At 43.4% G+C, this 136,376-nt stretch overlaps 4 protein-coding genes across 6 annotated transcripts; 3 read left to right on the top strand and 1 right to left on the bottom strand.

Moving 5' to 3' along the window:
• Window positions 1-17,184: 17,184 nt before the first annotated feature.
• Window positions 17,185-78,463, top strand: ctbp2l (C-terminal binding protein 2, like). 2 transcript variants are annotated; one of them, XM_063002747.1, is made up of 10 exons: window positions 17,185-17,731; window positions 50,125-50,330; window positions 65,412-65,566; window positions 67,732-67,876; window positions 68,256-68,462; window positions 71,231-71,445; window positions 71,842-71,972; window positions 73,202-73,329; window positions 73,543-73,660; window positions 76,152-78,463. In XM_063002747.1, the coding sequence occupies exons 2-10, from the start codon at window positions 50,273-50,275 to the stop codon at window positions 76,330-76,332; spliced, it is 1,338 nt and encodes a 445-aa protein (XP_062858817.1). In that variant the 5' UTR covers window positions 17,185-17,731; window positions 50,125-50,272; the 3' UTR covers window positions 76,333-78,463. The 2 variants fall into 2 exon arrangements, with proteins under 2 accessions (XP_062858817.1, XP_062858816.1); XM_063002746.1 differs by lacking the exons at window positions 17,185-17,731; window positions 50,125-50,330 and adding exons at window positions 55,175-56,660; window positions 74,952-75,024 and having other exon boundaries at window positions 76,152-76,221.
• A 1,442-nt stretch (window positions 78,464-79,905) lies between these two features.
• zranb1a (zinc finger, RAN-binding domain containing 1a) lies at window positions 79,906-91,446 on the bottom strand. 2 transcript variants are annotated; one of them, XM_063002744.1, is made up of 9 exons: window positions 91,427-91,446; window positions 85,835-86,542; window positions 85,036-85,223; window positions 84,699-84,852; window positions 83,981-84,052; window positions 83,508-83,827; window positions 82,603-82,732; window positions 81,197-81,426; window positions 79,906-80,543 (listed from the first exon to the last, which is right to left on the bottom strand). In XM_063002744.1, the coding sequence occupies exons 2-9, from the start codon at window positions 86,430-86,432 to the stop codon at window positions 80,325-80,327; spliced, it is 1,911 nt and encodes a 636-aa protein (XP_062858814.1). In that variant the 5' UTR covers window positions 86,433-86,542; window positions 91,427-91,446; the 3' UTR covers window positions 79,906-80,324. The 2 variants fall into 2 exon arrangements, with proteins under 2 accessions (XP_062858814.1, XP_062858813.1); XM_063002743.1 differs by lacking the exon at window positions 91,427-91,446 and adding an exon at window positions 87,478-87,694.
• Window positions 91,447-91,504: 58 nt separating this feature from the next.
• Window positions 91,505-95,483, top strand: hpdl (4-hydroxyphenylpyruvate dioxygenase-like). Its single transcript, XM_063002745.1, has 5 exons — window positions 91,505-92,172; window positions 93,377-93,543; window positions 93,697-93,848; window positions 93,948-94,069; window positions 94,859-95,483. Exons 1-5 carry the CDS (start codon window positions 91,505-91,507, stop codon window positions 95,061-95,063), a joined length of 1,314 nt encoding a protein of 437 aa, XP_062858815.1. The 3' UTR covers window positions 95,064-95,483.
• Window positions 95,484-99,792: 4,309 nt separating this feature from the next.
• Window positions 99,793-131,023, top strand: fam53b (family with sequence similarity 53 member B). Its single transcript, XM_063002742.1, has 5 exons — window positions 99,793-100,038; window positions 119,945-120,169; window positions 122,235-122,295; window positions 127,098-127,705; window positions 129,980-131,023. The coding sequence occupies exons 2-5, from the start codon at window positions 120,080-120,082 to the stop codon at window positions 130,274-130,276; spliced, it is 1,056 nt and encodes a 351-aa protein (XP_062858812.1). The 5' UTR covers window positions 99,793-100,038; window positions 119,945-120,079; the 3' UTR covers window positions 130,277-131,023.
• The last annotated feature ends 5,353 nt before the right edge of the window (window positions 131,024-136,376 follow it).

Here is a 136,376-nt window from a genome sequence, read left to right as displayed (position 1 = left end):
ATCTATCTATCTATCTATCTATCTATCTATCTTGTGCACAGAGGCACATTAATGCTGGAACATGAAAGGGCCTTCCCTAAACTCTTGCTGCAAAGTTGGAAGCACATAATTCCCTTTATATAATAGATTTATTACACCTGTTAGCAATTGTAGTGGCTGAAACACATTAATTCAAAATAGAACGGGCGTGAGTTATGAGTTTGAGTTTGTGATTCAGTATCGCAGGGCTGGTAAAGACAATTAAAAGTGCTTCATCTGTGATGCAGGTAATTCTTCACGCTAAGCCGTTATTTGCATGAAGATTTGAACGTTGTTAACACAGCTGCATGAATAAATGAGGCCAATTAATGTTTTATATCAACATGTTGACAAAAACTTCTCGACGTAGCTACAAATGATCCTGAATATTGTTCCAGCGTTCATAAACTCAGTCGAGCGAAGAGTTTCTCTCTGCCTCTTTCTGCTCGTCGTTAAATGAAATGATTTTCTCAGAAGCTCTTTAATTTGCTTCTCCTGTTTCTGTTTAATTTTCACTACAGCTACGAGTGATGGAGGTTCGGCTCTCGCCGAGCAGACGGAGGGGGGGGGGGGGGGGGGGGGAGATCACGTTCAAATCATTTTACTTCAATGTCTTGTTCCTGATGTGAGGCGAACTGTCTTCGTGTTAAACTACATCCTGATCGGTGCTCGAGTACGTTATTAAAAAAGCAACGTGAGCCAAATTACTCCTGATGTTTCTCAAAACTATTTCTTACGGGTTTAAAAATCAAGGTGTGGCCTATGCACCTGCCAGTCTCAGTGAAGGAGGTGTGGCCTATGTACCTGCCAGTCTCAGTGAAGGAGGTGTGGCCTATGTACCTGCCAGTCTCAGTGAAGGAGGTGTCACCCATGTACCTGCTAGTCCCTGATGAAGGAGGTGTCGCCTATGTACCTGCCAGTCTCAGTGAAGGAGGTGTCGCCTGTGTACCTGCTAGTCCCTGATGAAGGAGGTGTCGCCTATGTACCTGCCAGTCTCAGTGAAGGAGGTGTCGCCTGTGTACCTGCTAGTCCCTGATGAAGGAGGTGTCGCCTATGTACCTGCCAGTCTCAGTGAAGGAGGTGTTGCCTGTGTACCTGCCAGTCTCAGTGAAGGAGGTGTTGCCTGTGTACCTACCAGTCTCAGTGAAGGAGGTGTCGCCCATGTACCTGCTAGTCCCTGATGAAGAAGGTGTGTCCTGTGTACCTGCCAGTCTCAGTGAAGGAGGTGTGTCCTTTGTGCCGTCCTAGTCCCAATTAGGGAGGTGTGACCTATGTACCTCATAGTCCCAGTAAAAAGGAGGTGTACTATGTACCCGGCAGTTCTCGTGAAAGAGTTGTCGCCTATGTACCTGCCAGTCTCAGTGAAGGAGGTGTGTCCTGTGTACCTTCCAGTTGCAATTAGGGGCAATTAGGGAGGTGTGACTTATATACCTCATAGTCCCAGTAAAAAAGGAGGTGTACTATGTACCCGTCAGTTCTGGTGAAGGAGGTGTAGCCCATGTACCTGCCAGTCACAGTGAAGGAGGTGTCCCCTATGTACCTGCTAGTCCCTGATGAAGGAGGTGTGTCCTGTGTACCTGCCAGTCTCAGTGAAGGAGGTGTGTCCTTTGTGCCGTCCTAGTCCCAATTAGGGAGGTGTGACCTATGTACCTCATAGTCCCAGTAAAAAGGAGGTGTACTATGTACCCGGCAGTTCTCGTGAAAGAGTTGTCGCCTATGTACCTGCCAGTCTCAGTGAAGGAGGTGTGTCCTGTGTACCTTCCAGTTGCAATTAGGGGCAATTAGGGAGGTGTGACTTATATACCTCATAGTCCCAGTAAAAAAGGAGGTGTACTATGTACCCGTCAGTTCTGGTGAAGGAGGTGTAGCCCATGTACCTGCCAGTCACAGTGAAGGAGGTGTCCCCTATGTACCTGCTAGTCCCTGATGAAGGAGGTGTGTCCTGTGTACCTGCCAGTCTCAGTGAAGGAGGTGTGTCCTGTGTACCTGCCAGTCTCAGTGAAGGAGGTGTGTCCTGTGTACCTGCCAGTCTCAGTGAAGGAGGTGTGGCCTATGTACCTGCCAGTGTCAATGAAGACGGTGTGGCCTATGTACCCACCTTTCTCAGTGAAGCAGGTGTCGCCCGTGTACCACAAAATGACGACTGTAGTAGTTTTTGTGCTTTTTATTAATGTGTTATAATAATCCATACAGTCGTTTATTTCGATAATTCATCAAGGCAAGGCAAGGCAAGTTTATTTGTACCTTTCATACACAGTGGCAATTCAAAGTGCTTTACATAAAAATAAAAAAAGACATTAAATCACATTTATTAAATGATTCATTCTTTTTTTATTCATTTCTTTTAAACTTACAGATTTAATTTCTGACTCTCCTGACATTTTCTCTCCTCACTGCTTGGCTCGATACCAGGACTGAGTCAGAAAGAAAAAGGAAAGAACAGATTGGGTTTGAGTGGCTTTTGAGGGGAAAACCACAGGAAAGTAGGCCAAAGTGCTCAGGGTACGTCGTCCCCCTCAGGCTCAGGCCAAAAAAAAATTGGGGCATCTTTTTCCTTTTCACTTTTTCTATCCTATTTAATCCAGCCGGCATTGTAAAGAAATAAAACATTCGTGTTAATCTGAAGCGAACAGACTTTTAAAGTGTTCTGATCTCACTGTTACAGCATTATCACGTGATTAGATGTTTTCTATTAGAAAATAAAATAATTAGTGTACAGGATTAAAAAAATGAACTTTTATCCACACTAATCATTTAACATATATACAAAACAATATTACTGTTTAAATCATTGTTAATTAGCTCTATACTTGACTCTGTATTGCATTAGCTCTTTATTTATTCATTTTTCATTTCATTTTCATCTCCGCGGAGTCGCTGACCTGGCCGGGCGTCCACACAAACACCATCGGCCGTGTTTTAGGGAGCGAGGAACGGACAGGGTGTCGCCCCACTGCTGCTGTGATATGCACTTTATCTTATTCAGTAGACTTGCGACAGGTCCGGTTCCACCAGGAAACACTGGGCGCAAGGCGGGAACACCCCGGACCCTGGAGTCTTTGGTTCCCCCCTCCCACCTCAGACACAGCCAGTCATGTCTGTGTAGATGTCCAGCTGGCCGATAACACCCTGAATCCCTTCCCTAAAAACCTTGAACAATATAATATAGATTCACAAAGATGAGATCTTTTCATTTACTGTATATCAAGACGACTGGAGGGTGTGTGATTGTGACACTTCCTTTGTCTAAAAATGTGTGTGAGATAAAAAGAAAGAGCGAGTCACACAGAAACATCAGTTAAATGGAGATAAATATAACGTCTGTGGAAAGTCCGGGGGTTTAAGGAAGGTATCTGATATCCTGTAGTAACATTCAGTTTCAGTACATTTATATTAATAAGAACCCGCATGGGACACAAAGTTGGAAGTGTATAATTGTCCGTAATGTCTTGGTATGCTGAAGCATTAAGATTTTCCTTCACTGGGACTAAGGAGTCTATAGGACACACACTGAATAACATCCCCACAGCTTTATCCTTCCTCCACCAAACTTCGTAACACCACAGAACACTGCTCCGGAATCCAGTGGTGGCGTGCCTTTACACCATTCCATCCGACGCTTGCACTACCTGTCTCAGCATTCGGCACCACAGCTCTATAACTTGGTAACGAGGTCAGTCACACACGCCCACCTCCGACACGTGCGCAGTAGCCGACTGCATCTTTTCACCTGCCCGAGGTGAGTTCATATGCGGATCAGCTTTGTGAACGGAGAGCCACACCCTGATCAGCATTATTCCTCGCCATCAGAGGTCGTAACTGCATCAGTTATGAGCCTCCTATCCGGCTCCCCACCCTGTATGAACAACAAGCCAATCGTTGTTCGTGTAGCCGCCCAGCCCAGACGGATGGCAGAGCTGAGTTTCAAACCGATGAGTTCAAAATGTAAGCTCTGCTGTGCTAGTAATAGCTGATTTCCAGTGTCTTACACCAGAAATGTAGTTCCACCGCTAGTGGAAACGTTTAATGTTGCATTTAGTTATAAAAATAAAATCTCCATGAATAAAACATGAAACTAAGTTAAGTTTAAAATGAGGTATTTTTAAGATTTAAATCTCTACAGTAAACGATCCCTGTTACTGCTGTACGACGAGTGTTGGTAATGAACAGAATATCGTTGCTCTAATGCTGGCGTTTATCTGTGCACGTCGTAGTTTACCTAATAACGTTAGATTCCTATTTAAAGTACTCGCTGCACAACAGACGACTTTTACTGTCCGATACGTTTATTATTCTGCTCCTGAACTGACCGTTAAACTGCCCGAGCCGAGACGACTGTTTCCGTTACTTAGCAACCGTTAGTGATCAGAGTGATGCGTGTACGGTGAAAACAACAAGTGGTTTGTAGATCTGATTAAATCTGTGGTCAGAATTAGTTGTTTTATAAAGAAACGTGAGCGAGAAAGTGCGATTAAGTGCAAATTATTTTCTGTGGCTCGATTTAGAAATATTATCCTGATTACACTGATGTTTATGAATCGTGTTTAATTTTATCTCACAACAGTGTAGAATTAGACTGTAGGTTTAAGTTTGGTTCCCCAGCAGCGCCGGAGGAGAATACGCAGCATCACAGGTGAAGATAAGCAGAGCAGAGCAGTTTAACATCATAACGTCTCTTTTCTTCTCATGAGCAGAAAGGATTTTAATTTACTAGCTTAATTATTTAATTCCCGGCCTTTACACTCTCTCTCTCTCTCTCTCTCTCTCTCTCTCTCTCTCTCTTCATACCAGGCTAATATTAATGTTGCAATAACAGAAGGAAAGACTGAGCTCATGATGTTTTATTCTCTCAGTGATGAGTTCCTCAAGCAGCCGTTCAGCGGTATTTCATTTTTACCTTTATTACCTTCTTATTTCTCGAGCTGAAATGAATTCATGGCAGGAATAATGATGCCGTCCAAGGTTTAGTTTTTATGCTTTTTCAGTAGGTTATAACCGAGTACCACGTCTTCAAAGAAACACCTCCGACCTTGTGACTAGTGTGGATTGATCTGGCTGTGCAGGTTCTGGGTCAGGTTTTGAGTTCCTCTATATCCTGTATGTACACCGATCAGCCATAACATTAAAACCACCTCCTTGTTTCTACACTCAGTGTCCATTTTATCAGTTCCACTTATCATATAGAAGCACTTTGTAGTTCTACAATTACTGACTGTAGTCCATCTGTTTCTCTGCATGCTTTGTTACCCCCTTTCATGCTGTTCTTAAATGGTCAGGACCACCACAGGACCACTACAGAGCAGGTATTATTTAGGTGGTGGATGATTCTCAGCACTGCAGTGACACTGACATGGTGGTGGTGTGTTAGTGTGTGTTGTGCTGGTATGAGTGGATCAGACACAGCAGCGCTGCTGGAGTTTTTAAACACCTTAGTGTCACTGCTGGACTGAGAATAGTCCACCAACCAAAAATATCCAGCCAACAGCGCCCCATGGGCAGTGTCCTGTGAGCACTGATGAAGGTCTAGAAGATGACCGACTCAAACAGCAGCAACAGGTGAGCGATCGTCTCTGACTTTACATCTACAAGGTGGACCAACTAGGTAGGAGTGTCTAATAGAGTGGACAGAAAGTGGACACGGTATTTAAAAACTCTGATCCACTCATACCAGCACAACACACATTAACACACCACCACCAGTGGAGCTGATATAATAGACAGTGAGTGTACGTAGAAACAAGGAGGTGGTTTTAATGTTATGGCTGATCGGTGTATATACACTGTAATGGGATGGGAAATTTGGGTATGACCAAAAATCTAGAGCAAAGATGAAAGGAAAGAGGAAGGAATAGGGACACAAGCGCTGTATTACTCTATTTTACATTACTATTTATTGTAACAACACTCGATCATTTAAACAGCAGCAACTGATAATAAAATAATCACACACTGGTTCTAAGGTTTTATTTTTATGCACACATCGTGTCTGTGCTTAATTTCCCATTTCCACCCGAGGAACCGGTCGATTTAAGTCCGCTTTGTGCTAGAGGTGCTGACCGAAGGCAACCGGACCGGGCATCGCAATGGGCATTATCGCTTCATTACGGAGGTGATGTGTTAAGAGCATGTTTGAATCACACGAGCAGCTTGATACCTTTTTATGGACAATTAACGATGAAGAAACACTTGACTCGTGGACCGATGGGCCGGCGCCTGAACCGCTGTACATCGCACAGCCGAGTAGATTTTGGTTAATGTCATTTCAGAACTCTTCATGGCGGTTGATTTAATCTGCTCTCGCTCTCTTCATGTTACGGAGAGCATGATTTTGATTAAACCACGCACCGGCCTCAATTAATTCAAGGCCTTTTCGTGAAGAGGGGAGTCATTTGCATGCAGGTGACATTCCACACATTTAGAGACGTGTGGGAAAAAAGGGAAGATAAAGTGGAGAACCAAAAAATGGAAACACGAACATTTCTATCAGCTATGATGCTACAATTCTATCAGATATATTTTTGTCACACTTATAAAACTAACAGCCAAATGGGTAAAAATTAGGGCTGGCTCGATACCACTTTTTTATGTCAGATCCGATACCATCATTTCTCCTCTCAAACAACTAAGCAGTAATAATACACGTCTCAATGCACCATGGTTAAAGTAGCTATCTAAATAATGATGCTCAGACTGTGAAACAAATATTCTAAAGAAATGAATACAGAAGCTACATCACACTTCTACACAACTGCTGTTTTTATTATTATTATTATTATTATTATTATTACTTTTACACACAGAACATTTAGCAGCATTTTTGTCTTGTTTTTATTTTAAATGTTTGTACGGAAAATCAACTGACCAAAGTCTACACCTTGAAGAGGCAGCAAAAAATATATAAAATAAATAATAAAAAGTATTATTTGTAAACAATAAAAATGAAACAATTAAAAAATAAAAAATAAACAAATGTATCTATCTTGTCCCGGCTTGGAGATCTTTCACATCCTCAACCATTAATCCATTAGTGTTATGAAATAAAACAGACTGCACCGTTTCCCGTTTAGCCACAGACGTCCTCTTCAAAATCCAGCAGGTTTAATAATAAGTGCGCTTTGGTTTTTAATCATCTAAAAACGTGACAGAACTTTAATGGAAATCTCATCCAAACTCTGCATCAATTCTTATTGGTCCATCGCGTTTGATTGACATCCACATCTTCCAATTGTAGACACTTTGAACGACATGCCGTAAAACAGTGTCTTTAGATGTGGCAGTAGTAGATGGTTTTTTAAAATGCTAAAAGTTTAAGTAGATCAGTGTGTTTTAATTTCGTAATGTCCTTAATTATGGTAAGTGTTATTTACATTAAGCAACAATATCGGATTGGATTACATGTTTTTTTTCCTTCTGATATCCGATCCAGTGATTTGGGCCAATATCGTGCCAGCCCTAGTAAAAATGTAGGTCTTTTACTGACCATATTTCACCCTTAACATTATAGCCCTAGAGTTACAAAGCCCTGTTCCCCAGAGCTCTACATTTCTAGTTCTATTGACCCAGTGTCCTATTCATTAGGGCTCTATAAGCATCTAAGCCCCTTTGTAACCCAGGACCCTACTGTATATCCCCAAAATACTACACACCCAGGGTTCTAAAATTTACAAGCTACTTCCTTCCCAGGGATCTAAAAGTACAGTATATTTTTCTTGGTCTTGTTTTTCCTGTACTCTATATCCCCAAGATGCCACACATATTTCCAAACTACTATGTTCCCAAGGCTTTACGTTCACACCTGCATATGCTTCCCTGGTTCTGCATTTACTAGGAACTCTGTATCCAGGGTCTAATAAGTCCAAGACCCTATTTTACCATGTTTTCATGACCCTATAATGCCAAGGTTCTATTTTTCCAAAGCCCTATATTTAATTAGGGCCCTTAATCCAGGAGTTTGCAGATGCAGGGACCAGTATTTCCATGGTCCTATTATCCAAGGCGACTACAACCCCTCCAGTGCACTATATTTTATAGAACCAGTGTTTTTAGGGCCCTACATGCATGAGTTTGCAGAGCCCTGTATTTTCATGAGCCGGTTATTTAAGGACACGACATTTCCACAGTAATACTGTTTATGTTTTTCCCTTTATTTTATTGTCTTTTGTTTTTAGGGTCATACAGTCCCAAAACAGTTTAAAAATTGTTTTTGTATCAGCGTTCAATTCAGCAAGGACGCAGAGGAACCGAAGTGAGTCGACAAGTCTTTCAGTGTGTAATTATTCTTTTAGTTGCACCACACTTGCTTTAATTAGAAAGTGAAAATCAACTGACCAGTTCAGTGAATCAGCTTTACAGCCGACTGAGCTTCGTAGCTAAATGCTGTTCAGTGAAATGAGAAAGAAGAGTAGAAATAGAATGAGTAACGGCATTGCAAAAGGCAACAGATAATAAAAACAGTAATATCAGAAGTGTGCCTTGGCATTAAGGTAAAGCCCCACATATTAAGTGATATTCTAAACAAGGCCGTAGAGAAAGAAACACATTCACCCTGCAGGAACATAAGCATTAGCTGCCCCAAGTGCCCCGCCAAGATGGGGCATAATTTATACAGCCCCCAGCAAAGACATAACACCATGAAGAAAGTATAGATAAGAATATAGATAAAAAGGAAAGAATAAGAACTGAGTCGCCATCAATGCCAGCTGCTTAATCCACCAGTGAGTAACAACCCAACCAAATTCAAAAGGAAAAAGGCTACTGGCAGTGTTCCCAGGAAAAAAAGATTAAAACAATGAAGGTAAAAAAGCCAGCAGCAAAAAAAGAACCAGGCAAAGACAGGAAAAGCAGCAAACAAAAATATAAACAGGTCTCTTTCAGCTACATCGAATTAACACTCAATGAGGCGCAGAGGCTTCCAATTAAAGGAACCAGCACTGTCAGTCATCTGCACTTCCATGCCTCCTGCTGACCCATAATGGCATGGCAGGTGGGTATGACACTGTAATCCTCACCCCCTGACAATCTCTAATGCTACTGAGGCAGTGTAAAAAATATAAACAGGTCTCTTTCAGCTACATTAAATTAACACTCAATGAGGCACAGAGACTTTCAATTAAAGGAACCAGCACTGACAGTCATCTGTACTTCCATGCCTCCTGCTGGCCCATAATGGCATGGCAGGTGGGTATGAATTTGTAATCCGCACCCCCTGACAATCTCTAATGCTACTGAGGCAATGTAAAAAAAAATATGAACAGGTCTCTTTCATCTACATTAAATTAACACTCAATGAGGCGCAGAGACTTCCAATTAAAGGAACCGGCACCTCTGCAAGTTCAATGTATTTCATTAATTTTATTATTTATTAACACATGGCTTAAGAATGCAGGATCATGTGATCTAGTTAGCTAGCTAGCACTTTATTAGACCGATAACACTGTGTATAGAGATGAAATGAAATAGAATATTCTCCACAGAAATCTCTTCATTCCTTGCTGTCAAGGTCAAGTGCATTTCTGTTTGAACATCCATTCCTCACTACGCACTTCGTCCCTTGTGCCGCAGCTGCAAGTGGCCACTCGTGTGACGTTCAGGAGTGCTAAGTAGTTTCCTAAAGCAGCGCTGTAATGCAGGACTCTGTGCTGATGAAGAAAAAAAGAAATAACAAAGAAAAAAGTCTGAGGAATAAATGGTTATGAGCAGGGCTGAAAATGAGACAATGGGTTTCCATCAGTGTGGGCGAGCCGAGCGCGAAGGGAAATGGTAATAAAAGGCTAATGATGAAATTTATTCAGTTGATGTGGACATCGTTATTGTGCTAGTGTTTCTGTCCTTTTATTACCTTTAGAGTGTATCATGAGGGAACTCATTATCTGTCCACTGCAGACTGAATTCCTCTCAGGGCGGCCGTCCAGAAATACTGAAGGTTGTTCCTTAATCACTGCAGGCTCAGAATACGGAGGACGACTTTGTAAAATATGCTGTGATGGGTATAGAGGAGACGCGTTAGCACTGCCAGGAGAAGTTAGTTACATACGGAGTTAGTGTGTACGTTTTTTTCTTAGACACAGTTGTAAAAAAATACTTGTCCTAGATCGGCAGGGGGGCGTGGAGGCACAAGTGACAGACAGTGTCGGTTCTTTTCGGCACTTTAAGGGCAGTCTCTGCGCCTCATTTGTCAGCTAATTTCTGGCTTCTTTCTCTCGGAGGCCGTCATACCAGACTCCTTGGCTTTGTTGGCAATTTCATTAAATCTGCCCGCCAACTGTGAAATCTCATTAATGTTGGCCAAAAGTATTTGGACACCTGGCCATGCTCTTCTTGGACGTCAAATGCTATTACAATAGAGTGACCTCTGTGGGATCTTTTCAGCTATACCAACAGCCACTCTTCTGAGAAAGCTTCTCACAAGACTTTAAAGTATGTCTGTGGGAATTTGTGCCCATTCAGTCAAAAGAGTTTATGTATCGCTGAGCACTGATGTTGATGTTCCGGCTCATTCCAAAGCTGTTCAGTTTGATTGTGGCCAGGACTCGCGTCTTTATAGACCTTGCTTTGTGCATGGAACAGGAAAGGGCCTTCCCTAAACTGCTGCAGCAAAATTGGAAGCATATACAAATGTATATTACTGATTCATTACACCTGTTAGCAACTACTGTGGCTGAAACTGATTCAGTTTAATTCAATAATGAACAGGGGCGTCCCAATACTTTGTGTAAACTGTTTTCCTTATTGTAAACCACTAATCCACGCTGAGTCTGTCCCGTATGTATGAGCTGAAACTAAAGTTTTAATTTTAACCAGCGAGAAATTTAATAAATAACACATTTAATAGAATTATACATCCTTCATTGCTTTTGAAATGCCATCCCTCTCTCTCTCTCTCTCTCTCTCTCTCTCCCTCTCTCCGTCTCTCTCTCTCTCTCTCTGTCTCTCTCTCTCTCTCTCTTGGTGGCTCGGGCATAAAATGTAATTTGTTCCCTGTGAGATGTTTGAATATTTTATCTTTATTTTGACATTTTGAAATTCACACAGAAAGTAAATATCCTATTATCAAGATTCCTTCACCTGCCGCTGTAAATCAGCCGGCATGGAAATGAGACTCGGCCCACAAAGACAGTGATGGATGGAGGAATATAAATGCAAAACATTGGCACGGCGGTACAGATACACCCACCTACAGATACACACACACAGATCCACACAGAAGTCGCAGCCTGGACCTCACGGCGAAGTCCCGATTGTGGATACAAAACCATCAGAAGTGTTACACCCACTTAATTATGATAAAGGTGAACGTCCTAGATTGGCAGGGGGCATGGAGGCACAAGGGACAAACAGTTTCGGTTCGTTTCAGCACTTCAAGGGCAGTCTCTGCGCCTCATTAAGTGTCAATACACCAAAGGGGATTCTTTTTGTGCCAGCCTCACTTGTCAGCTCATTGAGGCCGTCAGACCAGACTTTATTGTCAAGCGTGATTGTTTTTGAATTGACATTTAATGTATGTTTATCTTTAGCAAAGAAGTGACTAGATAGATATAAAACCATGCACATGGCTGCATTTTAAATCAGCTTCATGGGTCTGATGGTGCACATGGGAAGACCTCCCAAAGGTAGTTGCAGTAGATGTTTAAGATGATGAGAAACTAAATTCTACTGATGTTGTAGAGGAGAAATAACTGAATTATGACACTGTGATGGGGAACATCTTCCTTTTCCCTTTATTTATTTATTTATTTATTAGGATTTTAACGTCATGTTTTACACTTTGGTTACATTCATGACAGGAACGGTAGTTACTCATAAGATTCATCAGTTCAGTCATGGACAATTTAGTATCTTCACTTCACCTCACTTGCAAGTCTTTGGACCGTGGGAGGAAACCAGAGCTCCTGGAGGAATCCCACACAGACAGGACCTGGGAATGGCTGTGAGACGACAGTGCTACCCATCGAGACACTGCACCCCCCTTCCTCCTCCACCTCAGCAGGGAAGGTGACAGCCCTGTGATTAGATTAGATCAGATCTAGAATCATCTCCTCCAGGTGAGTCCGTGGGTTCAGATATGAGGAAACGGAGCCGCCGAGCTCCTGAGCGTTCATCATCATTGTTGAGTGTGATTCTGATTCAGTGATGCTGTTCAGAGCAGGAAATGTAGCGTGGGGTGACATGAGATACATTGCAGAATTTTCCTGATCCTATTCTGAATATCTGCTGAGGCACAATGCTCAGCTAATTCACTTTCCATTTATGCCGGGTATTCAGGCATTGTATCAGTGACAGCACTGAGGGAATACGTGTTATCATTCAGTACATGTAGAACAATCGTTCATTAGGTAATCTCATTACTATTGTAGATAGATGTAAAGCTTTTACAGAGATGATCACGGTACAAAATTCACTTCCACACATTCTGATACTCAATTATAGTGTCCAGTCTGTACTAGAAATGTATTCAATTAAAATGAGGTGTTTGGTCACTACAAGCCACCTTGTAATATATGTACACACATTTACACACCTGCGATTAAAATCACTACTGGAATCTGGCTTGTGTTTACTCACTTCTCGGGGGTAGCACTGTCACCTCACAGCAAGAAGGTCCTGGGTTTGATCCCCAGGTGGGGCGGTCCGTGTCCTTTCTGTGTGGAGTTTGCATGTTCTCCCTGTGTCTGTGTGGGTTTCCTCCGGGAGCTCTGATTTCCTCCCACAGTACAAAGACGTGCAAGTGAGGTAAATTGGAGATACTAAATTGTCCATGACTGTGTTTGACATTAAACTTGTGAACTGATGAATCTTGCGTAACGAGTAATTACCGTTTCTGTCATAAATGTAACCAAAATGTGTAAAACATGACGTTAAAATCCTAATAAATAAATAAAACACGTTTCGAGACTCAAGGAAGACAAGCATCAAGGCTTTTTTTCTGTACCAGCACCCAGAAAGTTAACCTGGGACACACATATACACACACCTGTGGTTAAAATCAGTACTTTTTTATATTAGATTTATGTATTAAATAGTTTTTTTGTCCAAATTTAATTTTAATTAGAATTTCTAATATTTCTCAGATTTATTTTTTGCATTTTTTATAATTAAATTTTCATGCTTTTATTCTCTCCTACATAAAAACTCTCTACTTTTTTCTAATGTTTCAAAAAGTTAGAACAGTGGCGTTAATGTTTCAACTATTCAGCATTTTTTGCATTTTCTCCAATTTTCCTCCTAATCTACTGCATTTGTATCCAATAACTGATTCCCTAACGCTGACCTCCACTCCTGACTAGCACACGCCCCCCGCAGTAACCGACCACTTCTTTTCACCTGCACGAGGCGAGTTCATATGCAGATCAGTATTGTGTACAGAGAGTCACGCACTGATCCCCATTATCCCTAGTCTCTGAGCAGCGCCATTGATCATCTAGCAGAGGTCATAATTGCAACTGGACAGACAAGCCAATTACTGTTCAGGTAGGCGCCCATCCTGCCGGTAGCAGAGCTGAGTCAGCTCTGGCATGTTTAACCACTGCATTTATCACTTTCTTTTCAACATCCTTCTGCAATCATTTAAGAACTGAGGAGACCAGTTGTTGTACTTCTGATAGTGGAATTTACAAAACTGATTAAAAAAAAGGTAAAATAAAATGACAGGAATCCGTCTGATATGTTTAGACCTGCTTAAGTTATTTGGCTTCTATCCTAAACATTTTCAGCACATTCCCTAATCGACTGTATCTGTCAGTCATGAAGGTCATCAGTCTTCTCAGATCATCAGACCCCTCCTGGAGTATTTTCTGTAGGAACAGCTTGACTTTGGCAGACACAATCTTCCGGGCCGCTGTGCGTGTCATTAGTCCATGAAATTACAAACATCATTAGCAGAATTGATTCGAGTCGGCCTCCTGGGGGCCGAGCCTGACTCCGAGAGGCGTCTGCTGTACCCGCGCTGATGCTGCAGAGGACGCGAAGGGGATGTGTCCGGACCTGTGCTCAGGAGACCCAGTGACTACACTTTATGTCAGTTCTTCTACACATGGCTTTTGCTTCATGACTCAGGCGTCTGTAGTTTAGCGGTTTGAGAGGTTTGTTAGAGGTTTGCACAATACTCGCAGACGAATGTAAATATTGATTCATCTGACGCGCGTCTTCATTAAAGTTTCAGAATGGCAGAAGACGCTGCTGAATAATTTATTAAAGCTGTAGATGAGAAGATGTTATTTATCGGCGCGACGTCCAACTGCATCTTCTGCTCGCTTTTAAACGGACAAGTTACACATTATTACAACGTCAAGTGTCGTAACGAAGCCGCGGCGCTAACGGATGCTAATTCTGTCTAACCTGAGGTTCCAAAATCATGATACTGTTGTTGTTGTAAACATTTTACTATGAATTGGCACCCTGACCAGGCGGATTTCCACCCTGTCGCCAGTCCCACTGTGACCCAGACCAGGATAAAGGAGTAAAAATAGTAAAAATTAATACATAAACAAATAAATAACAGAATAATCAAAACATTTTATATATACGTCTGTAATATTTTTCTATAAAGAATTTGGAACATGACTGTGGGGATTTACTTCCATGAAGGAAGCACTGGTGCCACACAGCAAGGTGCATTTGTCACCCCACACTAATAATCAAAACATATATATACTGTATATTATATATACAGTGTATCACAAAAGTGAGTACACCCCTCACATTTCTGCAAATATTTTATTATATCTTTTCATGGGACAACACTATAGACATGAAACTTGGATATAACTTAGAGTAGTCAGTGTACAGCTTGTATAGCAGTGTAGATTTACTGTCTTCTGAAAATAACTCAACACACAGCCATTAATGTCTAAATGGCTGCAACATAAGTGAGTACACCCCACAGTGAACATGTCCAAATTGTTCCTAAAGTGTCAATATTTTGTGTGACCACCATTATTATTACTGCCTTAACCCTCCTGGGCATGGAATTCACCAGAGCTGCACAGGTTGCTACTGGAATCCTCTTCCACTCCTCCATGATGACATCACGGAGCTGGTGGATGTTAGACACCTTGAACTCCTCCACCTTCCACTTGAGGATGCGCCACAGGTGCTCAATTGGGTTTAGTCCATCACCTTTACCTTCAGCTTCCTCAGCAAGGCAGTTGTCATCTTGGAGGTTGTGTTTGGGATCGTTATCCTGTTGGAAAACTGCCATGAGGCCCAGTTTTCGAAGGGAGGGGATCATGCTCTGTTTCAGAATGTCACAGTACATGTTGGAATTCATGTTTCCCTCAATGAACTGCAGCTCCCCAGTGCCAGCAACACTCATGCAGCCCAAGACCATGATGCTACCACCACCATACTTGACTGTAGGCAAGATACAGTTGTCTTGGTACTTCTCACCAGGGCGCCGCCACACATGCTGGACACCATCTGAGCCAAACAAGTTTATCTTGGTCTCGTCAGACCACAGGGCATTCCAGTAATCCATGTTGTTGGACTGCTTGTCTTCAGCAAACTGTTTGCGGGCTTTCTTGTGCGTCAGCTTCCTTCTGGGATGACGACCATGCAGACCGAGTTGATGCAGTGTGCGGCGTATGGTCTGAGCACTGACAGGCTGACCTCCCACGTCTTCAACCTCTGCAGCAATGCTGGCAGCACTCATGTGTCTATTTTTTAAAGCCAACCTCTGGATATGACGCCGAACACGTGGACTCAACTTCTTTGGTCGACCCTGGCGAAGTCTGTTCCGAGTGGAACCTGTCCTGGAAAACCGCTGTATGACCTTGGCCACCATGCTGTAGCTCAGTTTCAGGGTGTTAGCAATCTTCTTATAGCCCAGGCCATCTTTGTGGAGAGCAACAATTCTATTTCTCACATCCTCAGAGAGTTCTTTGCCATGAGGTGCCATGTTGAATATCCAGTGGCCAGTATGAGAGAATTGTACCCAAAACACCAAATTTAACAGCCCCGCTCCCCATTTACACCTGGGACCTTGACACATGACACCAGGGAGGGACAACGACACATTTGGGCACAATTTGGACATGTTCACTGTGGGGTGTACTCACTTATGTTGCCAGCTATTTAGACATTAATGGCTGTGTGTTGAGTTATTTTCAGAAGACAGTAAATCTACACTGCTATACAAGCTGTACACTGACTACTCTAAGTTATATCCAAGTTTCATGTCTATAGTGTTGTTCCATGAAAAGATATAATGAAATATTTGCAGAAATGTGAGGGGTGTACTCACTTTCGTGATACACTGTATATATATATATATATATATATACAGTATATACATATATAATATTTTTCGATAACGATTTCACTAGATTTTGGAACATGACTGAGGGTCATGTTCTCACCGTGCATTCCCAACGTTCACTTTTCTCTTTCAAGCAGAACAGATTGTCGTGCAGGACCGTCGGCAGACCTGCTTACTGATGGGATCAACAAGGTTGCTGGTTCAGATCCCATCTTCACCCCTGGACCCCTGAGCAGAACAGCCTCACAAGTTGCTGGATGCTCCGCATTCCTGTTTGGGATGGATTTCTGCTGTCTGTTAGTGTGTATTTGTAAGTGTGTGTGTGCATTTCTGAGGAGTGTGTGTGCGTGTTAGTGTGTGTATTTGTAAGAAGTGTGTGTGTGCATTCATGAGGAGTGTGTGTGCGTCTGTTAGTGTGTGTGTATTTGTGAGGTAGTGTGTGTGTGCATTTATGAGGAGTGTGTGCGTCTGTTAGTGTGTGTGTATTTGTGAGGTAGTGTGTGTGTGCATTTATGAGGAGTGTGTGCGTCTGTTAGTGTGTGTGTATTTATGAGGAGTGTGTGTGTATTTGTGAGGAGTGTGTGAGCATCTGTTAGAGTGTGTATTTGTAAGAAGTGTGTGTGTGTTTGTAAGAAGTGTGTGTGTCTATTTGTGAGGAGTGTGTGTAGGGTCAGTGTACTTGTAAGAAGTGTGTGTGTGTGTGTGTGTGTATGCGCGTCTGTTAGTGTGTGATTTGTAAGAAGTGTGTGTGTGTGTGTGTGTGTGAAGTGGGCGTGGCTTGTTGTTCTTTGGGCTTTGTGTGTGTGTGTGTGTGTGTGTCATTGGTTTTGCGGAGCCAAAATCCCGCCTTGTTAAAATAAAGGACAGATTGAGAGAGAGAGAGAGAGCGTGTGTGTGTGAGAGAGAGAGAGAGAGAGAGAGAAAGAGAGTGTGTGTGTGTGTGTGTGAGAAAGAGTGTGTGTGTGAGAGAGAGAGAGAGAGTGTGTGTGTGTGTGTGTGTGTGAGAGAGAGAGAGAGAGAAAGAGAGTGTGTGTGTGTGAGAGAGAAAGAGAGTGTGTGAGTGTGAGAGAGAGAGTGTGTGTGTGTGTGTGTGAGAGAGAGAGAGAGAGAGAGAGGGTGTGTGTGAGAGAAAGAGGGAGTGTGTGTGTGAGAGAGAGAGAGTGTGTGTGTGTGTGTGAGAGAGAGGAACATCTCCCTCATGCTGGAGCTTCAGACCAGGCTTTACTTCTCTAAACCAGCCGCAGCTTCATCCAGTTCCTCACCCGTTCATTTTCACGCGTTTATTCACCTGTTCGGCGGATCTGTGTGGATTGTACTGGTTTTACTGGGATCACTGGGTTTATGTAGCGGTTTGCTGTGGAAACACTGGAGCTCGGCAGCAGAAGAGACGCTGCGGATCTTCTCGGGGTCTTACAGGGATCTTAAACAACTTCGGATCGCAGCACAGCGCGTCGTGTTCAGGTAAGACCGGATCTCACGCGTGTCCGTGTTTGCGGTTCTTTCGCCCCGCTTGCGCCACGGACGGAAAGGAAAGAGCGGAGGAGTGGACACGCCGAGCTGAGGATATTTTAAGGATTCCTGACCTGTCAACAACAAATAAGCTCTCTTCAGGATCCATCCTGGTTCTTCTGAGATGGACCTGAATTTATTCCGCATTTAGCGCCAAGTTTGTTTTACTCTGGTCAGAAGAAGTGCGGGTTCCTCTCAGCTCCAGAGTTTTTATGGTTATAGGTTGGAGGTCTGGCTTGTTCTTCTCATGTCTCTGGTTCTTCCTTACTTCAAAACATGCCAGTATGTACATTGGCAGCTCTAAATCGCGCCAACACTTATTGGACACCAGAGTGATACTCTGTAGAACATCTCACAAATACACACACACACACACACACACACACTCCTCACAAATACACTCACACACACACACTCCTCACAAATACACTCACACACCCACACACTCCTCACAAATACACACACACACTCCTCACAAATACACACACACACACACACACACTCCTCACAAATACACACACACACTCCTCACAAATACACACACACACACACACACACTCCTCACAAATACACACACACACTCCTCACAAATACACACACACACACACACTCCTCACAAATACACTCACACACACACACTCCTCACAAATACACACACACACTCCTCACAAATACACTCACACACACACACTCCTCACAAATACACTCACACACCCACACACTCCTCACAAATACACACACACACTCCTCACAAATACACTCACACACCCACACACTCCTCACAAATACACACACACACACACACACACACTCCTCACAAATACACTCACACACCCACACACTCCTCACAAATACACACACACACACACACACACACTCCTCACAAATACACTCACACACCCACACACTCCTCGTAAACACACACACACTTCTTACAAATACACACTCATCACAAACACACACACACACACACTTCTTACAAATACACACTCATCACACACACACACACTTCTTACAAATACACACACACTCCTCACAAACACACACACACTCCTCACAAATACACTCACACACACACGCACTCCTCACAAATACACTCACACACACACACACTCCTCGTAAACACACACACACTTCTTACAAATACACACTCATCACAAACACACACACACACACTTCTTACAAATACACACTCATCACAAACACACACACACACACTTCTTACAAATACACACTCATCACACACACACACACTTCTTACAAATACACACACACTCCTCACAAACACACACACACACACACTCCTCACAAATACACTCACACACACACGCACTCCTCACAAACACACACACACACACACACACACACACACTTCTCATAAACACACACACACACACTTCTTACAAATACACACTCATCACAAACACACACACACACTCCTCACAAACACACACTCCTCACAAATACACACACACACACACACACACTCCTCGTAAACACACACACACACACTTCTTACAAATACACACACACTCCTCACAAACACACACACACTTCTTACAAATACACACTCATCACAAACACACACACACACACTTCTTACAAATACACACACACACTCCTCATAAACACACACACACACACACACACACTTACAAATACACACTCATCACAAACACACACACACACACACTTCTTACAAATACACACACACACTCCCTCGTAAATACACACACACACACACACTTCTTACAAATACACACACACACACACACACACACACACACACTCCTTACAAATACACACACACACTTCTTACAGATACACACTAACAGACGCACACACACTTCTCACAAATACACTCACACACACACACACTTCTTACAAATACACATTTCCATCATTCAATTACAAATAAGCCTTCGTCAGGATCCATCCTGGTTCTTCTGAGATGGACCTGAATTTATTCCGCACGAAGCGCCAAGTTTGTTTTACTCTGGTCAGAAGAGTTTTTATGGTTATAGGTTGGAGGTCTGGCTTGTTCTTCTCATGTCTCTGATTCTTCCTTACTTCAAAACATGCCAGTATGTACATTGGCAGCTCTAAATCGCACCAACACTAATTGGACACCAGAGTGATACTCTGTAGAACTTCCTGCGCTCTCAGAACATCAGCCTCCATCCACAAGGTGTTGACAACGTTCCTTTAAGAGTCTGATTCAGACTTCTCAGCTGCAAATAGCATCCAAAAGATGCTCTTTCTATTGGAGTCAGATCTGGTAACTGGGAAGGCCATCGAGGAGCTCAACCCATTACTGGAACCAGTTTGAGATGGCTTTAGTGACCTGGTGCACCATCATCCTGTAGATTGTTGTTACACGCTGGTTCATTTCTGCTATAAACAGAAGCGCTCAGACAGTTCCCGATTGGTTTTAGGGGGTAAAATGTGCCCCGAGAACACACCCCCTGCACCACTGTACATAGGTGTCCATGACAGTAGGTGTCCATAAACTTTTGGTGGCTTGTCCTTCTCTTCTGGTCTCTGTGTTTCAACTGAGCTGGTCATTTCAGTAATAGCTAACTAACGGTAATAGCACCCCAACACCCCAAACCAGCAGAAATCAGGACAATCATCTACTGTCCGGTGTCGAACCTGTGCTCAGTGTAGCCTCAGCCCACTGTGGAACCCAGTGTGGTCTTCCATTTACCTCAGGACTCAAGTGTGTCTTGGGAGGAGAGGTGAGTTGCCTAATGTTCACTAGGGCTTACTAGCAAAAAGCATCTAACTTTTCATAGATGTGATGGTGGGTGTGTTACTGGAACCACTAAGTTTGAGGAGGTTGTAAATTTGTGTGCGTGCCAATATAAATGGACCAGTAAAGAAGTTAGCATGTTAGATGGACCTCCATGGACCTGCTCATGCTATTTATGAGTTTTTAATCGGGTCTGTTTGATTGGAATGAATTGCTGTATACAAATCTGAGCCAGGACAGGTTGTCGCCTGTCGGGACGACTGACCAGGTCGGACGGTTTCGTTTCTCCTCGTGTTGGAGGTACCAGGTTAAACGGTGTAGTCGATTAGCAAGGCCATGTGTTGATTAGTGCTAATGAAGAATTATTAGCCGGTTCGATGTTTTTGTCTGTTTTAATGATGGTCTCAGTGGAGCGAGCGCTTCAATCTGATTAGACTTCATTACGCTAACAATAGGGAACTAATTACACTTTCTGTACTTGACATATTAAACCTGGCTAATCAGAATAGATTTACGAAGCTAGCAGGGCGAAGGCCGGGTCCACCGGCGCTCAGGGGTTGTAGAGTGGGGCTACACAATGAACGATTGATTGGAGCTTGTGCTTCTTTCTTAATCTAATTTAAATTCTAAGGTTTTTATTTCTGAAAATTTGACACAAATCGCTGGGTCAATAATATACACACAGCACCTCATATTTGGTTCGGATCTTTGCTTAACATTTGTTGTTGTTTTGGTGCAGATTTGACAGAATTCACAAATTCTTCATGTCCACTTTCTGCTTTAAATCCCTACCCCAAATCCACCACAATCATGCTTGACCGTATCATTTTCTACGCTGATACCCAGGGCCCTAATAAATTCCCAGGAAAATGTGCTTAATTTCACAGATTTTTTAAGTAAAGAGCCACATTTCACGGCAGTCATTAAATTAGACTCATAAATTGAATGATAGAATAAATAGAAGCTACAATACACAGCACAGCTACCTCACTAGTTGTAATAGTTGAATGTAAACCTAGAACATGCAGCGACCGTCTCAGATACAAACATTCTTGTCCCTGTTTTGACCCCCCCACCCCGCGTCCAGAGATTTGGTTGCCAGTTTTCCAAACTCACTTACCTGAGTCGTGCTTTTAGCTACTTTAGACTTCGACATCTTGCTAACTGAATTGCCGTAGGATTGTAGGACGCCTCATAGCGCAGATTAAGCAGTAAACGTGAGGCACTTGAACGCTGCATGAATGAAAAACGTTAAATTGTTAAACACAAACCTTAAAGTTTGAATTTCCGCAAAGACTACAGATACCGACTTTATCCAAGCAACTTCTTAAATATTTACACACTGTGGTTCCAAAAGTCTTGGGCCGCTAGTGAAAATGTTTCTATTGTATTTGTTATAATATAATATTTATAATATTATTTTTTATAATATTATATAGTATTCTACTGTATTTGGCTACTGATTAATTCGGTTTTTTGGTACGAATCTCAAAAAAACCTCAAAGCTTTGCAACAACAAATTATGATGACCAAATCAGGTCAGATTGAGGAGTTCTGACAGTCATGGACGCTCACATGACCTAAACCCCAAACAGCTTTTATTATTTATTATTTTATTATTTATTATTTTGTTATTTATTATTTTTATTATTTTATTATTTATTATTTTATTATTTACTGTTTTATTATTTTATTACTTTTACTTATTTATTCTTTTTATTATTTATTCTTTTTATTAGCTTATTTTATTAGCTTTATAACTTGAAGTGTCCATGCAGCTCCTGTGCATGCTATTGGAAAACAATTCCACATGCAAATTATTTACATTTATTAATTAAAGACATGGTTTTGAATCACCAGTGAATCATGCCAGGATTAAAAGTATTTGGTTGATTTTGGTTCATTGACCAGATTCGGATTTCACACGGTCAGTTTTGTGGTCAGTTTTGTGTGTCCGAGTGCGAGAGGAAGGAGACGCAGGAGAGAAGCGGCAGAATTCTAAAGCGAGAGCAGAAGAGAAGGAGCCAGAGGGCGGGCGAGAGTGTCGGAAATAAAGAGAATGCAGGAGGTAGGGACGGAGGGATGGAGGAGGGGTGCGGGTGCTCCAGATGTGCTCTCTTTTAGACAGCCGTGCTTCCTTCTGTCATTGTGAAGGAAACATTTAAGATGGTGGACGCCTCAACGCAACAAAAGAGTCGAGCTCTCGTCGGGAGAGAGGCTTTAAAACAGGGCTGACCGTGAGAGCAGCAGACTGGACACTAATGCTTTATATTTACGTTACACGACTTACAATTGTGACTGTATACAGCTCAAGCTATTGAGAGATCTGGCAGTGCTGGGACTTGAACCGGAGACCTTCTGAATTACTAGTCCAGTGCTTTAAGCACTTAAAAACATTTATTTAAGATTCTGACCTATGTTAACGCCATCGCTTCAGACGTCTTATCTGCTTGAACATCCAGTAGATGCTCTTTCTATTAGATTCAGATCTGCTTACTGGGAAGGTCATTGAAAAACTCAATCCATTATTGTCAAGTTAATTATTGTCACAAGTTGGTTAATTTCAGCTACAAACAAGCGTTAATACAAGCAATTGAGAGTTCAGGGCGTCAGTTGGGTTGCAATCTGGCGGTGCTGGGTCTTGAACCGGAGACCTTCTGATTACTAGTCCCTTACCTTAACCACTTTTAACATTTATTTAAGATTCTGGTCCATGTTAACACCATCGCTTCAGACTTCTCAGCTGCTCATCTTCTGCACTAACATCCAAAAGATGCTCTTTCTATTAGATTCAGATCTGCTTACTGGGAAGGTCATTGAAGAACTCAATCCATTACTGTCAAGTTAATGGGACCAGTTTGAGATGTCTTTGCGACCTGGTGCTCCATCATCCTGTAGATTATTGTCACAAGTTGGTTAATTTCGGCTACAAACGTGCATTAATACAAGCAGTTGAGAGTTAAGGGCGCCAGTCGGGTGCTCAGGTGTCCAACAGGGGCAATTGGGCAGTGCTGGGACTTAAACCAGAGACCTTCTGATTACTAGTTTGGTACCATAACCACTGGGCTACACTTTTTTTGTAGCAACATGGAGGGATTCTCTATCATCTGTAGAGCACCCGGCCTTAACCAGGGGCAGGACAGATGTTGACAATACGTCTTTGTTTGTTTCCTGTGAGTGCAAGTGTGCAGAAGGTGGATTGGATGCTTTAGATTGGCCCTGGGTGTGAACGTGTGGGTGTGAAGTCTTTGATTCTGTGATGCATTAGAACCTTCTAACTAAAGTATGTTGTAATGAACACTTAGAGCTGCTTTATTACTTTTGTTTTGGTCCTGGTCAGGGTCGCTGGGGGTCCAGTTTCACCAGGAAACTCTGGCCGCAAGGCAGTAATACCTCGGACTGCGCACCTGATCATTCCAAAGCCTTGTACAGGCGTTTGGACTGTGCATGTGGGGATTTGTGCGCACTCCAGAGCTGTCAGTGATGTCACACGTTCTTTCGTAAAGATTATGGACACCTGAACATTCCAATAACCATCGACTTCTGGATGTAGTGAAGCCTTGTATGAGATCTTGGACAGTAGGAGTCGCTGCTGCAGGGGCGAGGAGGCTAAACACCCTGGGTCATTCCTTCCTTAAACACATCCAGTTGTGTATGTTGAGAGCCGAGCCAGACTGGTGGCATCACCCAGACTCAGTGGCGGTGGGTTAGTTAGTGTAGTTCACCGCTATGACCGTTTGGTCAGCTTGGCTATCAGAAAGAGAAAAAAGTGAGAGGGATGAATCCCGTTTCCCGAGAGCGCCGGAGCGTGAAGATGATGGGAGCTAATTAGCCAGAGGACGGAGCTTTAGTATCACATGACCTTTAGTGTGTAATCTGTGTGCAGAGCTGCTGTGGGATTTCCACTGCAGACCTCAGTGCATGCTGGGGATTTTCTGTCTTTCTTCACTAAATGCAGCTGCAGGCCCAGAGCGGCGCTGAACGACCCCCGCTGACCTTTGTACTATTTACCCTGCGTGATCACCCACGCTCACCCTCCTCCCATCAACAACCCACTTACGGTCGGAATCTGAACTGGGAAGTTTGATGTTTTCTTACGTGTTTGATCTGTCTGAGAGTCTAAAGCTTATAGATAGATTTATAATAGAGGTATACACTGATGAGCCAAAACATTACGACCACCTCATTAGGATCCAGCGTAGTAGTTTAGTTACTGTTATATAGACAAAAATATTAGGACACCCTTTCTAAACAATTGCTTATTAGTGTTTAAATAATTAATTATGGGTGTGGCTGAAACATCTGAGCTTGATAGTAGAAAGGCTGTCCATATACTTTTGTCCATACAGTGTGTGTGTGTGTGGGAATCCCTGCTTTGTTCTCACACGTGTGTAATCATTATTGAATTTTTCCAGTCAGAGGTCAGGGCCAGCCATTGTACAGCTATCCCCAGAGCAGCTTTGAGGATTTAGGGTTCAAGGACCCGAGAGTGTCGGTTCTCGGAGCGCTCGAGGGTCCGTTGTGGTCCGCTCAAAACCTCCGGGTTTGTCTTTGTAGACGCAGTAAAAGTCAGTCGGGGATGGGGGGCTGGGCGTGGGGAGGGGTGTACGTCAGTCCAGTGTGTGTTTCATCTCATGTTGGGACGCGGGATACAGGAGAGAGGCAGAAAAACGGGAAAAGAATCGATTCCCATGTGACTTCAGCCATGAGCGGGAAATCAATCACATCCTACCAGCTCTCATAATAATAATAATAATAATAAAAATAATAATAATAACAACAGTTGTAGTAATTATATTAATAGCAATAATAATAATAATATAAATAATAATATTTATAATAATATTATTTATAATAATAATAATATTTATAATAATAATAATAATAGTAAGAATAATAATAACAGTTGTAGTAATTATATTAATAGCAATAACAATAATAATAATAATAATAATATTTATAATAATAATAATAATATAAATAATAATAGTAAAAATAATTATATAAATAATAATAGTAAAAATAATTATATAAATAATAATAAAATAATAATAATAATAATATTTTTAATAATAATAATATTTTTAACAATAATAAAAATAATAATATAAATAATAATAGTAAAAATAATAATAACAGTAGTAGTAATTATATTAATAGCAATAATAATAATAATAAATAATAGTAGTCGCAGTAATAATAATAATAAATAATAATAATAATAAATAATACTATTAAACAATAAATAATAATAATAACATTAACAATAATAATTAAAGTAAAAATAATAATAATGATAACAGTAGTAGTAATATATTACTAGCAATAATAATAATAATAGTGATAATAATTATTATTATAAATAATAATAATAAATAATAATAATAATAATAAATAACAATGATAATAATAATAATTAATAATAATAATAATAACATTAGTAATACAAATAATAATAACAATAATAATTATAAAAGTTATAAAAATAATAATAATAAAAATGGACAAAATCGGTTCTTTAAATGTGCTACAGGAATTAAGAAATTACAAGATCAGGGACTTTTTTTTTTACAAAAGAACATGTATTTACTCTAATAAAGATTTATTACTGATATTTTTGTTGCAGCCTTTACGAGGAAAAAATACTCGTAACATTTATTTCATGTAATTTTCTTTTTTTTGTTTGTTTGTTCTTTTTTTTGTTCTTTTTTTTTGTTTGTTTTATCCTGGTCAGGGTTGTGATGGGTCCGGTTTCTCCAAATCATTGAGTGCTGTTTAGTAACACACCCCGGAGAGGACGCCAGTCCATTTTGGAAATGTATAAATGTGAGCACGATTAATACTTCCTGTTCAGTTCCACATGCATAGCTTACATAAAACCTCCCCAAATACACGAGAGCCAGTCTGGAAGAACTCATGCCGGAACTGTGCGGATCACACACACACACACACACACCACACACACACACACACTCGTGCAGACCCGTGCCCTGGTGAGGCAGGACAGATGGTGCTGTTTGTTCTCAGCATTGCAGATTTTGTCCCTCGTTGAGGAAGCGAGTGTGAATGTGCTGTAACACTGACAGCAATCTGTAATATAACTGCAGTATTAGTGTCAGCGTCTGGAGAGGGTTCATTTACTTCCTCTGAGGGGTTTGAACCACGGGACCAGAAATACCCTCTTATTTACTGAGGATGTTGCCACAAGGTTAATAGCCTGTAATTACTTTTATAGTAGCGGTGGGCGTGGCCGAAACACCAAACTCAGTCATTTAAGAGGAGTTTGGGATGGTTCCGCTAATGCACAGTGTGCTGGCATGAGAGGGCATAACCGCTGTGGCAGGAGGGCAGTTACAGAAATGAAAATATAAAACCAGACGCTGTTAGCAGAACGCAGAGGTGGAACCGCTGGCCTCGGGCCAGAGATAAATGATGATTATGTGTGTGCTGTTCCTGCTGGAGCGTAATGAGCTCTACCTGTGAGGACCGAGGAACCGGCCGGCTCTAAATGACGGGTCATTTTCATCCACTCGCCGCCTAATTGGGCTGGGCATTACCGGTAAATACGGGCTGAGCCGGCGGGTGGGAGGGTCAGTTTAGCATCGGTTAATCGTCAAGGTGACCGTATCAGGCTGGAACCATTAACATCATCATCACCATCAAGCTTTTCATCCTGCGATGAAGAATGTTCTCTAACAAGCTTTCCAACACGTGCGCCGTCTTCTTGGCGGCACTGAACGGGGTACAGATGTCCTCCACAGTTGGTGCGATTCAGGATCCAACCTCATCTCTCTCCCGCTGCTTTACAAAGCTAGCATTTGTTTCCGCACGAGCGTTCGGAACGAGTCCCAGATCTAATCTTAGTGAAGCTTCGTCTCAGAGACACTGAACGTGCCTGTGATCTTAGTTCGATCCGTCCTGCAGAATGAAACTACAGCCATGCTGCCTTAGTCAGGCCTCACTTTGCTTGGAATTGCTTGGAATGGATGCTGTAACTGTTTATGGAATGGTCAGCACCCTTACTGAGAACTATCAGTTGTACCTAGGGTAAAGAGCCTTGCTTAAGTTCTCAACAGTGGGGGCTTGGTGGAGGTGGTGGGGCTTGAACCAGCAACCTTCTCCTTACTAGTCACATTAACCGCTGAGCTCTCTCTGCCCTCAGTATAAGACTCCTTAACTAGGTAGTAATGGTTTGTGTATCGGAAATCTAAGCCAAGTATCACCACTCTCACTGTGAAATAAGGTGGTGGAAGCATCGTGTTATAGGGAGGCTTTTCATCAGCAAGCTCCGCTCTGCCAGAAAGCCTGAACAGGTAAAGGACCCAGAAACCCTATTCAAACAGACTGTGATCTATGACATGATGCTACCGCCACCATGTTTTACAGCAGGAATATTGTACATTTAGGTAAAAAGGGGTTGGAAAACTGTGTTCCTACTTAGTGAAGCTTTGTCTCAAAGACACAGAACGTGCCTGTGATCTTAGTTCAATCCATCCTGCAGAATGAATGAAACTACAGCCATACTGCCTTAGTCAGGCCTCACTTTGCTTGGAATTGCTTTGGAAAGGATGCTGTAACTGTTTATGGAACGGGACAGTCACCAAACTTCAAAGTGACTTTCAGTTGTACCTAGGATTGGTGGAGGTGGTGGGGCTTGAACCAGCAACCTTCTCCTTATTAGCCCACCACCGTAACCGCTGAGCTCTCTTTGCTCTCACTATAATACAAAGACTCCTTAACTAGGTAGTAATGGCTTGTGTATTGGAAATCTGAGACAAGTATCACCACTCTCGGTGTGAAATAAGGTGGTGGTAGCATCGTGTTATAGGGAGGCTTTTCATCGGATAAGGACAGAAAGCCTAAACAGGAAAAGGATGTTTGTCCTTCCAAGACAAGGACCCAGAAACCCTATTCAGACAGACTGTGATCTATGACATGATGCTACCGCCACCATATTTTACAGCAGGAATAGTAATACTAATACACTTAAACATTTAAGTAAAAAGTTGTTGGAAGATTGTGTTACTGATAGAATCCTTTCTACTGAGGCAGGCAGAAAGGCAGCTCACTAGGTTTTCAGACAGACCCAATGACTCGAATAATCTAATAGTACCACCCCTACCATCCAGCTGCTGAACCTTCACATGTGGCCCAAAACGGATGCCTGAAAACATGTAGTTAGCGGAGGGCAGACAGCACTAACGTTTTTTTGGAAGCGGCGGACATGGTGCCATCTGGAGCCGGCAGGGAGCCGCTCGTAAGCCCACCATCTGATTGTTACTGAAGAATCACTGCTGAAGAATCACACGGCTGTTTTCTGGAAGCCTGTGAGATCTCTGGCTGATACGGGATTATGGGAGGAGATCGAGAACACAAGCGCGAGCGGGAGAGAATAAACGCCGGACTTGGTTAGCCGGGATTGACACGTCGTGCAGCTGGGACGAGATTAGATAGCGGGGTAGACTCGTCTGGAGGAGGAAACGAGCCTGGCAGCGACGCCCGGCTTTATCGTTGCACCCCTCTCCGGCTGGTGGTGGGAGGTGGAGCGGAATTGGTAGGAACTAAATTAGAGGAAGGGAAGTCGGTTCAGTTTGGAAGAAACGGGCGCTGATGTGGAGCTGGGTTCCGGTTCTGGGAAACGACCAGTGTCTTTCGCCGTCGCCCAGGACTGTACTGGTGACCTCTCTGTGGTGGTGGGCAGCATAATGGATCCCCGCGCCACCCAGGTGCCCCAAGGAATTCAATCCTGTATGCTCTTGTAGGCAGTGATGACTGGGCAGTGATGCTCACCCGTTAAGGTACTGAACTAATAATTAGAAGGTCGCTGGTTCAAGCCTCAGCACCGCCAAGTTGGCACCAAGTATTGAGCATCTGAGCAAAGCCCTTGACCCCGATTTGCTTGACTTGTAAGTAATTTCGGATAAAAAACGTCCACTAAAGGCGCCCAGGTGGTGCAGTGGGATAATCCGCTAGCACACCAGCGCTGAGATTCTGAGCCCCCGGGTTTGAATCTCGGCTCTGCTACCGGTCGGCTGGGCGCCCTCTTGTAGACAAAACTGGCTAATGCCTGCAGCAGACAAAAATGGCATCAAGTCTGCTGGATGGGAAAGGCCGGACTAAGGGGCGGGGTTATCAATGCTGTGTAAGGACCTTGGTTGCCCAGGGCGCCAGTAGAGAAAGTGGAGGGGCGTGGTTCACCGTACGTGAAGACGACCTTATGCGCAAATACACTGAAGTGTGGGAGGATAAGTGTGTCGTCGAATATACACCCTCCTGGGCTGCCGTTGGGGTCCCTAGCAGTGGGTTGGCTACGCTAAATTGGAAGAAAAAGGGGTTGAAATATGTCAAACATCGACAAAACGTCCACTAAATGTTGTTAAGGTTTCTTCTTAGTAACAGTTAGTACGTTTTCCTTGACGATCGTCTCTCAAGGCTGCTCATTAGCGTTAGCATTTTTGGACCTGTAGTTCTGTCAGCTTGAGACGAATCCCCAGAGACGGGACGAACGTACACGCAGAGCTCCAGCCTGACTAAGTGACGGCGTCTCTTGTGGGTTGAACTCTAATATTTGTTCTATTTTCACATCGTTTGCACTTGACGTTCTCTCTGTTCTCACTTGGCATCGTTCGGGCGAGCTGGCGCGGCGGAAAGCAGATTCCCGTGGGCGACCCTGATTAAATATCATACTGTGAGCACCGAGAGGAGCGTGGATAATAAAATGTACACGTCTGATCTGATTTTCCTGTTCAGTTCTGAATCCCTCACAGATCAGGATCAGAAACACGTCGGTGGGATGTGCGCCTGTGTAGAGAGATCACTGGGTTTTTTTTATCGGAAATCTAAGACAAGTATCACCACTCTCGGTGTGAAATAAGGTGGTGGTAGCATCGTGTTATAGGGAGGCTTTTCATCAGCAAGGACAGTACAGATCTCAGATAAGGACAGAAAGCCTAAACAGGAAAAGGATGTTTGTCTTTCCAAGACAAGAAACCCTATTCAAACAGACTGTGATCTATAACATGATGCTACCGCCACCATATTTTACAGCAGTTAGTGATACTTCTACACTTATACATTAAGGTAAAAAGGGGTTGGGAAATTGTGTTTCTGATAATAATAGTACCACCCTTGAGAGATCATGGGGTTTTTGGACAGACCCATGAGCTCATGTGCCTGTAGGATGTTCTGAAATGAAGAAAGCCTGTGTGGTCGTAAACACACCGAGGCTACACAGAGCTGTGTGAGAGCTGGACTAGCTTCTATAGAAAAATTACCTCCTCACATTATCAATATTCATCCCAGCTGCTGGGGCAGATCACCTTCAGTAACGTTCTCCTTGTTATTCACTAGAGTAAAAATAATAAAACACGGCCGGATCCACGCCGCCCCTCCCTGCTGGAGGAGACTTTGTTTTGACCTCAGGATTTTTATTTTCTGCTGAGCTGAAAAGTCTGTCCTGATGCCAAGCAAGTCTGTGAGGAGGAAAAGATTTGGAACGGTAAACAAGAGTTGGCTGCAGTATCAGAAGAGCTGTTTCATTTTTCATTGCTGCTCTACCCAGTTGGTAGACACCTCCTCTACTTCATGGTTGTTCGGGGGTGAGTTCAATGCAGCATTATAACCCCTTTAGATCCAGAGCTGAACGTCTGCAGTCTGAAACGTTGAGAGGACAGAAGTTTAGTCAGCACAGACCAGCAGTGTTTACTCATACTGAGGGAAAAGAACCAGTGACTCAGGTAAACGTTACTCATGTAGATCTAAAATTATTCAGAATTAAATGTCAGATGTGGCGCTGAGTGGAGCAGCAGACTGGCACTCTAGCCCACCGCCTGGCAGAGATGGGGAGTCGTTTCAAATGACTCGACTCATGACTCACAAGAAAATGACTCATAAACAACGAGAGTCCCTAGTGTCAGCATGTGTTAACAATTATATATATACAGCATTTATATTATCTAATTATTATTATTATAAATATTATGCTCTTTAATAACGCTCCGGTCGTCTTAACCCGCAACGCACGCAATGTGTAAATGTTCCAGCCAGCTTCCGGCGTTGTGATGAAGCGTCGCGTTTGAAGCGTTTGAAGTTCGCTTCATTTAAACATTTTTGTTACCTTTGAATTGGAATCTCACTTAAATTGGTGGAACACCCTACGTAGTGCACTTCAGAGGAACAACTGGGGTGAATGGAACGCTCCTACAGAATTGGCGCTGATGTTTGAAAGAGCGCTTTCTGAACCAATCAGAGCTTCTGATTGTAATTGTTAGTAAGAAATGCTGTTATTTGCATTTATTCAGTTTGTGTCACACAGATGACGTGGTAGAAAAAAAAACGCTTGATCGGCTTTCTAACGACTTCCTGTTTTACTTCACAACTGGGAAAAGTTTGGAGGTTTTTAATTATAAGCACATTTACAAAATAACGGATTCAATTCCTAATGGGACATACGCTTATAAATGTTATAGCATCTGGAAGAACAGAAGCTAAGGTAAGCAGTAGGGATGTAACGATTTACCACAATACAGTTAATAACCGATTCAAAAATTCCACGGTTTAAATCGATTTGACATGTAAAATGAATCGATATTCACCTTAAACAGCAGAGGGCGCCTGGTTGACGTCACTGGTGCTATACGCCTGGTTGCCAAATTCGGGGATTTTCAGCTAAATTGGGCTTAATTCAAAATTGTTTTGCATAGTTTGTACCTACCTCAGAAATAAAAAGCATTCATTATTTAGATAAATAAAAGATAAGCACCAATACAGTATTTTATTTTGTTTTTTAAGAGAAATAATAAAAGGAAACGTCATAATTTGTCTTCAATTTCAGTTTGAAAAAAATCGTATCGTGAACCCAGTATCGTGAATCGCATCGTGGGTAGAGTGTATCGTTACATCCCTAGTAAGCAGTGCTTATGATTTTTTTTTTTGCTGTGTTTTGGATTTTGGCCGCTGTGCCGTGACTTATTAAAACACAGTCCCTCGTCCCCGTCCTCCCCTACTTAGCAAGTACTTGAGCGTTTCCACAAGCCGAGCGTTACGTGCCGAGCCAGGGGAGCATTTAAAAGCTGTTTAACTGGATTAAACACTCGTCTCAAGGGTTGGATCTCATAATCTCGCTTCTTTCTTTATGAAATGGGGGGGCATACACCCGTCGTGCTATCATCTGCCGCTTCATTCTGATGAGCGTGAGTGATGAATATGCATGTTTAGGCAGAGCGGTGTCTAAATGCAAACAGCAGATTTTATAAGGAGGCTTGAAATGTTCCCTCAAGGGTCCAGTTTATGGTTCAGGATGATTTAGATCGTTATAAAACAGACATAATAATTTCCCTTGATATCTGTGACTTGGATTTTATGCTGATTTTTCCACTTTGGTGGTCAGGCAGGTTCAGGTTGGTCAGTCTGGTTTTTAAAATGCTGGATAGGCTGGTTGTACCTGCTGGACCAGCCTAAGACCAGTCTTCCAGGATGGGAAACCAGCAGAACCAGTCCAGTCTATCTATTTATGGGGTCAGTGTGAAAACCTAGTGATCTCTCTACATAGACGTATTTTACGTCATCCTACACCTGAGAAGAGGGCGTGTCTAAATTCTTAGATAATTTAAAATGCTCCTACTGAGGCGCCTTAATTCTGAGTGATAATCTGACTGAATGACGACGGATCGTCCGATTCTTCCTCAGCAATGAAGGCAATCCCAGCATGCAGTGCGGCATGACTTTTCTCACAAAAAATGACAAACGAATGCGGAGCAACCAACAGAGTTCTTTTCAAATGTAATTGAAATGTAGTTGAATTTGTATAAAGGTGTAATTATACAAGTGTCGTTTATTTGTAAATTCGGGCTCATCAGGGACAGTTTAACCAGTTTTTGGTACACGGAGGGAGACATTAGCGTTAGCTGGCGTGCTAGCGGGTTGTGCCGCCTCAGCCCGTCAGTTTGAACAGCCTGAGGCTAACTGTGTTAGCATAGTAAGCTAAAACTGCAGTGAAGTAATCATAATCCGCCATGTAAGTTCGATGTCTTATTGCAATCCTCTCTACCGAGGCAGCTGATCAGGTAGGCAGTAGGCAGCAAGGCAGCTCACAAGGTTTTCGGACAGACCGGCGGTCATGGCATTTAGCGGAGGCTTTTGTTTATTTTGTTCAGCCTGTTTGGTTAGCTCGGTGCTACTTCCTGTGCTCCTGTTTACCTTCCTGTCAGTCATGAGCTGCGCTCTGTTTCCACGCTCGGCTGAACGGCAGCGGCAGGCACTCGCTGGTTTAGTCGGTGGAGTTTGATGGAGTGTAACGTGACCGATTGAACAGTCGGGTCTGAGTGCGCCGTCACTCAATGCCACGCTGAGCGAGAGCGCTAAATGCTAACGCTGTCGCCGGAATTCTGCCGCTCTTCACTCTGCTTGGCTGCTCTTTTTCAGGTTCACGTGCGTATAAACAAGACTTTTATTTTATTAACTTCTAACAAGTGATGGATTTGTCGTCGCAGCACTGATATACACGATATGGGCAGAAGTATGTGGACACTTGGTAATGAGCTTGTCGGACATGCTGTTCCACACTTTTTGCTGCTATACCAGTTTTTACTCTTCTGGGAGGGCTTTTCACTTTGGGAATACAGGCCACTGGAGTTCCTCCACACCAGTCTCATCAAACCATCCTTAATGGGCATTGCTTTGTGAACTGAGGTGCATCCATGCTGGAACAGGAAAATACCTTCCCCATGTTATATATATTTTCTACACCTAAACACAATAATTAGAAAGGTCGTCCACATACTTTTGCCTTTAAAGTAGATTTAAGCTTAGATTTAGATATGTTTATGTTTACAGCCACATGTTCACCTCACACTTACTCACGTTTTCCCGTTCCAGGCACTCAGGTGATAAAACACGCCAGCGCACCAGAATTGAAACTTGTGAGTCGAATCTCAGCTTTGCTACGAACAACGATCGGCTCGTCCGTCGGGTCGGAGGCTGGAGAGGATTCATCGTACCTGATGCAATTACGACCTCTGCTGGCTGGTTGATGGCGCAGCACAGAGACGGGGGATAATGGGGATCAGTGCGTACGCGAGACTGGTGGAGGTAAAAAGAAGCGGTCGGCTACTGCACACGTCTCGGAGGGGGCGTGTGTTAGTCAGCATCAGTAGAGAGGAAGCGAAATGCAATCGGATAATTGGATACGACCATAACAGACCATAATGCTTGGTAGAATGTTTAGATTTAGATTTCCCAGGTTGCCCCTGTTGGGCCCCTGAGCAAGGCCCCTAACTCTCACTTGCTTGCCTTGATTTTGGTTCAATTAATTCAGGTGACATGTAAAAGATTGACCTGACCACTATTTGTTGAGGTACAGCAAGGGGGGAGAACATACAAAAAGGACCCGGCGATCGAACCCAGGACCTTCTTGCTGTGAGGCGACAGTGCTACCCACTGAGCCACTGTGTATTCAAACTAGCCTTATTTATATGGGCACAGTAACCTAAGGATTTTTTTCCAGTCAAACAGAACAGATGCAGATACATTTACACATGTGTCAGGTTTTTAATTTAACCTGCACGTTGTGTTGCTAGATTGTATTTTTTTTACTCTTCATTTACTTCTGGTCGTTTTGCTCATGTACAGTATAATAAACGCTGTTTTCTGATCAGCCTCGTGGTTCCAGACGTCAGCCAGAACCAGCGGGCAGCGATCTGTCCCGAAGCTTTCTAATCGAGTCGCAGAATACATTTATTACACGGAGAAAATAAATGATTTTCCAGCCTTAAATCCATCCGTGTAGCTGTGTACATTTCAGAGAGGAATTCAATTAGTGAAATTCTAGTCCATTAGTCGGTGTGTGTAGCCGGCACGTTTTATTAATCCAGCCGGCTGGAAACGAGCTCGCTTAATCAGCTAACCAAAAAAAATCTATATTTGAAAAGCTTGTGAAAAAAATGAGATTTTTTTGTTGGATGTTCATGGTCAGACGCGCTGAGGGTCTGTTCATTTTCCTGACGAGCTAGACGCCGTGTTTGTTACGAGCGCTCCTCTGGGTCCCAAATGAAGAATCAATACAGTGGTTTGATTATTCAGTTAAAAGACCTGTTGCAGTTAGGATGAGATTTGATAGCATGATACAAAATATATACAGTGTATATATATATATATATATATATATATATATATATATCTTATCCACTCATACCTGCACAACACACACTAACACACCACCACCATGTCAGTGTCACTGCAGTGCTGAGAATGATCCACCACCTAAATAATACCTGCTCTGTGGTGGTCCTGTGAGAGTCCTGACCATTGAAGAACAGGGTGAAAGCAGGCTAATAAGCATACAGAGAAACAGATGGACTACAGTCAGTAATTGTAGAACTACAGTGCTCCTATATGGTAAGTGGAGCTGATAAAACGGACAGTGAGTGTAGAAACAAGGAAAAACTTAAATTCCGTCAGCCCAGGCCTCCAGGGTGTAAAGATGCTGAATGCATGAATGCGAATGTGTGTAAACATTAGAACAGCACTGAACCCAAGAAGAAGGAGCTGCAGTATTTTCTGTATGAATGGACTTTATAACATTGACCGCATTAGTGCAGCGAAACCGGACAAGAACTCGATTCAGCCGACGCGGCGAGACGAAGAATGAACAGAAAAGCTTTCGGCGGTATAATGCCCGCCATGTACAGATCACATGATCTTACATTCGATTCTGCCTCGTCCTTTTCATTTGGGGGAATTACACTGATCAGCCATAACATTAAAACCACCTCCTTGTTTCTACACTCATTGTTTATTTTATCAGCTCCACTTACCATATAGAAGCACTTTGTAGTTCTACAATTACCGACTGTAGTCCATCTGTTTCTCTGCATGCTTTGTTACCCCCCTTTCATGCTGTTCTTTAATGGTCAGGACCCCCACAGGACCACCACAGAGCAGGTATTATTTAGGTGGTGGATGATTCTCAGCACTGCACTGACACTGACATGGTGGTGGTGTGTTAGTGTGTGTCGTGCTGGTATGAGTGGATCAGACACAGCAGCACTGATGGAGTTCTTAAATACCGTGTCCACTCACTGTCCACTCTGTTAGAAACTCCTACCTAGTTGGTCCACCTTGTAGATGTAAAGTAAGAGACGATCGCTCATCTATTGCTGCTGTTTGAGTCGGTCATCTTCTAGACCTTCATCAGTGCTCACAGGACGCTGCCCACGGGGCGCTGTTGGCTGGATGTTTTTGGTTGGTGGATGATTCTCAGTCCAGCAGTGCTACTGTGTCTGATCCACTCATACCAGCACAACACACACTAACACACCACCACCATGTCAGTGTCACTGCAGTGCTGAGAATGATCCACCACCCAAATAATACCTGCTCTGTGGTGGTCCTGTGGGGGTCCTGACCATTATAGAACAGCATGAAAGAGGGTAACAAAGTATGTAGAGAAACAGATGGACTACAGTCAGTAATTGTAGAACTACAAAGTGCTTCTATATGGTAAGTGGAGCTGATGTATATATATACTATATAGTCGTTTGCTTGGCCGGTCCATTTTTAAAAGCCCGTTTGAGCTTTGATGTGACTCTTTGAAGTGATATAAATAAAGGCTGTTGAGAGATGTGACGAGGGGACGGTGCGCTGTAATGTCCAGGTATGCCATCGGAGTAGGGGCGGAGAGGAGAGTCGGTGTCATGGCAACAGCGATGGAGCTCGCCATAGCAACCTGTAGACACTTCCTGGATGGCTGAGTGGGTCGCCGAGCTCTGCACACGAGACGGATCGTCTGAAAACCTAGCGTAGCGCTCTCTCTACACAGACGCATTTTCCGTCATCCTACGCTCCTGGGAAGCGGGCATGTCTAAATTCTTAGATACAGTGTATCACGAAAGTGAGTACACCCCTCACATTTCTGCAAATATTTCATTATATCTTTTCATGGGACAACACTATAGACATGAAACTTGGATATAACTAAGAGTAGTCAGTGTACAGCTTGTATAGCAGTGTAGATTTACTGTCTTCTGAAAATAACTCAACACACAGCCATTAATGTCTAAATAGCTGGCAACATAAGTGAGTACACCCCACAGTGAACATGTCCAAATTGAGCCTAAAGTGTCAATATTTTGTGTGACCACCATTATTATCACTGCCTTAACCCTCCTGGGCATGGAATTCACCAGAGCTGCACAGGTTGCTACTGGAATCCTCTTCCACTCCTCCGTGATGACATCACGGAGCTGGTGGATGTTAGACACCTTAAACTCCTCCACCTTCCACTTGAGGATGCGCCACAGGTGCTCAATTGGGTTTAGTCCATCACCTTTACCTTCAGCTTCCTCAGCAAGGCAGTTGTCATCTTGGAGGTTGTGTTTGGGGTCGTTATCCTGTTGGAAAACTGCCATGAGGCCCAGTTTTCGAAGGGAGGGGATCATGCTCTGTTTCAGAATGTCACAGTACATGTTGGAATTCATGTTTCCCTCAATGAACTGCAGCTCCCCAGTGCCAGCAACACTCATGCAGCCCAAGACCATGATGCTACCACCACCATGCTTGACTGTAGGCAAGATACAGTTGTCTTGGTACTTCTCACCAGGGCGCCGCCACACATGCTGGACACCATCTGAGCCAAACAAGTTTATCTTGGTCTCGTCAGACCACAGGGCAGTCCAGTAATCCATGTTCTTGGACTGCTTGTCTTCAGCAAACTGTTTGCTGGCTTTCTTGTGCGTCAGCTTCCTTCTGGGATGACGACCATGCAGACCGAGTTGATGCAGTGTGCGGCGTATGGTCTGAGCACTGACAGGCTGACCTCCCACGTGTTCAACCTCTGCAGCAATGCTGGCAGCACTCATGTGTCTATTTTTTAAAGCCAACCTCTGGATATGACGCCGAACACGTGGACTCAACTTCTTTGGTCGACCCTGGCGAAGCCTGTTCCGAGTGGAACCTGTCCTGGAAAACCGCTGTATGACCTTGGCCACCATGCTGTAGCTCAGTTTCAGGGTGTTAGCAATCTTCTTATAGCCCAGGCCATCTTTGTGGAGAGCAACAATTCTATTTCTCACATCCTCAGAGAGTTCTTTGCCATGAGGTGCCATGTTGAATATCCAGTGGCCAGTATGAGAGAATTGTACCCAAAACACCAAATTTAACAGCCCTGCTCCCCATTTACACCTGGGACCTTGACACATGACACCAGGGAGGGACAACGACACATTTGGGCACAATTTGGACATGTTCACTGTGGGGTGTACTCACTTATGTTGCCAGCTATTTAGACATTAATGGCTGTGTGTTGAGTTATTTTCAGAAGACAGTAAATCTACACTGCTATACAAGCTGTACACTGACTATTCTAAGTTATATCCAAGTTTCATGTCTATAGTGTTGTCCCATGAAAAGATATAATGAAATATTTGCAGAAATGTGAGGGGTGTACTCACTTTTGTGATACACTGTATTTCGGGTTTCGGATTCAGCTCACACACATGCTGAAGAAACAGTCGCCGTCCGCTATTCTAATGAGTCTCTTTGGTGACGGGGCCGTCACTCCCCTCCTTTCTTTTCCTAATTTGACATGCTTCACCAGGACTGATGCCCCCGCTCGCTCGCCCCCCTTCCCCCCGATCTGACTCTCTAATGAACGAACGGAGGATGGAGGGAAGGAGAAAGTTAGGGAGGGGGGTGAATACAGAACACAAAACTTCACCCTGGGTTGCAATTAAAGTGCGAAGCGTCAGTCAATCATCATGTTTACTACAAACAGCGGCTCAGAAGGAAGGAGAAGAATTCAGGCAGCGAGCCAGTCGCATCAGACCTCCGTTTGGAGCTGCGAGTTCATTAGCATACGAATGTTCGGGGGTAGAGATCCCACTCGATGCCAGAATGGACGAGTGTATTTGTTTAAAATTCTCCTAATTTGGTTGGTGCAAGCAACAGGATAAACAGGGGTGCTGCTGGGAATCTTGGGGCCCCTTTAAAAAGTATGCATTGGGCCTTTTCAGAACTCAAGTTACATTATTCTGGCTTTTCATCTATGCTGGCTGAATGGTTAAATGGATGGATGAATGGATGGCTGAATGGTTGAATGGATGTATATATGGATGGATGGGTAGATGAATGCATGGATGGGTGAACGGCTGAATGGTTGAATGGATGGATATTTGGATGGATTACTGGATGGATGAATGGTTGGATCAATGCATTGATGACTGGATGGATGGTTGGTTTGATCAATGGATGGATGGCTGAATGAATGACTGGATGGTTGGTTGGATGGATCGATGGATGGATGGATGGCTGAATGAACGACTGGATGAATGGATGAGTGGCTAGCGTATTTTACCGCCCCTACACCTAATGCCTTGCAGTAACCATAGCAGTAACCATAGTAGCATATCCAGCACTAATAAACATGGTTGATGGATGACTGGATGGATGGATGGTTGGATTAATGAATGGATTGATAGTTGGATAAATGGTTGGTTGGTTGGGTCGATGAATGGATGACTGGATGGATGGTTGGTTGGATTAATGAATGGACTGATAGTTGGATAAATGGTTGGTTGGTTGGTTGGTTGGGTCGATGAATGGATGACTGGATGGATGAATGGATGACTGGATGGATGGTTGGGTGGCTAACTTATTTACCACCACTCCACCTGAGTGCCCTGCAGTATCCATAGCTATAGTACCATAGTAGCATAGCTGGCTATATTTGTGAAGTACCTCGTCCACCACTGATAAACATGGTTGATGGATGGATGGATGGATGGATGGATTAATGGAGGGCTGAATTGATGGTTTGTTGGTTGAATCGATGGCTGAATGGATGGAAGGTTGGATGGTTGTGTGGCTACCTTATTTACCACCACTCCACCTGAGTGCCCTGCAGTTACCATAGTTATAGTAGTCTATAGTAACCATAGTAGCATAGCTGGCTTTTTATGTGAAGTAGCTCATCCAGCACTGATAAACAATAATTATATTCTATATGTTGTGTTTCCTATAGACTTCCATTAAACATGATTATTTTTATCTTGAGAAATGAAACAAGCTACATTTAGTTAGCAAACACGTGTATGAGCTAGCTATGCTGTGGTGAACAAGGCAGAATAAACACGACCCGGACGCCGAGCCGCTGGATCTTTTGTTCCGAACTGAAATGAGCTCCGGGTACCAAGGACGCGAGGAAAGAAAAGCAGCGGCGCGCTCTTGTTTACGAGGGTTATAAATGTCCTCCACAGCTGCACCTGACAGCTGCTGTCCCGTTTGACCTAAGCGTCCGTTTATTGGTGTGTCGGTCCACCTGGATCCCGCACTAATGGACTTTTCTGCTTGCTAGCACTCCGCGTTCTTTTGATCGGTAATAAGGTCGATTTAAAGACTTTTGTTACGCTTGATCTGTTTAAACCCCTGGGTACCCGTGTACCCGCCGCCACCTCGGAGAGAATGAAAACATGGCGTAATTAAAAGAGAACTCGATTAGCCTGACTAGCTTTGACCTTTGTTTGTGGGTGAACTCGCTCAGTCGTAAGAGTGAAGTAATGGCGACGTGGACGCGCTTCATCTGTACCTCGCTGCTGGGCTCCACGGCTTCTGAATGAATGTGTCCACTGTGTGTTTGCAGTCCTCAGAATGCACTAAAAAAGGCTCCAAACCCACCATGTCCCTGACCAGGATAAACTGCTTGCTGAGGCATCCTGGGGCATCACAGTCACGTTGTGGGTAGCGCTGTACCCTCACAGCAAGAAGATCCTGCGGTCAGTTGATTCCCCAGTCTGTTGACCAGAGTCCTTTCTCTTTGAAGTTTGCATGTTCTCCCCGTGTCTGTGTGGGTTTCCTCCTGGTGTTCCGATTTCCTCCCACAGTCTGAAGACGTGCACTCACTAAGACCAACTGGAGAAACTTCAAACTGCCCCAAGTGTAATGGAGTGATGACCCATGAGGGGTGTTTCTTTGCCCCTCGCCCAATGAACCGGACCCACTGCGACCTTGACCGGGATAAAGCAGCTGCTTTTATCCAAAGCCATTGTGGGTTAAATGCCCTGCTCAGGAGTCCAGTTTGAGTGACCTGAGCACTTCATACATCACTGATTGTTTTATAAGCTACTCGTACCATACAGATGAAAATTTCCAACTGTAGCCCCCACCTTGCCCCCCCACCCCGTTTATCAATCAAAAGGGACCCCAGGTTCCCAACAACACTGCTGCACCTGTTACACTCCTAATGTATCATTACAACAGTAATAACCGCTTTCGACAGTTTAACCGCTTTCGGTACACGGAGGGAGACGTTTGCTGGCATGCTAGCGGTTGTGCCACCTGATGCTAACTGTGTTAGCTTAGTAATTGGCGTCTAAGTAGTGCGTCTAAATAATCTGCCTTATGAGTTGTCCCTTTTTATTTAGGCAGCTTTATTTAGGTTTTCGGACAGACCCAATATTTTGCGACAGTGGGAACCTAGTGGGTAAAGCTTTGGGCTGTCAATCAGAAGATTGTCGGTTTAAATCCTGCCTCTTCTATGCAGCCACGGTTGGACCCTTGAGCAAAGGCGTTCCTTCTCTTCTTCTTCACCCTCTCCTGAACGAGCCCGGATTTAAACATGAGTTATTAAGTCAGTGCTACCGAAGTTAGCCGGTGAAGAATAACATTAGCAGCACCGCGCACACAGGGACCGGCGCCGTCCACCCGTAACCCGCTCTCCGTGTTATTAGCCAGCAGCGTTTTAACCTCCGTCAGCGCTTTGCCGTGCCGTGCCGCAAGCTCATTACATTTACGCAGGAAGAGAAAGGGAGGGAGAAATGAATCGGAGGCGGCGACGGTCGGGACAGGAGCCGGACCCGCCGGGATAAATCAAAACCCCTTCCGACAGCTTTATGTCCCCGCAGAGGCGAAAGCGGCAAACCTTAAGTGGATAGGATGGAAACGTTCTTTTATTTTACTCTCTACTGTGTACAGGGACGAACCGGCTTGTTTGAATATCGACGAATCAGGAGTCGTGTTGTGGTATTTATTTAATTAGGTGTTTTAATGAATTGAAGTGGACGCAGGTATTTAACCACTTCAGCTTTTCTTATTTAATATACGTCCAGTACAAATGTCCACTTATTACACATATTCGTACACGTCATGAGCATCGTGCGTATAAATAACAAACGAACAAAAGAACAAATATTTTTAAGTCTTGGTTTTCGCAAACAGCAGCCAGTTACAGCAGCTCCGTCGTTTCTTGTTTCATTTTGTAGTTTTTTATATAAACCCTGTAAAACCCGTCTTATTTTCTCACATTTTTTTTGCTACCGGCAGGCTGGGCGCCTACACGAACACTGATTGGCTCGTTCGCAGGAAGGGTGCTGCACTTACGCCCCCTGCTGGCTGATCGATGGCACCGCACAGTGACGAGGGATAATGGGGATCAGTGCGTGACTCTCTGTACTCGCCTCGTGCAGGTGAAAAGAAGCGGTCGGCTACTGCACACGTGTCGGAGGGGCGCGTGTTAGTCACGGTTCTCCTCAATCACAGTGGAGATCAACATCAGTAGAGAGGAAGCGAAATGCAAACTGGTCATCGGATACGACTAGATTGGGAGGAAAATTGGGAAGGGGGGGTTATAACTAAACACGGTCAACCAAGGGGGGTCCTACAGTGGCAACTTCCAATTATTAGTCCAGTACTTCAACCGCAGAGCTGAAACTGCCCCACACCTTCCGATGGCAAGGCTGTTATGCTGCTACCCCCCCCCCCCCCCCCCAACCGATGGCGAGGCTGTTATGCTGCTACCCCCCCCCCCCCCCAACACCTCTCAGATGCCTCTAAATGAAAAAATGTCTTTAAATAAAAGCATCTCCAGATTTTTCCTTTAGCGCTGTTCAGTCCCGCTCCTCACCCGTACACCTCCGCCCTCCCCCCTGCATCTTTCTTTTATGTCGTATTTTAATGTCGCCAGTTAATTTAGCTAAAAGACAGACGTGCCCCTGGGAGGGGTGGTACGGGGTGATATTTCATGATACATCAAGTCTCGAGCACAATAACCCCCCCCCCCCCCCCCCCCACACACACACACACACACACACACAGATTTCTCCTGATTGTCCAAGCAGCAATTTTGTCTGCTGCGGGCGCTGCCAGTCGTGCCAGCTAGGGGGCGCCCTGCCGACTGGAGAGTTCAGAATCCCAGCGCATATTTTAGACATGCTCAGTTTCCCTCCATTTCATTGTCGACCTCGTTTTCATACCCGATATCCATGCTGGCCGAGGAGTAAAAGTGATAGCTCAGTGGTTAAGGTACTGAACTAGTAATCAGAAGGTTGACGGTTCAAGCCCCATCACCACCAAGTTGCCACTGTTGGGCCCCTGAGCAAGGCCCTTAACCCTCCATTGCTTAAAATCATGTTCAGTCATAACTGTAAGTCGCTTTGTATAAAAGCGTCTGCTAAATGCTGAAAATGTAAATGTAACACAGCTAGCACTTTATATTAAGAGCAGGTGTAGCCTAGTGGTTAAGGTACTAGACTAGCAATCAAAAGGTTGCTGGCTCAAGCCCCACCACTGCCAGGTTATGGCCCTTAACCCTCAGTTAATTAGACATGCTTTTTTATATTAATGCAAAATATTAGAAGTGTGTGTCTGATCAGCTCCACGTAGTTTTTTTATACAGTAACTCAAACCTGCTTCTACTGTCGTCAGTAATTGTCATCTTTTCTCCGATCAGTCTCCGTGTTGTTGGATTTTATCAGTATGAGTGTCTCTATAACTCAGCAGGCGAGCGTGTAACGTTGATCCCGTGCCCGCGAGATGAATAGCTGTTTTTTTTTTCCAGCTTTGCCGCTCGTCAGCACTTTTATTCAGCGCTCGATCCGCCGGCCCGTTCTCCCGCTCCACTTCATCACCGTTTATTTCCCTCCGCCGTGTTTTATACGCCGTTAGACAAAATGGATTCCTGTTCCTCCGGGTCTGATTCAGAGTCCGCACTCTCAGCCGGGACAGCCCGGACCAGTCGGGTCGTATTTCACCTCTCCCGGGGTGGCGTTGGCAGGGCCGCGTCGATGGGACGTACCGCCGGGATTAAAGGGAGTGTCGGGGTGCTGGAGATCTTCTAACCTGTTCAGGCCTCGGAGCAGCATGTTCCACCGTCTGCTGTCAAATTATTCTTGGAGTTTTAAATTCCTCCCACAGTCCAAAGACGTGCACTCACTAAGACCAACTGGAGATACTACAAACTGCCCCAAGTGTGATGGACTGGCGACCCATGCGGGGTGTTTTTTTTGCCTCTCACCTAATGAACCAGACCCACCGCGACCTTGACCGGGATAAAGCAGCCGCTTTTATCCAAAGCAACTTGCACTTCTGACCAGATACGATCCGATCCAAGCCATTGTGGGTTAAATGCCCTGCTCAGGGGTCCAGTTTGCAGTGGAAGGGCCTGTTTTTTTGCTTCTCGTCCAATGAACCAGACCCACCATGACCTTGACCGGGCCGCTTTTATCCAAAGCAACTTGCACTTCTGACCAAATGCGATCCGATCCAAGCCATTGTGGGTTAAATGCCCTGCTCAGGGGTCCAGTTTGAGTGACCTGAGCACTACATACATCACTGATTGTTTTATAAGCTACTCGTACCATACAGATGAACCTTGTGGGTATAAAATTGCCATCTGTAGCCCCCACTTTGCCCCCCCCCCCCACCTCGTTTATCAATCGAAAGGGACCTCAGGTTCCCAACAACACTGCTGCACCTGTTACACTCCTTATGTATCGTTACAATGTTAGTCAGTGACAGTTTAACCGCTTACAGTACACGGAGGGAGACGTTAGCTGGCGTGTTAGCAGGTTGTGTCGCCTAACTGTGCTAGCTTAGTAATCGGCGTCTGAGTAGTGCGTCTAAATAATCTGCCTTATGAGCTGGATGTCTTATTAGAATCTTGTTTATTTAGGCAGCTGCACTAGGTAGGCAGCATGCAGCAAGGCAGTTCACTAGGTTTTGGAACAGACCCAATATGTTGGGACAGTGGGAGCCTAGTGGGTAAAGCTTTGGGCTGTCAATCAGAACATTCTTGCATGTTCAACCATCTGCTATTTCTGTGCATGTCGAATTATTCTACATTTATTTTCATTTTGCTCCTTAATGAAGTCCTAAATTCAGCTGAACCCTCTTCAGATCCGTACAGTCGAGTTCCTGCCAGAAAACCAGCTCTGTGGGTGCGTTTGCTTTCCCCAAACTATTTGCTTAGCAGATGTTTTTGACAGGCTCTGCAGATGTTACCCAGGCCCTGCATGAGTTCCTGTGAAAGCTATATTGACAAAATATGGACCTTGGACGCGCAGGGGTCCACTTTTCATCGTAATTGAAAGAAAATATTTGTTTAACAGACCCCCGATGGAAAGACATCGTAGCGTAGCACGGCGCTAGTGAAACTGGACCCTGTTTGTGTGGGCGGTTACCGCTGGAACTCACGAACGTCAACGTCATAGATCAAAGTTCACTCGGAGTCTCGGGGGGGGTGTTTCAGAAGTATTGAGCGGTTTAGCCGGCCTGTTATCATCTCCTCTATTAAAGCGCTGACCTTTAGCAAATCCCATTCTATATATAATATACATTTATTATAATATTTAATAGAATTTAGTTATCAGTAATAACATTAAAACCACCTCCTTGTTTCTACACTCACTGTCCATTTTATCAGCTCCACTAACCATATAGAAGCACTTTGTAGTTCTACAATTACTGACTGTAGTCCATCTGTTTCTCTGCATGCTTTGTTTCCCCCTTTCATGCTGTTCTTCAATGGTCAGGACCCCCACAGGACCACCACAGAGCAGGTATTATTTGGGTGGTGGATCATTCTCAGCACTGTAGTGACACTGACATGGTGGTGGTGTGTTAGTGTGTGTTGTGCTGGTATGAGTGGATTTAATCACCTCACTGTCACTGCTGGACTGAGAATCGTCCACCAACCAAAAACATCCAGCCAACAGCGCCCCGTGGGCAGCGTCCTGTGACCACTGATGAAGGTCTAGAAGATGACCGACTCACACCAACAGCAGCAATAGATGAGCGATCGTCTCCGACTTTACATCTACAAGGTGGACCGACTAGGTAGGAGCATCTAATAGAGTGGACAGTGAGTGGACACGGTATTTAAAATCCACCCATACCAGCACAACACACACTAACACACCACCACAATGTCAGTGCTGAGAATGATCCACCATCTAAATAATACCTGCTCTGTGGTGGTCCTGTGGGGGTCCTGACCATTAACAAAGCATGCAGAGAAACAGATGGACTACAGTCAGTAATTGTAGAACTATAAAGGGCTTCTATATGGTAAGTGGAGCTGATAGGATGGACAGTGAGTGTAGAAATCATTAAAAAAATTAAGAAATCTGGTTTAATTACGTCATCACTGCAGGCCGAGGAAAAACAGTCTGGAAAATGTAGTTGTGGTTTTTATCTGATTGATACAGACGCTGTGATGTCATTAGTTCAGTTTTCTTTGGCTGTTTTCCACAAATGGGTTAGAAGAGGGAAAATAATATAGTTTTCCAAACCTCTGGCTGTACATGGCCTTTCTGACAGAAAGAAAAGCCACATGTGGGGCGTATTTACATTTCTGGCATTCAGCAGACACGTCCATTTAAAGTGACTTACAGTTAAGTGTTAAGAGCCTTGCTCAAGAGTCCAACGGTGGCAGCTTGCCAGTGGTGAAGCTTTAACCAAAGATCTTATATTTACTGCTCCATTATGGTCAAATTTCCACATACATGTACGTTTGGTTCTGTTCAACCCATCTTCTGTGAGGACCTTCACCAGTCCCACAGTCCGTCCCCTGTGGTCGTCCGTCAGTGCTGGACTTCATCATCACGTGGTTTTGCTTGGCCTGATCCCAGCGCATTCTGAAATCCAGAGGAGCATTTGCAGGCCCTTCCGCCAGGATGGAAATTTTAGGACAAGCGTGGGCACGACACAAAGCCGGGTCACCTTCTTGTTCTGGATCAGGAAGCTGTGGATGGTCCTCGGTTTTCCTGTGAAGGCCCAGAGGAACTGCGTTCCAGACCTGAACAGGCTGCTGGTTTCCTTTAACCAACATGTGGGTGGAAGCTGAGAACAAATCGATTCAGTTCTGTGTTGTTCTGTATCTCGGTTTGTGTTCTTGTTTGTGCTTCATCTCTGTTAGAAGCTCGCTGAGGCAGTGAGGAGTCAGGACTGGGACTGCTGGCATCGCTGGCACTGACTCCTATTCTCAGATAATCAGCAATTTCACATTTTAAGAAGCATTTGGTGCTTCTATTGTGTCTGAAATACAACCTGGACTGTGTGCCAACACCTACACACTTACCCGCTCACACCTACAGGCAGTTTTCCAGCAGCCAATCCACTTACTGGATGTTTTTTCCCTAGTATGTATGTAAAACAGTTATAATTATTGCCCCACCCAATTCAAAATGAGCCGTTTTTTGTGTTCAAGTGCCTCATGTTTACTGGTTAATCTGCACTATGAGGCGTCCTAGCAATCCTACGGCAATTCAGTTAGCAATCGTTAGTCAAAATGTCCAAGATGTCAAAGTCTAAAGCAGCTAACTCGGGTAACTGAGTTTGGGAAACTCATAACCAGTTCTGTGGATGCAGAGGGGGTCAAAACACGGATGAGAATTTTCATCTTTGAGACCGTTGCTGGATGTTCTAGGTTTACATTCAACTCTTAAGGTGGCTGTGCTGTGTATTGTAGCTTTTTTTCATTCTATCATTTAATTTATGAGTGTAATCTCATGAAAACGAGGTCGGTGTGACGACCTTCTGGTGTGAATGTCAGAGAACAATCGTTTAGTGAAGATCAGATCGTTTCTCTACACAACCCGAGCTGAGCCGTGTGTTTTTCTCTTGCTTTGTTAGTCTGATAAACTGGATGATTTTCTCGGCGTGGCGCTGAGGCGTTGGGTACCTGAGTGTATGAAGGAAAACAGCATGCAGGTGGCCTGACCTTTTAAATAATTCACACACACACACACACACACAGCTCTGAGACAGCCATCCAAACAAGCTTCAAATGAATGAATGAATGTTTTATGCTGGTGAGTATTTGAGCTAAAGGTCAAGGCCTGGTCCCAAATTACACCCCTGACGTCCTGTTGAGTTCATCCACCAGGAAGCGCTGATGGTTTCCATCCTAAGTGTGACTGTGTTCTGTGTTCATGCCCTATCGAAATGTATTTATTTTATCCAAATACTATCTAGGCCAACCGGGGGGGGGTTCAGTTGTAAGCCAGGTTTTCTCGTCCAACATCTATCTGACCTCACTCATTTTAAAATTTGATTAGGCATGAATTCCCACAGACACACTCCAAAATCTCCGGTGATGTGTCATGTTAATGTGTTGTGCTGTTATTATTTTTTGATGTGATGGTGTTGCTAATGTGGTGTTGTTGATGTGTTGTTGATATGTTTTTCATGTGTTGGTATTCTAGATGTGTTGATGTGGTGTAGCTGTAGTGATGTGTTGTGTTGTTGATATAGTGTTGCGTTGTTGTATTGATGTGGTGTTGATATGTTGGTAATGTGGTGTTGATGTAGGGTTAAATTGTGTTGAAGTGATGTGGTGATTTTGTTGTTGTGTTGTTGTGTTGGTGTTCTAGATGTTGTGTTGGTGTGTTGTTGATGTGCTGTTTTTGATATAGTGTTGTTGTTGTTGTGTTGGTGTGTTGTTGATGTGGTGTTTTCGATATAGTATTTTGTTGTGTTGATATGGTGCAGATTATGTGCTGATGTGGTGTTGATGTAATTATTTTGTGTTGTGTTAATGTGTTGTGTTGATAATGTGTTGATTTGTGAGTTGGTTAAAAGTCTCTCCACCCAACATCCATGTTAAGTATCAGCAGTTCCTTTTATGGCCACAGGGTGTCAGTACTAACGGATACACACACACACACGCACACACACACACACACACTCAGCCTGGAATCTAGTGCTCAGTCAGGACAGGGTACACAAGTGAGCTGGAGGACACTTTAGGATCAGTACATAAGGTCATGTTGTGGTAGATCCGTAGCACTTTTACCGCAGAACAAGTCTCAAAGCTGCACTACAGAGATCCAGGTTCAAAACTCATGGGTAACCTGTAACTACCAGTCCTGTCATGAATGGAACCAAAGTGTGAAACATCACCTTAACAACCTTATTGATAAATAAAATCAATAGAAGATGAAGGAGAAGCTGAGGAACTGAATGTATTTTTATAGAATAGAAAAATATGGATGAAAATAGTTGCAATCAACCACAGAAATTTAATCATCTGCCTCAAATGAATGAAATGGTTTAGCAGTGATTATTTATCACATCTTCATGTAATATTTTGTAATATTCTTTATGTAATATGAATTATTAGTCATCGTTTACTCTGCGTCTATAATAAGAAGCAAAGAGTTGGTTTAGGCTTAATTTGTGTGATGAGTTACATCTACAGTACAGTAAATTAACTGCAGAAGAGAGGCTGATTGTGCAGATTTGCTTTACTTCTGGTCACCTTCGTAGTCTAGCTGTCGGTGTGTTAATAGCTCTCGTTGTGTGTGTGTGTGTGTGTGTTTTGTTGCAGGTGTTTTGAGGGGTTTTGGCCCGTTTAGGGCAGAAGCCGCCGCTGTAACCGGAACCTGAGCCACAACATTCAACTCTGAACGAGACGAAGAGAGAAAAAGTGACGGAGTGGAAATAAAAACAGAAGAGCTGAGGGTCTCAACGCCACGATGGCTCTGACCGACAAACACAAAGTGAAGAGACAGAGACTGGACAGAATCTGTGAGGGTAAGAGCTGGTTTTTTCTTTTTATTATCATCTGAAGATTAATCTCACTGTCACACTAGTGGGCAACAAGCAACTTCCGGGTGATTGGTTGGTTATTTGTATCCATGAACAGACTGATTGATTGGTCTTTTTTATTGGTTGGGTAAACTTTTGTGCATGTGGTTTTGCACCCCTGTCATATAGAAGATGTATATAATGTAACATACGTGTCTGGTATTCTGAACTCCCCTGGTGCTGCCAGTCGGCTGGGCGCCCCCTGGAGGGCATAAATGGCGATACCTGAGGCAGACAAAATTGGCCATTGAGTCTGCCGGGTGGAAAAAGACAGAACTGAAAAGTGGGTGGGGTCTTCAACGCTGTGCAAGAACCCTGGTTAGAAACCCAAGGCGCCTGTACAGAACGTGGAGGAACGTGGAGATCAGGGCATGGCTCTTTATATGCAAATTCACTGAAAGATGAAGACGACTTGACTATTCTAAATTAGGAGAAAAAAGAGAAAAATGCGTAAACAGAATAGCAAAAAAATAATAATAATAATTTAATATGATGCATTATTAAAGACTAAATACAATAACCGTGTATATTAATGCTTATTTAACATGACATTTCAGTATCAAACAACTAAAAGGAATAAAAACTCTGGGCTGATGATCCGCTGACCCCTGGTTTGTCCGGACAATGTTGCCCTGAAACAGCCTGAGCGACCTGTATTGTGTCATTATGACCCCAAGTGACCCTCACTCTCACTACACCACATCTGACCTTTCGCACTCACGATTGACCTCCGAATGTTCCCGCTGCCCTACACATGACCTGCTGAACTTCTGATCTCGACTCCTAATCTGACCAGATCTTCAGTCTGCGCTGTGGGAGCTCAGCAGTTAGTTAAGGTGGACTAGTAATCTGAAGGTTGCTGGTTCAAGCCCTAGTCTTCCCAAAGTATTACAGGCTGTCGAAGCTTTTAAAAAGAAAGTGGCGCTATCATATTAACTCCCACGGTTTTGGAATGGGGTTTTAAACAAGCCATACAGTGGAGCTCATAAAAAAACCCTGCAGCTTGTTTAAACTTTAAAACACACTTTACACTCTCAGTAATTGACTCGGATTCAAAGTTTCCAGTCATGTTCCTAATTTACTAAATCCTATGAAAGTTTAATTGCCCGGCAGTTCTTTTTCAGGCGAGGGTGCATTAATCATTCCCCGTCCCCCCAGTCCCGCAGCACTTCTGCTTGCCAAGTACTGCCAGAAGCATCCTGTGCCCTAGAAAGGTGCCCCAATTCATCACTGGGAAACGGAACGGCCGTGATTGTTTTCCACTCTGTAACGTCCGGTCTGTTCCAGCGCACTTAAAACTGGAGGCTGTAGATGTGAGGGCTGCGTGAATCTGAATCTGCTGTTTATATTTCACCAAAGTAATCCACATTATCACAGTAGTAGTGTTAGCATGAAGCACGGTAAGGTGTAGTACGGCAGTAAGTAAATACTAAAACTAAATCTAATGTAGTTAAGGCGCTCAGGGTCTATTAGGCTGGCCCACAGATGCTGTAATCCGGGTTTAAATCTCAGCAGTGCTATTGACCAGGCGGGCACTATAACCGTGACCCAGGCGCCACAAACAACATCAAAACTAAACACAATATACCTAATTAATGAAATTGATGGCAATCTGGTCCCACTGTGGTTTACAACATAGACATGGCGATCGAACCCAGGACTTTCTTGCTGTGAGGTGACAGTGCTACCCACCAGGCCAGCGTGCCGCCCCTGTCTTAATTCTTTCTTTATTTTTTATGGTCGACTACAGCTGGTGACTTCTCTGTGGCCATAGAAGTTTGACTGCACCTGTTACAAAGTACATGGAACAGTGGTCTTTTGTTGCCAAGGCTAAATAAATGACACTTGTGCACCTTTATACAAATTATAACTCCGTTGGTTGCTCCGCATTCGTCTGGCATGTTTGTAGTTTTTTGTGAGAGAAGTCGTGCCGCAAGGAATGCTGGGATTCAGTGCTAGGGAAGCGCCGGACGCTCCCTCATTATTCAGTCAGATTATCACTCAGAATTAAGGCACCTCAGTAGGCAGCATTTTAAGAAATCTAAGAATTTAGACATGGCCTCTTCTCCGGCGTGTTGGATGATGTAAAATGCGTCTGTGTAGAGAGAGGTCCTTAGAGGTTTTCGGACAGACCCGTTGTCTATAACTCTGTCTATCATGTGGACTGAGAAGAGAAATTGACGTTGATGTGCTGGTGCTTTTTGTGTTCCTGTGATGGTGCCTGAGAACCTGAAACGTGTTATTAATATTTTGACAGGACGTCAGGCTGAACGACGGTCCGTGTCAGAGCTCATTAAAACACTTATTGTCTCTGGTTGCCGTGGAGAAACGCAGCACCGTAATTAATGGCGTTTTACAGCTGACACATCGTGACATGATGAAAACAGAAAGGCCAGACGGAGGCAAACGGGAGCAAGAGGAGAATTTTTTATCATGAAGTTTAAAGGGCTTAGTTTTCTCTTTTAAAAACACACATATATTCTCTAAAACGGAGTGGGTTTCGTTAAACTTCCATGGCTTCAGGCTGGTTGTGTCACGGCTGACCTCTTAAACCCACCGAGAACGAAACTCAGGAGAAGAAAGTCCTGCTCAAAAAAGAAAAGAGTCGGGAGTGAAGAGCGACCTGCGGGGCAGATGTTCATGCGGCGTCTTACTGAGGTTTTTATGGCTTTTTTTCGACACCCACTCAACCCACTCAGTGTGGTCGACTCTTCCATTAGTCGCTGACGCATCTCAGCCGCCGTTCAAAGCAAAATCTTGTTCTTTCAATGCTTTTACATTTTATAAACATCAAACACAACAAAAATTTATTGCATTTTTTTTTGGCTGACTGTGATGGACCATTTTCAGTTCTTACAATTCTTACTATTATTATTATTACTTTTCTATTATTATTAGCTTTACTTTACAATTATTGTTATTATTATTATTATTATTATTATTATTATTATTACTATTATTATTAGATTTACTTTACAATTTTTATTATTATTACATTTCTTCTTCTTTTTATTATTATTATTATTATTTTATTATTAGATATTATTATTATTATTAGATTTATTATTATTAGATTTATTATTATTATTGTTAGATTTATTATTATTATTATTGTTGTTGTTATTAGATTTATTAATATTATTATTTGATTTATTTGATTTATTATACTATTATTATTATTATTATTATTAGATTAACAGTGCTGTGAAAAGGTATTTTTAAAACTAATATTCAGATGATCAAACTACTTTTATTATTAGACAAAGACCCAAGTAAACACAAAACACTTTTTTTAAATGATGACTTTACTTCTTTAAATCATTGTGAAAAAGTAAATCCCCTTTTAGCCACTAAATCAACCAGTTAACCAAATTCCATTGACATCTTTACTAGTCACAACCAGGCTAAACGGTCTAAAAAAAAGCAGCACATGATGCCTAAGATTCGAATACAGATGCGATCAGTCTCTTAAGAGTTACAGAGCCATTGCTCACGTTGACGGCCTTTATTCTTGATTGATAAAGCAGATAGCATCAGACTATTCCATTTCATTCAAATAAACTTTCTAATGTAGAAAAAGGGCTGGTTCCCTGTATCCATAACAGGGATCCAATCATGTTGTGGAGAAACAGGAACTTTGGTGTTCTGCATAGAGCCCTGAAGCTTATTTATAACACCTGTGGGAAGAATTTGAACATTGTGAATCAGGCCTTCATGGTCATGGCTTGACCCGACCTGGCGAATATTCTTCTTTAGCTGTATGGACACAGATTCTGACTGAATCACTTGAAAGTCTCAATTATAGTCTTCAATTTTGGAATGAGATGCCCAACAAGCTCAGGGAGAGGCGTCCCAATACTTTTGTCCATATAGTGTATCGAGTGTCCTCTTGTGCAGAAAGCTGAGGCCTGAAAGCTTTGTATCAGCAGCAGCGGCCTCGGACTGACTTTTTCCTCCCACTCCTACAAAAATGCCATTTTGTAAATGTCATGACCCAACTGTTGGCCTGTGGTGCTCTGTAGCGCTTCCTCCCTCCTGTACTGGAGGTTCTTTAAACCGAGCGTTTCTTCACGTCTTTATAGAGCTTTGCGTGGAGCTCAGGAACAGGGCCTGCCGTAAACAGTTGCAGCAAAGATGGAATCATATCATTTCCTTTATATAATAGATTTATTACTCCTTATAAAAGGGATGTGCCAATACTTTTGCCTATATAGTGCATGTGCCATGGGTTGGGTGGGTGTTTCTTTTCTTGCTCGTGTGCGCCGGTTCGTCCCCTCCTATGTTTCCAAAGCTGAATAATTTAGGGGCTACCTGCCAGTATGTGGACACTCGACACCGTTACCTATAGGGAGGGGAAAAAAGGTCCCAGGTGAAACGATACCTCGTACCTCACGCTTTTTTCTTCGCCTGAAACGTGAGAGGTGAAATCGAGCCCCTTACCGCTTTTTTCCACACCTCACGGCTCCTTATGTTCATGAGATGTGCGCAGTGCGGTTGTAGTCTCCTTCCTAGCAGGACCGAGCGAGCATCTCTCGAGTGTTGGTGGGGCAGAAGTATTTCTTGGTGTAACCATTGCGGGGCGAAGGAATTCTGTCTACTTCGGAGGCGACGGTAAACTGTGGTTCGATCCCCGCCAACCACCTTGCTCGTTACTGTACCCTGAAGTGGAGCAGGAGCAAGTTGTCTACCGGGACGACCTTTACCCCGACTGCATCCGTGAAAGGTATGAGAATCTTTCCATGAGGATAAATCCTGTACCAGAATCGACCGGCAATCACCTCGTGGACGCCATGGCGGTAAGGGGCACCGTTCCTCCTCCCGATTACTACCCGTTCGACACCGCTTTATCCGCTCAGCCTCCTGAAGATCTGCATGGGTTTTACAGGGGAAGCCAACAGCTTCTTAGCAGAATGGGCCCGCATTATGGGCTGGGTGCGGGAGGGGTTAGATCTGCCTGGGATCAAGGGCAAACTAGGCCTCCTGCTCGCGCACCTACACCTGGCCCTGCTCCACCTCCCCCTCCACCACCACCTCCTCCTCCTCCGCCTCCGCCACCCTCTTCCGCGGCTCACGAGTTAAGCCGTCTGTACCGGGATACACTGGCGTTCCAAGACACTCAGCGCATTCGCAGTAGGGCTGCCTCTCCTGCCTTCTTCGGCATCGAGCCCCTCGGTACGAGGTTTTCGACCGAACAGGCTGGTTACCACGAAGCCAACGGAATTCATCTGGACCACCCTCCGTCCACCTGTATTGTCATGGATCCGACAACCAATTCTTTTGTCGATGGAAGCATACCTCGTGCAGTGTCTGCCTATGCGCCCGCTCAGCGGCTGCCCTACGATCCCGCCTATGACGCCAGTGCAGCCATGGTGGCCGCGACCCCAGCTCCGCTCATGGCCGGAATCCAAACCCAGCACCCATCGGCGGCTGTCACTATGGACCCGAAAAGGACCATAGATCCAGCTTTCCTGACCTACTTGCGTACCGAGGGTCTATCTGAGAGCACCATCAGTCTCCTGTTGCAGCAAGGCTTCGATTCGACCGCCATGCTGGCCGTGATGGAAGACCACGATATCCGCTCCGTGGTGCCAAACCTGGGTCAGGCTCGGGTGCTCTCCAGAGTGGTCCTCAACTGCAAAACCGGAGCCACTGGGCCGACCGCAATACGCGGACGCTCCAACAGCTTCAGCCATCGCAACGACCTGTATACTCAGCCCCAGGGTTTGGCCATGGAGTCCCACCTCTTGCAGCAGCCCCCGAGTGCTCTGCAAACCGTATCTCCAAGGATGGGCGAGTATCTTAACCGTCGACCGAGCAGTGCTCCTTCTCAGCACCTCCTAGAAGCGACTACCTATCCAGGAGTACGTCCTCTCGGAGGGCTTACCATCAATCCTGGAGCGTACAGCAATTCCCTCACGCAGACGCGACCGCTCACCATGTACAACCCCCATACCGGGTTACCTCTGTCGAGCCTGCCACAGCAACAGCAGCAAGCGGGGGTCCTGAGCAGCTCCGGTCTAGCACCCAAAGCCTTCTCCAGCACATACACACCTATGGAGTTGATGAAGAGAGCACCTAGTCTACCTCATATGCCTTCAGGTGTGAGCGCTTACCCCAGTCCCCAGCTTTTAAGGAAGGGAGTCGCTCCAGGTGAGACCGCAGTCATGCCTTCGGGTACCACCATCCCGTCTCAGAACCTTAACTCCAACAACGCCCAGATGACAAGACGCACCGGTCCTCCGGTCATCGTTTCCACCATGGTTTCACAAGATACAAGTAATAAACCTTTCTTACTTTATTTTTAACGTTTCCTGCTTTGTTTGTTACCATTTTTGGTGTTTTTCGGGTCTTTCTCCTGCAGTATTAAAACGTATAGGTGCACCTTTAGAGTATTTAGGGTTTTGTGATCTTCTTGAATTTTTAATGCACTCACATTACTAAATGATGAGGCTCCTCTTTAAGGAATAACTAAGTATATGCCGAGCACCACTGAGGCACAGTTGGTAAAATAGGTGCCGCAAAGTATCTGGGACCTTAAGGACCTGAGTTCAATCCTGGCCTTTTGTCAGGATCTGTCTGGTTTTGCATGTTTTCCCCATGTCCATCTGGGATTCCTCATGGTACACTGGTGCTGGTCCATGTCTTAAAGGCTTGCAGAGTGTGGATTGGCTACTTCTAGAATGGCTTCTTAATGTAAGTTATTGTGAGATGCTGTGTATTGGTATCTTGTCCTGTCTGTGCTGCTGTATATAGTGTGCAGGATCCACGAAGTCCCTCATCTGGATGAAGTGCTAGTCGATAATGAAATAGATGGATTTATGAATGAATTACTTAATGGACGGATTGTTGGATTGTTTGATAAATGGTTGGATTGATGAAGGAAATTATTGATAGATGGATTGTTGGATGGATGGATGTATAGTTGGACATATGTATGTCTGTATGGGGGTTTAGACTGTCCTACATGGATCACATTTGTTCTGTGGCTTCCTTGTGTTCCTGGGTGTTTTTTAGAAATAAATAACCGGTGCACCGACACTCTCTACTTCCCATCACTGCTGCGTAAATAGAGTCTTAAATCCCTGAAATCCCTTTAAAGCTAATAGGATGCAGAAAGCACGTGGCTCCGCTGGTTTTTTTCGAGGCACTGTATATATATATATATATATATATATATATATATATATATATATATATATATAATATAGGACAGATGTATATATATATATATATATATATATATAATAATATAGGACAGATATATATATATATAATAATAATATAGGACAGATATATATATATAATATATGACAGATATATATAATAATAAAAATAATAATATAGGACAGATATATATATAATAATAATGATATAGTTCAGATATATATATATATTTATAATATATAGGACAGATACAGTATATATATAATAATAATGATATAGTTCAGATATACAGTATATACTGTATATATATATATATACAGTGTATCACAAAAGTGAGTACACCTCTCACATTTTTGCAGATATTTAAGTATATCTTTTCATGGGACAACACTGACAAAATGACACTTTGACACAATGAAAAGTAGTCTGTGTGCAGCTTATATAACAGTGTAAATTTATTCTTCTCTCAAAATAACTCAATATACAGCCATTAATGTCTAAACCACCGGCAACAAAAGTGAGTACACCCCTTAGTGAAAGTTCCTGAAGTGTCAATATTTTGTGTGGCCACCATTATTTCCCAGAACTGCCTTAACTCTCCTGGGCATGGAGTTTACCAGAGCTTCACAGGTTGCCACTGGAATGCTTTTCCACTCCTCCATGACGACATCACGGAGCCGGCGGATATTCGAGACTTTGCGTTCCTCCACCTTCCGCTTGAGGATGCCCCAAAGATGTTCTATTGGGTTTAGGTCTGGAAACATGCTTGGCCAGTCCATCACCTTTACCCTCAGCCTCTTCAATAAAGCAGTGGTCGTCTTAGAGGTGTGTTTGGGGTCATTATCATGCTGGAACACTGCCCTGCGACCCAGTTTCCGGAGGGAGGGGATCATGCTCTTCTCAGTATTTCACAGTACATATTGGAGTTCATGTGTCCCTCAATGAAATGTAACTCCCCAACACCTGCTGCACTCATGCAGCCCCAGACCATGGCATTCCCACCACCATGCTTGACTGTAGGCATGACACACTTATCTTTGTACTCCTCACCTGATTGCCGCCACACATGCTTGAGACCATCTGAACCAAACAAATTAATCTTGGTCTCATCAGACCATAGGACATGGTTCCAGTAATCCATGTCCTTTGTTGACATGTCTTCAGCAAACTGTTTGCGAGCTTTCTTGTGTAGAGACTTCAGAAGAGGCTTCCTTCTGGGGTGACAGCCATGCAGACCAATTTGATGTAGTGTGCGGCGTATGGTCTGAGCACTGACAGGCTGACCCCCCACCTTTTCAATCTCTGCAGCAATGCTGACAGCACTCCTGCGCCTGTCTTTCAAAGACAGCAGCTGGATGTGACGCTGAGCACGTGCACTCAGCTTCTTTGGACGACCAACACGAGGTCTGTTCTGAGTGGACCCTGCTCTTTTAAAACGCTGGATGATCTTGGCCACTGTGCTGCAGCTCAGTTTCAGGGTGTTGGCAATCTTCTTGTAGCCTTGGCCATCTTCATGTAGCGCAACAATTCGTCTTTTAAGATCCTCAGAGAGTTCTTTGCCATGAGGTGCCATGTTGGAACTTTCAGTGACCAGTATGAGAGAGTGTGAGAGCTGTACTACTAAATTGAACACACCTGCTCCCTATGCACACCTGAGACCTAGTAACACTAACAAATCACATGACATTTTGGAGGGAAAATGACAAGCAGTGCTCAATTTGGACATTTAGGGGTGTAGTCTCTTAGGGGTGTACTCACTTTTGTTGCCGATGGTTTAGACATTAATGGCTGTATTTTGAGTTATTTTGAGGGAAGAATAAATTTACACTGTTATATAAGCTGCACACAGACTACTTTTCATTGTGTCAAAGTGTCATTTTGTCAGTGTTGTCCCATGAAAAGATATACTTAAATATCTGCAGAAATGTGAGGGGTGTACTCACTTTTGTGATACACTGTATATATATAATATAGGACAGATATACAGTATATCTAATAATATTATAGGACAGATATATAATGATAATATAGGGCAAATATATATTATAGGGCAAATATACATAATAGTAATAATTTAGTGCACATATAATAATAATAAATGAATTATTAAATATTAATAAATTATTAAATTATTCTTTATATTTTCTTATCTGTATTTGTGCCTAACATCCAGTATTTCTGGGAGGCACCTGACACGCTGCAACCCTGATTAGAATAAAGTGTTAAGTACAAATAAATGAGCTGTAGTAGAAGAAACTCTTCAGCGGGGGTCTGACATTTGCTGCTCAGTTATTTGCGTCCCGTAGTGCCGCACTCTTTTCACCTGTGTGTGTGTGTGTGTGTGTGTGTGTGTGTTATGTTTGTGTTGCTAAGTAACATGGGGGTGAAGGTGGGTTGGTGGTCTTTTTTGGACAATTAAATCTGTTGTGCTGTTGTAGATTAAAACTACTCAAACATTTACTGAGTCTCACACACACTGTAGGACTGTTCACACACACACACACACACACACACCACTCGCTGTGGCGTAATGTGAAAGGAGCAGATTTGAAATGTGGAAAGGAGAGATTACTTTTTTACATCACAGTGTGTGTGTGTGTGTGTGTGTGTGTGTGGAGAGTGGGAGGGCGTAGCTGCTGCTGCCGGGTGGATTATTCTGTTAGAAGAGCTTTAACTAAACCACTAAACGATCTGAACCTCAAACTCAGCAGCACAAAGCAGACTGATTACTGTAAATAACACACACACACACACACACACACACACACAAACACACACACACACACACAGGACATGGAGCTAACAGTCACTCGGATAGAAAACCCTGCAGGTCTGTATTACTTAACCCTGTGCAAGCTGGTGTGTGTGTGTGTGTGTGGAAGTGTGTGTATGTGTGTTTGAGTGGTTTGTGTAAGTTAAAATGGGTTAGGTTATGTATCATAGGGTGTGTTAGTGTGTGTGTTAGAGTGTATATGTGTGTGTATTAGGGTGTGTGTGTGTTAAAGTGTGTGTGCAAATGTGTGTTACAAAGTGTGTGTGTATGTGGTGTGTGTACAGTTGTGTGTGTGTGCATGTGTGTGTGTGTTAGGTTGTTTGTGTGCATTTGTGAGTGTGTGTGTGTGTGTGTGTGTTGACATGTGAAACCCTGATAATCTGCAGGTTTGTGTCCTCACACTAGGGAAGATTTACAAAGGATAAAGGCGAGTTTGCAAGGCATGATGGGTAGCCAAAGCATCACTGGGTGGAGCTCATTCTCTGACCTGAGATCAGTTTGTTGTTTATGTAACGTGTTCATCTGCTGTGTGTTTGGGTGTGTGTGTGTGTGGCGTGGTTATGTATTGTGTTATAGTCACTGTTACAGTTGTGAACCATGTCACAGGTTGTGTGGATTAAATATTTGTGTCAGCCGTTCGAAAATTGCTATGAACAACAGTGTATTAAACACACACACACACACACACACACACACACACACACTCAATCCACCTGCTGCTACAAGCCCAATCCCAGCTTGCATCAATAATTAAAACAGTCCTGCAGCAGCACAGCTCGCCTCAGCATTCCAGTGTTTTCATTTCTGTGTTTTTCAGAATTCTAACAGCCTCAGGATCAGTAGCCGCGTCCGTTACTGTGGAATTTTTCTGCTATTTTTAATTTCCAGCGAGTCAAACAGAGACTCAGAGACTGAAAAGCGTGTCAGACTGAAAGCTGAGCCATACACCTACTTAGATCAGATTTCTCTCTTATTCTCTCTCTGGTCTTTAACGTCCACTGCGCTTTCTCTGGTGCGGCAGACAGACAGAGACAATTCAAGTGAGAATCAGAGGTTAAAAAAGCGAGCGAGATTGAAAGATGTGGAGATTGTAGAAGAAGTGGTGAAAAGACGACCCTGACAGCTTCATGTGTAATAGAGAAGACGTGTTACTCTGTGGTTCTCATTACAGAATGTAGTGATACACACACACACACACACACACACACACATGCACTTTTATTCAATGTGAAATATAAGGGCCTTGCTCGAGAGTCCAACAGTGGTATTATACAGGTAGCTGTGGTGTAATAAACCAGTGACCTTACAATTACTAGTCCAGTACTTTAAACACTAAGCTACCTTGAACATAAAGGAGACTGAGACTAATAGACAGAGACTATAAGTGAGACTAAAAAAGGAGGACTAAAATGGGGGGACTAGGAGAAGGGGTTTAAAAGAGGGAGACCAAAACAGACTAAAGAAGACTAAAAGATAGACTAAAAGAGGGAGACTAAATATAGAGGCTAAAACAGAGAGACTAAAAGAGCGACTAAAGGAGGGAGTCTAAAAAGAAAGACTAAAAATGGTAGACTAAAAGTGTGAGACTAAAAGAGGGAGACTAAAAGAGGGAGACTAAAAACAGACTAAAAACGAGAGTTTAAAACAGAGAAACTAAAAGAGGGAGACTAAAGGAGTGAGACTAAAAGAGAGTCTTAAAGTGGAAGACAAAAAGAGAGACTAAAATAGACTAAAGGAGACTAAACGTGGGAGACTAAAATAGGGTGACTAAAAGAGAGAGACTAAAGGAAGGAGACTAAGAGAGAGACTAAAGGAAGGAGACTAAAAGAGAGAGTCTAAAGGAAGGAGACTACGAGGGAGATCAAAAGAGAGAGACTAAAAGAAGGAGACTAAAAAAGAGAATAAAATAGAGTGACTAAATAGTAAGACTAAAAGAGGGAGACCAAAAGAGAGAGACTAAAAGAAGGAGAATAAATAGAGAATAAAGACTAAAAGAGAAATTAAAAGAGACTGAGAGAGTGCAGGAAGAGTCTCTCTCTCTCTCTCCCTCTCTCTCTCTCTCTCTTGGTGATGAATGCGCTCAGCTCTCCGCTCTCTCCGACTGAAATATTATAAAGAAAAGCAGGACGTGGCTGAACGTCTGTCGTCGTCGGAGGAGGTGAAGATGGAGGTGAAATGGTGGAGATCTGTACCTAAGAGAGACAGGAGGAGGAGGATAGAGGGGTAGAGTAAAGGATTAGTGACGGATTGCTGCGACCCCTGAACAGGCGACTCGTTCTGTTTTACTCCGGTTGTTTTGGATGAAGGATGTGGAGGCAGCGATCACCAGGCAAGCGGCACTTTTTACTCAGGGTGGAGGTGTGTGTTCTGGGGGGTTGGGGGGTGGGTTTTTTTTTATTTAGGGTTCTGGACTGTGAGATTAAAAATGCCCTGGGTGGAATTGTGGGGTAAGTAGGTGAACTGCAAAAATATTGGAGCTTGTTAAGGAGCTTTTTTGACACCAGGTCCCGTAGCTAGTCAGATGTTTGCCCAAATTGTCCAAATTTGGAAATTTAGATATACCCAAACACCTGACTGCAGCCGATTGTGACAGATAACATTATGAAGAAATGTGCTTTGCTATCTGTACTCTTCCATCACTTGTGGCAGCACCTTGACCAGGCAGTAGGTGTCGTTGTTGAGGCAGCAAGGGCCTCAACAGTGTGGAAACCCGACCGGTCAATAGCACCACTGTGTATTCGAACCTCAGATCCCAGTAGGAGTCGCTGTTGAATGTTGACGCCCGACCAATCGATAGCACCGCTATGGATTAGATCCCCAGATCCCAGTAGGATGGTTGATAGCACAGCTGAGGATTTAAACCCCAGATCCCAGTAGGAGTCGCTGTGACAAAAAAAAGTGAAGCCTGTTTTGCCACCCTCTTTCTCAGACACGACCAACTGTGTCTGTTTAGTGAAGGTGGCGGCCAAGGGTCTTAGACTGCTGCACCACCCGAGCTTAGCACTAGGTACAGTGTTGTTGGGTGTAAATGCCACTTCTTTGCCTTCCAACATACCTCTGGTCATTGTGGCCGAGTAACTCGGTCTTGATTTCATCTGACCACCAAACTTTCTTCTAGAGATGAAACTTAAATGCCAGGTTTTAAAGCAGGGCAGCCTCTGGGTCAATGCCAACAAGAAGCTCACTTGACTGTGGACGGTGACTCCTGTTCTAGTAGTTTGTAAGAGATCCCAAGAATTCTCTATTGCTTCTGGCTGGTCTAATCCTCTAGTCTAATTATGTGGGCACAGAAAAGTCACCAGCTGTAGTACGGAGAGTCCCGCTGGGCCCCGTGTGAGGCCCCCCAATGCTTATTTATTTATTCATTTACGTTCAGTCGGTGCTTCATCCTAATCAGGGTCATGGAGGGTTCAGAGCCTCCCTTCAAACACTGGGACATCACTCACTCACTCACTTACATTTGTAGCTAATTGAAAGTAGCCAATCCACCCTCTGCAATCGTGTATGATGCTTAACATGCTACTTTGGCTTCCCAGTATTCGATCTGGTAGGTGTTGCCGTCATGTTGTCGCTTTACTCGTTTAGCGGAACCTGCGTACCTGTGAGAGTTGGCGACTGATGGTTGGCATAGCAACCGCAGCCCTGCCCAGCCTGTCGTCATGGAGGAAGTCACCTGGCAACCGCAGCCGGAGACTAGAAGAGAGGGAGGATGCCGTTTCCTGTGGTGACGTCAGGGAAAGAGTTGTAGTTCGGTCTTAACAGAATTAATTAACGTGTGACGTCAAGAGCCTAGTGGTCTAGTATTCGAAAGGTCGCTGGTTCAAGCCCACCCACTGCCAGGTTGCCACTGTTGGGCCCTTGAGCTCGACCCTTAATCCGCTTTGGATAAAAGCGTCCGCTAAATGCCGAAAATGTAAACGTAAGAGGGCGTGGTTGTTTTGTTTCGTTTATCTTTATGTCTGGACGTTTATTTCTTTATCTGAATGTGTTTGTTGAGAATTTTGAATATGTTCATGTCTATTTTCCCTTTTTTTCTTAGTGTAATAATACTTTAATAACAGTCTCATAAATCTGATGATGAAACTCTTAAGAAACTGCTTTTTTTTTTTAAGCCGGGAGTCAAAATGTAATTCTGTAAAATAGAAACATTACAGTTTCTATTCATGACTAACCTTCATTTTACATTTACACTTTCTTCATGTAGCGGACGCTTTTATCCAAAGTACTGTGACAGTACATTGTCTAAGCAATTGAGGGTTAAGGGCCTTACTCAAGGACCCAACTGTGGTTGGGCTTGAACCAGCGACCTTTCGATTACTAGTCCAGTACCTTAACCACCAGGCTACAACTGCCTTTTAATGTCATGTTTTACACACTGTGGTTACATTCATGACAGGACAGGTAGTTACTGGTTACACAAGGTCATAAGAACACAGTCATGGACAATTTTGTATCTCCAATTCATCACACTTGCACGTCTTTGGACTGTGGGAGGAGCTCCCGGAGGAAACCCACGCAGACACGGGGAGAACATGCAAACTCCACACAGACAGGATTTGGACAGTCCCACCTGGGGATCGAACCCAGGACCTTCTTGTTGTGAGGCGACAGTGCTACCCACCGAACCATCGTGCCCTGGGTCCCTGCTGAGTCTGGTTCCTCTCAAGGTTTCTTCCTGTAATTTTAAGGGAGTTTTTCTTTGCCACTGTTGCCCTTGGCTTGCTCAATAGGGGTTTTTGGTCTGTTGGTCCTGGATTCTGTAAAGTTGCTTTGAGACACTGTTCATTGTAAAAAACGCCATATAAATATATTTGACTTGACTTGACTTGAAAAAATTCACTGCACCACAATCGGGCGTGTCTGAGAGAGGAAAGGTCAGGTGCAACTCCTGCTGTCTGGTCAAGGCGCCTGCATGGTGGACTGTATATGTATAGTGAAATCTGTGTAGAAATCCTCCGCTGGCTGGGGAAAAGACATGTCACAGTGAACCTGTTCTAGTCTGCAGTCCTCCTTGCCCGAAGTTGACGATCCAGTTTGGGGAAATCAGACTTACCATGTCACTGAGCTTCTCTGTTCTTCTCTATCTACAGGTATCAGACCTCAGATCATGAACGGCCCGATGCATCCGCGCCCGCTGGTGGCTCTGTTGGACGGGCGAGACTGCACTGTAGAGATGCCCATCCTTAAAGACCTGGCAACCGTGGCGTTCTGCGATGCTCAGTCCACACAGGAGATCCACGAGAAGGTAAAAACAGACCTATACATACACATTACATACAGATTCACCAGACGTCCACAAGTATGTGGACACGCCTTCTAATGATTCAGCACTTGAGCTATAACATGTAACGTGATGGGTCGTGTTTCTATTGGCTTGGTGCTCAGAAACAATTGCCTGGACCGAATGGGCTCTTTATTAATGCTGCTGTTGTGACCTCTACTGGCCAGTTGAGGCAACTGCACAAGAGACTGGAGCACTGTGGTCTGCGTCTCTCCTCGGTCAGGGTGGGGGTCTGGCGCTACAGAGAAGTTATAATTTGGGAGTTGGATATGACTGCACTAGTGATAAAAAATCATGTAATGGACCCCTAGAGTCCCAGCACCATACTTTGAGAACCAGTGCTATGCTAGGCTTTATGTTACATCCAGTAAACCACAGTGGGACCAGATTGTACAGAGCAAAGCAGAGAGAATAAGAGGTTTATGTTTGTGTTGTCTGGGTCGATGTGGTAGCTTGTTTTTACTATAAATCAAACACAAAATGGGGGGGGGGGGGGGGGGGGTCAAACTTGTGCATGAATTTGTGATCCGCCTGTCTGTGTACCGCCGTCCGGTCTCTCCGGGATAAACGCGGCTGTAAACAGACCGCATTTTAAAGACCGTGTCTCTAACAGAGCTGGTCTCATCTCAAAACCCAGCAGCGCTACTTTATCGCTCATTATGCAAATACGCGGGGTCATCCGGAGTGCACCGAGGTCACGGAGGTGCTAAAGGCGAAGTGCGCCGATGCTATCGTCTCTGCCCTGGTCGTTAAGCGCCGTTAAAGCGTCCGGTACGATTGCTTATTAAAGCGCGTCTGAATAAAATCACAATCTGCTTTAGATGAGAACGAGCTGGAGGTTTGAGTGGGAGAACGAGATAACCGAAAAACTGTGATATCCACGACGTGGCCAAAAGTATGTGGACGCCTCACCATGAGCTTGTTGGAAATTCCATTCCAAAACCACGGCCAGTAATATGAACTAGTAATATAAATCCATCTTTGCAGCCATAACAGGTTTATGCTCAGGTGCCCAAAATCCTTTTGGCCATAAAGTGTGTGTTTCAGTTATTGAGTCACAGAAATGATAGAAATTCCTGGACTGCCTTGAAGGTTTGGCTTCCGTTGCTCAGTTCCAGTTCATGTGAGTGAGATTAGATCACATTTTCCATTCTGTGTGGTTTGTTCAAAACAATTCGGCTGTGTGTGTGTGTGTGTGTGTGTGTGTGTGTGTGTGTGTGTGGGACTGACATCATTCCGGTTTTATGAGGTGTTACTACTTTAATAGCTTTATTAGACTAATGGAACTAAATGAGTCATCTACACACACACACACACACACACACACAAATATATATATATGGATTGGAGCTATCCCAGCTTTTCAATGGGCGCAAGGCACACAGTAACACCCTGGACAGGGCGCCAGTCCATCGCAGGGCAGACACACACACACACTCACCTATAGGGCAATTCAGTGTCTCCAATTAACCTGACTGCATGTTTTTGGACTGTGGGAGGAAACTGGAGCTCCCGGAGGAAACCCACGCCGACACGGGGAGAACATGCAAACGCCACACAGAAAGGACCCAGACAGCCCCACCTGTGAAATGAACCCAGGACCTTCTTGCTGTGAGGCGACAGTGCTACCCACCGAGCCACCGTGCCACCCTATATATGTATATATTAGCTTATGTGTATGTATATGTGTGTATATATGCAGTATGTTTGGCACCCATAGGTGCCTAAGTTCAGGCCAAGTTCAGATCAGGTTCAAATCTCAAGAGGTGCTATCAGCTGGCCAGGCATCTACACAGACATGATTGGGTGTGTCTGGCTTCCAGTGTTTCTGGCTTAACCGGAGCCACTGTGACCCTGACCAGGAGGTGCTGAATATGTATAAATACATTTAAATACATTCAAAAGCTTTTTGATTAAGCACAAGACATATTCACAATCGTCACAATAAATGTCTTCCCGAAGGTTATCGGATTAATTCTCGGTTAACAGTACCAGCCAGCATTTCCCATCCTAGCGCATCTTTCGTTTGTGTGTTGCATTGTGGGCCGTATTGATTTTAAAGCAGTCAGTGAGCTCCACGATGTCGTCTGCCGTTCCGACTCTCAATCTTTTCTTATCTTGTACTACAGGTACTGAACGAGGCGGTGGGTGCTATGATGTATCACACCATCACTCTGACCCGGGAGGATCTGGAGAAGTTTAAAGCTCTGCGCATCATCATCCGCATCGGCAGCGGCTACGACAACATCGACATCAAAGCCGCGGGAGAACTGGGTACCAGTTTTTGTAATACACACCCGTCTGCTATAGATGAGAAACACACACATCCTGTTCTTAGAACCCAAAGCTGCATTTTATACGTTACACTATACTGACAAAGTTACAAAAATACTCACACTGTGGTGGCCTGAGTAGCTTAACATCTGATGCCATGTACATTTATGAAGACATTCTATTTCACATTTTAAATGAAAATGCCACTTCAGACAAATTAAGATCTTTTAAAGAGCCAACAGGATGCAGGGTAACTAGGAGGCAGCATGAACTTTGTTCATTCGTTCCAGTCTTTAGTTATCACACCAGCATGTGGGATCCAGTATGCTGGAAGACACGTACAGTGTCCTTCAACAAAGGGTGTGTGTGTGTGTTTCAGGCATCGCGGTGTGTAATATACCATCAGCGGCGGTCGAGGAGACGGCGGACTCCACCATGTGCCACATACTGAACCTGTACCGAAGAAACACATGGCTGTACCAGGCTCTCCGGGAGGGCACGCGGGTCCAGAGCGTCGAACAGATCAGAGAGGTGGCGTCTGGAGCGGCACGAATCCGCGGGGAGACGCTCGGCCTGATCGGCTTTGGTAAGTACATATTTCTTTATTTCTGCCTAGTTAGAGGATACGCCTCCTTTACTGGGACTGACGGGTACAGAGGATACACCTCCTTTACTGGGACTGACGGGTACAGAGGATACACCTCCTTTACTGGGACTGACGGGTACAGAGGATACACCTCCTTTACTGGGACTGAGGTACAGAGGATACACCTCCTTTACTGGGACTGAGGTACAGAGGATACACCTCCTTTACTGGGACTGAGGTACAGAGGATACACCTCCTTTACTGGGACTGAGGTACAGAGGATACACCTCCTTTACTGGGACTGAGGTACAGAGGATACACCTCTTTTATTGGGACTGAGGTACAGAGGATACACCTCCTTTATTGGGACTGAGGTACAGAGGATACACCTCCTTTACTGGGACTGAGGTACAGAGGATACACCTCCTTTACTGGGACTGAGGTACAGAGGATACACCTCCTTTACTGGGACTGAGGTATAGAGGATACACCTCCTTTACTGGGACTGAGGTACAGAGGATACACCTCTTTTATTGGGACTGAGGTACAGAGGATACACCTCCTTTACTGGGACTGAGGTACAGAGGATACACCTCCTTTACTGGGACTGAGGTACAGAGGATACACCTCCTTTACTGGGACTGAGGTACAGAGGATACACCTCCTTTACTGGGACTGAGGTATAGAGGATACACCTCCTTTACTGGGACTGAGGTACAGAGGATACACCTCCTTTACTGGGACTGAGGTATAGAGGATACACCTCCTTTACTGGGACTGAGGTACAGAGGATACACCTCCTTTACTGGGACTGAGGTACAGAGGATACGCCTCCTTTACTGGGACTGAGGTACAGAGGATACACCCCATTTACTGGGACTGAGGTACAGAGGATACGCCTCCTTTACTGGGACTGAGGTACAGAGAATACGCCTCCTTTACTGGGACTGAGGTACAGAGGATACACCTCCTTTACTGGGACTGAGGTACAGAGGATACGCCTCCTTTACTGGGACTGAGGTACAGAGGATACACCTCCTTTACTGGGACTGAGGTACAGAGGATACACCCCATTTACTGGGACTGAGGTACAGAGGATACACCTCCTTTACTGGGACTGAGGCACAGAGGATACACCTCCTTTACTGGGACTGAGGTACAGAGGATACGCCTCCTTTACTGGGACTGAGGTACAGAGGATACACCTCCTTTACTGGGACTGAGGTACAGAGGATACACCTCCTTTACTGGGACTGGCAGGTACAGAGGATACACCTCCTTTACTGGGACTGGCAGGTACAGAGGATACACCTCCTTTACTGGGACTGGCAGGTACAGAGGATACACCTCCTTTACTGGGACTGGGAATAATTAATGACGTCAGGTTGAGGTGTAACGGTGATAAATGCTCATCATTTTATTATTAACAAGCATCTGACACTGAATGTTAATGAGTTCCTCTCAGAAGCTAGCGTGATTAGCAGAGGCGCTCCTCAGGGTGGTGTCAGCTCTTTTTCACGTCGTACATGAATGAATGCACTGTTACACCTGCCTGTAATTCATTCATGAAACCCTCATAACAACACGTCACTCTCAGCTTATTGTTCACCAGAGTCGCTTCATTATTCACAATGCTTTGTACGGTCATGTGATACCAACCGCGTCAATTTTAATCACGTATGAGATTGAGGAGATGATATTTGCCCAGGTGCCAGTAATCATGTTAAATACGTAATTAAATATGGAAACTGTAAATATGCACATTGTAAATCCAGAATCCAGACACTGTAAATACAGACACCGTAAATACAGACAATAAACACAGACACTGTATTACAGACACTAAATATAAGAACTGTAAATACAGACAATAAACACAGACACTGTAAATACAATAAACACAGACACTGTATTACAGACACTAAATATAAGAACTGTAAATACAGACAATAAACACAGACACTGTAAATACAGACACTGTAAATACTGACACTGTAAATACAATGAACACAGACACTGTAAATACAAACACTGTAAATACAGACACTAAATACAAACACTGAAAATACAGACACTGTAAATACAGACAATTAATACAGACACTAAATACAGACACTGTAAATATACTAAATACAGACACTGTAAATACAGACACTAAACACAGACACTGTAAAAAAAAGACAAACAACAAACATTGTAAATACAGACAAACATTGTAAATACAGACAATGAACAGACACTGTAAATACAGAAAATAACACAGACACTGTAAATACAGACAATAAACACAGACACTGTAAATACAGACAAAAAATACAGACACTGTAAATACAGACAATAAATACAGACACTGTAAATACAGACAATAAATACAGACACTGTAAATACAGACAATAAACACAGACACTGTAAATACAGACACTACATACAGACACTGTAAATACAGACAATAAATACAGACACTGTAAATACAGACAATAAACACAGACACTGTAAATACAGACAATAAACACAGACACTGTAAATACAGACAATAAATACAGACAATAAACACAGACGCTGTATTACAGACACTAAATATAAGAACTGTAAATACAAAGAACGCAGACATTATAAATACAGACAAATACAGACAGTATTTACAGACACTAGACAAAGATGCTGTAAATATGGGCAGAAGGGTGTTTTGGGTTCATTTCTCAAACTAAATCATGGAATCATGTTTTGTGTGTGTGTGTGTGTGTGTGTGTGTGTGCGTGTACATACAGGCCGGTCGGGGCAGGCAGTAGCAGTCAGAGCGAAGGTGTTTGGTTTTAGCGTGATATTTTACGACCCGTACCTGCAGGACGGACTGGAGCGCTCGCTGGGTGTACAGAGAGTGTACACGCTGCAGGACCTGCTGTACCAGAGCGACTGTGTATCGCTGCACTGTAACCTTAACGAACACAACCATCATCTGATCAACGACTTCACCATCAAACAGGTACACACACACACACACACACACACATTACTTAGATGTACTGAAGTAGATCCAGTGGGGCAGCTGTTGTACTTAGTGAAAACAAATGAAGTGCTGAAGTAATGAGTCCAGCAGCAGGGGGGCTGTGCATCACCTCGCATATGGAGACTCATTGTGGAGTCTTATGGCAGTGGGTAGAAAACCTTCCTCAGCCAGTGTGTGGTGGTGCAGGCAGCAGATAAATTGCACTAAAGGAACTGGAAATGACTCAATTGCAAAACAAAAGTGTAAATGGCCTGGTGTTTGTCAGTGCATGTGATAATGTGATTGTGGAACGACTGCGCCAGGACTTGGTGTGTTGATACGTCTGTGGAGGGCTGTTTGGGGAGTTTTTTACTTTCTGATGTGCGTGTGCAGATGCGCCAGGGAGCGTTTTTGGTGAACACAGCTCGAGGCGGACTGGTGGATGAGAAAGCTTTAGCGCAGGCTCTGAAGGAGGGGAGGATACGAGGAGCGGCGCTCGACGTGCATGAGAACGAACCCTTCAGGTGAATACAGTGAATACAGACACTGTAATTACAGACAAACATTGTAAATACAGACAATGAACACAGACACTGTAAAAAAAGACAACAAACATTGTAAATACAGACAATAAATACAGACACTGTAAATACAGACAATAAACACAGACACTGTAAATACAAACAACAAACACTAAATACAGACACAATGTAAAAACTGTAAATACAATGAACATACAAACTGTAAATACAAACAACAGACACTGTAAATACTGACAATAAATGCAGACACTGTAAATACAGACACTAAATATAAAAACTGTAAATACAAACAACAGACACTGTAAATAGACACTAAATATAAAGACAATGAACACAGACACTGTAAATACAGACAGTAAATGTAAAAACTGTAAAAACAGACAAACAACAGATATTGTAAATACAGACACTAATTATAAAAACTGTAAATAAAATAACCACAGGCACTGTAAATACAAACAACAGACACTATAAATACAGACAGTGAACACAGACATTGTAAATGCAGACAATAAACACAGACACTGTAAATACAGACAGTGAGCACAGACGTAAATGCAGACAATAAACACAGACACTGTAAATACAGACAGTGAACACACACTGTAACTACAGACACTAAATATAAAAACTGTAAATACAATAAACACAGACTCACAACAGACACAGACGAACAATACAAGTACAAGTAAATACAGACAAACACAGTCACTGGAATTACAGACAATAAACACAGACACTAAATACAGACAATAAACACAGACACTGTAAGTACAGACAGTGAACACAGACACTGTAAATACAGACAATAAACACAGACACTGTAAATACAGACAATAAACACAGACACTGTAAATACAGACAATAAACACAGACACTGGAAATACAGACAATAAACACAGATACTGTAAATACAGACAGTGAACACAGACACTGTAAATACAGACAATAAACACAGACACTGGAAATAGACAGTGAACACAGACATTGTAAATACAGACAATAAACACAGACATTGTAAATACAGACAATAAACACAGACACTGGAAATACAGACAATAAACACAGACACTGGAAATACAGACAATAAACACAGACTCTGGAAATACAGACAATAAATATAAAAACTGTAAATACAATGAACACAGACACTGTAGAGACGAGTTCTGGAACCTTCTAACGGTGCACTTGTTTGTGTGTTGGTTGTTTAGTTTTGCGCAGGGACCTCTGAAGGACGCCCCTAATTTGATCTGCACTCCACACACAGCATGGTACAGCGAGCAGGCGTCTCTGGAGATGAGGGAGGCAGCGGCTACAGAGATCCGCAGAGCAATCACAGGTACACACACACATACCAAGCGATATCTGGCCAAAATTATGTGGACATGGGCCAGAGGACCAACGGTTACCACTAAGCTGAAAGCACCTGTTAGCAATGGCTGTGGCTGAAACACCTAAGCACCAGTCCACATACTTTTGGCCATGTTGTGTATTTTGTCATGAATCGTTTTAAATTTAAAAGTGTGGTTTATAATGACCCTGTGACTCTCAGGTCGAATCCCGGACAGTTTGAGAAACTGTGTGAATAAGGAGTTTTTCGTTACCAGTACAGCCTGGGGGGTGATGGAGCAACAAAATGTGCATCCGGAGCTTAACGGCGCCGCCTACAGGTACAGCACACAACTACAACTACTCACACACACACACACACACACACACACACACCTGCTTCTACATAACATCTGCATCCAAGTATTGATTTTTACATGTTTGTTGTTAATCTGCCATGCTGTCTTCTGTGCATCATTACCAATTTACCATACATTTTAATGCTATACAGACTTTATCTATTTCAACAGAAATAAAAAAACAAGACTTCTAGAGCCTGGATCTTAAAATGGTTTAGATTAAGTTAGTATTAAAGGAACAGTGGGGAGGAATATTAATAAGAACAGACAGCAGTGATCTGTAAATCCTTCTTTCCCTGTATTCAATTTAAAGCAGCAAAAAAATGTTTGTTTTTTTCATGTTAAGTCAATAATAATTATAATATTTTTCTACATTTTTTCTGCTCTTGCTCATAACACTTCAGCTGCTCTATGAAGTATATTGCACTTCATAATGCGTAGACAGGTGCAGGAGACAAATAGGAGACGAATCTGGTCTTTAGGCAGGCCGGTCTAGCACTTGCACTCTCTAACTACAAAGCCACATTGTTGTAACAAGGGGACGTTTCTGAAAAAAAAGACATAGTCTAAATTTTTTTTTAAATGAGTAGAATAATAGATAGATAGAATAATAGATAAATAAACTTGTACACGAACGCCCCCTTGTGGCAAGGGGGAACAAATGTTCAGTGGTATTGACACACCCACAGTGTTTTAGATCGTTTTGGATCTTAAATTGCATTGTTTCAAAGATGTTAAATGTGACACAGACATCAGATAAGAATTTAGTGTGTATTTCAAGAAATAAAGTTTGGTAGGAGTTCAGGAGAGGCTTTACTGTCATTTCAGCTGTATACAAGTACATACTGAATCAAAACAACGTTCCTGCAGGACCAGGGTGCACCACAATGTACACAGTACCAAGACCTACAATAAATACAAAATACATTTCTAATCTAAAGCAATTGATGGGGACAGGTACGAGCAATTGATGGGTACTGAGTAAATGATAAGTGAGGTTAAAACATATTCTGATACACTGCTGCTGTATAAACCTTATACTGTTAACTGAGATATTAAAGAGTAAGGTGCAAAACTACACAGGGTGAAAGATCTTTTTTCTATACAATACATAAAAGACAGATCACTGCTCTCTGTTCATCTTGCATTCTACTTACAGTCCCGACATTTTTCGAAATTGGGTCTGTGTGTTAATTCTCCATCGTCCTGCTCCTTGTTTTAATAATTCCCTGAAACACGACGCCGCCTCCATTATGACTTTTTTTCCTCTCAGCCAAATGAACCAGAACCTGCAGGCCATCATCACAGGCGCTCAAGACAAAATCAATGCCTAATAACAGCAGCAGGTAAATATGATCTGATGGAGTGAATCTTTCCCTATAGAACCTGCTTCTCCTTACTTCTGAATCCTGTCTGTGTAGAAATGAGCAAATTACATTTACATATGAACAAAAAAGGTGTTGATAACTATATTAAAAACTATTTCGTTCTTATTTACACACATATATTAATTATATTTATAAAAGACGTTTAATTGGTTGAATTTATTTTACACAGTGAGTATAAATTATAGTGAAGGTAAAGCCGCTTTCTCAGGGACAAAATGATAACACAGAACTTAAACTGGAAAAGCTACAGTGCCACAGCAAATGCATTATTATTAGTATTATTATTATTATTATTATTATTATCCTTTGTCTTCCAATCTAGCTAGTTTCAATTACTGACAAAGCCAAAGGTGGTGTTTCTAATGAGTGAAAAGATCAAAATTTTCACCCAGATACAGTAAAAGAATTATATACAGGGTTTGGTGTTCATGGTTTTAGGCTTTCTGTTATATACATTGTGCATCATGTTTATGGTGCACTTGCATTACAGTGATGTGTATCAACATATTTTGGGTCATAGTGCGTGTAATTCACAGTCTGACGCTTCTGTAAACAAGCCAACAAAGTGAGCAGTGTGGACGTATCACACTGTCAAATATCTGGCAACCTGTGGGTTATTTTAAGCAAGAATGTCCTCTACTTTTTAAACAATACACTTCCTAAACAAATATTTAATCGACGCGTTATAGAAATACTTGCTAATGAGGAAAATAAATGAATATTAATGCAATAAGAGATGCATGGAGCAAAATATACAGACTGTTTAATACTGTGCATGATCAGGGCTGTCGTGATGAGTAAAACAGAATTGAAGGAGGGTGCACTTTCTTTTTCCTTCCACCTGAATAAGACGTTGTGTGTGTGTGTGTGTGTGTGTGTGCATATACAAACTACACCATGTATTTAATTCATTTATGGTTTTGTTACACTTCTACTGCAGCGCAGTTTAGCTGAACCATCATCATCATCATCATTCATCCACCAATCAGTCCCAGACTCAGTGTTGCGTTCACTTCTAATAAAGGTTCTAGGTTGTGTTCTCTTTTTTGTTATCTGTTACCTTTCTTCTTCCTTCTGTCGTCTAGGTTCCCACCGGGAATGGTCGGGGTGGCACCAGGGGGCATCGCGGCAGCCATGGAGGGCATCGTGCCGGGCGGAGTGCCTGTCACACACTCGCTACCGTCGGTCACACACCCCTCGCAGGCGCCTTCTCCAAATCAGCCGTCCAAACACGGAGAAAGCAGAGAACACCTGACTGAGCAATAGCACCGCCCGCACACACACACTCATACACACACACACACACACACTCATACACACAGACCACTGTAGCACAGACAGACATAGCCAATGCACAAGCTAATGGAGACACACTTTCATACACACCAGATTACTGTCAGCCTAGAGTGAAGTGTCTTTCCAATAAACCACCTACTTCCGGGACCATCACACACACACACACACACACACACACACCTACTGCAGCTCCATTCTCGGGACTGAACTTTTCCACTGATCTTTGTTTTTGTTTGTTTAATTTTTGGAAAAACGGACGAGGCTTGGAAGTGACAGCAGAGTTACAAAGACCTTCCTCCAGTCCATTCCTGTCTCACTGACCAGTGCGAGAGCTCCACATGATGTGTTATTTCCATTATCTTTTTGACCCCCCCCCCCTTACTGCAAAAGAATAATTTTAGCTTTGAAAAGTGGTTAGATATTAAACAGATAAAGAAAATAACATAAAGGAACGCCCACCAGCAGGTGATCTACCTGACATTTTCCTGGCCACGCCCACCTAACATGATAAACACACCTTCTGGCTGAGGAGAAACAACACACCAAACATCCACTGTGAGTTCAACATGAATATGGATGTATTGATGCCGAAAAACAGATCATCAGCACCTGAGGAATTCTCCCGATCAGGACAACAACCCTGATGATCATGAGAAATACGACGTGGACATGAATCCAGGCATCCAGACACAGAATGCAGGGGATGAACATCCAATCCAGCATTTATTTTGTTCTCATGACTTGACTTTTCCAGTGCATTGAAGCAGGACAGTATTATCAGATTATCAGATGTTTTGTGTTGTTTTGAACACAAGGGACATTTCAACACACCTTGATTCTTCGGGACTTGCAGCAAATCAGAGACGTCTACAAGCTTGAAGTGTGTTTCATCAACAGTAATACAGGGTGTCCACTTTTTTATTTAATTAGTCTAAATGAAAAGACAAACTGGAAGCTTGGGTGGCGCAGACGACTCGTATGCTAGCCCACCGTCAGTGACCTGGTTAGAAACAGTAGTGCGGTACTTTGTACATTTTGTTTTCTATTTATTTATGCATTTTCTCCCGATTTAGTTTAGTCTATCTGTCTTCCGCTGCTGGGGATCCCTGATTGCATTAGAGGAGGGTATATTTGGTATATTTTCTGCTCACGCCTCCGACGACCCCTTCTTTTCGCCCATGCTTTCTGCACAGGTAACCCCCCGCTAACCAGGGACCTTACACAGCGTTTGAAGACCCCATCCACTTATAGTCCGGTCAGGCCACGGAATCACTGACCCACTGGGAAGGACATTAATCCATCGCGGCGCCTCGGCCAACCCCAAACCTCAGACATAGTCAACTGTCTGTTTGTAGACATCCAACAGATGATTGCACTGCTGGGGATTTGAACCCTAAATCCCAGCAGGAGTGGGCTAGCGAGATTTACCACTGCGCCATCCGAGCAGCCTGTTATTATTATTAGCCTATTGTTGTTATTATTATTTAGGATCATATGTGTAGAAATCATTTGGACACCTGGTATATTTTCAGGAGGGCAGGAGAAGGAGCAGGAAAAAGAGTTACCACATCAACTTCATTCCACAATGACTCAGGAAAACAAAACGCTATTGTTCGGTCTTTATTTTTGGCATTTAATGTGTGTGGGGGGGTGAGCTGATGAAAATGAACTGCGATATTCTGACCTCCCTCTTCCTCGTTGTGCTATTTTTTATAAAGCGGACGTCCCATGTTTTTTGGTGTTTAAAAGAAAACGATATTTAAAAGAGTTTTGCAGTCCAGATAGGTTTGTAATGCTTAGATCAATGTTCCTATAACACTAGTCTGATGTGATCTGCTGACTCTCTCTCTCTCTCTCTCTCTCAGTTCTGTTGTTTTTGAGAATGAAGGCCGTCCTGTCGAGTTACAGAATCGGAGCAACATTTGCAAAAAAAAAAAACAACCTTCAGTCGTCAGCACTATTAATTTGTTTTGTTTTTCTTATTTTTTGGTTGTTTTTGGTTTGTTTGGGGGTTTTAGCGTGAGTATTTGTATTTGTTTCTTGTAAAGGTGAACATTTAGCGGTCGGTGCAGTTCCAAAATAAAAGAGTTCTGAGATCTGAGTGCTGTGGGGTTTTGATTTCTTTACATGTAATGTTTTGTTAATATTGATTATTAGGTCACAAAGTATGTGGATTTAGGCAGTTTATCCCATTCTTCATGGCAGATCTTTAAGCTCCATCAGATCGGCTGGCAAAGGTGTCTTCAGGTCTCTACACAGCTGTTTGATAGGGTTTATGTCATGGTCTTAGGACTCGTCCTGAAGCCACTCTAGTGTTGTTTTGTATTTATTTATTATTTATAAGGATTTTAACGTCATGTTTTACACACTTTACACAAGTTCGCAAGTTTAATGTCAAACGCAGTCATGGACAATTTAGTATCTCCAATTCACCTCATTTGCACGTCTTTGGACTGTGGAAGGAAACCGGAGCTCCTGGAGGAAACCCACACAGACATGGGGAGAACATGCAAACTCTACACAGAAAGGACCCAAACTGCTTCTTGCTGTGAGGCGACAGTGCTACCCACCGACCCACTTACAGTACTGTGACAGTATATTGTATAATCAATTGAGGGTTAAGGGCGTTGGTTAGGGGCCCAACAGTGGCAGCTTTTGGCAGTGGTGGGGCTTGAACCAGTGACCTTTCGATTACTAGTCCAGTACCTTAACCACTAGGCTACAACTGCCCAGGCACACGGAGAACATGCAAAACTCCACAGAAAGTTCCCAGACCGTCCCACCAGGGGATCGAACCCAGGACCTTCTTGCTGTGAGGCCACCTGTGTTGTTTTGACTGTATGCTTCAGGTCATTGTTATATTAAAAGGTAAACTTATAAGAGATTGTCTTCAAGGACGTTCCTGTATTTGTTAGTATTCTTCAGTCACTCAGTCTCTCCCATGGTCCCTGTCCCTGTGCCAAGGAGCACCACCATAGCATGATGCCACCACCACCACCACGTTTCATAGTATGTATGGTATTAGCCAGGTGATCTACAGTGCCAGTTTTTTGCCCAACGTGTTCAAATCTCACCCCTCAAGACCAGAGAATCTTCTAACTCAAGCACTATTTCACAACCTTACTAAAACTTTTTTAGGCAGAATTTGATCCACAGCAGACGCAGACCATGTCTAAGAATCTAAGAAAAACAAGGCAAGTATTTAAACTGGATGTTTAGAAATAGACTTACTATTTGATTCAGTTCTTTAATACTTTTTTCCACCCATCATTAGCAGCTCAGCGTTCGGCTCCAACTCACCTTTCATCACTTCCGTCGAATGTTTCAGTACAGTCACTATTAGATCGTTTTCAAATATTTATACTCATGATTAGATCGTTTTCATTCGCGAGGCTTCAAACTAGGACGTTAATTCGTCTTCACAATCGGACCATGAACGAAATAATGACAAATTATGCTCTGTAATCACAACGTGAACAAAACGAAGCCACAAAATTCTGATTGCAGGTTAAGTCAGTGTAATAAAGGACACAGAGACGGGAGTTCAAGTCTGTCTTTTTTATTATTTTTGACCTTCAGTACATTGATGTTGTACAACGAGCCACACGCAACATGTTTATCCTCCTCAGAGTGCTGAACTGAAGAGGAAATTAAACTGAAAATAGGTGAATCAATACTTGTGAACCTGTCGTCTAAAAAATAAAGATTATTATTATTATATCTACTGTATGTGCTTTTCCTGTAAGTGCCCATTACAAACCAGTAGAAAGATCACGTCACACTGCTGGTGCTGGTTCTGGACCTTCACGCGTCACTATCAGAATCACGGCACTCTGTGCTCAGGGATAGAAAAGGGCTGCTGTTTTTGCACTGCATTATGGGAAATGAGGGTGTAGATATTATTAAGGGTGTGCTTCACTAACAGTCCTCTCCCTCAGTTATCGCCTTCTCTCTCCCTCTCCTCACTCGTCCTCGTCCTCCTCATCGTCCTCGCCGTCGGAGAGGGCGGGGCACGGGCGGAGCTGTCTGTATCCGTCCAGCCATTTTTCCACCATCTGCGTGACCAGAGGGTGGTTCCTCCTGCGGCTGCTCTTCTGCATGGCGGCCAGCGTCCCTCCGTCCGTCACGCAGCAGTCCATCCAGTCGCGCAGCAGCTTCTCCTGCTGCTCATCGTTCCCCATCTAGACACAGGAGCGCATGGTCTGCAAAGGTGCTTCTGTTGCATGTATAGGATGATCAACACTATTCTGAAACCTGATTGGCTGGTGATCGTTACGCAGTTGCCTGCGCTAGAGCCATGGATACCCAGCCTGTAGGGGTCAGTATAGAGCTGCAGGAATGCAGAACCCGGCTAGAAAAACATATAGCATGTGTGTAACCTTTGACCGATAAGCCTATGGTCATATAGGTGTCCACATACTTTTGGTCATATAGTGTAAATAACTACCTGCATTTTGCAGTTTGAATTTTTCTGCCAATTTAGTCATATCCACTTCCCCAGTTGTTATCTTGCTCTGTTACTATGGGACAGTGGGGCAGTAGGACAGTTGTAGCCTAGTTGTTAAGGTACTGGACTAGTAATCCAAAGGTTGCTCCACTGTTCAAGCCCCACTACTGAAAGGCTGCCACTGTTGGGCCCTTGAGCAAGGCCCTTAACCCTCAATTGCTTAGATAATATACTATCACAGTACTGTAAGTCGCTTTGGATAAAAGCGTCCGTTGGTGGGCGAGCACATTAGACCAATGCGCCACCCTAGTTGCATCGAAAACGGCTTGGACCGGGCGTGGCCCATCGGGAGAAGCCCGTTCGACACCCCGGTAGTACCGAACGTACCTCTTGTGCCGAGAGGAAGTGGACGTGCAAAAGTTTCCTCTCGCTGTCGATCAGCGGCAGGAAGGTCACGCTGACGTCGTCGTCCGTGCCGAGGTTGGCGCCCGCGCCCCGGTTGTCGTAGCCGTCCGTCTCCATGGCGACCAGCGCTGAAAAGTGACCCCTCGTGTAACCGAGGGCAATAGGGCTTTTCCAGCAGAAGCTCTGCTCCCAGAGCAGCGGTAGGTACACACCTGGGGGTAGAAAACGCATTTATTTTTAGTTATCTAGTCGTTTCATGCTGTGCTTACACCGGGGTTATATTTACAGCAGAGAGGGTAAATAATTCTCACGTCAGTCTATCATCCAGGGCAAGTGCTGTTCTTATGTTGTTCTTTAAATGCGCTCGTTTACACTAACTGATTTTAAGAAATTAAGGATTGTTTTCCTAAGGTAGAAAAACATACACGAATAAATACATTACATTAAAAAAAGAGACATAAATAAAAATATACTGAATCAAGCCTGGTTTGAAATAAGAGAGGAGCAGGAAACTGTACTGCACCGTCACCACCGAATACGGCCAGACGTATTGGGACACTTGACCATGAGCTTGTCGGACGTCCCATTTCAAAAACAAACGGTATTAAAGTAGAGTGACCCCTATGTGATCTTTTCAGCTTCTCACAAGACTTTGGAGTATGTCTGTGGGCATTTGTATGGCTGGACATTCCAGTTCACTGGGACTGAAGTCAGGGCTCTGTGCAGGACACTGGAGGTCCTTTAAACCAGGGGTTTTCAACCTTCTCGGACATGCGCCCCACTTCGTGTGCCAACCGTGAACTCTCTTAAAGACACGAACACGTCCTATAACAGCGGTCGTCGCTTTTGACACCGGCTATCTTCGCTGTGAGCCCCGTTTTGAAGGTTTTTTTCAGACGGAACTGAATAACGTTATAAGTGCGTGTGAGCGTGGTCAGTTAGAGTAATGAAATCTGTCTCCCGTGGGTGAAAAATGAATTGCTTTAGTTTTAGAAGTAAAAAAATCTCGTAATGCCACGCCCCCCGGTCAGGCACTCGCGCCCCCCCCCCAGACAAGTACTCCCTGGCTTAGTAGGTAGGAGCTTTGGGCTTTCAACCGGATCGACCGGTTCAAATCCAGGCTCTGCTATGCAGCCACTGTTGGGTCCTTGGCTGACCCTGCGCTGTGACCCCCAGCTTCCAAACAAGCTGGGATATGCGAAGAAAGAATTTCATTGTACTGTACAATAACTGTATATGTATATATGACAAATAAAGTATATCTTCTATATCTTCTTTATAGAACTTGTTCTGTTTAAGCTAAGAGAGCTTTGCGGTCTCATGACAATTCCACAGGATTGGTATTAGAGTGAGTCAACGAGGTGATTCGGTAGTGAGAAAGTGCTCACCTTGAAAGCGGGTGTATCCTAAAGTCTCACCCCGGAAACTCTTGTAATATTTTGAACCGTAGACGATGATTGGACGACGCAGGATGTGTGCAAGTACGAATATGTGGGTCTGCTCCAAACTCGCACCAGGCTGTACAGAAAGAGACAGAAAACAGAGAGATAAAGTCATTTAATTATTCTACAAACGTCAACATTATGACCACCTTCCTAATATTGTGTTGGTCCACCTGTTGCTGCCAAAATGGCCCTGCGACTGTGATGCTCTGTCTATTCTGACACCTTTCTATCAGAACCAGCATGAACTTCTTCAGCAGTTTGAGCTACAGGAGCTCGTCTGTTGCTCCCCCACGTGCATCAGTGAGCCTTGGCCGCCCATGACCCTGTCGCCGGTTTACCACCGTTCCTTCCTTGGAGCACTTTTGATAGATACTGACCAATGCAGACCGGGACACACCCCACAAGAGCTGCGGTTCTGGAGATGCTCTGACTCAGTCGTCTAGCCATAAATGTTCACGTGCTGCCTAATATATCCCACCTACTAACAGGTGCCGTGACGAAGAGATAATCAGTGCCATTCACTTCACCTGTCAGTGCTCATAATGTTGTGCCTGGTCGGTGTATCTAATGAATGCAGCAAATCATTATGGCTAGACGACTGGGATGAAGTATCTTCCAGACAGCAGCCGTGATGTCACAGCACAAACCACTGATGGGTTGTTTGGTGGCGAAGACTCACTGATGCCAGAGGACATGAAGACCGTGGCATCTGGTATGGATCTACAGAAGATCTACTGTGGATCATACACAACCTCACAATGTGCAGAAACTGAAGGACCTGCTGGTAATGTCCTGGGACCAGCATATTTTACGAGTGGTTCTAATGTTTTGTGTGTAACAGTGTGTACCTGGCTGGCAAGAGACAGGATGAACGCCCAGTCCTCCTGCCACTGTTCCTCTCTGAGGGAGAAGTGGAGGCCGAAACTCTGGGAGTACCACGACTCCCACTCCTTCCACCGAGTGTAGAACCAGTGCGAGCAGTGGTGTAAGCTATCGTTCAGGGTGTTCCGCAGGACACAGTCTTTATCGTAGATGCCCCATGTGGCCTGCAGCACCGAGTCGAGCAGGCAGTCCCCGGCAGTCCGGTTCCACAGGGCGTACAATCGACTGTCCAAGCGAGAGCCCGGCTCCAGAGACCAGTTAATCACGGCGTCCTCCTCCTCCAGCTCTGAGCGGGAACACACACATTCACACGCCCGGTTCATTGTTGATTCAAACACACTGTCGGGGCTTTGAAGCTACAGTGTCTGTACGACGTATTCGGAAGGAAGAATTGTATCACGTCGTGGTCGTCATGGTTGTGTCCGGTCGTTAGCGTTACCTTTTTGAACATCACGGTCGAGCAGTTCATCAAACAGCTTCTCTTGAATGGCAGGAGGTAGATCTTCAATATCTGAAAGAGGAATCAACGTATTTATTTATTTGTTAGGATTTTAACGTCATGTTTTACACACTCTGGTTACAGTCGTGACAGGACAGGACAAGTTTTAATGTCAAACACGGTCATGGACCGGAGGAAATCCATACAGACATGGTGAGGATGTGCAAACTCCACACTCCCAAACTGCTCCACCTGGGAATCGAACCCAGGACCTTCTTGCTGTGAGGTGACAGTGCTACCCACTGAGCTATCAAGCCCAGCAACCTATTACCACCAATAAATATAGGTTTAAACCCCCCAAAATAACATTTATTTATGAATAATACATAAAAAAAACAGTACAAAACCGAATCAAACACAAAAAGAAATTCATTGGTCTTGCTTTCAACTTAATCAATGACAACATCACAACGTAACTTAGCGTTATCAGGGGCTGGTCTGCTACAGGCAACATGAGACAGCGTATTGGAGAAAGCTAACCCATCTTTGCAGCCAATCAGCACACAGCAATAACAGCATGGAGACATAACATGATAAATAAATAAAAGGCATAAAGGGCCCGATCAAATTATTTCCTAAGACAACAAAACGCTGACGGATTCTCTCATCTCTCTCTGTGTGTGTGTGTGTGTGTGTGTGTGTGTGTGTGTGTGTGTACCCGCTGGTAGAGTGAAAGTGACGAGCTCCGAGAGGAAACAGCACGCAAAGTCTCCTTTACGCTGGTGTAACGAAACGCCAATTTCTCTTCTGATTTGTTCGGTCAGTTCAGGGCAGACCATCGCTGGGATACACTTCACCGCCTGCTGGGATACCTGCGGGTCACACACACACACACACACACACACACACACAACAGAGATCAAACAGACGTTCCTCTAACCTTACACCTGTTATAGTGTGAAAGGTTAAAGTTCCTTAATCCTTGTGATAAAATTATATCGAAGTGAATAATGCAGTATGTGTCACACATCAGTGAGGTGTTTGAGCGTTCCCACCTCGGTGAGCAGGACGGCGAGCATTTCCTGCCTCTGGAAGCGGATGGCGAGATGGACGAGCGTAAAGCCGGCATCGAAGGCAGAGGGCCGGTTCAACAAACGCACTTCGTCCGACGACAGCTGCCTCGCGATGTCTCCGCTCGATGATTTATACGCCTCCACTGCAGCCAGGTCGCCCTCCACCACCCCTACGGAACGAGAAGAGCGAGCACAGGAATGTCAAAGAGAGAAATTGACATTTTCCGGCATTTAGCACACGCCTTTATCCAAAGCGGCTTAAGGGCCCATCAGTAGCAACGTGGCAGTGGTGGGGCTTGAACCGGCAACCTTCTGATTACTAGTCCAGTACCTTAACCACTAGGCTACAACTGCCAGAACAAGGTATCTAACTGCAAAGCAACTTGGAAAAGTCCAAATGAATGTCCAAATCTGACGCCAACCATCACAACGACTAGGCAGTGAGACTGGGAACATAAAAACGCAAACCCATCATCAGCACCCCGCTACGCAGGATCGATTTTATACATTCTTACCTTCCGAAAAAAAGTCAATTCATAATGCAACACAAGCAAACGCTGCATTAGAAGCAAAATGCAGAGTCCCTGGATTCATCGGATCTCTTAAAAGGCATTATTCTGGCCCTTAGATTGACGATACACGAAGCCCACCCTCAGGCACAGCCAATCATTACTGCATGCATTTAAGAAAGTTGTAAACAAATTTTGATACATAATGAAATGAAAACAGGTCTTAAAAGCAGTGTGTGTGTGTGCGTGCGTGTGCAAGTGTGTGTACTCACCCACACAGGCGTTGAGGAACAGCCAGTCGTTCCTCCTCATGCGGTTTTTGATCTGCTTGAGCTTCTTAGTGTCCTCGTTGCTGGCATGAGCTCCCGCCTCGTTGTCCTGTATGTGAACGCTCGTGTCCCTTTCTGAGGAGGAGGTCCTGGTCCTTACCCCCGTCCTCGCCCTCCACCCTCCCCGCTCCCGTTCGTTGATGGCAGGCGACGCATCGTTCGGCCACGGGTGCTGACACACGGCACAGCGTCGGGTCTCGGCCCAGTTCTCGTACGTGCACGCGGAGCAGCTCCATCGTCCTGCATGCTGGCGGTTTTTATCGTTATGATCCTCGTTCTGTTGCCACCCAGACGCGTTGCTGCTAACTTCAGAGGGTCTGAGCGGGCGGACCCGTGGCCTGGCACTGGAATCGGGGCAGATGATTAAGCCGCTGGTACCAGAGTCGTCGCCGTGTCTGGTGCCGCCCTTAAACTGGCTGATCTCCTCGCTGATGATGGTGGGACTGGGCTGCTGGGCCCTACACATAGTGCACTTGATGGCTGAAGGCCAGTTCTCGTAGGTACAGTAGTCACAGGCCCACTTCTTATGCAGGTCGGTCATGGCTGTTCTGCACCAACACGCACGCACTCATCTGCACGTACACACACACACACACACCACAGACACACACACACCACTGCTCGTATCACCTCCAGGAGCCTGGCACCGAGCTGAAGAAAACAAAGCACAGACAAACAGAAACATCAGCAACTCTTTCAGGAATTCCTATTTTACATCCCTATTTCTAAATATAAATAAGCACAATGTTAACTTTCAGTTGTGACAATTTGACTGCATGCCAATGCCTACTTCATAACAATGGTGCATGCGAAGGTAAGGGGTTTATTGGATGTTGGGCTAGTTCCTCCAAAGATGATCAGCATCAAGACCCAAGTGATTCTGATATGGACCAAAAAATACCCTTATGAGCAGACAACTGGGTTAAAGCACCTCATGCTTAAAGGCAGCTGTGACGAGTACCAACTGACAGTGGTCCGGAGATGGACAAGTCCGCGAAGGGTCCAACGAGTCCCGTTTTCTCCAAGATTAAGTAGACGTCCACGCAACTATGCACTGTAGGTTAGTCTTAATTTACATAGGTCGACGGACCTGCTGAGAATGTCCCAAGTGACTTATTTTGGCAGGCAGTTTAGATAAGTGCCAACTGACATGAAGCAGTAAAGTAAGGAAATCTAAATCTTGCTAAACAGCACCAAACTCGGTAAACAGTAAGTATATAAACCCTATGTTGACTGATAATGAGTAAAATGTGCGACAGGACGAGGTTAAACCTTAAAAATTTGAAGAAAAAAACGTATACGACTGATTACACATAGCATACTACACTTCTATACTGTGTAGTATGGTACATTAGTACAGTACTGAAGCTAGTCGTTACTGGTCATGCATACTACCTAGTACAGAAGTATGCATAAGAAACAGCCGTTACAACCACTAGCAGAAATGCTAACTGAATATACACTTTTGCCCCAATATATACAAAACACTTGAGACAATCAAGCCATTACAGCGTAATAGAGTGTTTACCACCATTATCATATTAAATATTTGATTAAAAGACATAAAATTAATACTTATAAGTCACCTTGTTCCTGTTCCCCTTCTCTCTCCCTCTCTGAGTAAACACAACCAAAACAAACCGAGTCGCTTCTCCTAAGATCATTTATCAATATTACATCTTATCTACTCGCTCCAAAATACAATTCAAGCTCCGAATAGTATTTGTAGTACTTTAGTAGTGTTAAAACGCTGTAAATTCTCAGCTATTCCACATAATGAGGCGTATTTTGTGCGCTATTCTTCAATGGCGACGAGCTTTTTTAGAAAGCCCAAAACAAACCTCCAGCGAGAGGAGGAGCAGAGCTGGTCACGTGACCACAGACTACATGTGAGTATACTACATAGGAACGCTACATAAGGGAGTGTACTACATACATAAGAACACTACATAAGGGAGTGTACTACATACATAAGAACACTACATAAGGGAGTGTACTACATACATAAGAACACTACATAAGGGAGTGTACTACATACATAAGAACACTACATTATGGATTGTATTACATACATAAGAACACTACATTAGGGAGTGTACTACATACATAAGAACACTACATTATGGATTGTATTACATACATAAGAACACTACATTAGGGAGTGTACTACATACATAAGAACACTACATAAGGGAGTGTACTACATACATAGGAACGCTACATTAGGGATTGTACTACATACATAAGAACACTACATAAGGGAGTGTACTACATACATAAGAACACTACATAAGGGAGTGTACTACATACATAAGAACACTACATAAGGGAGTATACTACATACATAAGAGCACTACATAAGGGAGTATACTACATACATAAGAACACTACATAAGGGAGTGTACTACATAGGAACGCTACATAAGGGAGTATACTACATACATAAGAACGCTACATAAGGGAGTATACTACATACATAAGAACACTACATAAGGGAGTGTACTACATACATAAGAACACTACATTAGGGAGTGTACTACATACATAAGAGCACTACATTAGGGAGTGTACTACATACATAAGAGCACTACATAAGGGAGTGTACTACATAGGAACGCTACATAAGGGAGTGTACTACATAGGAACGCTACATAAAGGAGTGTACTACATACATAAGAACACTACATAAGGGAGTGTACTACATACATAAGAACACTACATTATGGATTGTACTACATACATAAGAACACTACGTTAGGAAGTGTACTACATACATAAGAACACTACATAAGGGAGTGTACTACATACATAGGAACGCTACATTAGGGATTGTACTACATACATAAGAACACTACGTTAGGAAGTGTACTACATACATAAGAACACTACATAAGGGAGTGTACTACATACATAAGAACACTACATAAGGGAGTATACTACATACATAAGAGCACTACATAAGGGAGTATACTACATACATAAGAACACTACATAAGGGAGTGTACTACATAGGAACGCTACATAAGGGAGTATACTACATACATAAGAACGCTACATAAGGGAGTATACTACATACATAAGAACACTACATAAGGGAGTGTACTACATACATAAGAACACTACATTAGGGAGTGTACTACATACATAAGAGCACTACATTAGGGAGTGTACTACATACATAAGAGCACTACATAAGGGAGTGTACTACATAGGAACGCTACATAAGGGAGTGTACTACATAGGAACGCTACATAAAGGAGTGTACTACATACATAAGAACACTACATAAGGGAGTGTACTACATACATAAGAACACTACATTAGGGAGTGTACTACATACATAAGAGCACTACATTAGGGATTGTACTACATACATAAGAACACTACATTAGGGATTGTACTACATACATAAGAACACTACATTAGGGATTGTACTACATACATAAGAACACTACATTAGGGATTGTACTACATACATAAGAACACTACATTAGGGATTGTACTACATACATAAGAACACTACATTAGGGATTGTACTACATACATAAGAACACTACATTAGGGAGTGTACTACATACATAAGAACACTACATTAGGGAGTGTACTACATACATAAGAACACTACATTAGGGAGTGTACTACATACATAAGAACACTACATTAGGGAGTGTACTACATACATAAGAACACTACATTAGGGAGTGTACTACATACATAAGAACACTACATAAGGGAGTGTACTACATACATAAGAGCACTACGTTAGGAAGTGTACTACATACATAAGAACACTACGTTAGGAAGTGTACTACATACATAAGAACACTACATTAGGGAGTGTACTACATACATAAGAACACTACATTAGGGAGTGTACTACATACATAAGAACACTACGTTAGGAAGTGTACTACATACATAAGAACACTACGTTAGGGAGTGTACTACATACATAAGAACACTACATTAGGGAGTGTACTACATACATAAGAACACTACGTTAGGAAGTGTACTACATACATAAGAACACTACATTAGGGAGTGTACTACATACATAAGAACACTACATTAGGGAGTGTACTACATACATAAGAACACTACATTAGGGAGTGTACTACATACATAAGAACACTACGTTAGGAAGTGTACTACATACATGCACCTGCTACACTCGTACCAGAACAACACACATTACCATGTTATTACCATGTATGTTAGTGTCATTGCGGTTCTGATAATGGTCCATGATGCCAGTACCATCTGGATGACTGGGGTGACAACGTTTCCAGGGCATGGGCTACAGTCAGTAGTTGTGTACCTACAATTTTGATCTGTATGGTAGGTGTGGCTTATTATAAACAATTGAATGTACAAAGCAAGTGTTCCTAATCTAGAGGTCAGACATGAAAGATCCAGGATCATGTACAGTAAGTGTGTATGTGGGTACAGTAGGTACTTTTTTTGAATGAACTTTATTGAACAACAAATATATTACAAAAGAATACATCAATCACAGCCAAGACATAACATACATAATGATAATTAGACAATTATTAACTTAAAATTGCTCGAGGTTATAGAAATAGAAATCAAATAAACAATAAATAAAATTAGCTAAAGCAGGAGTTTATACAGTAGATAATACCATTTAATGATTTTGTAAAATGACCTTAAGGGATAGAGAAGTTTTCTAGCGGTGTTAAAGTACGAGTTTTAACGTATTAATGTACGATATAAAGGATGCCTTAAAAGCCTTGAAGTTTGGTCTATTATTCATAAATTTACAATAATGAATGTGATATTTGGATAATATTAAGAGAAGGTTGACTATATATAGAATATAAGTCTCATCTGAATTTAATATGTCCCTTTTAGTTATTCCAAATAGAATAAATTCAGGTGTTTTTTTTTTTCAATTTAAAGTTATATTTCACTTTTCTATTAATAAAATTATTTAAATCAGTCCAAAAAATTTAGCAAAATGAGCAATCCTAAAATAAGTGAGTAAGGGATTCTTCATATTTGTGACAAAGTGAACATTCAGTATTTATATCTTTTTTTTAATTTAGAAATAATAATAGTTGTATTGATTGAGTAACATCTATGCAGAATCCTTAGAGTTACTTCCCTTACCTTATTTGTGATAAAAAAAAATGATTTGGTAAAAGCCGTGTTATTTTCCAATCCATATCATAATATAAGTTATTCCAAAAGAATACTGCAGCTGGTTTAAATATTATATTCCTTCGAACCAAGCAGTAGCCTAGTGGTTAAGGTACTGGACTAGTAACCGGGAGGTCGCTGGTTCAAGCCTCACCACTGACAGGTTGCTGCTGTTGGGCCCTTGAACCCTCAATTGCTCTGACTGTATACTGTAATGTAAGTCGCTTTGGATAAAAGCATCTGTTAAATGCTAAAAATGTAAATGAACAATGTTCCTAATACATAGGTTAGTAGTTTTTATCATTATGCAACGCGTATTCATTACCTATGAAGAGCTGATTAGGAGTTATTGTAGGAATAATACAGTTTTACCCTTTTGGGTGTGAAGAACTCCAGCTGTGCACTTTTATTTGTGACCACATGGCGCTCATGCTGCGTGACGTCATCAAGATGGCAGCCTACTTGAGCCGGCTGCACCACATCTCCCTGCACGTCTCCAACGTGGAGAAGATTGCTCACGATCTGGTGAACAAGTTCCAGTTCGATCTGTTCGCCGCGCGCCTGTGTGCAGATGTGCGCCAGCTGGCTTTCCGCAAAGGATCCGCGGTGTTCGTGGTGAGCGAGAGAGCGGCGGAGCAGCAGCAGCAGCACCGGCGGCACCGCGGTCATCCGGACGGGACCCTGCACGGGGATGACGTCACGGCGGGGTACCTGTACGACGTGCGCCCGCGCTACCCGGTGGACAGCGCGTGTAACGTGTGCTTCCAGGTGGAGGACGTCGCGCGGTCGGCGGCGTCGTTGCGCTCGGACGGCTGCGACCTTCTCGTGCCCCCGACGCGTGTGCAGGACGACGGCGGGGTCGTCACCTACTCGGTGGTCAGGTCGGTGCTCGGTAACGTCTGCCACACGCTCCTGGACACCAGCCGTCACCGGGGGCCGTTCCTGCCCGGGTTTCACGAGGTCGAGGACGAGCGCGCCACGAGGTCAGCGGGTCCGGGGGCGCGCTGCTCGGTCACGCATTTCGACCACATCACGTACGCGTGTCCGACGCGCAACACGGCTGAGGTGATGCGCTGGTACGAGCGCAAATTTGGCTTCCAGAGGTTCTTCATAAGCAGGTGTGTGTGACTGTGTGTGTGACTGTGACTACGGGCATTCCATTCAGTTATAAGAGCATTTGTGGGCAACCCACCAATGCTAAGACCCCGGTCCAAGCCTCATTAGAGGGCTCCTCTGTGCACCTATGTAGAAATCCACTGCTGGCTTGTAAAAAGAAGAGCCTAAAAGCTTTAGGTGTACCGGATGCCCACCTGTGCTAAGACCCTGGTCCGAGCCTCATTCCCTCATATGAGGGCTCCTCTGTGCACCTATGTAGGAATCCACCGCTGGCTTGTACAAAGAAGAGCCTAATGGCTTCAGGTGTACCGGATGCCCACCGATGCTGCGACCTGGTCCAAGCCTCATTCCCGCTGAACTGAAACAGCTACCCGGTGTGGGGGGTTCCTCCGTGCACTTAGGTAGGACTCCACCACTGGCTCGAACAAAGAAGAGCCTAATAGCTTCAGGAGTGCCGAAGGGGGCGCTTGCTAGTGCACCTATGTAGGAATCCACCTTAGTTCACCTATGTAGGAATCCACCGGTGGCTTGTGAAAAGAAGAGCCTAAAAGCTTCAGGTATACCGGATGCCCACCAATGCTGAGACCCGGTCCAAGCTTTATTCCCATTGAAACAGGACATGGTGTGAGGGCTTCTCTTGTGCAGTTAGGTAGGAATCCATCGCTGGCTTGTGAAAAGAAGAGCCTAATGGCTTCAGGAGTGCCGAACGGGGCGTTTGCTAATTTGTGATCCTTCTTGGCCAGCATGATGATGTGCATGAACTAGAAGTTGATGCGCATGGAGGAAGAGGGGGTGCATGTGTCTAAATCATGTTGAATAACAAGGCCTGGCTCACAGTTGATGTTCCAGTGTATCTCAAAGGTATCACACCTAGAAGGAAGGTGATGGGAATCAAGGACAGGAAGCAGAACGGAAATGTGAAGCGCTCAGTACGTTCCATATAGAGCAGAGCTTGTTGTTATACTTCCCCCTGTTGGACATTATTGGTAACTGACTGGTAAACTGTTTTCCACTGGATTTCACCAGAGCAAGTTTCCAACCACTTTACAAAATACATGCCAGTAGGTAGACTGACTGATTCGTTGCCGTTTGGTGTGAGTGAGTGAACGGGTAGGTGTGTTCCATCTCAGCCCTGATCAGCATGAAGCGTTTGGTGAGAAAGGTGTGTGTGTGATGTACTGAGGACGGTTCTTGTTTCCCTAACAGAGACGAGGACGCAGATCAAGGGTACGTCCTGGATCAGGATGGAATCGGACTGCGTCTGACCGCTATGGAGTACTGGAAGTGTAGCGAGACGGGAATCAAGCTTCCCTTCAAGGACGAAAAGGAGCCGGACTGCAAATTCGTCATAGCCGAGTCCCTACCTGAACAGGGTATGACGTTTAGCCTCTACCGTCCAATCGTGTTTGTATGGGAGCTGCGTAGTTCTACGTTCCTGAGTAGATAAATCATGGTCATGATGCTGAATCTGTCCTCTTCAGTTCCCGGCTCTTGGAAGAACTTGTCTATGTTTTTTTTTTAAACAGGTAGGAATCAGGTGGACACGTTTCTGGAGCAGCATCGTGGTCCAGGCATCCAGCACATCGGTCTGTTCACACGCGACATCGTATCTACAGCCGAGACCATGGCTGGCGCTGGAGTTCAGTTCTTCTCTCCTCCTGCAGCTTACTACACTAAGGTTCGAACCTCGGTTGATACTCATGCACTATACAGTATATATTATATATATAACTGTGGATGTTGGAGTGGCTGATTGTGATGATCTGGTCTGTGTCAGGTGGGGAAGCAGCAAGAGATCGAAGATGCTGGGCATGACCCGAAAGCTCTGATGCAGCACGGCATCCTGTTGGACACAGACCTGCACAGCCATGGGGAGAGTTCACATGTGGCTGATCAGAGGTAAGCATTAGGCTTTTTCTGGTGGACTTCCATTAGCTTAATGAAGAAGATGATGATGCCTATATTCCAGAGTTTAAGCCCAGTACCACCATTCATGTCTATGAATCCAAGACAGCAAGGTATTCACATTTTCTCTAGGTGTGAATGATGGCATAGCCAAAAGTACTGGGACACCTGAGCACAAGCTATTTTACATTTTTGGCATTTTAGCAGACGATTTTATCCAAAGCGACTTACAACTGTGACTGTATACACGGCAAGCGATTGAGGGTTAAGGGCCTTGCTCAGGGGCCCAACAACCTGTGCCAACCTGGCAGATGTGGGGCTTGAATCAGCGGCTTCCCGATTACCAGTCCCGTACCTTAACCGCTGAGCTACCTCCTCCCATTTCTTAAGATTATGATCAGTGTCATTGGGAATTTGTGCCCATTCGAACGCCAGGCACTGATGTTGGACGAGAAGGCCTAACTTGCAGTCAGCCTTCCAATTCATCCCACCTTGTGCAAGCCACTGGAGTTTGTCCACATCAAACTCATGAAACCATGTCTTTATGGACCTGGCTTTGTGCACAGGGGTGCAGGAATTATAAAAGGTCATTCTGTAAACTGAATTAATAGCATTGGGTGTGGCAGCAACAGCTAAACTCACAAATTACATAGGGTGTCTTCATACTTTTGGTCATATAGTGTTGCTGTACATTTTATACATTGTTCTACATTTCTGCACTGTGGTGGAAACTTCTCGTCTTCTGTTCCAGCTGAAATGTCAGTTCTGTCGTTGAATCCACAGGTATCTTCTACAGGTGTTCACCAAGCCCATCTTCTCTGAAGACACCTTCTTTCTGGAGCTGATCGAGCGCAGGGGGGCCACCGGATTCGGAGAGGGAAACATCCGCGCTCTGTGGAGATCCGTTCAGTCCTACATGGCGAACGAGGACCAACAAGAGAACACACTGACCTCGGAGATGAAAATCAAACAAACTGGGCAGCATTGATGACCGACCGAACGTGACCTCAGATTAGTTAGATGTGGTCGTTTATGCAGAATATGGTTTACATGGTTACATCAACCACTTCATCGTGGTCAGGGTCTAGCTGGTCATAAGACAGGAATACTCTGGAAAAGAAACCAATCCATCACAGGGATCTTCAGCCACGGCTCACAGACATAGCCAGTCATGTCTGGGTAGACGCAGAGTCGGCGGATAGCACTGCTGGGATTCAAACCCAGATCTCACCGGTTGTGGTTTAGCGTAAGAGACCTCTGCGCCACCCGCACACCCCAGAATGTGGTTGTTATTTAACACTGGCATTTAACACTCCCATTAAATCCATCTTTCAGATTTTGTTGTACATCAGAAGTGATTTTGTAAGCCTCTGATATTTATTTTATGTTGAGAATATTAAAAAAAATATATAACAATGATCAACGTTTGGAGAGTCATTCATTTTTCTGATCTTTTCTCTAACTACTTCATCGTGGTCTGGCTCTCTGTGGGTCAGGAGCCTGCTCATGAACAGTGAGCACAAGGCAGCAGATCAACCAGGATAAGGCTCATCAAACTGAGATTAGTCAAGCATCTATCTGTATAATTTTAAAAGATGGAAGGAAATCAAAGTGCCTGGAGAAAAAAACAGACTTTGAGAGAACATGCTGAGATCGAAGCCAAGATTTGATCCCAGGTCCTGCTGCTTCAGTTTTATACCGTGAATTACAATGTTTGCTGCATTTACCATCATTTCTTTCTCACAATAACACTTAGCGGCTTGCACATACTGCAGGACTCTTGTTATGACTGGACAAAATTGTAAGCCCTGCAAATATTTATATATTATTAACGATTGGTTACATTTGTGTGAATTTACAAACGCAAAGCCGTCGATTAACTAGCTAAACTAATTCATTTAGCTTTGTACCAGGTTCTAATTTGAGGATCCAGTGCTTGTATATTTCCACTAGATGGAGGTATGCAAATATCTGTAATGAGTTTCCTGTCTGGCAGCAATTTGGACTGAAAAACACAAAACACGAGGTTTCCACTAATCCTGGAAAGTAACTGGAATATTCCAAAATACCTCTTTCACACTCCTACAAACACACCACAATACAATCACACACCAGACTATAAAGTCAAAGGGTCTGGGGACCTGGATTTAACCTGTGTCTATGGTCACTGTCCATATTTTTCTTGAGAGTTACCTGGGGTTATCTGGAGTCTGATGCTCTCGCCCACCACTATCAATATCTCAGGCACTCAAGTTCGAATCCCAGGCGGTGCTTTTGGAATCCAAAGTACACCTGACTGTGCTTGACGGAGGAAGGTCGAATGAGCTTCTTTGGCCCTGCACTAGTGGTGGGGTATTCAATTCACCAAAAAAAATGCCCAAAGTGAACTGACTGCTTGGACTGGCTCCTGATGTTAGTAAATTACTAAAAAAAAAAAGTAATGCCCCTAGACTCACCAGCACTGTGGTGAGGGTGTATTTCTGCCCTGGCACTAAACCCACCCAACCCTGACATTGTGTGAAAGTGTTATACAATTGATATTACTGATCCAAATTATGTTATTCAAAGTCAGGGGTGACATGGTGGCTTGGTGGGTAGCACTGTCGCCTCACAGCAAGAAAGTCCTGGGTTCGATCTCCAGGTGGAGCGGTCCTGGTTCTTTCTAATACATTAGGGTGGAAATGTTCTCCTCTGTGTCTGTAATGGGTTTCCTTCAGGAGCTTTGGTTTTCCCCCACAGTCAAAAGACGTGCAAGTGAGGTGAATTGGAGATAGTAAATTGTCTATGACTGTGTTTGACATTAAAGACTTGAACTGATGAATCTTGTGTAACCAGCCATGTAACCAAAGTGTGTAAAATATGACGTTAAAATTCTAATAAATAAAAAAATATTCATGATATGAAGACATGATTTAAAACATCTCTTTACCTATTAGCTAATGTGGTAGTAACACCCGATGTCATAATAAAATGAAGAAAGCTTTTCACATTGGACTCGGAGTACACTGAACTTTGATGACCGCTAGGCTACCAGTTGTGTTTACAGAGGCTGTATACTGATACAGCACTGATATAAGCCTGGCTAACGAGGCTGGCTGCCCGCCGTTGATTAGACCTGATTGCTGCTGAGACAGATCTCATGATAGTCTCTGTGTGAGGAACGACCCAGTTGCACGCTATCCAAGACGCCCTTATGCGATGGACAGCTGGCAGGCAGACGTCACTTCCTTTATTGTTTCGGGTGGCTCGTTTGCTCGTGATGCTAATAAATGTTTCAAACATTTATTAGGGTGGAAATGTAATGTAATGAGAAGAGCATGGTGAAAAGAAGGTCGATGTTTAATAAAATACAAGCAGCAAAACCTTGCTTGATACTCAGTTCCAAAAAACATGAAACAATATTTTTTATTAATGCTTGCAGCATGTAAAAAAAAAACCAGCTACAGGGCGATTTAAAGAATAGAAACATTATGAAACGTTCAAAAGACCTTTGACGCGGTTGTGCATGGCTATTTTAGAAAAGGCCTCCAGGTAAGGCCAATCCCTTTATAAGTAAGGATGGCTTTGTACTTAAGACTGGTAAGCAAAGAGCAGAAGGTTACATTAGTTACAGCCTTACAGCAGATGTTTCAACCAGATTAACACACTGTAAACAGGGCTGGGTCACCTCACACACACACACACACACACACACACTGCAGGAACGTACTCAGAACTGTACGGCTAAATCATCTGTACTTTGTTTATAGTAACTGCTTACTGACCCTGATAAGAGTCGATCCTGATTATTGTTCATGTGATCACCGAGTGGATTCACTAACACATCTGACCTACTTAAACACAGTGTAGAAACCTCATTCTCATCCTATACAGCAGGGACGCTCAACATTTTTTGGTGGTGACCCCGTTTGAGGTGTTAAAATTTCCATGACCCCACCACAACACCTTAAAAAAGTGCTTCTCTCACTAGATCATCTGAACAAATCAGTTCATTGTTTGCTTATGTTGTGTTTGAGCACGTCAACCATGTACATCATAATTCACATTTAATAGACATATAAGAAAAATAGCTTAATTGAATAGAATTTAATGAGAGGAGTTAGGAGTGTAGAGGAGTTCTTCAAAAATGAAATGGTAATTATATTGCATTCCCACACCAAAATAGTCAGACATCATCAGACAGCAAGTATACGCAGGCACAAAGATGCCTAAAATCATTCCCTACGTCAAAGCTTTGTGTTTTTAGCATAGCTAACCTTGAATGCTGAGATCATTCACTAACTATTTAAAACTCACTTTAATTATGATGAACTGATATGGCAAGAGGATGCCGCAGCTGTAATGCACATTTATTTTAGCTAAGAACGAATAAACAAGTTAATGTTTTAACAGAGCAAGTGTAGCACATGCATTTCTATATTACTGGAGTAAAAATCCAAATTTACGTTGGACCCTTGAGCAAGACCCTTAATCCTCAATTGTTTTCACTGTATGCAGTGGTACAATGGTACTTTGCTTCGACTATGTTCCGCTAGCACACCAGCGCCGAGATTCTGAACCCCTCGGGTTCGAAACTCGACACTGCCACCAGTCGGCGGGCATAATTGGCCGTGCCTACAGCAGCCATCGTGTCTGCTGGGTGGGATGACCGGACTAAGTTGGTGGGGTCCTCAAACGCTGTGTAAGGACCCTAGTTAGCAGATAGAGGTGCCTGTGCAGAAAGCATGGGCGAAAACGCACGCTCGAATGCAATCGGGGATCCCCAGCAGCGGGAATAATTATATGGTATTATAATAATCAAATGTTGCTGTGCAAATTGTTTAATTAACGTTAAAATGGTTTTGAACAGCCTCAGGGGCAGTGGTAGCCTAGTGGGTAGAGCCTTGGGGTGTCAACTGAAAGGTTGAGAGTTCGAATCCCAGCATACAGCCACTGTTAACCCTCTCAGCTCTAGGGGCACCGTACAATGCACTAAGTAGGGGTCGATAATGAGTGATATCGTTCCCTAGGTAGTGCACAAGTGTAGGGAGTATAGTACATATTCCAGAATAATTATATGGTATTACTGTATAATAATCAAATGTTGTTGTGCAAATTGTTTAATTAACATTAAAATGGTTTTGAACAGCCTCAGGGGCAGTGGTGGCCTAGTGGGTAGAGCTTTGGGGTGTCAACTGAAAGGTTGAGAGTTCGAATCCCAGCATACAGCCACTGTTAATCCTCTCAGCTCTAGGGGCATCGTACAATGCACTCTGACCCAAGCTTCCAAACAAGATGGGATATGCGAAAAAAAGGATTTCGTTGTAGTGTGTATATATATATATATATATATATATATATAACAAATAAAGGCGTTTTATTCTAGTCTATTCTATCAGTCATACAAACACAATTCACAAAGTGCGTCATCATCTGCCCTCCATACTCATTTGTGTTCGAGTTTTTCCCGGTGAGCGTGTACCACTTAAACCGGGATCCACCCTGATTTATGTTTCTCTTATTTCATTACTACGCCAAATTCATATCATCTGATGTATCAAAGTTGTTATTGTAAGCTAGTTTACACTATTTAAATCGCTACTTGTAGTTTGTAATGTGGAGTTGTTTGGTAAACAGTACTTGTTAGAGCGGGCTCCCCCGTGTGATGGTGTGAATGGTATGTCCGGCTCGGTGTGTATTGAGCTGAGAGTGTGTGCGTTAGGAAACATGCAGCAGCTGTAACGTGCAGCGGTGCAGTGCGGTGTGAGTGTGAGTGTGAGTGTGAATGTAAAGTAAATGAATGAATGTGTGTGTGTGTGTGTGTGTGTGTGTGTGTGTGTGTGTGTGTGTGTGTGTGTGTGTGTGTGTGTGTATATCTATAGGTGTGTGTTTATTCTGGATGTAAAATTACAAAGTTCTAAACTTTATTGACACTTTTCCTGATGTTGTGCGACAGCCTGTGGACTTAAAAATGTCTGATTACCGTAAGTAACTGTTTTAATAGATCAGACAATAACGAAAGTGATACAAAACTTTGTTTTAAGTGTGTGTGTGCTTGGTTATAAATACCAAGTGTGTAAGCATAGGTGCTGATCTGTGTGTGTTTCTAATAACTTTATTGCTTTTGTTTTGTCTTTTCCTGCTGCCCAAATGGCTTTGAAGGGAGACAAAGTGCACTAAGTCGGGGTCGATAATAAGTGATAATGTTCCCTAGGTAGTGCACACGTGTAGGGAGAATGGAACAGTTTGAAATGAAGCCTGTATAGAAACGAGTAAGTTGAACTCGAGTTGGGCTTTTGTTCGCCTGGGCATGTACTTTAATTTTACAGATTTTATATTCATAATAAACTATTTTACAGCATTAGTGTTTACTATTCTTGACATCATAAATCTAGTGATAATTCAAGTACTGTGCTTATTTTTTCCTTCTTTAGTCACTATAAGTCTGGTTGTATTTAAAATACCTTTCTAAATTAATTTGTATTTAACTGAACTATGTTTATTTTGCTATTGTTTTTCATTTAAAGGAAGGTAATTTGAATGAAAAAACTGTGGGTTGCTTTTCAGTTTCACTTTTAATATATTTGCTGTTGTGTAGGGAGTATAAAGCAATTTGGGATTGTCATTCATGTCATGTGTGAAGCACATTTATACAGAGTTTATACTTTATACTAATAGTTACAGATCTGTACCTAAAAAAGTTTGGAAGATTGGAAAGTGCACTATATAGGGAGTCACATGCTGTTTTTCAAACACTAGGCAGTGCACATGTGCAGGGAGTGTGCATCAATTTGGGATCAAGCCTTTATAAGAAAATGGGTTACTAGAACTACTACTAGATTTGGTTATTTATACAGTTTGGTAATTATACAGTTTTTGTTAATAATAACACATACAAGCCAGTCTACATTTTTCTGAACACTGGTGCTACTGGTCTGCTATATAAAAAGTCAACTCTGAGTAGCTGCAATATTTCTGGAACAAAGAAAGTTGAATTATGAAACTGAACTGAAGTAACTACTTCTTAAAGAGTGAATAGAATTGTATAGTATTTAACTGTGTACATTCTTTTTCAGTGTTGATATCTATCCTTAGACATTTCCTAATTTAAGAAGGAACTCCTACATAAAGATAAAGCTAGTGTATTTTCAGCATTGTGTCTTCGCTGCTGAGCAACAGTGCTGTACCGAATTACACTAATCAGGGTTGGAAGTACTACCATACTCCTTCTGTCTCTTTTAGTCCTGAGCGAGAGCGGCCGAAGCTTTGTTTCGAGTCCACACGAGTCGAGGAGCCCATGTTTCTTGTGTAGAGGGAGGCAGGAACCACGCTGTACCTAATGAGCTGCTCATGCACACAAGGCACTGAAGCCTTACAGCTTAAACCTCCTGTTGTTCAGGCAGGAACTCAAGCCATGCATGCAAATTCAGAGCAATTATTCGTCTGGTTTGGCATCGCGGTCCAAAGTTTGAACCTAAATTGCTGTTACGTAAAAGATGGGTCGGGTCGGTGATTGTCTGGTTGTTCTGGTTTCATTTATAAATACATAGAGCACTTTATAAAAATCACTACATAGACTGTCACACAATCATTATTATTATTATTATTTCTGTTGCATTTAACATTTTAAACATGCTCAAGACCTACGCTAGTCTTTTCTGATGTGTAAAGTTGCTGTTTTTTTACCTTTTCAGTGGACAGTAACGTTTTTTTTTTTTCGTTCCCCTTTTCTCCCCCTTTAGCGCATCCAATTGTTCAATTTGCATCGTGCTTCCTCTCTGTCCATGCCGAACCCCGCCCTGACCGAGGAGATCGAAACTAACCCATATCCCCTCCGAAACATGAGCAGCAGCCGGATGCATTTTTGCCACCCGCACATTGATGAGTTTGGCGCCACCTAGCGTTGCATGTGGATAGACACACCCTAAGGGGGCACTCTTCCTCATCTCTTGTGCAGGCGCCTCTAATCGGCCGGCAGAGATCGTAATCGCATTCTGACAGAGAGAGACCCGCATCCGGTTCTTTGTCCCACTGAGCAACTGGCCAATCGTTGCTCATACAGCCAACTCAGCCTCGAACCGGGGAGGCAGAGCTGGATTCGAAACGATGTACTCAGAATCCAGCTCTGGTTGCAGCGTGTCTATTTTACCGCTGCGCCACCTGAGCGGCGACAGTAAAGGTTTTTAAAGTGAGTTTGAACATGTACACTATTTTCTCATTGTAGTCTAGTGTCAAAAGGTCACTGGTTCAAGCTCCACCACTGCCAGGTTGGCCCTGTTAACGGGACAGTGGTAGCCTAGTGGGTAGGGCTTTGGGCTATCAACTAAAAGGCAGCCACTGGTGAGCCCTTGAGCAAGGCCCTTAACTCTCTCTGCTCCAGGGGCGCCGTACAATGGCTCACCCTACGCTCTGACCCCAGTGTCCAAACAAACTGGGATATGCGAAGAAAGAATTTCGTTGTACTGTACACGTATATGTATATATGACAAATAAAGGCGTTCGTTCTATTCTATTTAAGCAAGGCCCTTAACCCCTAATTGCTTAGACAATACACAGTCACAGTAATAGAAGTCACTTTGGATAAAAAGCGTCTCCTAAATGCCAATAATGTACAAATGTAAATGTATTTTTTCCCCACTAGTGCCAACACTTTGACCACACAGTAGGAATCACCTTCAAATATGGCCAGTTGTTTCTGTTAACCCGTTTGCTGGCACTGCTGGCGCTTGAACCAGAATCTCGACTTGACTTTCTGATAGTCACGACCCTTTGGACTGAAGTATTAGTGTATTAAAACTATTTGTAATAGTGTTTGTGAAACACGGTAATACTAAGCGATGTAGTAATTTAGTCACTAAGCCTGAAGTCTGTTGTAGATTAAGATAAACTTTTATTTTTTATGAGTAGGGTTGCAACAGGCCACAACGTTGGCAAGCTAGTCCTGCAGCCTGCGCACATTCATTAATTCATAGCAATGAAAGACTTGCAGTATAAAATCTGGGCCTGCGCTTCCATGTGTTTGGGATGCACGTGGCTCAGGGGCTGCAGAACCCCTTATTCAGTAGCGTCATTGTTTCCTTAACAGAAGGCAGACGTTTTATTTACCTACATATCTAAAAATAAAAACGTTCCAACGTCGGTCCTGAGAATTATGACGTGTTTTGCATGCTCTCCTGTGTGCGTTGTTTTCCCCCAGGTACTTCAACTTTTTCTCACCTCTCAGAAGGATGCAGAGAGTGGATTGACAGCTTTATAGTTTCAATTAAATTAATGTATTTTTTTGCCTTGCCTTTGCTGTTTGGGTCGGCACCAAGCCTACACGGCCCTGACCTGGACGAAGCCGTCAGCAACTTTATCAGTAATTGACTAGAAATCACTGCTGTGCCCCTAAAGAGAACGCCCCTTCAAGCTGGCAGAGGAGATCCAAGACTAGCACCCTCCCATTCCAATACATGTGCAATCACCAGCCAGTTGTGGACTTTCAAATACAGCCGTACGTCGAACTAAGAGTCACGCTGTGCCCTATGATTCCTTCAGCAATCTGCAGCAACAGTTAGGAGAAGCCCATCCAACGTTGCTGCCTCAGACACAGCCACAAAAGATAGTATTTTGGCTAACTGTGCCACCAAAGCACAGGTACCACATGTTGTTTTTTTGGTAAATGCCAACGAAGCCACAGTGCCTCTTGGTGTGCGCTCTTGGTCCATCAACCACACGCAGTACCACAGTTTAACACAGGATTGTGTGTAGGACTATATAAGAACTATTAGTCATGAGTTCTATGCTCAGGATGGAACCCGTTATGCCCTGATATTAAATACGGTATATGGATTAGGGTTCTCTCTTCAAGTGAGACCCCCTGGTTAGCGGCACCCGTGATATATTGAATGACATAATAATTTAACTTTTGTTTTAACTTACCGTCACTAACGCTACAACCTGAGTTTTCATCCTGGGGCAAAACTCCAATCACGCCAGCCTGCTTGCCAGCTTCCTTTCCTTTTCTCAGCGCGGTTTGAAGCGAAGTCGTCAGTGAATGTTTGTAGAGGTTCGTTGGGCGTAACTGGATAATAAGTCTAATTTCTCGAGACGTCAAGGCCAGAAAACGGTTCACAGAGAAGGAGTTTGGCGTAGACTGACTGCTGCTTGTTTAAAATCTGAGCTAATAGAGTTTTCTGCACTGCACTGGCGTAAGACCAGATGACCTCCACGTGTACGTTTGGATGATCTCTCCCCCCTAACTATTGTTCAGGGGATTGTCCAGGCTGTGATTTGTAGTTTTTAATCTCCCACTTGATTGTGAGCATATCTAAACATCTCACTCGTGTCGTCGATCAGCACGTTAAACCGTCGACCCTTCTCTTGAAGAGGCTTGAAGAGTTTGAAACATGATCACGGAGCTTTGCCCCCAGTTAACCACAGGAACATGGTAATAAGGCTCGGTTTAGACTTGGTCAGCTCAAAGTTGTTGAATGTGGTCAAGGCCTGTCGGGTTCTTCCACACCAACATTGTAAATAATTACTTTAAAGAATATAATTCATCACCTCAGACCATAGACTCAGTTTTGTAGTCGTGTAGTCAAGTACTAGCACTTAGTTGCTGCAGTCTTGAAGTCATACTGACCTGAAGAAATTTAACGTGTCCTTGAACTCCAGAGCAGATCATCAAGCCCTCCATAAGTTGTATACTGTGTACTGGGAACGGGGAACCTTAAAATTGCATGTTGCAGAAGGCCACCGGGCCTGGAGTTAAGAAACACGTTCTTCTTTACATCAATTCCGCGACTTCTTTGTTGGTCATTGGTTAACTGGTTTATCACTGACGGTCTGGAAGGTCCAGATGTGTGATTTTAAAAGTCATGGAGCTCCATTGTACTGCTAATTCTGTCTGAGGAGGTCACACGGTTGTAGGCTGGACTGTATTCAAGAAATAATAATGTTAAAACTATTAGAATAACTAGTTCTGTTCTGCCTCAATATTTGATTCAAGTTAGACGTTATGAAGCCCGAGAAGCCGGTCTTGTGTTTCTCAGATTAAAATGGGCAGATGTTCACACACGGCTAATCGTGGCCCTATTAGGTTTCCCATGTACTGTAGAGGCCATTGTACTCCGGAGACTTTTAGAGGCCTCGCGATAGCTAACGCGGCGCTGGCGTTTTACAGCGTCCGCTTTTTCATTAACTAGGTCATTCAATCTTCAACCCCGACCCCACCTAGGCTGGAAGTTCCCCGTTTACTCACGAACACTTTCAGTACCGCGTGGTCATGAAGCCAACGCTCTGCCACCACATCTGCTTCTGCTGCACACGATAGGAAGTCGAGTCGTGTTTATCATCTTCCAGTTTGTGTATAGTGTAGGATGAAATGTGGAGGATCAGGGACCCTGAAGTGCCTGAATTTTACTTTTTGGACTGCAAGAAGATTGATAGATAGTGCCAAACCATTGTGTTGTGATGCTGCTTTACCTGACCTGTGATGACCCAAGTCAAATTTCTGTCCCACTCTTATACTTCAACGTCACGTGGGAGGCCGTCTGTCCTGCAGAGTTTCACGTCTTCCTGGTCTGATTATGCGTTTTTGTTATTATGGAACCAGGATCAGGTATCATAGGCCAGTCGGGCTTCAAGACAGACATTGACAAACCCTGTTCTACATCACCACTATGTACTTTGTACTCGCGGTAGCAATTTACAAAGACCAGGTTTATCATATGATGTCCTACAGTGTGTGTTATTTAAGTGAAAATAAATGGACACAATGTTCTTGGTACAAAAGCAGTCGATCACTCAAGGCATGATTGGTGCGTCGAGGTTTTCCCTTCTTGCTTTACATTCTCGCATCTTCATCTGCTTGCTTCAACGAGCACTGTTGCGCTCCATAGTTTAAAAGGAATCTATGGGGTAATCAGCTCTGGTGTTTGTCCAACAGGAGGTTCATGATCCTGTGAAATGACCCCCAATATACTTCTTTTACAGCGTTTATCGGCCACTTTTTCCACTGAAGGCGACCTGAAATGGTGACTGAATACAATCCAAGCAAATGAGAGACGAGGGTCTGGCTCAAGGGCCCAACAGTGGCAACCTGGTTGTAGTGGAGTCTTGATTAGCAGTTCTGTACCTTCACTGCTGGTCCTCTAGCAGATAATCAGATTAATTTTTATCAGATCTCCGTCTGTCCCACTAGGAATCACACACTGTACTTTACAGCTGTCAGCAGACATTGTGGGTCGAAGGAATCCTTTGGCTTCTTAACGCAAGTCCTTGCATATGTTGTAAATATAGTGAATGCTTGATCCAGGTTATGTGGCAGCCTTGATATGAATTGTGTCGGGTTCACAGACGCTAATTTAATTCCGTGCTCATTATTGAGTCGTTGAGTTGTTTTAAGGCTGTTGTTTTCCTAGCTAACGTGTAAGCCATATATGGTCTTTGTATACCAAAAAAAATGCCCCCCCAAAGTCCTGTATGCACCCTGCTAGCAGTTTTGCAAAACAAAGCATGTGGATTGAATAGCGGCATGTGTGGTATATAGAGAAGTAACCAATGCATCTGGAAACACGAGTGTCATCACTTTCACATGTGTGAGCAGAAACATGCAGAAGTAGATGCATGGTTTTGGGTGTTTGCGCTCTCGCTTGTATGTAGACGGTTTCTCATCAGAGCGCTCCGTTTCAGCAGGTACAAGGGCAGCCCTGATGTCGAAGATCTGAGCTGCGATATTCTGTGTTTGTTTCTCTAAATTCCAGTAATGGATCGTCTAAAGCAAAGCCCTGGAGGCCTCGGTCCTGGTGACACTTCAGGAATCCAGTGGAGTCGTCTCAATAAAGGACAAACCCGAGAGAACCTCGGGTAGGTTGTAAATCAGATGACCAGTGATATCAGTGAACAACTCTGAAAATAACAAGAGCCTGGTGCGAAGTCTGAAATCTACACAATGTGCTGGTTGATGTAATATGGTCAAGAGAAGTTAAGGTGGCTGTATAGAACCGGACCTGTCTGCATTAGCCTGTAATAGAGACAGGTTAATGTGGCTGTCTGTATTGATTGACCAACCTTGGAGACATATTTTGGGCAGGTATCAAAGCATAGTGCATAGTATGTGGTTTGAAACAGCCCTGTGTGCAGCCTGATTCAGCATTGTTAGTATTCAGAAATATCGACACCATTCCAACTCTAAATGGGTACTTAAGACCATTTCGGATATACTATCTCGGGGCACACCCACCATCACAAATATAAAGTGTTCTCACTTCCATTCACTCCCATTACAAATACATACTTGCGTACACTCAATCGCATATCTAAGCAACAGCATTTACACCCACGCACATACTGTACATACTTTACATACTTGCATACACATAATGAAATATCTGAGTAAAGATATTTACTCCCACCTACATACTTAAATACACACACACACACACACACACACACACACACACACACACACACACACACACATCTTATCAAATGTATTCACCCCCAAATGCAGCGCTCTAGTGTAAGCTGAAGTGCTACATGCACCCTGTAAGACTCTTTACAATGCATCCATGATTAATGCACATCATTAATTTATTTATAACACAAGTGATTGGATTGCAAAGTCCGAGTGCACTGTGCTTCATTTGCATTAGAAAATAATTTCAGCCTTGGTTTCTCTGGTTGGAAACACTCCGCACTAACACTGACCATTAATGGCCAATTTAAGACTTAGAGGTTGTGTGAGGAAGTGCGGCAGCCTTAAATCCTCTCCAGAGGAAAATCCCTGAACTGTTTTATCATGAATTGTGCCTAAACCACATGTTGCGAAGGTTCGCTTCTATTTAAAATCATGCTTGACTGGTTTTTCAACTGGTTTTACTTGTCTTGTCTAAGGCCTTCATACTGTTTATTGTATTGCACTGATGGTATTGCGTATATAAAAAGCACACATTGTATTTTATACACACATCATCATTTTGCAAGCGTATGTGAGAAATGTAGAGAACTCTGACCTTCAGCAAGGCTTGAAATGTCTACTGTATTTTAGTTTGAAGACCCAAGCGTCGAAAAAAAATGATGTCTAATGCGCAAGATCTGGTTCAAATTGTGGAGGTAAAAACACAAAGCAGTCAGTGGCACCAAGCAAGGCTTAGCAGGAATCATAATTCAAATATTTCTTGCTTACTGAAGCGCAACATGTGTAACTCGATGCTAATTCTGGAAAACAGGGTGCTGCGTTAATTTCTTTAGACGTTTCAGTAGTTTTCATTAATTCTGCAATCACAGATATTCATCAGCGTGATCCTGTAAAAGACGTCACGTTCTTAGTTCTACTTCCTTCTGTGTACGCTTCTCTCGCCGCTCGGTGCCCGTTTGCTCACGAGCAGCAGGTACGGCGGACGGCGGAGGGAATTCTGGGAGCCGTAAGTGAACCGGCGTGCCCCATCCGGAGAAAACCGGGTCCCTCTTGGCGTGCATCTGGCCTCTCTTTAGGTTCTTTGTGTGTATGCTAAGTGTAGGAGGCAGCTGTACGTGTTTATGAAACCTCCACGTTTCACGCTACTCTGCCCCCGAGTGCTGTGTTAGCTAACGGCTCTGCTGCCAGCGACTGTTCACCCTCAGTAGTCTGGTGTTAAAACACACATGCTCGGTGCCAGCTGTGGTTGGGAGTCTGATGGTACATACTAAAGGTTCACATCACGCTCGGCCCAATACGCATCGTGTCTCTCGACTTTGTGAGCATAAACATGGCGGGGGGGGGGGGGGGGGGGGGGGGGGGGGGGGGGAATCGGTATTGGTATTATCAACATCTTTTATAATGAAACAAGGTGCAATTTGCGTAGGAACTTTTCTATATCACTAGAAGTTGAGTATGTACAAGTTACACAAAGCCATACGTTTTTATACCGACTAAATAATTTATTTATTATCTTGCATATAAGTTTATACTTGTTGATATTCAGGCCTATGTTAAAATATTTGTACTGGACGTTCAGACTGCCATCAGACTGCATATCAATGGCAGAATACACAGGCTGTCCTCACACTGACAAACCCGCCCCCCCCCCCCCCCCCCTTTTTCCCCAGCACTGGACTCTACAATTCATTCTACACACATATGTATATATTTACATAAAGAATATATATAGTGTTTTTGTCATGTAGTTGTAATTGTCGTAATGCTGTATAATAGTAATTGCATCTCATAGTTAATATTTTTGTTTTAATTTTAATTTGATTCTACTTTTATTTACTCTATTTACTGTGATTACACTGTACTGGAGCTGCTGTAACACTCGAATTTCCCCCATGGGGATCAATAAATGAATCTTATCTTATCTTAGAATAACAAAACCCTAACAAAACAAAAAAAAATCTTGTTTTCTGGAAAATCACCCTTACAGTTACTCACCACCTTAATCCATATAAAGTCTTTTTATTTGTTCCTATAAAGAAACATATCGACCCCCACTTTGACATTTTAAAGACGGGAACCATTCGAGTGGGACAGCGGTTTAATCCCCTGGACCACCACACGGTCCAGGGCGCCTGCACAGAGAGAGACGGTGAATAACAGAGATCAGTACGTGACTCTTTGAAGTTGATACTGATCCTTGTGTGAACCTGTTTCTGGCAGGTGAAAAGAAGCGGTTGGTGTCTAGTCACTTGGTCAGGATAGGGGTCCAGCAGTACAGGAGGTACAACCACAAGTATAATCATAGTTATGAAGGCCAGTAAACATTCGTACTGATGTCTTCCTAATATATTGGACACTTGGGGTGCCTCACAGCAAGAAGGTCCAGGGTTCGATTCCCAGGTGGGGCGGTCCGGGTCCTTTCTTTGTGGAGTTAATGAGATGATGTTCTCCCCGTGTGTGTGGGTTTACTTAGAGAGCTCCGGTTTCCTCCCACAGTCCAAAGACGTGCAAGTGAGGTGGAGATTGTTAAAGACTTGAACTGATGACTCTTGTGTAGTGTGCAAAAGTGTGCAAAACTAGACGTTAAATCCTCATAAAATAAACAAATAAAATATTTTACGTTCAGAAAGCTGTACTATGCCTTTAGCACCTGCTTTGATGCCACATTCCACATTAAAAATCGTGCGATTTTTTTCCTCCATAAAATATTTTGCATATTTAAGATTAGCTCGTTTACAGGTTGCTCCGTGAGCCTGTTTGCAGTCTTGTTATGTGCCACATGTATCACCATATTATTATTATTATTTCTCATTTAGAAATTCTCACCCCTTCCCAATATCTGTGCCACCCTGTTTGCCTGAGGTGTAAGAGTAGGGTGAGAGCTCGCATCTTTTTGATTATAGCTAAAACCAGCAGTTTCATTTCTCAGGTAATGACCATGCAGGTGAACACTTCTGAGGAAAAGCATTATCTGCTGTGTTCTGTATACATGGACTAACGGACTAAAAGAGATGAATGTTCTCGTTAGATTGGAACGAGATATGAACCTGTAGTCTTTAAAAGACAGACTTATGTTTACAATTTTGACGCCTTTATCCAAAGCGACTTACAGCGTAGTGACAGACTACAGTCTGAGCAATCGAGTGTTGAGAGCCTTGCTCAAGGGCCCAACAGCAGCAGTCTGGCAGTGGTGGCGCATGAACCAGCGACCTTCTGATTACTAGTCCAGTACCTTAACCTCTAGGCCGGGCAGCATGGTGGCTCAGTTCGCCTCACAGCAAGGTGGGGCGGTCCGGGTCCTTTCTGTGTGGAGTTTGCATGTTCTCCCCGTGTCTGTGTGGGTTTCCTCCCACAGTCCAAAGACCTGCGAGTGAGGTGAATTGGAGACAATAAATTGTCCATGACTGTGTTCGATATATAACCTTGTGAACTGATACATTTTGTATAACATACATGAATATACATGAATATACATAACATATACATGAACTAACAGACGTGTTCAGCTGGTAATGCAGTAACAGTAAAAGAGACGAATGTTCTTGTGTCCACTTTAAAAAAAAATCCAAACCTGCAGTCTTGTAAAGACAGGCTTACATTTTTTAAATTTTTTTTATTTTGTTTATGCGTTTTTTTTTCCCTTTTTCTCCCTTTTAGCGCGTCCAATTGCCCGATTGCGTCACGCTTCCTCTCCACCAATGCCGATCCCCGCTCTGATTGAGGAGAACGAAGCTAACCCACGCCCCCTCCGACGTGTGGGCAGCAGCCGTATGCATCTCATCACCTGCACTTTGACGAGTGCGGTGCAGCTCAGCGTTGTGTACGGAGAGTCACACCCTGAGACATCTCTGTGCATGCGCCATCAATCAGCCAGCAGAGGTCGTAATTGCACCAGTCGTGGGAGAGAGACCCCATCCATTTTAGTCCCGCCCATATCTGAACAACAGGCCAATCGTTGTTCGTGTGGCCGCTCAGCCTTAGCCGGCAGGCAGAGCTGAGATTCGATACGATGTAGCTCTGGTTCCAGCGTGTGTTTTTTAACCGCTGCGCCACCTGAGCGGCCTAAGACGGGCTTGCGTGAACATTTTCGGCATTTAGCAGACGCCTTTATTCAAAGCGACTTACAGTATAGTAAGCAATTGAGGGTTGAGGGCCTCGGTCAAGGGCCCAACAGCAGCAATATGGCATGCTTAAACTAAATATAGCTGAAAATTAAACAAAAAGCTGACAATAAAAATAAAAAAAGCCCACATAATTACCCATTGACGTATTCTACTGGTGCTAGAAATAAACCGATGAGGAAAATGGTTAAGAAAATAAAGTACTTGGTCTGTATTTGGCTTCTCGTAACGATACTGCGGTAGTTAAACCGTATTCTTGGCTGTACAGGGATCTCATAACTAATTCCGGAGCAGCTGTGAAGTCTGTTGCTGAACAGAAGTTCTGTTTGACTTTTCACTTTTACGCGTTTGTGATTTATGCTCACGCCTGCTAGGATGATTAGCTGTGCTGCGGGCTACACACTAACGTGTACATATTTTCTTTACATTTAGCAGCCACGCCAGGTTTTATGAACTTCTTTGGTGTGTATTCGGTCGGTGCACCTGTACCTCTGTGAATACACACTGAAACGAACAAAAGCGGTTTCTTCTGTGTTCTGTGATTATGGTTTTGCGACTGCCATTACGCTAATAGCCTGAAGTAAACGCCTTTATTTAACCAGTGACCTTTTGACTCGGGAATGCGTTTAAATCTTCAGTTATTACCACACCTATATAGATAGATGCTAGTTATGAAACCTGACTGCTGCCAAGGACCAACCACCTTTTTAATGATTAGTAAAGAACGCCATTATTTGTCAGGTGTACAGTACAACAAAATTCTTATTTCGCCGGAGCGCTGGGTCAGACGTTGTACTCCGCCCCCGGAGCCGAGAGAATTAAGGGCCTTGCTTAAGGACCCAACAGTGACTGCAGAGCTCAACCTTTCAATTGACAGCTCAAAGATCTACCCACTAGGCTACCACTGTTCCTATCGGTTATGATACTAGACTAGACTGGTAATCAGAAGATTGCTGGTTCGCTACAAAGTTGACGCTGTTGGGCCACTCTCAGTTGCTTGAACAGTTATTAGCGACAACTGTAAATGGCTTTGGATAAAGGTGTATATGCTAAATACTGTGAACAATAAACCATTAAAAAATCCACACGCCTTAAAAAGCAAGTGCTGGCGCCCAGGTGGCGCAGCGGGATATTCCACGAGCACACCAGCGCCGAGTTTCTGAACTCCTCGGTTCGAAACTCGGTGTTGCCACAGGTCGGCTGGGCGCCGTCTAGCGGGCATAATTGGCAGATATTAATTGGCCATCGTATCCGCAGGGTGAGGGGCCGGACTATGTGTGGGTGGGTCTTCATACGCTGTGTAAGGACCCTGATTGGCGGAAGAGACGAGAACAGGAGGGCTGTGCACGTGTCGGAAGAGGCGTGTACGGCGACGTGCTCTCCTCGGATGCAATCCAGTATCCCTCAGCAGCGGAAGTCAAATTGACTGCGCTAAATCGGGAGGAAAATGGGGAGAAAGGTGCTAAATACATCAAATGAATCCCCAAAGAAGTAATCAGCCCTAATCTTTGGTACTGTAGCAAGTGATTTAGGACACAGCACATTCTCATTCATTCAGTCTACAAATGTAAAAACCATTTACCGGACTGGCACAGTTACAAAAACACAGTTCTTATAATTAGTGAAGCGTCTCTTTTAATAAGAGTTTTATCTAAATGGTTATTGCTCAATAATTGAGCCAAATTCTGATCCTCAGCACTATTTAGTTACAGTAGTTGTTAATTTTGTCTGATAACCCCTCAGTGCTGTTGGTGTATTAGGTCCTTCCCGACAAACTGAATAATTAAGAAGGGTGTCCACATACTTATGGCCGTATATTGTAAATCGCCCTGTTTAATCTCTCTTTATTTTCTCTGCTCTGGCTTCGTCCGTGTTTACTCAGCGACCTCGATGCTGCCAGTGCCGGCTGGTATTGTCAGACTGAACACATTTCTACTGGCGTGCTTCCTCCGAGGCTTTCGGAACGTGACTTCCCAGTCGCTGTGATGTTTGTGAAAGGGACCGTGCTCGCGTGGTGGTTTTACACATGCAAAACTTGGCTCTTTGTTTGTTTGGCGAGGAGGACACAGGCCCGGTGGTATTCAGGCTTTCAGGTGTGCTGGAGCACAATACAAAGGCGAGTTCACACACTTGGCCTGCAGGCAAACCATCTGCTGGTCGGAGGTTTGATTTCTGAGCTCGGTGTTGAACAGAGTGAGGGATGATTAGCCGTTGTGGGAAGCGGATCATCAAAAAAGGCTTAGTAAAGCTCTGGGTTGTACTGCCTTCAGCAAAAAGCTTTTATTTTGGCTGGATTCTGTTAACAAAGTCCAGAACGCTGCGCGGTTATTAAGATTACATATCACAATAACTCCACCAACCTTCAACCCAGTGTGTCCTGGCACAGTGTTGATCTATAGTGGCATAAAATGCTTCATCAATACCCGACTCATATTTTTATACGTGCTGTAAATGTGGAATATTTGCATTTGTGGTGAGCTGGTGTGGAAGAACTCTAGTGACCGGCACAGAAATCTGACCTCAACACCAGTGAACACATTCAGGATGAATTGGAACTTGAGTTGCAAGCCAGGCCTCGCGTCCACCATCAGCGCCTGACCTCACAAATGCTCTTTTATTTTATATAAAATAAAACCCAAATCCCTACAGATGCACTTGAAATCCTTTTAGAAAGGGTTGAGTAGAAGGTGGAGGCTGTTCTAGCTGCAAATTGGGGGGGGGGGGGGGGGGGTGTAATTCCTTAATACTGAGATGTTGTGTTGCAACCCTGACCATAATAAATGACACTCTGTAAGGTGTCGGTAAGGGTCGCTAAGCTCCGTGTCTGTACGATGGGTGTGGAATTCACGTAGGGCGTAGTGTGACTCTCTGTATGCAGGGACCGACCTTGACACATGTCGAAGAGGGTCGTCTTGTACGGCGAGTTTTAATCAGAATTAAACTCTGTGACCCTGAAATTGTGTACAGCGAGTATGCTAGTCAACCTGCTTATTGAATAGCCAAAGTGCTAATGAGCAAGAAAAATAAAGCAGTCAAAAGTATATGGACACGTCCATGAGATAACTGGACAATTTATTCCAAAACCGTGCTTTACTTAAGCAATAGAACACGAGAGGGAGTGTGTTATTCGCGATAACACACGACCTCAAGTGTTCTATTGCTTTTATACAACAGTTTTTACAAAATAAAGAAAGAAAATAAATCAAAGAAGCCCTGAATTTCATATTAAATATGCTTTAATATTGACAATACCTTCCTCCAAAAAGTAGTTCCACAACGAATATAAAGTTTAACACTACAAAGCAGACATCCCAAGTTGCAAAAACTCATTTCAGGGAGGTAAGAACAACAAGAAGAAAAAGGCCAGAACCTCCGAAGGGAAAAAAGAAATAAAAGACCTCTCACACACACCAAAGGATTATGGGTGATAACAGAACTTTTAGGAGCAGTTAACTGGGCTATTAAGCTAACTGTTCGCATTACAAACGCATTAATGTTCCCTACATAGTGCACTAGATTGTGTATCAGATCAGGGATTTATGTTCCCTACACAGTGCACTAGAGAGTGAATTAGACAATTGGTTATGTTCCCTACACAGTGCGCTAGATTGTATATCAGATAACGCATTTAAAACGCGATCGGGAAAAAAAGTCGGTGTCGCCTGCGTGCGCGTTTGTGTGCATGAAGCTCGTCGTTACTGGCAACGCGTCAGCGGAGTAATACAGTTGTGGTGTGAAAAGGCCGCGCTGTTATCACCAATATCAGCACAGTTAGAACGCTTCTCAACCAATCAGATTGTAAGGTCGGAACTAACTGTTGTATAATCTTCTGGGAAGGTTTGTCCACAAGACTTTGGATTGTACGCATTCAGTGAAATGAGTAATTACAGAAGCAGGCATTAATGTTATCAGTATTTAGGTGCGGCGTCTATATATAACATATATCCACATCAGCTTTTCTAATAATTTAACCATTAATTTACTAATTATGAAGAACGTATAATGATCTTCATAACGGATGGATTGGACAGTATAACTCGTCTGACCTGCAGTCTGTGCTTTGATGGGTCCAGAACATATTTACTCGTGTGACTTTCCTCCTCAGGGATCCGGTTGTTGCTCTTTATCCAACATTTCTGCAGCCTGACTCGCACTGATAGGCTCCACCAATAAAGCCATGCCCTGTTTCATACCAACACACGTACTACAGTTCCAGCAGCCATTAGTCTCTCTGCTTGTTTAAACTTTGGATAGTTCCTCCAAAACATCTTGAACATTCTTTATGGCTCATTCATTGTTCCTCTTATTGTTTTCGGCAATCTTTGATCTTTGTGCTGGCCGTCCTCTTCCTCTTTTACCTTCAATGCTTCGAAGCATTTTTGTCATTTCCTATTAATTAGGTCTTCTCATAATGCATCCACAATAAAAGCGGTTCAGTTTGGTTATCTGGGCTGGGGGTTTAGGTTTGATTTGGTCAAGGATTCCTTTGTTTGTCCACTTCTTTGTCGTCCAAGGTACTCGTAAAAGTGAAGTTCAAGGGTTTTGATAATCTTCCTGTCTTGCTTTTTTTATTGTCCAGCTTTCACATCCAGGAAGAACCACGGTGAAGATCACACTGCACAATTCTGATCCTAATTCTGAGAGATCATCTCCAGTTCCTTCGTTCTTGTTTTGTAGACACTTAAGTCTTGAAGACCAAGACTAATTAATTAAACAGGTGGAATCAGGTGTGCTTGGGCTTGGTTTGTAGGAAAACCTGAAGCCACATCGGCCTTCTGTGGAGAAGATTGGACTCCCTCTTGTTAAACGTTCAAGCCAACATGTTGTATTAATTATTATTATTATTATAGCCTATCACATCTGTGTAGGCACCTGGTTGGCTAATAGCAGAGCTGACATTGGAGCTTGAGAACTCAGCAGCGGTGGGCTAGCATGTTGTATTCACATTTTGAATTCTTAATAAAGAATACAACAGTTTGTTACAGCTTGTGTGTTATCACAATACACACACCTTTATGTATTCTGTTGCTTCATTATATTCCAGAAGCATTATCTGTCATGGTCCTTCATTCACTGGCTCACTTTAAATGATTTACGTATTTAACACATCTGGGCAGCTGTAAATCTAAATCACCACTTGTATATTTTTCGCTATTCTAGAAGATCTTACAAGTCTACCTTGGCGTGAACTTCTGTGGATGGAAATGTAATCAGAAGGAACGACGGGCAGTTGTAAAAACAGCCTGGCGATTGTTGAAATTGTGACTCGCATGTGGCAGTAATCAGCAGGTTTACAGAGCTCGCGAGGCGTGCCGGAAGGGCTGAGTGTTGTGATAAGTTTTGGGCCGGTGCTATTTTCTGCTCCACGTTTTCAGTCTGGATGAACTATTGCGCCACTGGCTCCTGAACTCTAGCCTGCAGTAAAGATCACTTTAGAAGCTAAACTCGGTCAGGAGGAGCGAGCATGGACTAAAGCGTTTAGTTCTCACGAGGGACTGAGTGCATGTGTTGGGTTTAACACTTGTAGGTCGTCTGTTCGGTTTTAGTTGTCGAGGTTAGATGAGACGTGATTATACTGCTGGGTATTTTGGTTAACACTGATGGGCAGATTGTTTGACACTAAGTCACAGTGATGGTGACTCTCTGAATGCAAATTTACGTTGAATGCAGTTACGAAACATGTTCCTGAAAGTTATTGGCAGGGAAATTCTGAGCATCTGAAAATTGTTACTGAACTACCTGACATTCTGTCCATAACAGTTACCAGAAGTTCCTCCAGCTCTCGCAATGTTGCAAGCTGGATTATCCCACAGTGCATCCTTGTGCAATCTCATCTCTAAATTCATGACCCACATGCCTGGCTGTTCACATAAATTAATAGAAAACTGGATTTCTTCTTCTTTTATTACTTGTGTCCCCATTGTAGGCATTTTTGAAGGCAGGCGGCTACCATACATGGCCCAGAACATAGAAGGGTTTGCGTGGTTTGTATCACATTCACTTGCTCACTAGGGTTTAATGATATGCAGTTTGGGCCACAGTAGCTCCTCTGTTGGTTTGTACCAGATGCTGTGGCCTTCAGTCAGATAGTCGGGTCCTTTGGCATCAGAAGTCTTGGCCTCTCGATACACAATCTGCTGCGTTCAACCCGTCAACCATGAGCATCTACCAGATCTGACCCTCACTTGCACAGACAGGTCTTACCAAATGAGCAAAATGTTTTCCCATCATTCTTCTCTCCACCAGTCCATGATTAGCTAATGCACACAAGAGTTTGATGCAAGCTCCTACACAGGGCTGTTGGTGATCAGAAGCTTGCTGGTTCAAGCCCCACCACAGCCAATTTGCATTTAGTGACAAGTTGCTTTGGTTAACAGCATCCACTGAATTCTGTAAACATGAAGTTGTCATTCATTGATGTATTAAATGTACTGTAGTTGTAGTTTTTTTATATAAATAAAATATTGTTTATTATTATTATTAGTCCTTGTATTAATGCAAAAAGAAATAAAAGTATGTACAGTGTATCACAAAAGTGAGTACACCCCTCACATTTCTGCAGATATTTAAGTATATCTTTTCATGGGACAACACTGACAAAATGAGACTTTGACACAATGAAAAGTAGTCTGTGTGCAGCTTATATAACAGTGTAAATTTATTCTTCCCTCAAAATAACTCAATATACAGCCATTAATGTCTAAACCACTGGCAACAAAAGTGAGTACACCCCTAAGAGACTACACCCCTAAATGTCCAAATTGAGCACTGCTTTTCATTTTCCCGTCCAAAATGTCATGTGATTTGTTAGTGTTACTAGGTCTCAGGTGTGCATAGGGAGCAGGTGTGTTCAATTTAGTAGTACAGCTCTCACACTCTCTCATACTGGTCACTGAAAGTTCCAACATGGCACCTCATGGCAAAGAACTCTCTGAGGATCTTAAAAGACGAATTGTTGCGCTACATGAAGATGGCCAAGGCTACAAGAAGATTGCCAACACCCTGAAACTGAGCTGCAGCACAGTGGCCAAGATCATCCAGCGTTTTAAAAGAGCAGGGTCCACTCAGAACAGACCTCGTGTTGGTCGTCCAAAGAAGCTGAGTGCACGTGCTCAGCGTCACATCCAACTGCTGTCTTTGAAAGATAGGCGCAGGAGTGCTGTCAGCATTGCTGCAGAGATTGAAAAGGTGGGGGGTAAGGCTGTCAGTGCTCAGACCATATGCCGCACACTACATCAAATTGGTCTGCATGGCTGTCACCCCAGAAGGAAGCCTCTTCTGAAGTCTCTACACAAGAAAGCCCGCAAACAGTTTGCTGAAGACATGTCAACAAAGGACATGGATTACTGGAACCATGTCCTATGGTCTGATGAGACCAAGATTAATTTGTTTTGTTCAGATGGTCTCAAGCATGTGTGCCGGCAATCAGGTGAGGAGTACAAAGATAAGTGTGTCATGCCTACAGTCAAGCATGGTGGTGGGAATGCCATGGTCTGGGGCTGCATGAGTGCAGCAGGTGTTGGGGAGTTACATTTCATTGAGGGACACATGAACTCCAATATGTACTGTGAAATACTGAAGCAGAGCATGATCCCCTCCCTCCGGAATCTGGGTCGCAGGGCAGTGTTCCAGCATGATAATGACCCCAAACACACCTCTAAGACGACCACTGCTTTATTGAAGAGGCTGAGGGTAAAGGTGATGGACTGGCCAAGCATGTCTCCAGACCTAAACCCAATAGAACATCTTTGGGGCATCCTCAAGCGGAAGGTGGAGGAGCGCAAAGTCTCGAATATCCGCCAGCTCCGTGATGTCGTCATGGAGGAGTGGAAAAGCATTCCAGTGGCAACCTGTGAAGCTCTGGTAAACTCCATGCCCAGGAGAGTTAAGGCAGTTCTGGGAAATAATGGTGGCCACACAAAATATTGACACTTCAGGAACTTTCACTAAGGGGTGTACTCACTTTTGTTGCCGGTGGTTTAGACATTAATGGCTGTATATTGAGTTATTTTGAGGGAAGAATGAATTTACACTGTTACATAAGCTGCACACAGACTACTTTTCATTGTGTCAAAGTGTCATTTTGTCAGTGTTGTCCCATGAAAAGATATACTTAAATATCTGCAGAAATGTGAGGGGTGTACTCACTTTTGTGATACACTGTATGTGGCAAGGGGCTGTGGTAAACAATTGTATAAACCAAAATAATAATTATAAACCAGTTTATAAATGGATTATAAATTAAATCCAAAAACGTAGAGTAATTAATGTCTTTAGCCCACGGCCTTCGTCTGCAGTTTGTATTGTCGTTTTATGACGGCGTGGGAAGGTGCATGCTAACCCCGCGTCTTTCTTTTGTGTTCGCAGGGTCAGGAGGGCATCTGGGGAACATTCCTGAAGTAACAGGGGGCCGGACCGAGGCGTAAGCTCATCATCCACTGCACTGTGTGTGAAGATGGACTTTAGGAGGTTTTCATCTTACTGAAATGGGCTTGGGCAAAGATGTGTGTGGCCATGGTGATCATTCATACTAAAACACTGGAAAAGAAGAGTGTTGATGATGTAACATCCACGCAGTCGACCTTAGAGCTGGTAAGACGTGGTAAAACCGCTCGTTTTCCTAATGACTGTTTTTGTAGTGACACAAAGAGATGTTGTACCTGAGAACGTCCTCATTTCCCCTGCTTGTGAAATATCCTGAGATCCGTCTTCCTGTCTGCACAGATTATATAAACAAGTTCTTCCTGGAAGTAGCAGATACGATAATGAAACGTTTCTCTTCGGTTCCACTAAACATCTATAGAAGTGAAGTTTCTACATAACTACAGGCTGTGTTGGTCCAAGAAGTGATGTCAGAATTTAGACCCGTCACAGTTATTACATCATCACTGTTGGTGTTGTAGCCAGTGGCTTTTATTTAAGACGACCTTAATTAAATGTAGGTTCCACCATCCTGTATTTGCATAGACAGACCATTTTGTGGACACCTGACCATGACTAAAGTTGGACGTCCCATTCCAAAACCATGGGCATCAGTATGGAATTGCCTTTGCAGCTATAACAGCCTTCACTCTTCTTCTTATGTGCATACAAATGATTTCATGCACCTCTTTGCAAAGAGACTGACGATACGAAGATAAAATATTCTTCACAGTTTTGGTAACTGTGCTCCTTCTTAGATGCCGATAAGTTTATGGCTGCAACACGTTCCTGGAGGTTTGGATCAGGACGGGTAAAGATTAGGGATGTTCCTGCAGATGATGCATCCAGGAAAGGCCAACGCACAGTATGGTTATTGAAATAATGGATGTTTTTGTTGTCCAGGTCATGAAAAAGAGACGGTTAATAATGGAAGATATTAGTACCCGTGAGTCCAGATGCATTCCTAGATTGTTTTTGTTATACTCTTGCAATAAGGAGACCGGTCTAAGGGAAGCCTGGTCAGTCTAGATTCGGTATGCCCAGCTTCCGTTTACCCAATACACTGGAATTGTTTCATCTTTTCCGTTTAGGATTTTCCTGAAATAGTTCTTCCATGAGGATGTTGTGGATGTTGGGTCAGCAGCTTATGATTAATTAGATTAATTAGGTACAGAAGGTTGTGTAACGTTAAACTTTGTGGCATGGTCCTATCTTCTCATTAGTGATTACTATGTCTATAGCTGGTGACTTCTCTGAGCCCATATACGTAGAATGTTTGAGAGAGTTTGAGTGTACCCAGAAGGTGTTATTGTAAAGCTCTTCTAATGGCTTTACGTTGCCATAGACTCATAGGAAAAGAACCCTGTGCTTTAAAAGTGGCACCTTAAAGTTTGATCTTGCATGTCAGCCCTGGTAATGTAGAGCTTTCTTGACTCTGGATGGTGTAACCTATGTTGGTTGTTCCTGTAGTCTTCCAGACAAGTTTTCACTGACCTATTCATATGGGCCATCAGCTGTGGTCAGTCATAATCACTGAGAAAACTTTGCTCACCACCACATTAATCATCTACGTTTTGAAATATGATAGATGGCACATTTAAAAAAAAAAAAAAAGAAAAGGTAAAAAAAAAAAAATCACAAAGAATTGATGAAAGAACTGCAAATTGGAAAATAGTATTTGGATAAATGTGTATGTTCCAATTCTTTAATCATTAATCATCTCTGCGGTCAAACATTTATAGTAATTAATGAAATCTTAAGCTTGCCATGACAAGTTCTGTACTGGTGCATGTAAACTTTCGACTTCGGCTGTATCGCAACCCAAAACCGAAACCCAGAGAGAGTCCTGCGATTGAGCTTTCATTGCTCCACTTTCCCCAGGCTTTGAGATGATTGTGGTTAGCATGAGCTCGTCATTGTTGGCTGGGTGCTTTTCAGAACCTAACAGCGGGTGGGAGGACTGGTTTCCTGTCTCATTGTGCACAAACCATCACCGGAGTAGAGGGGTTCGCTCGCTCGCTCGCTCGTTCCTATCAGAGTCCTATTTATTCATGCTCTCTTTATTAACTACTGTTCTCTTCAGATATACGGCTCATAAGGAAGCTGGGGTTAAAGGTCAGGGTTAGCCATTGTATAGAGGGTATGGAAAACTTAAGGGTTTAGGGCTTGAGTACTGTGGGGGAAGGGCTAGTCCTTGTATTTGAACTTGGTCATTTATGGAGATTTGTTTTCACAGCGCGAGCCCTCGACCACCACCATGAGCCAGGGAGCAGCCCTCCTCCCCTGTGGAATCATGGGTAAGTCTTGTTTTTGCACAGTTCAGGAACATGTGCACCACACTTTTTCTCTTCAAGTTTTTCCCACTTGGACTTTGTGTGTTGGTGTTAAGTGTTGGCTATGATCCACTCTTTGGGTAAATGGTGCATTTGGCAGCTTGTAGGATCAGTGAAATGAGCCGATTGAGCTCATCCTGAAGCGAACGCTGCCGTGTTCCTCTCCTGCTCCTGCAGCACCTGAACGTTTGCTCTACATAAAGCCCTGACACCTGATACCGGTTAGCCTTAACAGGTGTTACCACTTCCGATAAATTGTGTCTGAGTGCATTGTAAATAAAATTCACTGTTTTGTTTTATTTCTGCTGTTTACTTATGCAGCCAAGTGAGCCACCTTTGCTAAGTGTAATAAGTGCTGGAGAGATCACATTGGCTTTACATAAGAGCAGTGTACAATCAGTGCAGGATAAACAAGGGTAAAACATTATTAGTCTGGCTAAAGTTTAAGTATTTACAAAATATTTAGACACAGGAAGCGGCAGTCGGACCACAGCGGTGCTAGTCTTTGGGTTGAGTAAACAAACGGAGCCCTGAGTGAACTTGGAGTGTTACCTTAGCCTTAGACAGGCACACAATTACTGGCGTGTAACCAAAGCTTACACGCAACGGTTTGTGCTACGATGGTTGCTTTTGTTTGCCCTCTTGCCCCTGCACAGAAGCATCTTTGTAATCTGACTGTGGAAAAATGCCTCACCATGGCCAAAATAGTAACATTTAATAATGTGAAAGAAAGCAGAAGAGACCGTTTCCTGCCAATCCAGAGAGCAAGAGCACATACCAAAGTGGTTTAAAAGTAGGTTAGTCCAGCTGTGGAATTATGGGAGCCAGAATCAAAGTTTACAGAATAATATTACCATGGTGGCACAGTTGCTTGAGCGGATTCTGCACAGCAACATGGGTCGTAAAGAACTTTATATCTATTTGAGCCTCGGCTTGGCCTGTGAACAGGTTGGCATGTTTTCCTTATGTGGGCATGGGTTTCCCCCGGGTTCTCCAGTTTCTTTCCACCTTTAAAAACATGCTGAAGTAGGACTGGCTGTTTCAAATGGTCTTCGGTTACTGTGTGTGGACACGTTTATGTTTATGTGGATGCCCTGGTATTCCATTATGTGCCCAGTGTTTTCAGGCTTGACCTTAGCCAGGAAAAAGCAGGTTGTTAATGATCTTGTGGAAGATCTGTGTGCTACTCCTGACCTTTCCATCCTGTGCTTTTCGGTGTTTGGCTAAAGCATACTACTAAAGGCGCAGTCACACCTCATCACATCACATTCACAATCACAAGAGACTCTTGGAGATTGCTGGTAATCTTCCTCGCCTGTAGAGGTTCACATGAGAGCAGTCGTCCTTCAAATGTGTGTTCGCAATTCAAAGTCCAAGAATTTCACCCGAACTGAATTGAGATTGTGCCATTAATCGTATTAAATGTACATTTTGGGCGGCGTAGAGACTCGGTGGGTAGCACTGTCGCCCCACAGCAAGAAGGTCCTGGGTTCGATTCTCAGGTGAAGCGGTCTGGGTTCTTTCTGTGTGGAGTTTGCGTGGTTTTCCTTCCACAGTCCAAAGACGTGCAAGTGAGATGAACTGGAGATACTAAATTATCCATGACTGTTTGACAATGAAATTGAACTGCTGTGTAATCTTGTGTAACCAGTAATTTCCTGTCATGAATGTAACCAGTGTGTGTAAAACATGATGTTAAAATCCCAATAAATAAATAAATAAATGTAACTTTTAGGTGCAGAATTTTGCTTCCAGAAACATGTGACCGGTTCTTTATACTTGCCAGTAAACTGACACGAGACTGAACCAAAGTACTTGTTGCTTATGAAACCAAATACTTGCAACACGATGATCCAAACTGGGCTCAATCCAGTGATGAATCAATCCGACGTTTCACTGGGAGTCACTTCAAACCTGATTTGTACACAAGAGACCCCATAGTACGTGAATGCTCACTGAAAACGTGATTAATGCTAGGATTCGGAGGAAATAGCCTGTGTTGCTTTAGCCTGGAATTATCTCGCGTCTATTAAAAGATGTTTTTTGGGGTCGAACCTTGACCTAGAAAATAAATTGTTCTGTGCAAGTCAAAAAAAGCAGATGTTTTTCCTTCAGTGGGAATTGTGCTGGGCTCATCCATCACTGAATCTTTGGTGGTATGATGGTCCACATCAGGAGAACATCAATCTTTGCTTTAATGCTGGACTACCATTTTCCACATATATAATATCAGATTAGAGACTAGATGTACAGTATATGGCAATAATTTACTAAAGAAATGAAGATTTGTGAGTAGGATCAGAAGTCTAGACTACTACACGTTGTGTGTATTGAGATGAGGCCCCCTCCGGTCCTGGCAGCCTGCCACCAATCAGGCGCAGCTATTCATGGATTGCTGGCTTGATGTCTTGCAGCCCTCGGTTTCACCCACACAGATCTGGATTGATTTTAGAGACTTCCTTTTGACTAGGCCATGTTTTTGTCTATTGTTTGCTTCTGTGATATCGACCCTTCCTGAAAGAGTGCTCGAACACCAAAAAAACGTGTGAGGAAATTTAGAAAGTCTGCTTCAGTTTAGGGTTTTGTTCTGGGTGATAGGTTCCAAAATTTGAGTAACGAATGCATTAATAGAAAATATATCTGTATTTATTAAAAACTTAATGGGATATTTAAATTTGATAAATTTATATGTGTAAAATAGCAGGAATATTCTATTATTTACAAATTCAAAAGGGAAAGAGTTGGCTGAACTATAGACTTATGCAAAATTTTGGACTCCACTCCCCAAATTGCATATTATATTTGCTTTTAAAATAAAATAAAATCAAGGGGCTTTAGAGAACCACCCACTCCCCTCCCACTAAGCTCAAATCTCAGCAGTAGGGGGCTAGCATAACAGGCCGCTGCGCCCCCCAAGGGTTTACCTGAATATGTTACATTTCAAGAAATCACTCAGACCACAAACAAACATCTGGAGATACATCCAAACATGAACATCAAACCAAGGATGATGTATAGACCAAGTTATACACACAAGGTGCAGAATCGGCCACACCAGAATACCCCACCAATACCTGATCAATGGAGAAAAAAACCCAACCTGTGAAATCTGCCAAACACCTGTAATGATAAAACACATCCTTATAGAACGCCCCAAAATACACCAGTTTTAATCTACCTTGCAGCCATTAAAATGAAAATATAAAATAGCTTAAATTATAAAGACCAGTCTTGCCATAAAGTGACACATATGTGTTAAGCATGGCATTAAAATCCAAATCAATAAATTGAACAAAACAAAATGTGCACATGTTGAAGTTTGTTCTCTGGAGAGGAACTGATTTTATCTCTCTTAAACAACTTGATTTGGAGTCTTGTACACAAAAGGGACGTCCTGGTACATGTTGTGTTCCTTTTATTTTTTCCCCTGTAGGTATCAGTGACTAATGACTGTCCTGATATTTTAGTAGTGATAAACAAATCCTGTTTGCTAGGTAACACTAAGCTTATACTGCGGAGGATGTATTTAATAACCTGGTGGATGCAGGGCTTGAATGTACATGTCCAAACTTTTCTGATTTCAGGGTTGTTGACTTTATGCTAGAGCCTAATCCGCCACTTTCACTTTTAAATTCTGGATAAATCTCACATTATTATTATAATTATTGCATTGTCAGGTGATTTATCAGATAAGTATATAAATACACGTTCATTATGTAGAAGGAAGCAGAGTTTGAACTGCTGGGTGATTCATAAATTCTGATCGTGCACATGCCTCAGGTACAACCTCAGCAATGAACTTTATAATCACAGCACAAGCTCAGACAAATATCTCAGCACTACATGGCTTCCATGAGTTTAGACTCATATTTATGTTTATTTCCATCAACTGCTGGGCGGTTTAGAGCAAGAAGGTCCTGGGTTCGATTCCCAGTCCTTTCTGTGTGCATGTTCTCCCCATGTCTGTGTGGGTTTCCTCCGGGAGCTCCGGTTTCCTCTCACAGTCCAAAGACGTGCAAGTGAGGTGAACTGGAGATAAAAATTGTCCATGACTGTGTTTGACATTAAAGACTCGAACTGATGAATCTTGTGTAAACAAAGGGTGTAAAACACGATGTTAAAATCCTAATTAATTTATAAATATAATTTCACAGGAAATTCTAGGCATAAGGCAGGAATATCTTCAACAAAGTGCCAGTCCAGTGCAGGGATTCGGCCATCCCCCTCTTAGACAAAGTCCTGGCCAATAGCACTGCTAAGATTCCAACCCAGATCTCGGCGATGGTGGGCTAACATAATAGACCACTGCGCCACCCGAGCAAGTTCAAACTCAAACAAGTTAAAACATTTAGCTTTAATTCACCATTTATGATTTAACCTAGTGAGGTATTTATCAGTTGTTGTGAGAATCACACGCTTCCTATAGAAGAAATATGAAATCATGCAGATCAGGCAGGAAGTTGGAGACACAAAGTAAATCTTGTGAAATGGGTGTGGCCAGAACATGATTGCGTGCTTAGAGACATACCGAGTCCTCTATTGTGACCTGCATTTAACTTCAGGTGTGAGAATACATTCAGGTTTTGCCAGTCTTCAAAGAGTTGTAGGAGGAATCAAGCCTGCCTGCCTACCAACCTGCCCTACTAAACTCTAAGAGCAATTTAAAGTACCAAATTCACCCACTGGCACGTCAACTATAAAAACATACATTACACATTTCTTTATTTCATGCATTTTGGTTTACTGTCTTGTATTTTTGGTTTCAGATTTGGTTAGCGTTGGCCAGTGTCCGGTGGGCCCCAGTCTGGAGAGTTTGTGGGACTCTGGTGCGAATAGCACCGGTTCCATCAGCGGCCTGCTGCAAAACCTGAGCCTGAGCGAGGCTCCTTCGCCCAGCAAGCGGCAGTGCCGCTCGCGCTCCTGCTCCGATGAATTCAGTTGCCGTTCGCCCTGGCGCCCTCAGGCTTCCAAGCTTTGGACGGCCGTGGAGAAGCGGCGCTGTCACAGCGGCGGAGCCATTTTACCCTCGTCATCATCCTCGTCCTCATCCATCTTCTCCAGCATGCAGCGGAGCTCCAGTTTCAGCTTCCCGACGCGATCCAGCCTTCCAGATCCGCCGTTCCCTACGTCGTTCACCGCCGTCAGCTTAGACCCGCCCCGCGCCCTTTGCCAATCCCACGAGAGGATTTTCCTGGCGGAGATCGATGCCGCCCCCGAGACCGATTCCAAAGACTCTGCTCATGAGACAGGAGGCCTCGCTCGCAGCCAATCGCAACCCTGTGTCCTCAATGACCAGAAGATCGGCATGAAGCGTCGCCGACCTCACGAGTCCCACAAACAGAGGCCTTCACTCGACCTGGCCAAGATGACCCAGGTAAGCGAAATTACATTTTACGTAAATAATTAGGGGCTTCGATCAGACATCGATCAATATTGGTGATCTGAAAAGAATGAAAGGGAAACTGATTATATCCAAATTGGGAAACTGCAGAAAGCCAGGCAGAGATGGAAAGCATTGAGCTTAAAAATTCTAAGTCTGTTCACCTAAGAAAAAAAACCACACACACACACACACACACACTTCTTTTAAATGTCACTTGAGACATCACCGTCCGCACCCACTCAATACTTCTGTTACTAAACAGGACGAGTTCTTTCCGGGACATTTAAACTAAAAAAATATGCTGCTAATAATAAACCAGATTGGTTGAGAATCAGTTTCCATTTCGAATCTCAGTGGTGGTGGGCGAGTGTAATAAACCACTGAGCCACTCTTTATGCTAAAGATCAAACCAACATCCCTGATCATTGTAAATACTGTCGACCATGAACACCAAGCTCCTGCAAATCTCATTCACAAATCTCCTCTGATGTGTATTAAATCTAAAACAAGGACAAGATATTTACAGTATCAGTTGAATTGATCACAGATGTGCTACATGGTGGTGTAAAAACAAATCAACTAAATTTGAATGCTGCAACATGTTGCAAAAATGTGGAACCGGACATATTTACACCTGGGTTTCATCAGCTTGCATTTTAACAAGAAGTTTGTAGTTGTTTGGCAACTGAGGATGTGAACTGTTGTAGTTATGAAAGTGGAATTTTTTCCATTCTTGTTTAATAACAGTTCAGCTCCGTCCTGCTTCATAAATGACCGAGCCTTTCATTAATGCTCCCATTATAACCAGTACTGGTTGTGTTTTTGATCATTCCACAGTCTTCAGTTGTTCTTGTCCCAACTTTTGTAGACACGTGACATTTAGACATTTAAAGTTGATCAGGTAATACATTAACAATCATTTATTTGTGCTGTATTTTTAGAGCACAAATTAAACTGAGCATCCTGTTCCATTTAGTTGATGTATTACCTTATTTTTTTATAAAACGTTTAAACAATGTTGATGATTAGACAACCTGAATTAGTTGCATGCTTACTGCACTCACTGTCCATTTTATCAGCTCCACTTACCATATAGAAGCACTTTGAAGTCCATCTGTTTCTCTGCATGCTTTGTTAGCCCCCTTTCACCCTGTTCTTCAATGGTCAGGTGGTGTGTTAGTGTGTGTTGTGCTGGTATGAGTGGATCAGACACAGCAGCGCTGCTGGAGTTTTTAAACGCCGTGTCCACTCACTGTCCACTCTGTTAGACACTCCTACCTAGTCGGTCCACCTTGTAGGTGTAAAGTCAGAGACGATCGCTCATCTATTGCTGCTGTTTGAGTCGGTCATCTTCTAGACCTTCATCAGTGGTCACAGGACGCTGCACACGGGGCGCTGTCGGCTGGATGTTTTTGGTTGGTGGACTATTCTCAGTCCAGCAGTGAGAGTGAGGTGTTTAAAAACTCCAGCAGCGCTGCTGTGTCTGATCCACTCATACCAGCACAACACACACTAACACACCACCACCATGTCAGTGTCACTGCAGTGCTGAGAAAGATCCACCACCTAAATAATACCTGCTCTGTGGGGGTCCTGACCATTAAAGAACAGCATGAAAGGGGGCTAATGGAGCTGATAAAATGGACAGTGTGTGTAAAAACAAGGAGGTGGTTTTAATGTTATGGTTGATCGGTGTATATAGAACATCGCTTTATACATTTTGCACTGTGTGCAAAGGTACGTGGTTTATAACAGCCTGTAAATTTAGTCGTGCAGTTTGAGTGTCTGACTAAAACAGAAACCCGTTTTGACTTTAACCTGAACTGTACATCGAGATCATAGTGAATATGAAAGTGCAGTTTACACGCGGGTATGAACACTAAGCCCTGACCTTTAAATCCGTCTGTACCCACGCTGTTGGGAGAGATAATGATTATGCAGCATTAACTTCCTCTACCAGTGATTCATAATTTTGCAAACATATCAACCATGGAACCATAATATACCAAGAATTGTACTGGACTAGTGATTGGAAGGTTGCTCGTTCAAGTCCCACTTTAATTGTGATGACAAAAATGTTAAATTAGTCAAATAGTGTATACTGCTTTCATGGTAGATTAAGAAAACATCTTGTTCTTCTATTTTATCCTTTAGTTGACACCTGAAATCCTTTGACCCTTATTTCAGATTTATTCTGTCTGGTTAATATAAATTTGTAGCCAAACATTAATAAATGTTAATGTGGGCTGTTTTTTTCCTCTATAGAAACAGAATTTCCAGAGCTTCAGCTGCCCGAGCTTCGACAGTGACGACTGCTGTCAGTCAGACCAGACTTCACCCGCGTTAGGAAGTCCCGAGCACCAGAGCGAGAGTCACATTCCCGTTTGTAATAAAGGGGCGATATTTCACTTCAGTCTCAAAGACGACGACTCGTCCATCATCGATGAATCAGACGACCGGACCAATGGAAAGGAGCGAGACCCTCCGTGGGCGGAGCTGTGCGGATTGAGGAGGGACGTCCTGGGTGGCGAGCTCGATATCGAGCAAATTGAGAGGAACTGAGACGTGGTGGAGGGTGGATAGAACTTTTGAAGACGTCTTTTCTCCTGATCCTTTAATACTTCCTTTAGTGCTCCATTACTAGGCTTGATTTCTAAACAGCCTGATTGGTTGCAATCTTGATGGTCGAGTTTTCCTTTTATAGTGATCGATTATTGTGGAACGGGTGATGAGGAAACTTAACAAAATAGGACCAAGGAGAATAGAACGCACATGAAACGGGAATTGTTGGACATTAGGACGACTCAGGTTGAAACAGAGTGGATTCTGGGATTTACTCCGCACTCTGGTTCATGTGGACTGGTTAATGACACAGATAATGTAGCCTTTATTTTCTTACCTACAGGAAGTATGAAACTTACGTGTACGTTCTCAGTCCTGAAAGCCTGTCTGTGCTGAACGTGGAGTGAACAGTATTTAAAATCTATATTTTTACAGATCTGTTCTTTCACTGCTCGGTTCATCCGAAAGGAAGAGAAAGCGTTGTGGACTAGGACTTGTGATTGAACTGGCACTGGCACCTACGCACAGATATATTACACACACACACACACACGTACACACGTACGCAATTCACAACGTGAAAAGCTTAAAAGGGCTTCAGGTTTGAATGTCGAATGATTATCTCACTTGACTGAGTTTCCTTCCCTTTATGAGCTAATAGAATTGAATTCCTCTTTTTAAAAAGTGTAACACAAGCGCGAGCGCTAAATGTACTTATTTCCATACAAATAAACAGCGTTAAAATGTGTTTGTAAACTGGCGTCAGACTCGTGTGTGTGTGTGTGTGTGTGTGTGTGTGTGATTATGAATGACTTAAATCCAGTCTATCTTTGCACCTGTATTCACTAATAACAGTAATAATAATAATAATAATGACAATAATTTTATGTATAAGACTTATTAGGTTTGTAACTAAACCCCTTCCAAATTGATGGTCAGGGTTGCAACATGTCCAGAGTCCAGAGATCATAAACAGTCATGCACGGTGGGATAGCATTTAATTGTGAATAGCAAGTACATAATCTGATTTCTCCACTTTTTAGAAAATGTATAAGTGCTTCTATTGGCTTAAAATACAAATTGGATCTGAAATATAGACCACCTTAAATAAAACTCACTTCTATTAAATTACAAGTTTAGTTATAGGTTACACATGATTCATCAGTTCAAGTTTGTCAAACACCATCACAGCCAATTTGTTTTTGCATTTTCTTTAAGCACGTCCAACTGCCCGATTGCGTCACGCTTCCTCTCCACTAATGCCGATCCCCGCTCTGATTTGAGGACAACTAAGCTAACCCACGCCCCCTCCGACACGTGGGCAGCAGCCGTATGCATTTTTTCACCTGCACTAGGCGAGTGCTCATGCGGATCAGCCCTGTGTACGGAGACACGCCCAGTTCAACGCACTCCTTCCCTGCCCCGAGGTCGTAGTTGCATCAGTTACGAGGAGACCCTATCCGGCTTACTACTACCCCACCCCTATAGGAACAACAGGCCTATCGTTGTTCATGTGGCCGCTCCGCCCAGCCGGATGGCAGAGCTGAGATTCAATACGATGTATTCCAGATCCCAGCTCCGGTGTGCTAGCGTGTGTTTTAGCGCTGCGCCACCTGAGCGACCCTCACAGCTATTTTTTTACATTTCCAATTCACCTAACTTGCACGTCTTCGAACTATGGGAGGAAACTGGCACTCCCGGCGGAAACATGCAAACTTCAGACAGACAGGACCCGGACTAAAGATTAAACTTGGGTCTTTGTGTTCTTCCAGCTTCGAATGACGAGCATAACAGCAGTTTTCTTTTGTAACTAAAACATGTTTTGTACAAAACTGCATGTGAATAATATGTCAATTCTGATTGAGTGCGTACTTTTGGCAAAGAAAGTTTAGGATGCAGTATGCACCCAGCTTCACTATAAACAAAGTGCATGAACCCTTAGAATTCAACACGCGTCGTGCTATTTGTCGCAGACAATTGGCAATGCTTATGGTGAATTTTATTCATACAAAATTGCTAGTGACATAATTTTTACTACATTTTTGTAATATCACATGCAGATTTTGGCATTTAAAAACCTGTTGTGACCGGAACTTTGCAGTGTTCGACGTTAATATAAGCGTCTGAATGATGTTGGTATGAAGACCTCTCTTTCAGCGCTCTCTCAACGACTCCAGTGTAACCGAACCGAACCCCCACAGATCTTTCTTATGTGCTGCCCAGTTCCTAGACAACATGCCTGCACTCACACACTCCATACAATGAGGCTTTATGAAGGCGTTCAGCAGAACTAAATATGCAAGCTCCCTTCCAGCTTCACTTGCTCTACACTCTATATTGTGTGTGTTTAAGGAAGTACACCAGCCTTCTGTGGTTTCACACCATATTTACACAGAACTGGACGTTCATGAAGCCATTCACAAGTGGGATCCAAACAGGAAAGCACTCTGACACATGAGCCATCGGATTAAAACCTGAAGGAATTTGAGGTTTGATGGTACAGTTTGATTTCGGTTCAAACTCCCTCTGTTCACTAGATGTCCAAAAGTAGCTGAATAACCCTTTATAACTTCAAGAATTTACTACTGCAGTCACACGTAATCATGGAATCACCATTAACAGATAATAACAGTACAGTTAGTATGTAATTAAAACTAATAATTTTAGGGATGGCACACCTAATGTGAGTGCCACCCAGCGTCTGGATCCAGGGGCCTGGGTTTTAACCTCGCCTCCAGTCACTGTCTGAAATATTTAGCATGATTTCCCTGTGTCTGCACAGGTTTCCACTGAACCATCCAAACCTAAATGCAAAACGTGGACTGCCTGCTATAAATAGGCCCAAGGTGTGAATAGAACGAATAGGTAAGGTCCTACTATACATTGGCACCCTGTCCAGCATATATTTCTGCTTTAAACACCATATTTTTGAGGGGCATAAATACATGTGAGTGGTCAGGTGGTGCAAATCTCAGCATTGCTACCAACCTGGCTTTGCGCCCAACAGACACAATTAGGGGTGTCAGTGTGAAGGAGGGTCGGATGGGGTTTTTTAGTTAATGCTGCTGTGATATGTCTGTGTGGGGCTCCCAGAGCATAGAGCATATTGTATACCACCACAGACAGGTGATAAGTAGTGGCTGTTGGCTGTTGACTGTGTTCACGGTGGAGCGGTTTGGGTCATATAGTGTAGCTCTCACATTAGTCAACGATACGATCATTCAGAATACAGTTGAGGAAATGTAACATTCAAATTTCAGATGAAATGATTCCAGTTTGTGCAGAACTTGACTGAGAACAAGCACATGGGGCTTTGGTGTAACCTGATGCTTTCATTCTGTCTCTCTCTCACACACACACACACACACACACACAGTGAGTCGTTTCTCTGCCGGAGGTCTTTGTGGTGGGAGTGCGGTCGTGTGGGGTTGGGTCAGACAGTACCAGATGGTCATTGCTGCCTGGCGGTTAAAATGATAATGTAGCATTTCCCATGAATACCGGCCGCGTCACACACACTGCCACATTTAAATAAAACATCTTAGTGAAATATAATTGCTTTATTCTCTCATTGTCATGGTCACACACTCTGTCTGGTTCACAACTGACTTTTAAATTGTTAGGGTCTCGACATATAAACGCATATTTTAACATTTTGTGTCTGGGATTTCCCAAAGTCATGAACCGACGCCCACATGTTCCCCACAGAAGTTATCCAAAATAAAACACAACAGAATTCTGTCTTTAAATTCTGTTTATTAATCAAAACCTTAATTGACTTGTGCACCAAGTCCCGTTGGGCCAGACTTCACCTTTATTGAGATTAAAAGTCTGGTGAAACTTTTGAGGCGGCACGGTGGCTAGCACTGTCGCCTCACAGCAAGAAGGTCCTGGGTCCTTTCTGTGTGGAGTTTGCATGTTCTCCCCGTGTCAGTGTGGGTTTCCTCCGGGAGCTCCGGTTTCCTTCCACAGTCCAAAAACATGCGGTCAGGTTAATTGGAGACACTGAATTGCCCTATAGGTGAATGTGTGTGTGTGTGTGCCCTGTGATGGACTGGCGCCCCGTCCAGGGTGTTACCGTGTGCCTTGCGCCCATTGAAAAGCTGGGATAGGCTCCAAAGGGATTCGACTTAGGGGCGGGTGGGAGCAAAGTCTTATTACGGTTGGGCCAAACTTAAGAATACAGTCTATATGCCAGTCTCATGGGGGTAATTAAACAGACAATTTTAAGCCACGCCCTACTAATTTAAATACTTCATTAAATTAATGTCGATCGTTACCAGTAGTATAGAACGCCTGTATTTGTCATATATACATATAATTCTTTTGGCAGCTGGGGTCAGAACGCAGGGTCAGCCATTGTATGGCGCTTGCTCAAGGGTGACTGCATGGCACTCTTAACCTTTTGATTGGTAGCCCAAAAGCCCCTAGGCTACCACTGTCCCCTACACACGATGTAGCACCAAGGTACCAAAGTGTAAGTAAGTAATAATGAGTTCCTAATCCGACTCATACACATGATTGTCCATGGTGGATTCCTGCCCTGCACCCAGTGTTTACAGGTGGACCCTGACCAGGTTGACGTTAGCAAAAACCGATGACTGTAGTTTCTGCAGATGATTATTTCAATATATGTGAATATATGTAACACACACACACACACACACACATATTCAGTGTTGTACCAACATCTCAACTGGTTGCCATAGGTAACCTGCCTCTCCCAAATGCAGGTGTGTGTTGTGTGTGTAGCCGGATGAACTCCACCATCACCCACCCACACACACATTTCCTGTTAGACAGGATACAATCGGGGTTGCAGACGTTAGCCTGACACAATCCGTGTAGATTTGAGGAGTTATGGGTCAAGAAGTCGAGCAAATATTGAGTTACTGGTACACGTGTGTGTGTGTGTGTGTGTGTGTGTGTGTGTGTGTGAGTGTGAGACTTCATCCCTACTAAGACCTACTTCATGTACAGGTAGCAATCTGAGGGTTTAGATGTTTACTGTAAACAGTGTGATCCAACCAGCACATCAAGACACACACACACACACACACACACACACAGTGAGCTTCCTGTAATTTCCCAGTGGAGTCACTTGGGTCAAACAGGATATTACAGTAAAGCGTTTGTATAAGAAAAGTAAAAGTGAAACTACACGATGGGATGCAGAGGATCTGGACAAGGTGCCAGAACATCGTAAGAGGAATCAGTCTAGAGTAGAAATACCAAGTAGAAGAACTTGGAGGAAACATGCAACTTCATACCTGGAGTAAATAGAAGTAAGAATTGAACCCTGGTCTCCTGAAGCCTTGTGGCACCTACACTGCCTGGATCTACTGCTCATAATGTTCTCAAGGTGTGAATAAACGACGGATTTATGATGGACGGGCAATGGACCCTTTGCAATCAATTTGTAAAATTAAAGAGATCATTTAATGTATAGTACGCTGTGGCACCCAGGAATGGACGTCATGGTACCACAGGACGTCGACGTGGTAGATGTTGAATATCTGTAAAGTTTGGAGTGATTTGCTAAAGTAAGTCAGTACTATGCACACTGTGGAAACTTCCCCAGGCGCAATCATAACACTGTAGTGACCTGTGTGTTTATATGTACACACACACACACACACACTCCCCATTTTTGGCCTTAGCAAAACAAACAGCTTCTAAGTGAACTCGGGTCACAAGGCGAATTGTTAACAGGCACGCGCACACACACACACACACACACACACACACACACACACACACAGAGGGCTAAAGGCGCTGACGTAGTTTCTTTTCAGACTCACTTTTGGATCCGATGTGTCTTTATCTCGCTGCCAGCTCGAATTAAACACACTGAAGTAAAATGTCATGTTCACATGCCAGGATCCACTGGTACATTCCTCAGCTTTACTATGTTCACACTGCACGTAAAAGTGGCCCAAACTAGAATGTCGGACCAATGAATGAGGCCAGTGAATCTGCTCCGAAGGGACACTGGGAAAGTGATGGCACCTGGACAATCTATCCCATACAGATCGTATAAAAGTTGAAGGACCTGCTGGTACTGTCTTGGTACCAAACACAGAACTTCTTCAGATGTTTA

Source organism: Trichomycterus rosablanca, chromosome 10 (genome assembly GCF_030014385.1).
Source record: "Trichomycterus rosablanca isolate fTriRos1 chromosome 10, fTriRos1.hap1, whole genome shotgun sequence".
Classification (NCBI taxonomy): domain Eukaryota; kingdom Metazoa; phylum Chordata; class Actinopteri; order Siluriformes; family Trichomycteridae; genus Trichomycterus; species Trichomycterus rosablanca.
Note: the sequence above shows the minus strand (reverse complement) of the source record. Positions and strands in the feature narration are given on the sequence as shown.

Coding starts and splice junctions, on each gene's coding strand:
- ctbp2l (XM_063002746.1), top strand. CDS start 55,175: ATGGCGGTAAGGGGCACCGTTCCTCCTCCCGATTACTACCCGTTCGAC. Junction 68,463..71,230: donor GCTCGGCCTGATCGGCTTTG/GTAAGTACATAT, acceptor GTGTACATACAG/GCCGGTCGGGGCAGGCAGTA. Junction 73,330..73,542: donor GATCCGCAGAGCAATCACAG/GTACACACACAC, acceptor TGTGACTCTCAG/GTCGAATCCCGGACAGTTTG.
- zranb1a (XM_063002744.1), bottom strand. CDS start 86,432: ATGACCGACCTGCATAAGAAGTGGGCCTGTGACTACTGTACCTACGAG. Junction 82,733..83,507: donor TCCTGTCTCTTGCCAGCCAG/GTACACACTGTT, acceptor CTTTCTGTACAG/CCTGGTGCGAGTTTGGAGCA. Junction 81,427..82,602: donor AGGATACACCCGCTTTCAAG/GTGAGCACTTTC, acceptor TTCTACCCCCAG/GTGTGTACCTACCGCTGCTC.
- hpdl (XM_063002745.1), top strand. CDS start 91,505: ATGGCAGCCTACTTGAGCCGGCTGCACCACATCTCCCTGCACGTCTCC. Junction 92,173..93,376: donor CAGAGGTTCTTCATAAGCAG/GTGTGTGTGACT, acceptor TTTCCCTAACAG/AGACGAGGACGCAGATCAAG. Junction 93,849..93,947: donor CTGCAGCTTACTACACTAAG/GTTCGAACCTCG, acceptor GGTCTGTGTCAG/GTGGGGAAGCAGCAAGAGAT.
- fam53b (XM_063002742.1), top strand. CDS start 120,080: ATGTGTGTGGCCATGGTGATCATTCATACTAAAACACTGGAAAAGAAG. Junction 120,170..122,234: donor CGCAGTCGACCTTAGAGCTG/GTAAGACGTGGT, acceptor TTGTTTTCACAG/CGCGAGCCCTCGACCACCAC. Junction 127,706..129,979: donor ACCTGGCCAAGATGACCCAG/GTAAGCGAAATT, acceptor TTTCCTCTATAG/AAACAGAATTTCCAGAGCTT.